This window comes from Myxocyprinus asiaticus, chromosome 2 (genome assembly GCF_019703515.2).
Source record: "Myxocyprinus asiaticus isolate MX2 ecotype Aquarium Trade chromosome 2, UBuf_Myxa_2, whole genome shotgun sequence".
NCBI lineage: Eukaryota > Metazoa > Chordata > Actinopteri > Cypriniformes > Catostomidae > Myxocyprinus > Myxocyprinus asiaticus.
Window position 1 is genome coordinate 57,539,111 of NC_059345.1, and position 138,604 is coordinate 57,677,714.

General features: G+C 39.1%; 1 pseudogene; it reads right to left on the minus strand.

The window, feature by feature from the left end:
* Positions 1-8,590: 8,590 nt before the first annotated feature.
* Positions 8,591-112,828, minus strand: LOC127449895 (B-cell scaffold protein with ankyrin repeats-like; annotated as a pseudogene).
* Between the last annotated feature and the right edge of the window lie 25,776 nt (positions 112,829-138,604).

Consider the following 138,604-nt stretch of genomic DNA (forward strand, 5'->3'; position numbering starts at 1 on the left):
ATTAGTACTCTCAGCAGGTAATGGCTCAAACATATAAGGCCTGATTCCCACAATAAAATTATCATCTGTGTGCTCCTGCTCCTCATCCTACTCCGCCTGCTGCAAACAAACTTCTTCCCCATCGAAAGCGATTGCTGGTGGTGTGTCAGGTGGTGAGTAGCCCTCCGCAACTGATTGTAAACTTGCGTTCAGATCTGCCTCCTTTTCTGTATGGAATGCTTAATTTTCTAGATCCAATCAATTCCCAGTGGATAAAAATCAAGCCCTGTCTATTTTTTCTCATTCAATATTCCGTTTCACTGAGAAATACATCATGATACTGAAGTAAAGTCGGTCACAACTTCAGTTACATGCGGACTTTAAAAAGTCCCCGGATACATAAGTTAGGCATGTCAGGTATCATTTAAAAGCTTAGAAACTGAATGTTTCATAGAACACCATCACTTTTGAATTTATGTTATATAAAATAACAAAATAAGGCCTGAAAACATCCGTGTAGCAAATAAGTGCCATCTAGAGGTAAGGCTGTGAAATATTAGAATGAATATAAAAGTATTTCACATAGCACTTAAATAGACAAATCATATATCAAATGAAAACTCTTATTTCCAGGAATGTGACTGTATAGTTTATTTTATTTCCCTAATACCACAGTTCGAAAGATTTTCAAAAGAATCACAAATTGAAATATGATTTCTGTAAGACATCAAATTCAAGCATCTCTTTTATGTGCCGATCACTACTGTTGTTAGCCCCAAGTAACCACAAATTTTATATCTGCTCTTACCTTAGGTAGTTTTCTACAAAATAAGCCATTTGTTTGGGTGAATAATCCCAGTTTTCTTAAAAGAATTAAGCAACATTGTCAGAATGGTATAGATTATCCTACTTAAATGTATGTGACATCGAATAAACAAGAGTTAGTTCAGAGGTAATTCAAAAGTAATCAGATTAGATTCCCCAAAAATTATAATCCAAGAGATGATGCTACTGATTGCAATTTTAGTCTTTTAATTTGTACCGAATTACAATTCAGAAGTAATCTACCCAGTAATCTACTTGTAAAAAACGTTCACATCTTTGTAAAACTTGTAATTACAAGTTGTAAACTCTGAACTCTATTATGCCATTGTTACCTGGAGAGTTTTTGTTGTTCTTAAACATTTGGCAAGAACATATAGAGGTAAATTAATTAATAAATAGTCATAAATATTTAGCCATTATCAACAACAAACCCATTTTGGCATTATAAGTGTTGCCATAGACACAAATAGCTTCCGAGGTCCGAGGACATGAACAGCTCGAAGTTGCCATCTTGTAATTACTGTAATTCCGACTCAACGTGAATGCAGTATAAATTTCACATACTTAGTTACCTCATCTAGATTGTTTTTAGCTTGTACAGCCCTGTACATTTAGATGAGAGGACCAAAAAGAAAAGAAAAAAAAAAAACAAGAAAAAAACTATCATTGAAATGTATGCATGTTTTACTTAGCTCAGTAAATATTTGTAGCACATTTATACATTTTATTAATTCTTTTTTTATTTATTTATTTTTTATTTATTCTTTTTAGCTCTTGTGCTGCATTCAATTTCAAACATTTGGACACCACCTGTGAAAGTAATCTTTATTGTGGCAGGTTGATTGTTGAGAACACTTTATTAGCATTTAAATTATAAAAAGCATGCACATTAAAATTCAGCATATTCAACTACTCCCTTTTTCTCTCTTGCATGTCCAAGAGATCACATTTAGTGATCATGTTTTATGTCTCCTGGGCCATTAACAGCACATTTTTAAATACGACAGGTGCAAAGGCTGGATTGATTTATGTATCTGTATAGAAGCAAGATTACTGAGTTTTTGGAGGGACTCAGTATTATATTTCTAGCCCCAAAATCCCCATCCCCCACATCATGGCATAAACAGGCTCAGACCAGGAGAGTTGCCAACCTTTTGTCTTTTAATTAACCTGAGCCAGGTCTGTTCACAGTCTAAATGTGCTTCAACTGATATGAATGATTGATTTATTAAGCACACATATCCTCAGTGTCCATAGCAGAAGTGCAAGAGTTAGCATTAGCATTAGAGTTTTGTCTTGCGGTTTGAAAGTACAGTATGAGCAACCTTATCACTCACAGAGTTCAGCTGCAGGCTGAAATGTTAATGATTCCCAATGTGTTGCCAGGTGGTACTTAAGCAGTTCCATGGTGTACTTGGAAATATTTATATAATCAATATTACTATATAATCAAAAAATAGAACTAATAATATAACTGAATAATAAATTATCATGTTAAATTATAAATGATTATTTTTCTTTAGTTCCTTTTTAACCATTAAATGCATACCTTTAAATGCAAATGATCCCCCTCTTTAGAATTCTTCAATCTTTCTCTTATTAACAGTGTAAAACAAAAACAAATTCTAATTGATTCATTAACAAACGTACACAGGGTCACATGATACCTATTTTGTTTACTACAGGACAAATGTGTGCTATATACATAAAAATATATAATGTTGAATTTCTATGTAACGAATTATCATTAAGCATGTACATAACATATTATACATGCTATTTGTTACTCATTATTTTCTTAATGTCTTGAAAATGCTTTGAAAATTGTATACTATCTGGGCATTTTGTAGATTCATTTAAGATAGATTTACGTGTCAGGTTGCTAAAGACCCAAGGTATGTAATAACGTTTGGTGAAACACCCATTAATGTGAAGGAAACAAAACAATAAAAAATTACATTTGTGTGGATGACACTCATTGAGGAATATACAGAATGTGTTACTTGGTAAATCTGTTTTTCACCCAAAGTGTTGTTTTTTTGTCTTGATATTATTGCTAAATTACACACATTTCTGGTTCGGTGTCGATGGAGGGGTACTTGAGGCCTGCTGATGGAGCTCTGGTGGTACATTAGATGAAAAAGGTTTGGAACACTGAGTTAGTGTAGCCCCTTTTCCCTATAGAACACTTAAAAAGAAATAAAGAAATACAGCAAATAAACATGCCGAAGCACAGGCAAAAGACCCATAGAGCCTGTGGGAGAGAGGCAACAGATAATGGAGAAGAATAAACAGCCTTTGGAATAATTATCAAGTGTAAAGTGTAATTGATTTATTTTTGCTGGGGGTGGGGGGAGCTGGGGGATGACCAATGGACTGAATCCTTTAAAAGAACACTGATTTTGTGCAAAACTGATTCATCTGCATTCTATGCTTCATTTCTGCCCACCGTAGATGAGGACTGGCCACCTCCCAGCAGCCCACTCAAATTCTCCATCAACCACCACCATGGAAACGGTGTGATTAAAATGGGCACCACTGGCACACCCAGATGGGCCATTGTTCCATATGCATTCCACCTGCGCCACCGAAACCCATGCCAAGCACATGGGCACAACAGGCTCTGATTGAGAGTTTCTATAGCAACCCTGGAGGCTTGGGGGTGGGGGGCTTAAAAACCGCAACATGGGAGTATTTTTCACTTTTCTCGCTCTCCTTTTCTAATAGCCAGGCTTGGCACGGTATGCCAAGTAAATGAATCACCATTAATAATCATTTGCATATGGGGCCTGGTGGTGGAAGTGTGCAGTGTCATTAGCTGCAGGTGAGAAAACCTCAGCTTATTAAAACTAATGCAGTAAAGCTGGCACCCAGGGAGTATTAGGATGGTGCTATAATCTAAAAAGTGACAAAATGAGTTTATTTTATTACTTGAGTTTATTGTCATTCTAAACACTTCAGGCCAAATATAATAAAAGGAACAAAATAGTTTCTCCTTAACCACAGCGCAACATATAATAGAGAATGACAATGTCAGCTGGCCATAGATGTCACTTTAAACAATAAACAAAGACAAAAGAAATTGACGATTAATATATGGGGATGTTCAGTAAATTATCAAGTGACATTAAAGTGACTTTACTGCAGCTGAGACTGTGTAAAGATGGTGAGGTCCAAAACTACAGTATGAGCAGCTTTGAGGTTGACTGTTTTGTTGTCTGTGTGGAGATTGTTGCTTACTGAGTAGTTTGACAGCTTGAGGGGAAAAAACCTACTTTGGTGGTTTTGGCCCGAATGCTTCAGATTGTATGGGTATGAACATGCCATGGGAGGGGGAAAGGGACCTGTCCCGATGCTGTGGGCCTCAATCCCTTGGACAGGCTAATTATTTTGTGATATTAAAGGTATAGTATGCTAAAGGTATTATTTACTTACCCTCAACTAATCACCTTTTTTTTTTCTTTTGTAAGGTAGAATGTTAGCCTCAGTCACCATTCACTTTCATTGTATGGAAAAAAGATGCAATGAAAGTGAATGGTAACTGAGACTAACATTCTTCCAAATATCATTTCTGAGTGAACTATTTAAAATAAAATTGTTTGATTCTAACTTAATCTTATCAATTTCTTTTTCAGGGTCAAAACCTCCAGAATACATAAATGTTAAGGATTGGAACTTGCTTTAGTATTACAAATAATGCTAAATTAAAGGAATGTTCCAGTTTCAACACAAGAAAAGCTCAATCAACAGCATTTGTGGCATAATGTTGCTTACCACAAAAAATCATTTGGATTCATCCCTTTTTATATATATATATATATATATAAAGCAAAAATCACGGTTACAGTAAGACACTTACAATGGAAGTGAATGGGGTCAGTCCATAAACATAAACATGAATAAACACAAATGCACACTGTTTCAAAAGTATAACCACAAGACGTAAGCATCGTACATGTTAACAAGATTATAGTGTGACAAAATTGCTTATTAACCTTATGTGTAATGTAACAGTATATCCAATATTAAAGCAATATCACATGAGTAAGAGTGCTGTATGTGCAGCTATCAGCACGGCTGATATCCCTTCTCAAGAAAAGATTGCCAAACTCGTGCGAGTCGTGAAGAGTATTGCTTAAATTCACTGCATGTTATTCTCCGTACAATTCTTATTTAAACGGGACAAAATATAGCTTCATCATTAGAAAGATGGAATCTCCAGCTTTGATATTTCACCACTGTATTATGATAGAAATGTTACAGTGAGAGTAATTCCTTAATTTACATCATGAGTACACATCTGACATGCAAAATCAAAGCAAGAATTACGGACACAAACATGTAATAAAGACATACATGCCCATTAAAGCAAGCTCTCATCTTTTTGTCATTGCGAGGCTTTAGCAAACAGCATCCATTAGAAGTTGTAGTCCAAATATGTGTGCATTTAGAGACAATTTTATGGATTCTCACGTTTACTTCAAATATTAGATTGTCATTCAGGGGGAGATTCACTGAGAATGATCGTGGAAAGGAATAACAATGACTTCATTTAAATACTCGAGACACAGTGCAATTTCAGTGCTGAATAAGGTGCAGTTTTTTGTGCTGAAATTCCACGCATAAAAGTGGCGCAACTGTTTAATGCGTTTATCCACGTTCTGCACACTGTGGCCGCGTATTTGCAGAAGGGCCAACTTTTATTTTTTGCCTAGAGTCCCTAGAATTGCCTCTGATGACATAATGCTGGTTAACCCTCTAATCTGGCAAATGTCCTAACTCAAATAAATCCCTGATTTTATGACACTATAATTATGACTCATGTTAACACATATAATGTTTAGTCTTGTTGCTATTCTTTTGAAACAGTGTGCATTTTAACTTTTCTTTTAAAATATGAGAGACGAGTCAATTCTTTTTTGTGGTAATCAACATTATGCCATTGCTGTTGATTGAGCTTAACTTGTATTACATTCTGTATCACATACTGTATGCACTTAAAACCTATTTTAAGCTCCCTTTCAGCAGTTATGTGCAGTGGCTCTGAGGGCAATGTATTGAGGCTGCGCTCAGCTTGCCTGCAGGATTTAAAAAGAGCATGGCCACTGTCCAGTAGCAGCAAGTGAAGGGATTGGCTGAACACCTGGACTCTGGGAGGCAGGGGGAGGTGCTTACTTGATTCAACTGGAATCAAACCCCCTTCACCTGCATCTAACTGGAGAAAAACCATTAAAGCTGCCTCAGGCTGAAAGCAACTGGGAACATTTCCCAGTCATTTTATTCCTTTCATTTTTTCCAAGGCATAAAATTAGATTTTGAGAATTAGGTCTCAATTTTCCTAAGCCTTCATATTCAGATTTCACTTACTGTATTGACAGTATGAGAGTATCATATGAGATAAATATGAGAAGATGTGTGTGAGCGTGTTATAAACGGATTGCCATTGTAAACAGGCAGGTATTACAAGGACACTGTGGCTATCTCTTACATGAGGCAAAGACAAATTTAAGGCCAAAAGCAATATTTACACCCTACAGATTCCTTTGAGGATCATTACTGTTTATTGTGCGTGCTGGTGAAAAGCCCAGTCAGATTCACAATGCTGACAGAGGCCATTCAGTTACACATTTTTTCTGACTACTCAGTGCCCCAGTTCATATTTACACCACAAACTTGGCACAAGCCACCTCGAGGCGATATGTGGGCAGTCCTCAAGCGACATCATAGGATGAAGTCTTTATGGAACGATGTATGCAATGCAGTGCCTGCCAAATCACCTCAATTACTCTGTGGATTGCCATGGCATGCTCGATTGGTTGGGCATGGAGTCAAGCTATTATTGCACATGTGGTGGGACAATTAATCTCTTACATTGCTGAGGAGAACAGCTAATTCTGGTGAGACCCAATAAGAGTGGGTCTCTTATTGAAATCTGGGAGTTTTTTACTATTTTGTGGTAATACGAGTGTTTTGTGTCATTGTCATTTTTGTGTTCATGTACTACATTGTCCAACAAAGATCTGTGATGATAAAACAGATGCATTCCGATGAGGAGAGCTGTTCTGAAGTATAAAGGGATATTACACCCAAAAATGACATATCCGCCATAATGCATTCACCCTCATGTTGTTCCAAACCCACGATTTTTCTTTCTTCCATGGAATAGAACAGGTGTTAAAGGAATAGTTCACCAAAAAATGAAAATTTGCTGATAATTTACTCACCCTCAGGCCATCCAAGATGTATCTGAGTTTCTTTCTTCATCAAAACAGAATTTAAGATTTTTAGGATTTCATTTCAGGCCTCCTCCTTTAAACAATGCAGGTGAATGTACTCCATTTTTTGACGGTCCAAAATGCATATTTAGGGTGCATCAAAATAATCCACACAACTCCAGTCGACAAATAAAGTTCTTCTGAAACCAAGCGATTGATTATTTTTAGAAACAAAACAATACTTATATACTTTTTAACTACAAATGTTCTCTTCCGTACATCTCTGTGACGCACGCTCATTGGTAAGGTCACGCGTCACGTGGAGGAGGAGGCAGGAAGCACGTCATTGTATACAAGAGAAACTTGCACAGACCACAGACCAAGCGCTGTTCACAGTCGTTGCCACAGTGTTTAAACTATTTGAGAAAACTCAGCCTAAGAATGGCTTACTTATAGCTAGACAGAATGTTGGCCTCAGTCACCATTCACTTTCATTATAGGCTGTTTCTTCTGCTTCTGCTTTTTTTCTTTTTGTTATATGAAGTTTTCATTTAACTGAATTGCAAACTTTTTACCAGCCATTCATCATGTATTTTTGGTTCTTTTCAAATGTCTTATGTACAGATTTTACAGTTTTAGCCTTGTCCCAAACCAAGACAATCAATATTAAACTAGGAAAATCCATTATAAAAATACAAATAGTTAAATGTTTTGAACTATGGTAATCTAAACAAAGATTAAAATAAACAGAACCCCTTTCAGTACTTATAGAGTGAAAATAAATTCTATCAGTTTTTCAAAAAATTATGACTGTCCCACTGTTTTGCCGTTATTTCCACCACACCAAACAATTTTGCCCCTAATAATAAAAATAAAAAAAGTCAATGTACTTGTTAACCAAGTCAACAAAAGTCTCAATAAATAGCATGCTTGACATGAAAAATGAGACAAGTGATGTTTAAAGAAATATTCGAAAACGATGACACATTTGTTGTCCAGTGACGCAGTCATGTGATCCATTCAACCCAAAACAATCAAGATGGCGGCGTTATTGTGCCTGCTATCCACTTTAATAATGTTGTCAAAGATTTTTTGTACAACCCTTAAATTGCATGCATTCAAATGTTGATGTTTACTCAGAATTGCTGTCCGGTGGCGGAACACGAGGACAATTGCGTTCAGACCGTACATGGAAATGATGCAGGGCCACGCTTCTTACGTTTTTTCTGCATGCGCAGTAAGTAAGTGATTTAAACATTTTCAGACATTTCAGTGTGGACGAGCAACTTTTGGAAAATGTTTAATAAAGAAAACGCCATTTTCAAATTATGATAAACATTTTATATTAATACCCTTCATGGCCCTCCTTTACCTTGCCTGCCATGTTATTTTATATACAAAAGATAATATATGAGATTAGACTGGAGCATCTTGGCATTTGACATGAGTAAGTTCTCTTGGAAAGAGTATAAACATTACAAAGCAAAGCAAACTTTCAGTTTAAAGTCATTATGTAAGAACTTCAGCATCCACAAGGTTTGGAAATGGTCCAAGCATTTATTAAAGATAAATATGTCCTGCCATGTACCGTGTCATGCTTTACAGTGTTTTGTTCAATCGCAAAGACTCACAAAATCAACCCTCCCCCAACAAAGCATAACACACCATGGCCTTTTACTATCAAAACATCCTGGCAAAAGCACAACCATAAGCTTCAAAGATTAAACTCCCTCTCAGAAGAAGTGGAGCGCAAATAAAAGATAAAGCCTTCAGCTATTCCACTAAGGCATTGATGGTTGTCATCTGGCTCCTGCGCAACGGAAGTGACCTTTTAGGAGCTGCTTGAAAATGCAGAGCGGCTGACCTGCGGCGGAATTAGTGCATCCCTGCGGCCGCGGACAGCTTGGCCTCGTCTGAGCGCTGCTGCACAAAAGCCCTGCAGAGGGGAACGGTGCTGGTAATCTACCTAAAGCTCCAGCGCAGGGGCTTTCAGCGACAGACGCAAGGGTCGAGCCACACTCCAGGGGCCGCTTTTGGCCCCTGATCAGACAGGTGAGGGGTCAGCAGGGGCCACGCTGTCCTGTGTACCTTTGCCCTTGCACCAGATGCTGTTTTGCCCTTCGGGGAATCGGTAGCTAGGGAAGGGAGAGAGGAGGTGGTAGGATTGAAAACGTTCCGCTGGGAGGCTGCTGACATTTTAGAAAATGCTTGAGAGGGACTTACTGAAGGACAGTCCCTGCTTCTCCTGTGGCTGTAACAGGTTTACAAAAGGAAACACAGACAGAGATTAAAACCCCAGCTGGAACACCCAGGAAATAGGGTGAAGGATTAAATTACTACTGACTTTTGCAACTACTCTCATTCATTGCCCTGCTGTTTTGAAGCTGAAACTTGACGTAAATTGTTATTAGGTTTGGGAACTGAGAACTGGTTCCTATTTGGAGCCGATTCCATTTTTAAAAATAAAATTGATTTTCATGACTTTCGGTTCCGTTGACGGTTTCTGAATGTGCATTTCTATGCCAATGCCTACTAAACATACATAAAGGGTGTTTTCACACCTGGCTCGTTTAGAGCATTTGTTTCGAAACCTGCGTTTTCTTCCTTAGTTCAGTTAATTTAGGCATATATGAACATGGCAATCGCACTCAGATCTGCACCAAAACAATCGGTCGGAGACCACCCAGACGAGGTAGTCTCGTCTGATTGCAAATGAACTCTGGAGAGGTTCGCTTCTAGTGACAAATGCAATCTGACCCAATGGACCAATGAACCAAACAATATCTCTCTAACCATCTCTCTAACCATAAGCATACCTGATGGATCTATGGAGAAGAAATCTGTAGGTCAGCACGTCACTATAATTCATAATCAAAACATGGATGTAGCTTTTGGCGACTATATTAAATATAATTGCACGTTAAAAATGGGAGTTTTTTAATAATTTCTGAGGTAATTCTTGTGTAATCGCTTCTCTCTTTTTGATAGTGGCAGAACAGACACAGGTAGGATGGCGTTAGCAACTTTGACAGATAAAAATATCTTTACGTGGTTTCACTCTTTCTGCTGTTTGTATGTGTGTGTTTGTGCATGTGCATGAGAGAGGGAGGGAGAGAGCTCTGTGACTGTGAGAACAGACACTTTTCAATGCAGAAATAATGCAAAAGCATCTTATGACAGATCAAAATAAAATGAGGTACATTTTACAACTCATATGCATCCGAGGTAACACTTTATTTTGATGGTCCCAAGTAGATATATAAACAGTGTTTCAACAAACATTCAGTAGACTATCAATAGCCTGTATAACAGCAGCAAAATAACAGTTTATCGAGTGATTTGCTATAGCTAGTAAACAGTGTTTCAACAAACATTCAGTAGACTTTCAGTAGCCTGTAAATAGATCTCTATTAATGAACTATTTACATTATTGTTGAGAACATCAGTTCACTAAAAGGTAATTAATAAAGATATATATACAGGCTACTGAAAGTCTACTGAATGTTTGTTGAAACACTGTTTACTAGCTATAGCAAGCCAGTTGACAAGTCACTTATAGTCAGTTAAATATTTACTTGGGACCATCAAAATAAAGTGTTACTGCATCCAACTGATGTTTATTTTCAGCGCAACCTCTGACTGGAACGTGCATTCTGTTCCAATGCGGTGACGTTTTGCATAACCATGACATAAACATTACTCAAAAATGTGTTTATTTTTTGATAACGTAATTTTTTTATAGGTATATAATTTTAACTGGTATCAGATGTATGAGCTAAGTCCCGGAACAGCGCACAAACATTCCAACCAATGAGGGGACTGTTTGCTCACATGTGACTTTAACAAAGTTTTGATCTATTTTGAAATGTTACCTTGTGAAAGTGAACCGAGCCAAGAAGAAAATGCAACATTGTAAAAATGTTAGCCTCTGTCTCTGAACAAATCAAATGAGCTACAGGTCTGAGACAACCTAAGAATATTTCCTGCAGTGCTATTCAGCACCAGCGCTGTCACTGAATCTACAGCTCGAAACATACAGTGCGACCAGAGACTTAAATCGGGCAGTGCAGTTACTAGTTTTTCATGTGACAATGTGTAATTAATGATAGGCCTATACATTGAGTTTTGTTTGTTGCACATTTTTTGTTTGTTGAGTATTGTTATTTAATATACAGTTAGGACCAGTTATTGCATTGAATTTATGCCTCTAAAAGTTTCTGATTTGTTATATTTTCCCTGTTGAGGTCTGAAATGATCTCATCATTTGTCAACAGGCTGCTCAGGGCAGCCTGATTTCAAAATATTATTTCAAAATATTTCTTCCTCAGAAGCAAAAATAGTTAACGGAACCAGAATCATTAAGAGGAATCAAAACCAGGATTGTTCAATTCGTTACTATTCCCATTCCTAGTCTAGAACATTTTAATGTAGATACTTTAGATGTGATATCTCCAGATGGCATAAAATGATGGTCATTTTGTTTTATGTGCATAGTAATGAATGTAATTTTTAAAACAAAAATGTATTTGTAAATGTACAGAAGAGATGAGACTGATGTGTTCAGCTGTATCTGAACATTCAGGTCTTCACTATTCTCCCAAACAGAGGCTTGGAACAAATTCAGACTTACCCTGAACATGGGAATTTGATTATTTCTTTTTAAGGTGCGGTCACCGTAAACTCTGCATGATTCATTTCATTTAGTATTCAAAGAAATGTCATCTTCCACTGTGTACTAAAGTTAAATTTTGGTGAAATGAGGATCTAAGTGTCAGATTGACCTCTTTGCTCAGTACAAAAAATACGGTAACACTTTACAATAAAGTTATATTTGTTAACATAAGTAATGCATTAGATGAAATACTGTAGGTAGTGTATTTTAACATTTAGAATGTATTATTCATTATGTATAATTTTTTTTAAAGAGCCCCTAGAGCGTGACATCATATCATGTTGCCCATATTCATTGTGTTGTGTGTTTATTTTGCCAATTTCTGCCATAAGTGTCATACTCTTTCAAGCTAAATCACTCTGTAGCTTGCTTTGAAAGTCCTTCTTTGCTGGTCTTCTACATAACAAAGGACTTAAACACTCAATAACGTGATTATTATTATAACAACCTCGTTTTGGGAATTGGGGAATATCAAGCATGTTACACGTGTTGAATTAGAGTGGCAAGTGAAAAGTTAGGTCAGAGTGCCTCGTGCTTGATAATTTTTTTCTCTTGTCTGTACTTCAGCAAAATCCCTTGTTAAACATCTGTTGAGGAGCAGTCCAGGCTAACACACTCAGAGGACACCTGGCTCTTGTATATGCTGATTGGCAATCACTCCATGCATTGTCCTTAGCACTACAAACACTCAACATTAAGAGGACAAACCATTAGCAACATGTTAATGAAGAGCGCCATTCACACAAATAAGAGCTGTACTGTGACAGTGAGCATGCACTGTGCTAAATAAGTGTACTAAACATTTATGGCTCATTTGAAGCCATTCCTTGTTTAGCCCAGGTGCATGGAAATAAATTACAAATATATTTTCATGTGTCTCATTTAAGGGTGTTTCATCAAATTCGGGCACTTTTAGCCCTGTAAATTTCTAGAAAGTAAAATCCTGTTATAACAGATTTCACTTTCTCACAAGTTTATTCAATTTGTATACCAACAATGTCCAACAGAGTATGTACTGTACATGCACTGTAGTAGATCTATATTTAGATTATTTTTGTAATTTTTTCTGAAAGTCATGGAAATTCACACCACAGTGTTATTTCCACCACATCTTAAATTTGTATTGTGTTTTATAGAATGCTGTGGTGGAAATGAAAGTGAACGTTTTTGAAATAAAATGGCCAACTCCGTCTTGCTAAAGCTAGTTTCATAGCTAACATATTATGTATTCTAAATGCACACAATGAAATATTTTCACTTTTTGCAAAACAAAAAAAAAAAAAAAAAAAAAAAAATATATATATATATATATATATATATTTTTTTTTCAAAATTACAGCTTATTGTAAGTGATATAAATATATATATATTTACTTGATTTGATTTTTCTGTTTCTCACAAACTTCACTTGTCAGATATTTTATCTCAAGCATGCTCTTCACTGACACTTATGTCGACTTGATTAACAAGTACACTGGCTTTTGAAAAACCTATTAGGTTAGGTATTTGGTGTAGTGGAAATGACCGCACAACTGTGGGACAGTTGTAATTTTTGATAAAAATTGATATAGTTTTCACAATAATTATTGAATGGTTTGTTTATTTCACTCTTTGTTTAAATTATCATTATTTTAAACATGTCATAATTTGCATTTTTATAATGGATTTTCATAGTTTAATATTGAAAGGTTGTTTCTGAGACAAGGCTGAAAGAGTAAAATATATACATAAATGTTATTTGAAAAGTAGCAAAAATAAATAGTGAAGGCCTGGTAAAAAGTTTTTAACTTTAATGTGACCTTCATATAACAAAAAGAAAAAAACTTGAAATCTGTTAGTTTTAGTTTTAATAAAATCAACCCCTGAGACATGAAATTGCCCACAGTTGAAGAAACACCCTTAAGCACTTTTAGGGGTTGATTTTTATTCAATCTTTTTATGTATGAAGATCACATTGAAACTGTTTTGGAATTTTTTTCCATGCATTCATCATTTATTTTTTCTACATTTAAAATGCCTTTTATGTATAAATGTATAGTTTTTTCCTGGTCCTGGACTTACTGTATTAAAATACTGTATGAAAATCCATCATTATATAAAAACCGATCTTAAAAAATATTCACTATGATGGCATTTCTATCAAGCTCATTTCCACTACAAAATTTTACTAAATACACTTTTTGCCAGGGTGGAAAAGACACTGTAGTGGAAATTTCCATGACTTTCAAAAATAATCCTCTTGTGATGCATGTACAGTATGACCACTGTTGGACATTGTTAGTAGACAAATTAAATACACTAGTGAGAATGTGAAATGTGTTTTAAGGGAGTTTATAAGCTTTGTTCACAGGGCCAAGTGCTCATATTTGAAAAAATGCCCTTATGTGTCTTCATACACCCATTTAAGCTGAGCATTCGAGCTTGCTGGTGAGCGCAAAGGCAGAATGGGGTTCCTGCTGTGGTTGACTCCATTCACAGTGGCTTGATTCTTCCCAGGCAGGAACCCCAAATCAAAGTTCTTTTTCCCAACCGGAGGTGCCCCAGCAGTGGCCCTTGGCTCTTGTCTAGGGAAGGTCACATATACTGTACGCATGCAGGGGATTATGGGATGAAAAAATGCCACTGACTGTGAAATTGCATGATTTTTATTGGGGCACAAAAGGGGAGCAGCTGTGTGTAATTCTGGGTATTAATCCCGGGGACAGGGACTAGAGTATAAGGGTGTGTTTTGTATGCGTGTTTGTATGGACCTATGCATGTGTCTGGTATATGAAACCGTGGGAACAAGATTTTTCATCAACTTTGAACAATTGATTTTCAGCAGGGATCTGGAAAGGTTTTTAATCAAATAAAATCATAAAATGTGAAATGAAAAGGCTGATAAACGACACACAGCACATAGGTAAAGTCTGGGTTTCTCATTGCTCTGATTGGCTTTGCCGTTGAGTGTGAGCCTCAGCTGGGTTGGATCTCTATCAGTTTAAAGCATTACGAGAGCATTGTTGGTGCATCTGAATCCTAATCCTGCCCTCCACTCCCCCTGATAAAGCTGTATACTTTAGGGAAGACGTAATCCTTTGTGTAGCATTTATCATCGCTCTCCCAGCCTGAGAAAAGTGAGAGCTCCTGAATTTCCATAATAGACCACAGACTAGTGGTATCAATAATCATATTTATTTTGGCAACTAACAACAATTAGATGCGTTCATGACCTCAAGACTAGATTAATGTAATGCACTACTGGTTGGATGTCCTGCAGGTTCACTAAAGAAGCTTCAGTTAGTTCAAAATGAACAAGAAATATGACCATATCAGCCCAATTTTATTGTCACTACATTTGCTACCTGTTAAGTTTCTTATCAATTTAAAAATTTTGCTAATTACTTACAAAGCTTTGAATTGTTTAGCTCCTCAGTACTTAGGCGCTATAATCCATCAAGTTCTCTATGATCGCAAAATTCCGGCCTGTTGATAGTACCTAGAATATCCAAATCCACAAAATGAGGTAGTTGCTTTTGCTATTTGGCTCCTAAACTATGGAATAGCCTCAGAATAGACTCAGACACACTCTCACAGTTTAAATCAAGACTGAAGACTTATCTCTTCAGCAAGGCATACACTTAACTTATCCCTTAACCCATATTTATGCTGCATTAGTCAGGTCTGCTTGAACTGGAAACACTTCATATTTTATAACTCACTAATGGCATCTACACTAATAATTTGTTCTATTGATTTCCCTGTCTCATCCTTGGGATAGATATCCCAAGGTTACCAGAGCCTGCCAGATCCAGCTCTGGTCCAGACAGATGTTCGACTCCCAGCGCTATATGTGTCACTGAGCGATGACTGCTAACTGAGGTCTATGCCAACCAGACAGCAAAGGGTCGCTTCGAAGATGATTGTCTGCATCAGTTCAATATATATTACGAGTGACTTCAAAGTGGATGAACTGCTGCCAACTCCAACCGCACAAAAAGGGATCCTTCACCAGCCATTGCCTGCACCTTGGGCTTAGGATGGACTTCATTGGAAATGAACTGTCACAAGCTTCCAGCTGCACTGCAAGGGCACACCTCACTGACCTCTGCCAGAATCATCTTGGTCAAAGTATGTACTACACTATTTTTAAATGGAAATTCATAGATAATAATTTAATGCCAACTAATGCCTTCATCAGCCAAATAAAAAAAGACATTGCATCTACGTGCACTTCCACAGTAAATTCCGGATGGACTTCAAAGACACTTAATCATTAATCTTACAGTTCAATCATTTAGTTTTAAACATTGCCCACCAACATCTACTCAGTTTACTTAAATAATACATGGCTTGTTTTACACATAAATAACTAACACTGGCATTATATTCATGTTGTATAGCCAGAAGGGAACTGGCTCCCCCAGCTGAGCCTGGTTTCTTCCAAGGATTTTTTTTTTTCACAATTAACTAACATCTTATGGAGTTTTGGGTTCCTTGCCACAGCAGCCTTTGGCTTGCTTACTGGGGGCCTAAAGACAAATAATTTTTAGAGCATGATTTTCAATCACATTTTTCATTTAAAATGAGGACTTTAAGACATTACAGACATTACAGCATCATTTTCTGTTACAGCATCATTTTCTATAAAGCTGCATTGGAACAAAGCATGTTGTGAAAAGCACTATACAAATAAAAATGACTTTATATGACTTGACTTGACCTGACGACTTGACAGGCAATAGATTTTTAACCTGTAGGCAAACTGACCAAGATCTAACACTATAGAACATCATACAAGATGAAAGCCCTGTCTCGTCCGGCATCCCTGTCCGGTTCAGGCTGGTGGGACATCATTTATCCCGTATGGAACATTCTTAAAGTTGAAGAGTGAATGTCTGAGCTTGATCCAGCCCTGGATCAGAAAGCATAAGAGAGGCAGGTGACAGGCAAACACGCTCCACAAATGCCACCAGGGCTGCAGGAGCCGAATCATCTCTGGAGGCAGAATTGGCTCATCCAAGCACTGCAGAGCGGCAAGGCTTTAATACATATTATTCACAAAGAGCATGATTGATAATGCAAATGTGTCCAGCTGCTACGGTTGGCAGGCAGAGCGGGTTAGCAGCACTGCTCCCGGTGTTTCACCTCGAATCTCAGAGCCGCAGTAGATCCGTGTCCCCTGACACTGCAGCAACGTGTGGGAAGACCTCTGTCTTCTGTTGATGCTTTCTCACAGACACTTGTTTGTGTCCTTACTTACAATCAGTGATCCGTATGGTACTGAGAGGTCCACTGGGAAAATGGGATGTGCGATGGCTTTGTTTTTGTCTATCAAAATGCCCATCAGTAAAACAGGATAGATCTGAGTATGCCAGAAAACTGAATGCCATGCTTAGTGGGACAGCACCCCCTTGTGAACACTCTTCTAAAACCAAAACTGGCATGAGCTGAAATAAAGGAACTGTAATACGGTTCTGTGGGCAATGCAGTTTTCTTTTAGATTCTCGTTCTCCACTGATTTCTTGTTGGAAACTTTATTTCAAATAATACCAAAACAAGACCAAAACAGGCAAGAGACTGTAAACAAAAAAAAACAAAAAAATCTTATGTGCACTCATGGCAAATGTTAAAAAGATCTCATAAATTCTATTGGAATTTTGTGGTCAGTTGTTTTCTTTGTTGAACTTTGACTCATAATAAATTAATTTAACAAAATTACAAATAAATGTGTAATATCTACCTTATTTCATATCTACTGAAGTTAAATACCAGATAAACAGTGGCAGTGCAAGCTACATAGAGATTTCTATAGAAAAGGTTTACAACCACTCCAGTCTTGAGTCAATCAAAGGTCACCCCCCAACATATTTTTTTAAAACTGTCATCATTTAATCTATCATCATTTATTGCTGTTCCAAACCCAAACTGACTCCTTCCAAAAACACAAAAAGAGAGAGAGTGCAGAATGTTAGCATCAGTCGGCTTTCATTTTCATTGCATCTTTTTTCCATTCAATGAAAGTGAATGGTGACTGAGGATAACATTCTCCTTTAGCGTTCCATGGAAGAAAGTAAATTGTATGGGCTTGAAACAGCATGAGGGTGAGTAAATAATTACAGAATTTTCATTTTTCTAGTGTGTCATACTTTAAAAGTCTGCTTTGGTTTGTTCAGTGGTTCTCAAGCAGGATGACTGAAATTGCAATAAAAAAAGATAAAAACTGCGCATTTGTTTTGGCTCAGTTATCAGTGAAAATAACATAAATGTGAAATTGAACCTTAAATTAAAAAGGTAATGATAAATTGCTTACTTTTACTGCTTCTCTGCCTTCTTAAAGAAATGTGACTATAAAAAGAGAAAACATATAAGGTAACTTGAATAAGTAAAACAATCTGCTTGATCAAAGTATCATGTTCAGGGAACAGTAAATGTAATTCAGAAACTCACATGTTGTCCTTTTAGAGTTATACTGTAGAAATCTGTCTCCAGTTGATGGCCTGCTCCTCTGCACTCATTTTCAGATGCAGCTTCACAGAAATAAACACATGAATATTTTTAAAGTCACAGTATATGCATTGTTTTAAAATAAAGTATAAATCAATGCACATACTGCACAAAATTAAGACAAAAACTACTTGGACACTTCATAGTTGTCATCTATGGGCCTGTTGCCTACAAGAAATAGCAAAAATTACTCAACTGAAGTTAGTTCTGAGAAAAGGTCTTGCATTATTTGTTTGCAGAAGCCATTTGCTAATATAATACCACAACATTCATACCTTTTACAGTAAGTGTGGCATAAGTGTCCGAATACTTTTGGGGCCATTGTATAGTCAGATAATTTGCAAAAAGTGAATTGCATTGTGGTAATATGGCTCCTCAAAGACATCAACTGTATATACTGCTACCAAGTTTCACAGTTTCTACAGGGAGACTAAAGTTCTTGTGTATACAAATTCTCTATACTTCTCACTCAACAGTTCCCCAGAGATAAAAAAGCTACATTGCCACAGATATGGAGAAGACAGCCAAAGAGATAAAGTAACCACAGCAAGGAAAAGTTCTTTGCTTTTTTGGCAGGGCACTTGCTTGGCATGTGATGAACGATGCTGATTTTATCTGATGGAGAGGAAAGAGGCATGTTGCTTGCATACACTGGTACCTGATGTCGTAATCTTTGCATTGAGGAATTTATCATGCTGATCAACTAGATGTTTTCTCAAGTAGTAGGGCTCTATTTTAGATTTGATTAGTTATTGCGCAGAATATAAAATTCAGTTGTGCTCAAACGTTTGCATACCCTGGCAGAAATTGTGAATTAAAGGTTAATTTCCCACACCTGCGACTTTTAAAATTGCAATTAGTGTCTGTGTATGAGTTTGTTAGCTCTCACGTGGATGCACTGAGCAGGCTAGATACTGAGCCATGGGGAGCAGAAAAGAACTGTCAAAAGACCTGCGTAACAAGGTAATGGAACTTTATAAAGATGGAAAAGGATATAAAAAGATATCCAAAGCCTTGAAAATGCCAGTCAGTACTGTTCAATCACTTATTAAGAAGTGGAAAATTCGGGGATCTCTTGATACCAAGCCAAGGTCAGGTAGACGAAGAAAGATTTCAGCCACAACTGCCAGAAGAATTGTTCGGGATACAAAGAAAAACCCACAGGTAACCTCAGGAGAAATACAGGCTGCTCTGGAAAAAGACGGTGTGGTTGTTTCAAGGAGCACAATATGACGATACTTGAACAAAAATGAGCTACATTTTCGAGTTGCCAGAAAGAAGCCTTTATTGTGCCAGTGCCACAAAAAAAACTGTTACAATATGCCCGACAACACCTTGACACGCCTCACAGCTTCTGGCACACTATAATTTGGAGTGACGAGACCACTGTGAAGCATGGTGGTGGCTCACTGATGTTTTGGGGGGGGGGTGTGAGCTTTAAAGGCACGGGGAATCTTGTGAAAATTGATGGCAAGATGAATGCAGCATGTTATCAGAAAATATTGGCAGACAATTTACATTCTTCTGCACGAAAGCTGCGCATGGGACGCTCTTGGACTTTCCAGGACGACAAGGACCCTTAACACAAGGCCAAGTTGACCCTCAAGTGGTTACAGCAGAAAAAGGTGAAGGTTCTGGAGTGGCCATCACAGTCTCCTGACCTTAATATCATCGAGCCACTCTGGGGAGATCTCAAACGTGTGGTTCATGCAAGACAGCCAAAGACTCTGCATGACTTGGAAGCATTTTACAAAGACGAATGGGCAGCTATACCACCTGCAAAAATGTGGGGCCTCATAGACAACTATTACAAAAGACTGCACGCTGTCATTGATGCTAAAGGGGGCAATACACAGTATTAAGAACAAAGGGTATGCAGACTTTTGAACAGGGGTCATTTAATTTTTTCTTTGTTGCCATGTTTTGTTTTATGATTGTGCCATACTGTTATAAACTACAGCTTAATATGAATCCCATAAGAAATAAAAGAAATGTGTTTGGCCTGCTCACTCATGTTTTCTTTAAAAATGGTAAATATATGACCAATTCTCCAAGGGTATGCAAACTTTTGAGCACAACTGTACAAGCAGTATTTTTATTCAGAGAAAAAGTATTTTGATGCAATTGATACAAATCAGAACTTTACAGTCAGATCTCTTTGTAAATATGTGGAAATATCAAATAAATTCTGGGGCCTTTGTAACTTCATATACTTATTAATTAGTGATTTATCCAAATAAGTTTAAGGAACAGATAAAAAATAAACCTACCATAAACACTTTCATCATCCTCTCTGTTGTTGACAATACTCGCCCTCAGCTGCTGTATTTTCTCCTGAGGAAAACAAACCATTGAACATGCTTTACATTAAAATGCATCACATTTAGAAATTGTTTTTCATATATATATATATTCAGTTCAACCTTCAATATTTTTTCATAATGTCAGACACTTTTTCAGGATATGAGGATTCAAACATAATATTTTATGTACGGTTACAACAAAGAAATATATTACAAAAAGCTTCATAGAAAAGATGCTTTACTGTTTTGTTAAACCATATACCAAATAAACAAAGAGAGTAAAATAATGGATAAGAAATAAGAATAAATGAAGCATTAAACAAAATATAACTCATCCACTATTTCTGTATTTCACATGGTATTTGCAGATTGTTTACATTATGCCACAATGACACTCTGCTGCAGTTTTTTGTTGCTGCCTGGAATTTTTCACATCCAAATTTAAAAGCTCACCTTAAACACATATAGTGGACTAACTGAAAAAAATTGGTCTCATTTTACAAAAAAAAAAAAAAAAAAAAAAGATTCCAATAATTAATAAATATGGTATTTGTTTATAATGTTATGATGAACATTTATTTTATTTATTTTTTATTAACTTTGAAAGCATGTAATTTTGGTTCTGTTTACTCTACATCCATGCAAAAAGTCTTATTTCATTCCACTGATGGCAGCGGGTACTAGAAAAAAAAATATTTTTCCTCTCATCACAGGGGTGCCCAAACTTTTTTTAATATAAGATCTACTTTTTCCTTATATAGGAAAAAGTAGATCTTATATACTTCATCGCAGTCTACTCATGTCAGTTTGGAACTCTGATATTGAAAAACAGGCCATGGAGAAAAAACTAAACTTTGCAATAGATATATCATAACGATAACTGATTTACACCAATACAGGGAAGCAACATACCGTCAACATACACTCACTTAACACTTTATTAGGAACACTATTGTCCTAATGAAGTGCCCGACAGGGTCTTTTGCTGTTGTAGCCTATCCGCCTCAAGGTTTGACATGTTGTGCATTCTGAGATGCTATTCTGCTCACTACAATTGTACAGAGTGGTTACATGAGTTACCATAGCCTTTCTTTCAGCTCAGTCCAGCTGTCTATTCTCCACTGACCTCTCTCATCAACAAGGCATTTCCGTCCACAGAAATGCTGCTCACTGGATGTTTTTTTTGTTTTTGGCACCATTATGAGTAAACTCTAGAGACTGTTGTGAGTGAAAATCCCAGGAGATCAGCAGTTACAGAAATACTCAAACCAGCCCGTCTGGCACCAACAATCACGCCATGGTCGAAATCAATGAGATCAATTTTTTGTGAACATTAACTGAAGCTCCTTACCCATATCTGCATGATTTTATGCATTGAACTGCTACCACACAATTGGCTGATTAGATAATCGCATGAATAAGTAGGTATTACAGGTGTTCCTAATAAAGTGCTCAGTGAGTGTATAATTTTCTCCATCTTAAATGAAAATTTACAGTACATTAATGTGAGCACTGTCACTGAGAAGCGGTGGCTAGCTTTTCATAATCAGGGCAGTAGCAGCTGAATGCAAGTCTCATGCAGTCCACAAGGTGTTCATCTGCCAGATCTGTACTTACACTTCATTATTTTCATGTGAGAAAATGCTGACTTGCATATATATAGGCTGATCTAAATAATGTAGACAGGTAAAAGGCACATCTTCTTATATTAGAATACTTTTCCAACAGAAGCTCCCAGAACTCCCTTTTGTTCACAGATGATGCCCTGGCCTTCATCTCAAGGTCATTTTGCAGTTTTAGAATTTAATTCAAGGATGTTGTGTCCAAATGAAAGAGCGTTCCTACATTGCAGGTAATTTCATCCACATCTAACTCTGGGCAAAATGGGAAGCACATGTAAGAAGCAACAGGCTCAAGTAATAAGTCTTTGAAATGCGTGCCGAACTCGGATGAGAGGTTTTGAACTTGATCCATGTAACATGAGCTGTCGACCTGTGATGAGTCTTTTCCCTAACGCTCAAGCTCTGAGAGTAAAATATTAAAGTGCAGCAGATCTTGATGTTGAGGCTCAGTTGAGACCAGCTGTAGTTTTCTTTTGAAAGTGTTAACACTGCTTATTATGTCAGTGACATTTCTGATTTGTCCCTGCAACTCGACATTTAGTTCATTAGGTAGTTCAGTCAGGTCTCTGAGGAATGCCAAATCCAGAAGCCACTGATCATCTGCTAATTGAGCATATTCAGCGTGTTTAGAGGACTTCAGAAACTCTTTGATTTTAGTCAAAAGCTCTCTGAACCTCACCAAAAACACATGCAGTAATGTCCTTTACCAGTTCATCCTCGATATCTTTTTCCATCGCTTCATATCTCCTTGTGGCAGTGTTTGAGAACTGAACATTTTTTATTGCAGCAACCAGCTTTTTTTGGTTTTAAAATCTCCAAAGAGTGAATCTGCCACCGCAGCAAAGGCCTCTTTGACAACCTTTCCATCACCGAATGATTTTTTGTGTTTAGCCAAGAAACGGGATGATGCGATGGTCGCTGCTTTCCATTTAGTAACAGTCGAAAATTGACTGTTGTGCTGCTAGCTGTGACTTTAGCTCCTTTACCTTTCTTTTCCGTAGCTCACTTTTAAAATCCCAGGAGATCAGCAGTTACAGAAATACTCAAACCAGCCCATCTGGCACCAACAATCATCCATGTGATAATCTAATCAGCCAATCATGAGGCAGCAGTGCAGTGTATAAAATCACACAGATACATGTCAGGAGCTTCAGTTAATGTCAACCATCAGAATGGGGAAAACATTTTATTTCAGTGATTTGGACCGTGGCTTGATTGTTGTTGCCAGACGGGCTGGTTAGAGTATTTCTGTAACTGCTGATCTCCTGGGATTTTCACACACAACAGTCTCTAGAATTTATTCTGAATGGTGCCAAAAACAAAAAACATCCACTGAGTGGCAGTTATGTGGATGGAAATGGATGAGAGAGGTCAATGGAGAATGGCCAGACTGGTTCAAACTGACATAGTCTATGGTAACTCAGATAACTGCTCTGTACAATTGTGGTGAGAAGAATAGCATCTCAGAATGCTATTCTGAGATGCAGGTTGGTGCAGTTTTGGCAGCCATGGGGTGGTTTTAATGTTGTGGGGTTTTAGGGGAAGTTTGAGTGGGGTTTTAGGGGAAGGTTGTTCCTTCAGCTGAGAGGGTTAAAATCATTCTTTTGTTCTGGAAGACAGTTGACACTCAACAGAGCAGCTTTTATGGACTCTTTTCAGGTCTCTTCAGCTCATTTATGCCCGGTTTTGGTAAACTTTTGGGCGTCAGCAGGGACAAGTCTTTAATTTATGATGCTGAGGAATTTCGGGGGCCTCTCTGTATAATTTCTCTTACTCTTCTTCTGTTTCTGAGCTCCTCAGATCTTACACTGGGCAGAAAATAAAATTATTACAATGTGTAGGAAATTGACCCTTTAGGGTACGTTTACATGACAACGATGTACTAAAAACGGAAACGTTTTTCCTTTGAGTTTTTGAAAAGTTTTGCATACAGAAACATTGTCAAAATGATCCCCTAATGATTAGAAAATGACTGTATTATGCATGCCAGACCGGTAGTTGGCGATGTCACTTTGTAAAGAAACACTATGCGCCTGCGCACATAAGCATTCTTCCACAGAGCGGTGAATACAAACAATGAAGATGGCGAAAGCGTCGAGCAATTTTTTCTGGACAGACGATGAGGTTGCTTTATTACTACAATTATTTTGCTGGAGAAGCGTCAATAAACTCAAAACCTTGAGCAGCACAAACACAGTCCTGTAGTCCACCACTGTAGTTTTGAATGTCTTGCGCATTGTTTTGAAGAACTCACGCGCATGCCTATAGACTGGACTCTCAAGATTATTCAATAAACTCTGCTCATTTTTTACCATCACTTCGTCTCCTGCCTTCTTCTGTATTCCCCCTGCTGACTCTTTGGCTGGTAGGAGAGTAAGTTAACATAAGCTGTTGATGTTGACTGGTTTTGGATATCAGACAGAACTCTGATATATGGATATCTTCTGATGGAGAGAGAGGTCTTGTGTACACTGGATCTAACATGCATTTTCACTGCCTCATGTTTTCATATTCTTAGCATATCATTGAATACTGTACATGGCATCAGATCTCTGTCTATAAGCTATATACATAAGCGGTGGGTGAATGAATTGCAGGGCAAAGGTACATCAAATAAAATTAAGTAAATATTAACATAAAATACAAATACATTTTTCCCATCTGAATCCATACATTAATTTCAAGATTTTCAAATTGTTGGTTCTGCCTACTGTACAATATTCACACTCCATACAAAACACTCCAAATGAATAAATTGTTGATAATTGTTATTTGCACAGACACCAGTATTCATATTGATAATTATACATCTCAAATTGATGCCTATCAATGCATAATTCTTTCTATAACACGTAATACGCGTACGCATTCAAAAGTTTGCGTTTTCAGGCCCCAAAACGCCGATGTCGTGTAAACGAACAGCCAAAACACATAAAAAGTTTTCCGTTTTTAGTTGAAAACATTGTTGTGTAAACGGCCCCTTAATATTTTTGACAAACCATCTTGTGATTTACTGACAAGGATAACGTCATCTACTGGTAGATTGCGATCTACCTGTTGGGCACTGCTGCTCTATCACCTTCCACAGATCTGAAATGTAGGTGGTGCTCTAAGACACTCCCACCATAAACATAAAGCCTATTTTGGATCAGATACATGTTCCCCACTATTTCATCAAATATCTCGGTCTCTGAGTGAACTAGAAGCTCAATCTATGTGTCATTTGAAAGCTGAAATATAACTATAGTTGACAACATATTTGTTTATCATGATTTTTCTGAGGACTGCAAATTTTGCTCTGGACATCTGAGATATAACACTGGATTATTTTACCAAGCATGCTCACAGACAAGTCTTTTTTTTTTTTTTTTTTTTTCTTTTAAAGAAAATAGCCTAAGGTAAGAGTGATCAGTTGATCGGAGCAGATGAGACGTTTGCCTTTGTTGTTTTAAAGAGATCATATTTCATTTCATGATTCTTTTTATAATCATTCATACTATTGTGTTAGGACAAACAATTTCGTTTGATATGTGACTTGTCTATTTAAATGCTATGTAAAATTCATATTTCTACATTGTCACCTCAAGGTGGCGCTCATTTGCGACACTGAGGTTTTTCATGCTTTATTTTTGTTTTTTTACATAACATAAATGCAAAATTGATTGTATTCTATGAACAGTTCAGATTCTAAGCTTTCAAATGGTACCATTCAGTATGAGTGACATATGTATCAGGGGACTTTTACAATTTAAGCATAAAATTATCGCACACGTCTGACCCCGCCCACGAGGTTAATATGTTCCCTTGAAGTTAAATAACTGATAAATGGGGTGGGGGTAGCTTAATGGTTCATGTTTTTTGGGTGCTAAAATCACAATCCTGCTTTGTCACTATAGTGCCCTTGACAAGGCATTTAAACTCAAGTAGCTCAGAGTGGGCTGTCCCTACACTTAGCTTGCTGTAATCATCCTGCATTAAAAGCATTGGCTTAATGGCAAGTACAATCAAATCTATGAGCCATATAAGTACAATATAGCAGGTATGCAGTACCCGCACATTAGTTCTACTGTGCTAAAGTTGTCAGCAGTTAACAGCTGAACGTAATTTTCATGTAATGTGTCACTATATATCTTTGTACATATGCATTTACAAATAGCGAAGAGAGGTTATTTTAAAGATTGAGTAGAGCATTAAAGAATAAAAATTCTGGAGCAGTACAGGTTGTCATGAAATATGATAATGGGGAAAAAACATAAATGACTTTGTAGTAAAAATTTAGTACTTTAGTGCAGTTTGATACCTTGTGTAAGGATTGTATGCTGTCCATTCCTCTCTGAAACCTCTGCCATTCATTGAATCTGTCCAGAGCATCGTCTATACTGAGAGAGCCTGTCTTCACCTGCTCCTGCAGTTTGATCAGCTCGTCCAGTCCAGGAGGCTGACTGGGCATGAATGTGTCATAAGTGGAGGAGATGCTGTCCCTAGCCTTCGCTGTCACCATGGAGACCGTAAAGCAATAAATATTGTTAGTTATTATTTTTCAAGTCCACCAAGTTTGCTTACAAAGTGTACAACACTAAAACTGTTTTATTTAAAGATAGTGTTGCTGTGTTAAAAATTCTTCATTTAATATTTGTATTTATTTAAAAAAAAATCAGATTCTGATTTGTCAATTGCTGTCAAATATTTTTGTATCATGAGCGCTAAACTGTATAATTGCGTGTTGTCCCAGGAAACCAATTTCCTAAAAACAGTAACTGTACTAGTTTTGATGTCTCTTGTATTACTCTGCAGTCCTTTTCTTCTCACATAATAAAATTGAAATTCAAATCAGATTTTCATGTCCATTTATTTATTTGGTCAGTAGTCATGTAATAAATGGGATAATGTAAAGTCAGCCAGTCATTATCCCAAAATAAACCCTTTCAGGGGTATTTAAGGTCAGATCACCTTGTCTGGTGATGGTACCCTTACATACAGTATATCCATACAGAAATGATCCAATATAATCTATCAAATCTCACCTTGTCGGGCTGGAAGAGAGTATAGTGTTTCAGCATCTCCTTGGGACATTTTCTTCTGGAATACTGTTTAGAAAAAATGCACAAATTAAGCATGGCATCATCAAGCATATCATTGCAGTAAATTGCATAATACACCAGCATGCCCTTACACTGCAGAATGAGACTGCATTACCCTGCTATGTCCACTAGATGGAGACATGTATTTAAAAACATACTGTACTGAACAAGCCCTTAGTTTATCACACGTCACAATCGGACCTGATTTCTTTCTTTCAAGAAATGCGACATGACAATATTGGAAAATAAGTAAATGTTTAATTCTAGGCTTTCAGCTGCACAGCCCTCATTTCAGTAAATAAACAGTGAAAAGAGTGAGAAATAACTCAATGGAGATCAATGAGAGCTGGCGAATGGAATGAAAGAGACCGTAAGTGATGTAATTGATTGGCTTTTAAGTGCTTTACATTAAAGTATATGCTGCAAGCTTTTTGTCGAGCAAAACGTCATTGTGTCCCACTGTCGTATTATGATAGAGAACCTTCATTTACATAAGCCTTGTTTTCTTCATTTACATACATTCCTAACAGCCTAAACCAGCCAGAGACCATTGGCTGCATCACTCTAGTTGTTTAGAATGGACTTCAAATTAAAAATACTAGAAAATTATTAAGTGATATAATAATATACTACCAGTTACAGCCTATACCAGTCAGACAGCAAATTACACTTTACTGACCACTGCCTGCATCTCTCCAGTCAATTTAGGATAGACTTCACAGACTACAAACAATTATCCTAAAATTTTTATCTTTATTCTTACTGTTTAAACATTATATTGAAAAATGTAATAATTGGGACTATTATTACATTTATAATAATAGTCCCAGTGGATGTGTGGATGCTCCACACTTCCGCTTAGTTGTTGTTATCAGCTAGACTAACGTTACTGGTGATGGTGAGCAGTGGAGGATCCGGATTATTATGCGCTGTTATAGGGTGTTATAACAACTACAGCTGGCTTAAAGACTACTGTAAAATGAATGTCACAGCTAGACTAACGTTACTGGTGATGGTGAGCAGTGGAGGATCCGGATTATTATGCGCTGTTATAGGGTGTTATAACAACTACAGCTGGCTTAAAGACTACTGTAAAATGAATGTCACAACAATAAACCCCACAAAAGCTGCCAATGCTGAAACATTCCAATTCGAACCAGATTTAATAATAATGGGACTAAAAACTGGCCCTGGAATTTCTGTCCCAGAGCGGCCCACCAAACCCGGGCTGCAACACACCACACCATAACACACCAGCTGATTGGTTTCATTTTCCGGCTCAATTTCAAATTTTTGTGTTGAAAAAAAGACATTTCTATTGACTGCTAGTCATGACAACAGGCCCCACCAGTGCAAAAATGGTCATCATTTTTTTTAAACATATAAAACTACTGTAAATGTGATGAGTGGATCTTTTAGAGAAAGCAGTAAAAATGTATAGCTTTATAGATAAGACAAATAACATGTCCGAAAAGTTTTTTTTTTTTTTTTTTTTTTTTTTCCAACATACAGATGTTAGGTTAAAATGTACATGAAAGTACAACGGAAAATGTGTATTTTAGGTGCTGTGACAGGTCAGCATTTCTTCAAAGTTTTTAAAGATCTTAAATCACCTTTCAACTTTTTTCTAGAAGTGCAAATAAACTATCGTCTTAGTTAATATGAGGTTGTAGAAACAACAAGTATAATAATAATATATTATATATGTATTTATAGCTATACAAGATCATAAAATGTGGTTTAAAATAGTTAGTGTCACACAGCAGGACACTGATGACAATGCTTAAAACTTCATGTTAATTACTCACACAACTATGTGTAAATGTTTATTTTAAAATATCAGTGAAAACAAATTTGACCAGAATATGTACATATGCAAATATAAATATATATAAAAATATAAAAATAAACATACCTCTTAAAGTGTAGATCTTTGCAGATATTTTGCAGATTAATTGCTCATATTTTCCCTCTATGTGAGTTTGTTGCATCTTTATATCTGCGGTGTTTTAATTCCTTCCCCAGATTATTCTTGAGAAAAAGTGAAAAGCCCAATGCTTTGACAAGCGCTGTTTCTGCTATCCTTTAAACAAAGTAAGCCTCAAAGTCTCAAATAGCTGCAAAGTAATATTTTTCATGGCTTATTTTCTGCATGTTTATCCACCTTTTTCCTGACTTCTCCATGGGCTGCGCCATTGCAGCGAGAGAATTCCTCTCGGATGCTCCACACTTCCGCTTAGTTGTTGTTATCAGCTAGACTAACGTTACTGGTGATGGTGAGCAGTGGAGGATCCGGATTATTATGCGCTGTTATAGGGTGTTATAACAACTACAGCTGGCTTAAAGACTACTGTAAAATGAATGTCACAACAATAAACCCCACAAAAGCTGCCAATGCTGAAACATTCCAATTCGAACCAGATTTAATAATCAGAGGTTGCATTAAACTAATTCTCCATCACTTGCCTACTGTCCGTAATTTTGGAAGATAACAAATATGAAAAACATTTAAACCAAGCCTTTGTTTTATTTATCATCTTTACAAGGTTCATATCTCATGACGCGCTGTGAGTGTATGTGAATGAGGGAGAGACCAAGTTGTTCTCGGCAGAGTGCGTGAGAAGGCGGCACTTGTTAATGCAGAAATAATGCAAAGGTACATGCCTCTAATCTGAAGATTTTTAAATGGAACCAATTAGGACTATGCGTCCTCTTTTCATGGATGTTTCCTCTTTTTTCGAACCTTAAAAAGCGACCAGTCGGGATTTCTAGATTCCCTATATGTCCGCGATTTGGGTGTTTTCATATTGAACTGCTCAACAAAAAACGTAATTAAATCTAGCGCATCATATACGTGAATTCTCTCTCTCTCTCTGCATGCTGTATGTCTTTCTCTCTCTCTTTCACAAGCACACACTTACAGGGTGCGTGCAGAGAGCGCTAGAGCCCAGTAACTTTACCATGTAAATGTGTATGAATGTGTACTTATCTATTCAGGGATTGCCGTGAAACCGAATGTGCACACGCGGCCTTTAATGAGACAGATTTACATTAAGTAAACACAGACTGTTCACTTGTTTTTGACTGTTGTTAGTGATTGTTTCAGTACTTGGTAATGGGACTAAGCTGCGAAGCAGAAGTCTGTAGCATCCACATTGGGAGAACATGCTAAGCATAATGGGTAATTTCGCTGCCTGTGAAAAAGGTGGATAGGGGACAGCATTGTTCAGCAAGCCGCGCTTCAGCTACCAGAAATCCTTTGCAGTATGAATAAATTATGCAAATGAATATGTACTGCACATAGATTTACTGTTTGCATATTTTATATACGCTGCTGTTATTGTATTTGCTGTAACTTGCAGTTATTTGTCATTTAGTGATTATTCAGAGTACGGAATTAATGCGCACATACGGATATGCGCTCCGATGTGCAAATGATTTCAAAATAAATGCTAGCCATTACATTATTTCAAAATAGAAGCCATTGTATTGGCTAGTCTTGCAGAGTTTATTAAATGTTCGCTTGTTTTGAGGTCCACGCAGGCATATTGAAGACCAGGGCAGCCGCCTATATCGCCTGTAAGATGGGCAGGTACTTGCGCAGCAGTGGGCCAGCCCAAATTACCCAGCGGCCCACCGGGAATACGCCCGGTGCTCCCTATGGCCAGTCCGCCCCTGGGACTAGCATCCCCAACTGAGTCCGATTCCTCCCATGGTTTTTATTCTACACATCTTAAAGGGATAGTTCACCCAAAAATAACAATTCATTCATTATGTTGTTTTAAACCAATATGACTTTCTTTTTCAGTACACAAAGGGAGATATTTTTATAAAATGTTCTATTTCTGATTTCATACAAATAAGGCTGGGCATAGAAATGTATCTATTGTTCAACTTCAAACTCTTCAGGCATGTTTTGTAAGTTTGGTTATCTGGTTTGTGTGCAGCTGTGTTGTTTTTTGTTGTTAAAAATCTCCGTGGTGGTCTGATTATTCCCACAAAGTGTGTTTTTGCTTGAACAGATTTTTTAATTCTGCTTGAACTCCAGAGAAGAGGCAGTGTAACTGCTGCACTCGTGCACTCTCATGAACGCACATGGAGATCAACGATCAGTCATTATTTTCACTAAATAATCAATTAAATTTTGGTTTGTTTCTTACCAAACCTTACAGAATGCCTTCAGAACAAGACATGAATTTTAGATTTTTAAATTATACTTTTGCGTCCTTTTGAATCTTGAAAAGGTGGTCACCATCCACTGCCACCGAGCATGACATCACTGAGCAGATATTTTTTTTATTATTATTTCTCCATTTGTGTACCGAAAAAGAAATTCATATTGGTTTAGAACAACACAAGTGTGAGTAACAAATGAATGAATTTACATTTTCAGGTGAACTATCACTTTAAGTTTTTTCACACCATAATTGCCTTTGGCTTTCTCACTAAAAGTTAAAGAAATTAAGGCATGTTTTTCTGTAAAGCTGCTTTGAAACCATATGTATTGTGCAAACCTCCATACAAATCAAAATTACTTGACCTTGCCTGATTTACAAGTTAGATGGCTCGCAAGGAGGTTTTGAAAGAATCTGCAAATACGGGGAATTCGAAGTATGCGGCAACCCTGCCTACTTGAGAAATCCTCTTTCATTCTGTTCCTGTCCCTTGTGAGAATCGGTCTCAGTGGTTTTCATTCACTGTTATCACAGGTTCTGTTACACTTGTGAAGTCCAAGTTGCCATAGTTTGTGTCCAGAAACTCAGCATGCACTGGCCCCTCCCCTAGAGGCTCTCAACCAACAGAGTAGGCGAAGAAATCTGATCAGCACGTAGGCGAAAGACCCTCTGTAGGAATGGATGGAAAAATCTAGCTTACTCTCTCATTCTGTATTTTCATGTTGCGGTGTAAAAAAGATGGAAAACATGTGTAATGCGCAATGCTGGCCCTACTTGGCCCTCTTAAGCTCTGATTGGTTGCAGAATCTGTCATAGTGGTCAAGATTGTGTTTGTGTGTCTGTGTGTATGTATGCATGTACATATGTTGTGGTCAGGGAAGATTTGCTTAAGTAAAAAGAGTCCATGTATCTAAGAGCAAGATTAGCTAAATATTTTATCTTTGTTTATTTCCTTATTAAAATGATATATTTCTTCTATTTATTTGTTTAGGGTAAATATGACAAATGCTTTAAAATGCAGCTGCCACAATGCAACAGATCCCCCCCATTCCCCCTCTGATGTGAAGACTGGCTCATTATGACACACAGTATTCTCAGCAGAAAAACTCACTCACTGTGACGGTACTCTCCTCCCAACCCCCCTTACCACAGAACCACCACACTGCATAACAGGAGCCGAAATCTGACTCTAAAACAGTGGCGGCTCCTACACCATGCTGTCCCCCAAGACTTGCGGTCCTTCAACACCCTGCAAACAAAGTGAATGATGCACTTGAAAAGAAAAATTAAAATAAAATATAATTTAGTTTACAACTTCAGGATTACATGCCTCTAGATGTTTAACTTTACATATAAAATGGATAATTGTGACGGGATGAGCTGCATTTGAAGTCGTTGTAAAATTCTGAAATGTACACCCACCTGTGACTGCACATTCTATATTAATACAATAGGTTGCTTGGCAACCATAAGCATCCTACAGTTACACTAATGAAAAAATTACTTGGGAGGAATATACAGTTATTTATTCTGATTATTATCATGAATAAATTTAACCATTTATTAAATGTGAATATTTTTTTTCCTTGTATCATATTGCTGGTGACTGTTTTATAATGGCAAAAGCCATTCGAGGTCATACTTCAGAGTGATCTTCCCACGGTTATCACACGGGTCTATAGAATGCTCGATTCTGATTGGACAATGGCACCATCTAGCGGTCTGATATTTTTCTGTAACAACCGCACATCCATGTATCAGACCACTCATCTTGCGAGACATCTTTACTGCTTCTCAGATCACTGTGCAATCTTTACAAGTAAGCTAATAAAATAATTTCAACTCAAATGTTTCATGTCTATTTATTTATTTTTTTGGCAAGTAGTCTTGTAAAACGCTTGGTAATAAGGAGTCAGACATTTTCTCAGAATAAAAACCAACACGACGCAAACCTGAGGTGGATTTTAGCTATTCAGTAATTTCTTTTTTTTTTTCCATAATTACATAATTTCAACGCAAATCAATATTTCATGTCCATGTATTTGTTTATTTTTTGGTTAGTAGCCGAGTGATAAGCTGGATGATGTACAGCAGCTGGTTTCTTATCGCAGAATTAACCCCTACAGGGTGATCAGGACCCCGACGCAAAGCGGAGCAAACACCATATTTAAAATTCTATCATCATTTACTTACCCTCATGCCATCCCTGATGTGTTTGACTTTTCTTCTGCTGAACACAAATATTTTTTGAAGAATATCTCAGCTCTGTAAGTCCATAGAATGCAAGTGAATGGTGACCAAAACTTTGAAGCTCCAAAATGCACATAAAAGTAATTCATAAGACTCTAGTGGATAAATCCATGCCTTCAGAAGTGATAATATAGGTGTGGGTGAGAAACAGATCAATATTTAAGTAATATTTTACTACAAATTCTCCTCCCTGCCCAGTAGGTAGCAATATGCACAAAGAATGTGAATCGTCAAAAACAAAAGAATGTGAAAGTGAATATTGATAGTAAAAAGAGACTTAAATATTGATCTGTTTCTCACTCCTATCATATCCCATCTGAAGTCATGGATTAAACCACTGGAGTTGTATGGTTTACTTTGTTTACTGCCTTTATGTACTTTTTGAGCTTCAAAGTGTTGGTACTCATTCACTTGCATTGTATGAACCTACAAAGCTAAAATATTCTTCTAAACATCTTTGTGTTCAGCAGAAGAGAGAAAGTCACACACAGCAGGGATGGCATGAGGGTGAGTAATGAATTATCCCTTTATGGATAATTTACAATAGGTACTACACTTCACGTCGTCCCCAAGAACACCCCTTTAAATACCCTATATGCACAGCCTTCATAGCTTATTGCTTTATTTGTGCCTTGTGTACACTGAAAAATCTAACCTAAACGAACCTAAATTCAATTTAATCTTAAATTTGTTTTTATTTATCTCAAAAATATTATTTAACATTGATTAAATTTGGTTACACCATCAGAATAAATTTGAACGGTTAGGCCTTGATCGAAATACCTCCTTAAAAAGGATTACAGTGCATAATTGTAACGACACCAACGCGGGAGTTGTGATGAACCCAGATGCGGGAGTTTATTTCAAGAAAACACAGGTGAAACAGGTATGTAGTGTATTCAGAATATCACAGGATAGGCATAAAGTCTAAGACAATAATCTTCAGTTAAACACAGGACAATGGCAGTAGGCACATATCCATTATAGGTAACATAATACATGGCACTTGCTGAAACAGGGAATTTAAGCTTCAAGCTGGCATAAAGGTGAGTTTCTTCTTTCAACAGGGGAGCTGGTTTGCATCACAAGGCTAGAGGTTGACACCGTGATAACAAAGTCACATATCCAGCACTGACACAGCGGGGTGAAGTATAACAAGGAAGTAACAGTCAGGCAAGGAGTCATTCATAAATGTTTATAAGTAGGAGTCACTCAGGCTTCACGTTAATCATTAATCTTGTGAGAGCAGAGCAGAGCAGTTCATTAAAACACGAGTGGGGTAAATACTAGTAAGTCGGCATGCCATACACTCGGTATATTCCAAGTCACTTATCTTGAGAATACTGAACAGAGCGTTGGTGAACAGATTGGTGACATGCAGAGTCCATGGTGCCTACAACAGGGCTAGATGCTGACTGAGGGTGAGAGTGCGGTTTAAGTGCGTGTCCAAACGAGGTGAAGATGAGCTGCAGGTGTGAGTGATTAGAACGCAGGCGAGTGAGAGCGAGTGACTGACGGTGAGGGAGAGCCCGGTGCCGTAGTGACAATAATGTGCTGTGCAGCGAAAATGTGTATGAAATATACATTGTAAACTTTAAAAATGTACAGCACTCTAAAGACTGTCACAGTTATATAAATATGAATGCCTGAGTCAATGTGAATTTGATGTATTTTGATGTCTGTATGAGTTCTAAAGGGGTTTGTACAATAGCAAGGGGATTTCTGAGACATGCTGATAATAACTATTGCAAAAATAGCAACACTTCTTTTGGCTCCTTATCCATGATTCCTCTTTAATGAAAAGGCTTTTCAAAACCTCCATATCTATGAGTCAAACGTGAAACCTTAGGTCAGATTTTGATTTTGTCAGACAGACAGAGAGAGAGAGACAGACAGACAGACAGGCAGACAGGCAGACAGGCAGGCAGATTGGCTGAATGTAAGCCATGGCAGTGCATATGTTTTCACCTTCTCTGCATTATAATATTAAACATGAGGCTATTACAAGACGGACATAGCAACACTAGCTAGTTACCATCTGTTTAATGCAAAATAGCCTCTGATAGCGCTGTAAATATATTTTAATGCTTTGACTGACTGTGTTGTCAGCTGGCTCATACCCACAGACACATAGGCTTAGCTGCATACTGTACACTCTAGTGTCAAATATGAGACTTTAACTATTATAAATACTGTATGGCTCCAAAGAAACAGTGACAATTAGCTTGAGATATGGCTGTGGATACCTGTTATAGCTTGATGTGTTGTAACTATTAGTTGCTAAGCAATTGTTTCTCCACAAGTCCTAGTAAAAAGGTCATGTAGAAATAGCCAGAAAATACAAATAGCAATGAAATATGTGGTGAGATTATCAATAAATGTGGCAACTTTCTTCTCTTTGGCTTTTTTTTTTTTTTTAGAAAGATAGATAAAATTGTGTTTTTAAGTTGCATTTAAAATCTACTTGTCTCACATGCCCCAGTTTGAATGGGCATAATGTGCCTGGGTCCTGCTCTGTTCATGAGTTATCTGATGATATGAGATATATGTCATAAGCAGTAAAAAAAGCCACTGTGATCTAGCAAATGCAGATCAACTCTGATGCTTTATGAATACAATTCCAGGATTGTATAAATGATTTATAAAGCTATAACAATACAAGTCACTTGGCACCTTCATCTAACTGAATTATTAATGCAACTGAAATTGAACATTTAAAACCTTGCTACCAATGCAGAACAGCCAAATTCATGTCTTTTTTTGCCTCCAGTCTATTACAGTATTAGAAGGCAAATAACACCCTGACATGTTATTAAGTATTTATAGACATTGAGAAATGACTGAATTGGGCCAAAGCAGAAGCACCACCCATTGTAATGGGCAAACTGTGTGTTAGCTTATATATATATTTTTATTATTTTACAATATGTTTGTCATCAGAACCAATGCATTAGTGTTTGTTATAACGCACTCTAAAAGGAATGGAGTAAGTGAATTTGCTGTCAGTCTGACCAGTGCATACATCCTTAGCTGGGAAGTGATCAGTGTTGGGTAAGTTCCTCAAAAAAGTAATCCACTGCCAGTTTCAGAAATTAACTTTACAATTAAGGGGCAATATTTGCCCCCTACATTTATTTCATGAGGGCGTAGAGAGAGCGTCTACTGCAATGAATGGAACGTTGCCATGCCATCGCTGGAAAAACCGCGTGACCTCAGCCCTCTCGTGAACACGCATACTGCTGCTTACCATATGCAATGATTTACAATTAAAAAGTACTTGATTTTGTTTGCACCAAAAGCAATCGTATCACTTTATAAGACATTTATTTAACCACTGGAGTTATATGGATGAGGATAATGCTGATTGTCTGTGCTTTTTGGAGCATCAAAAATCATGTTACCATCCACTTCAATTATTAGGACCTACTGAGCTTAGATATTTTTCTAGTTTTCTTAAAATGTGTTCTGCTGAAGAAAGGAAGTCACATACATCTGGGATGGCATGAGGGTGAGTAAATGATGAGAGAATTTTCATTTTTGGGTGAACCTTTAAGACTCACTTAAAAATGCATGAATTTCTTTGGATTATATATTTATATCAAAATATCAAACTATGTGCCATTTATTTTAAAGAAAATCTGCACAAAGACACTTTTTACTGAAAAAGGAATTTTGCAGGTTTTCAGTTGATAAAACAATAGATATTGTCCAAAATGAAGACAAAAAGTATTTGGATACTTTTCACATCTGAAAAGCAATTTTATCACACTAGAGTCATGTTAAAACATATTATACTTAAGTATTGCGGCTATACTTTAAAAATAGTGTTGATATGTTTTGTGTATTGGACCTGTTTACCTGTTTCTATAGTAAACGAGGGATGAGTCAGAATTATTTTCTGTGGCAATCAACATTATGCCACAAATACTGTCAATAGAGTTTAACTTGTATTAACCCTGAAACACTCATTGTAAAAATAAATATCTATGAATTAATGTAAAGTCTTAAAGCAGGGCTGGTAATGTCTGCTCTGAGTGCTGTTATCACTTCATTCTCAAAGGTTTGAACAAAATATCCAAATGTTTTTACAGATTTGCAAACTGTTTTATCGCCTTACAGTAACTCTTCACACTTTTGTCCCATGATTAATATACAGCCCCAAATTCTTTTGTTTTTTATCTCCATTCATAATGTGAAGTTAACCATCTCTGTTGTGTGTGTGTGTTAATTAACATTAGGAAATAAACTAAATCAAACAGCTTTCATAAGAAAGAATGTGAAGTACTTTAACCTTGAATTAAACATTCATATTTAATATTGTCATAATTAATTTTATACTTTTAGCTGTCTGCAGTTTTGCCAAAAATGTCATTGAATGATACCGTCATTTTTTAAATGGACATAAAAAAAAAAAAACATAGATAAACAAAATAATAATGATCAACAATAATTTGATCTCAACCCGTTTTACGTTATTCTCCGCCCCTTTTTTCATACTCACCTTACCACTCAATTCGCTCGTCATTCAGACCATAGAAATAGGAAAGGTTGTCTTATGTTGCTGGATCAATATTTGTTTTTTATATATATATTTATCAATATTTTTCTTGGTTACTTTGTGAATTTCATCAGTAATCAAAATCAAAATTAAAAATTAGGATAATGATTGGATCATCATCATTAATAACAGTAATTTATTTTGTTCATTTTTCTGTGGACATTTGTGCATGTAAACATTCAATCATTTATTGTGTGAACTTTTCCATTTCAAGTGCAGATAGTTCGCTGTATTTCTGCCCGGAACTACAGTATGTGGAGAGCAGTGGCGATTTCTCAGGGCCAGTAAAGCCTTCTCTGCTGGCCTAACATGCCTAATAAATAAATATTTCTTCATACTTTCATTCTCATTCACCTTTTTGCCTTTGTATTTTCAATCGCTTTCCACCCCTAATTCATCTACAAATGAATAGCAAAAAAAGAAAAAAGAAAACGAAAAGTTTATCCAATCAGAATTTATTCCTTGATGCTTACAAGCAAATCGTGACAGCTGTTTCACAAACCGCATGTCCGAAGCCGAGCTCGTTAGGACCCCATTAGGCTTTCAGAATTTCTACAGAATCCCTCAACAGTGCAAGTGAATAGGCATCTAAAGTCAGATTGTCAGATTTATCAGCCAGTCAGATTGATTTATTTGTACTTGATGAGTGTGGTCTTTAAGATATGTTCCAGTCCAGGACTTCTAGCTAGCCTTGAGTGATGCAATCACGCTTTAATTTATGTATGTAATTTGAAAGCGAAGAGCGCAAGATCTATAGCTGACGAGTCGGCTGTCATCACTGGTGCTATCGCCATTGAGAAAGAGATCCTTATGGATTTAAAAACCTGAGATGTAAACAGGAAAGGAGGGCTGATTTTCACTTCAGACAAATTGGTAAGTGTTTTTTGCATTGTTATAGCAACATCAGAAGTTTTCTAAGTGTAAATTAGGCTGGCTGGAGCATTCAGTGTCGGTTCAAGTTTTGAAATGTAACCATGTACCCTTACACAACAAATTATTGCAAGCAACATTTAAATATTATTAGATAGCTTTTTCCTGGTCAAATACTCCTTGGTTTTGGCTTTCATTCATGGACATGTTTTAAACATGTTAATTGGTATTATTAGTTGGCTGCGACATAATGTATGATGTCCATAGGCATAGGGTGTCTTATTAATTGTGAAACAGTGTTTTCTTAATGGCATGAATCACACTCAAGGCCTAGACTTAAAAAGCACAGGCTGCCACTGGTGGAGAGTTTGTTTCTGATGAGGCACATACTATATAAGCGGCGCTCTCTTGGTGTTGGCTGGCTGCTTGCCACTATTTCCTATGGTAATGCTGATATTTTTAATCTAAAATTATTGGTTGTTTTGTTGGACTGAATTAAGGATTGAAATCAGAGATTTTATAATATAAACTAACAACGTTATGTGCAGTATTTGAATTAATTTTGTTATTTGAATTGAATAATACATCATGATGGCACCGCGGATGGCCGCCTCGGTGCAGAGCGCTCCTATTTTTATTGTTGTTTTTGTTTGTTTGTCCTGTGTTTAGCAATCTTTTTCCAGTCAGTTTTACCAGGGATGAACTGCTGAACATTCGGCAGCATATACCAGACAATCTTTTCCCGGTTTTTGAATATTCGGATGCTTTGCTGGACATTTTAGTCGGTTAGGTGCAGCTTTGCTGTTCAAGAGACGCAGGCGAGGAAGATGAGCAGGCACGCTGGTCAAGCTCCGTCGGCGCGGCTTTCAAACAGCGCTGCCGAGTATTCATCTAGCGAATCTCCCCTCTCTTCCTAACAAAATGGACAGACTACATCTCCTCACCCGTACAAACAAGGACTTTTCAACCTCTGCTGCCTTGTGTTTCACAGAAACCTGGCTGAGTGAAGCCATTCCGGACAGTGCATTACATCTGCCAGGCTTCCAGCTGTTCAGAGCGGATCACATCATGGATTTAACAGGGAAAACGAGAGGCGGTGGTGTACAGACATAACAACGTTAAAGAAGATGTGCTGTCCTAATTTGGAAGCGCTCTTTATTAACTGTAAGCCTTTCAACGTGCTGTGGGAATTTTTACTCGGTTATTCTGGTGTTTATATCACGCCAAAACTGTGCGTGAATGCAGCGCTGCAACAGCTGGCTGATCAGATCACAGCCACGGAACAACAATACCCGGACTCAGTTATTATTATTCTTGGGGATTTTACAAAGCAAATCTCACACTTGAACTGCCCAAATACAAACAGCACATTACATGCCCCACCAGAGACAGTAATACACTGGATCATTGCTACACAACAATAAAGGATGCATATCGCTCTGTTCCTAGAGCAGCTTTGGGACTCTCTGATCACTGTCTGGTTCATCTTCTTCCAAACTACAGACAGAAACTAAAATCAGCTAAGCCTGTAGTAAAGACTGTAAAAAGATGGACCAATGAAGCAGAGCTGGAACTACAAGCTTGCTTTGACTGCACTGATTGGAGTGTTTTTGAGGCTGCAGCCACCGACCTGGACGAGCTCACATATACTGTGACATCATATATCAGTTTCTGTGAGGATATATGCATTCCTACTAGGACTTATTTAACGTTCAACAATGACAAACCATGGTTTACAGCAGAACTCAGATTCGTCAGGCCAAAGAGGATGCTTACAGAGTTGGGGATAAAATCTTGTACAATCAGGCCAGGAACACTCTGAATAAGGAAATCAGAGTGACTAAAAGAAGATACTCTGAGAAGCTGAAAAACAAGTTTTCAGCTAACGACCCTGCAACAGTGTAGAGTGGCAAGAAACAACTTACAAACTACTGGACTCCTGCCCCCAACCCTGTGGTGGACCAACAACAGGCTGACGACCTGAATGTGTTCTACTGTAGATTTTAAAGGCCCAATCTCACACCCCACACCCACTCTGACCTTCACTTCACTTCTCACAAACACCAACACCTCCTTCAACCCTCCTCCTCCCCCCTCCTGCTACTCAACCTGCACTTAAGATCTGTGAAGAGGAGGTGTTCCATGCCTTCCAAAAATGAAAGACAAGAAAAGCACAGGGCCCAGATGCCATTTTACCTGTGTGTCTTAGATCTTGTGCTAACCAACTGGCCCCCATCTTCACACTAATTTTCAATAGATCACTGGAGCAGTGTGAAGTCCCATGCTGCTTCAAACGTTCAATCATCATTCTTGTCCCAAAGAAACCAAAAATCACAGGACTTAATGACTACAGACCTGTCGCCCTGACGTCTGTGGTCATGAAATCATTTGAGAGACTGGTGTTGGCCCACCTGAAGGACATCACTAGACCCTTTCTAGATCCCCTTCAATTTGCTTATCGAGCAAACAGGTCTGTGGAGGATGCAGTCAACATGGGATTGCATAATTTCCTGCAACATCTGGACAGACCAGGGACATATGCAAGGATCCTTTTTGTGGCTTTCAACACCATCATCCCAGCTATATTACAGACTAAACTACACCAGCTCTCTGTTCCCACGTCTATGTGTCAGTGGATTACCAGCTTTCTGACAGACAGGCAGCAGCTTGTGAGACAAGGGAAATTCACTGCCAGAACCTGTACAATCAACGCTGGTGCCCCCCTGGGATGTGTGTTCTCCCCACTACTCTTCTCCCTCAACACCATCGCCAAGGACCCATCTGTCAAGCTCCTGAAGTTTGCAGATGACACCACTGTCATCGGCCTTAACCGAGATGACAATGAATCTGCATACAGAAGGGAGGTTGAACAGCTGCCCGTCTGGTGCAGTCAAAACAACCTGGAGCTGAACACGCTCAAAACGGTGGAAATGATTGTGAACTTTAGGAGGAACACCCCAACACTGACCCCCCTCACCATTCTGAACAGCACTAAACATAAATATATATATATAAAAAAACAAATATTGATCCAGCAACATAAGACAACCTTTCCTATTTCTATGGTCTGAATGACGAGCGAATTGAGTGGTAAGGTGAGTATGAAAAAAAAAAGGGGGTGGGGAATAACTTAAAACGGGTTGAGATCAAATTATTGTTGATCATTATTATTTTGTGTTTATCTATGTTTTTTTTATGTCCATTTAAAAAATGACGGTATCATTCAATGACATTTTTGGCAAAACTGCAGACAGCTAAAAGGGGCAGTGGTGGCAGTGGTGGCTTGGCGGTTAAGGCTCTGGGTTAATGACTAGATGGTCAGGGGTTCAAGCCCCAACACCGCCACGGTGCCACCGTTGGGCCCTTGAGCAAGGCCCTTGACCCCATCTGCTCCAGGGGCGCTGTATCATGGCTGACCCTGCGCTCTGACCCCAGCTTGGCTGGGATATGCGAAAACTGGGGGCAGTGGTGGCTCAGCGGTTAAGGCTCTGGGTTACTGATCAGAAGGTCAGGGGTTCAAGCCCCAGCACCGCCAAGATGCCACTGTTGGGCCCTTGAGCAAGGCCCTTGACCCTTTCTGCTCCAGGGGTGCCGTATCATGGCTGACCCTGCACTCTGACCCCAGCCTAGCTGGGATATGTGAAAAAGAAGAATTTCACTGTATATGTGCAAATGTATAATGTGTGATAAATAAAGAAAATTATAATTATTATTATAAAACCTTTAAAATGATTGAATTATGACAATATTAAATATGAATGTTTAATTCAAGGTTAAAGTACTTCACATTCTTTCTAATGAAAGCTGTTTGATTTAGTTTATTTCCTAATGTTAATTAATGCATTAACTCTCAAACATGTACTAACATGTAATTAAGGTTGCTGTTATTAAAGCATGAATTCATATGAGTAATGTTGTAGTTACTGTTAGCTCTTCATTAGTTCCTGATTAGTCCATTCCATAACTCATCATTAATTTATGCAGAAGTAACTATTAATTCAGCTATTAATTCATGATAATTCATGTACTGTTATTATAAAGTGTTACCAATTTATTTACTATTAAAGTTTCTCAGTATCATTATTCATGTTTAAATTATTGTCCAACCTCTTCTGAAGCAGCGCAGAAATGGCATTGTCACGTGGCATCTGCTACTTTTCTCAGCGCTGTTCAGGAGTCACCAATCACAGTCGTTTGTGATTACTGCATAAATATATTTTTTCTTATTTTTTATATTTATATATAGATATACATATACATACATATACATATATACACACATATATACATACATACATACACATACATAGTGCGGAACTAAATACAAATATGTTGTTTACAGTGCAAGTGAATGTAATGGCAGAAGAGGTTTGATGTGTTGGATAAATATAAAAAGACTAGATGGTGAATTGCACATAATTATTGCTCAATTGGGAAGTTTTAACTGTTCATGAGATGGATAGCCTGAGGGAAAAAACTGTTCCTGTGCCTGACGGTTCTGGTGCTCAGAGCTCTGAAGCGTCGGCCAGAAGGCAACAGTTCAGAAAGGTAGTGGGCTGGGTGAGTGGGGTCCGGAGTGATTTTTCCAGACTTTTTCCTAACTCTGGAAGTGTATAGTTTTTGAAGGGTGGGCAGGGGGCAACCAATAATCCTCTCAGCAGTCCGAATTGTCCTTTGTAGTCTTCTCATTTCCGATTTCATAGCTGAACCAAACCAGACAGTTATTGAAGTGCATGAGACAGACTCAATGAATTCTGAGTAGAACTCTGTACAACCTCTGCTGGGCCTTTTTCACAGTGGAGTCAATGTGGTCTCCCACTTCAGGTCCTGTGAGATGGTAGTGCCATATATATATTTATATTTACTATATATATTTTCTATTCAATTTGTTTTTTTATTTTTATTTTTTATTTTTTATTATCTATGTCTTGTTGCTGTTTTGTAATGTCGTGCACTGGAAGCTCCTGTCACCAAGACATATTCCTTGCATGTGTAAGCATACTTGGCAATAAAGCTTATTCTGATTCTGAAGGTATTAAATGCTAACATTAGCATTTTTTAGCATTTCCGATTTGACATCAGGAGATACTGAGAGAGAAAAAAACACACCTTATAAATCATTTAAAAGTGTCTTGTATGTCTTAACAGGTATGTTTGGATTTTCTTTTGAGTCCATGACTTGTTAATGCATCATCATGTCATGACTTTACTTGGAGGGGCACATCATTATTAACTCATTGTTACCTAGTTATGAACTATCATCAACTGATGACTTGTTAATGCAGCATCATGTTATGACTTTACTTGGTGGGGCACATCATTATAAACTTACTATCAACTACACATGAACTACACTAGTATTCATCCCAGTTAAATCACACATTGTTTAGCATAATTTGGTTTGACATGAGGTAGAAGCTGAGATGCGGACATGGCCTCCGTATGGATGATGAGTGGTAGGACAGACAGTGGAAGGGCGAGTATGAAGGGAAAGGAATGGAGAATCACACAGAATGGGTTGAGATCAATTATTATTATTAATAATAATAATTGGTGGCAATCATTAAAGGAAAAGTTCACCCAAAATTGAAAATTCTCATTTACTCACCCTCATGCCATTCCAGATTTGTATGACTCTTTTTTTCTGTAGAACACAAAGCTTTTTATAAGAATATCTCAGCTCTGTAGGTCCATAAAATGATGAATGGTGACCAAAATGTTTAAACTCCAAAAAGCATATAAATGCAGCATAAAAGTAGGCTAACCTATATGACTTCAGTGGTTTAATCCATGTCTTCTTAAACTGTCCAATCGGTTTTCGGTGAGATTAGACCAAAATATAACTCCTTTTTCACAATAAATTTCCTTGGCCATCATGATTTTAAACTCGATTACACTTCCTTGCACCATCTAACACTCTGTGCATGCGTCAAGCACTATAAAGTGTAATTGAGCTTGACATCAAGATTGTGCCTAGAGACTGTAAGATATACAGTGAAAATGAGTTAGATTACTGATATGCTGTCTTATGTGCTTTTTGGAACTTCAAAAATGTGGTTTCCATTCACTTTCATCATGCATTGTATGGGCCTACAGAGCTGAGATATTCTTCTAAAAATCTTTGTGTTCTGCAGATGAAACAAAGTCATACACATCTGGAATGGCATGAGGGTGAGTAAAAGATGAGAGAACTATTCATTTAATGTATTCAATATTTCATTAGGATGATCCATGTAAATTATACAGAATAATCCTGCGTCATCCAGTGATGTTTGTGGTGAACCTGAAGACATCAAAAGTTCTCTTTTTTATTTTTTTTTATTATGATCATTTTAAATTATGCACATTTAATTCAAGGGCGAAGTACTTCACATTCTTTCTTATAAAGCCTGTTTGATTTAGTTTATTTCCTAATGTAAATTAATGCATTAACTGTCAAATATGTACTAACATGTAATTAAGGTGACCGTTATAATACATGAATTCATATGACTCATGTTGTAGTAAATGTTAGCTCTTCATTAGTTCCTGATAAGTCCATTCCTTAACTCATCATTAATTTATGTGTGAGTAACTATTAATTCAGGTATTAATTCATGAATATTCATGTACTGTTATTGTAAGGTGTTACCAGTCAATTTAAAATTAAATACATAGTATAAAGTTAAAGTATTTTCTATGTGGTAAAATTACCTAAATGTTGGTTGGAACATTTCCTGATTTTATGAAAGTTGGTAGACATGTTCCTACCATACCAACCTAAATCTATGCCTATGATTCAAACATATAATTTAGATAATGATTTAAAGCCATATATTTGAACTTACATTTGCCAGCTGTTGTGGCTGCTTCTATAGCAACCAAAGCAAGAGTTCTCAATGTCGGATGTGACCATTGCGAGATGCATTCAATGTCTGAACAAGTTTTTGCCAAGCTTGCAAAATTTATGTGGATGCCACAAAAAATAGTTGGTAAGCAAGGTGATGGCTTTTGTGAAAACCACAGATATCAGAACCTTCCTCCAAACAAATGATGTGGGGACTGTTCAACACAAGCAATTCAAACTCATTGTTAGTTATCTATGCGTCAAGCGAAAATACACCGATCTGATACTGTTCAAATAATAAAAAAAAAATTATGAAAGTAGGCACACTTTATTCTGACTGTCACTCTCTGCGTTCTGTTCCATAGCAACCTGCTACCATTCACTTGTGATAATAGCCTCCACATCGTCCCCCTCAATATTGATAATGCACATTATGCATTCAGTGTTATGAATATATTCATTAGAGTAGAAAGGGAGAATTAACAGACAAGACAAACTAATTTTGCATCACATGTTGAGGGGTTGTGAAAGATAGCTGCTTTGATGTCAGACATAAGCGTAACATCATTTTATCCACAAGTGCTCTATTGTTGTGATGAATAATTGTAATATTAAGTGTTATCAGAGAAAAAAGGCTAGTTTAAAAAAAAAAGGAAAAAAAAAACAGATTTAAGATTAAATTTAAGAAGTGACATTGAGTGTTTAGTTCACTATGGAAATAATGCTAGTGGTTCTTAGTTGTTTGGTAACTTGTGGCAGCAACCTGGTAACAATGAATCACGTTACTATACCTAAATTATAGCAAAATAATTTTTACTTGGCTTGTGGTACGTATCGGTTTTTGCAGCAGTTTCGTAGTGAAATGAACATTAGAAGCGCTAAAACAACAATGGCATGAGTCAAAGGGCAGATTATCAGTTCATAAACACTTGCTTTTGCCCTGTTCCTCACACAATGCTATCTTATAAAATAATTTTTACTTATAAGGCTTTTGCAACATATGAACTGCACATGTGAATTGCGTTCAGCAGCGATTTTGTGGCCGCGTTTGTGCTGTTGCCTGTTCTCCATTAGTCCTTTAGTAATTTGGGCACTAAACCAGCATAGACAGCACATGCAAATAACCGGCACTTTTACTGGGCACCATTCATTCTTAGTGAATTCCCCTTTGGTGTGCACAGTAATATTCATTAGCATGCAGAAAAGTTATATTTGGGAACACAAAGTATCAAAAAGCACACTGCTGAAGCCCATGGGGCTTGTCTATTTTGTGAATACTCCTTTTGAGTCGGAAATTGTCCACAATGATACTTTAAAGCAAGCCAAATGTCTTATCAGGGAAGTGTGCAAAGCTGATTTGACTATTATGAACTAACTGAAAGCACCCACTGTTACACATTACTGAGGCAGATGCTGTGAGGATATTATTCAAATATCAAGCAAATCTCAGTGCTATACCAGTATCCTGCTGGTAATAATGCATTCATTCAATGGTTGTGTTCACATTGGACTAAAAATGTCATAGAATTCGATGGTTGTTTGATGAAAGATCATTAATGGAGATGACACTCACTGAGAAAGTTCAGAGGTTAAGGGACACTGATCTGTCTCTGAGAATACAAAAGGGAAGGATGTTTTCTTTTCTTTTGTATCTTTTTCTTACTGATACTTTAGGGTAACTTCAATTGTTTATTAATCACTGTAGGACCTGAGCAAAAGATCTGTTGTATCCATTTTAAAAACACACACAGCTAAAACCAACATAAGGTGGTTTGATGGTCTTACCTGGCTTAAGCTGGTCCAGCTGGTCTGCTAGCCTGTGTAAACTGGTGTTTAGCTGGTCTAGCTGATCTCCAAGCCTGGGTAAGCTGGTGTTTAGCTTGTTTAATTGGTCAGTCAGCCAGTCTCACAGCCTAACCAGCAGACAAGTGCCCAAAACCTCTTTAAAACCATCGAAACAAACCAGCCTAACCAGCTTAGCCAGGCTGGGAGACCAGCTAAACACCTTTGATTTACATTTTCTTTTCAGGGCCCACACAGTGCAATGTCATCAACAGGAAACATTATTTATAAAGGGCTCTAATGAAATCAATCCAGCACTCTGCTCAATAATGTAAAATCATTAAGCAATTCCCCTCCTTTTCACTCATGACTCAACCTAGGTATTGAATGCATGTCAATGTAAAGGTATGCTGAACTCCTGGAACACATGACCCTCTAATAAAATTGATTATATTTTAATGGCAGCATTAAACTTTAAATCTGAGGTTGTTCAAGAATTCAAGTGTTCTTGGTTTTGTGGAACTATCAGTACTGTGGAGGATACGTTAGTGTGGGTCGTAGTGTTCTAGATGTGTCAGGCTAATGTAAAGCCCACACAGAGTGAGCTGCTTTAATGCTGGGGATGCAAGTGAAAATGTATTCATGTTTGTTTAAAGGGGTCATGACATGCCTTTTTTTAAATTATTATTTTAATGTGTTCCCAGAGGTTCACTTATAATATTAGTAAAGTTTTTGGCACAAAAAAAGCTATATTATATATATATATATATATATATATATATATATATATATATATATATATATATATACATATATATATTTGTAAATCATGATCATTTTCAACCCTCATTCTGACCCTCTGTTAGAAACGCTCAGCTTTGGTTTTGCTGCTCCTTTAAGACTAGACAGTAAACACCCACTGTTATGATTGGCTTTCTGGTCTTGACTGACCTGCTCTCTCTCCTTGCCGTCTCATTGCTCACCACTACTGAGCGGAATATGGAAGTGAAAAGGTAAAGTAGTAGTTGATATGTTGTTGTGGAGGCGGTCAGATGAAAATGTCTACTACAGTGTGATATCACAATGTGGAGGAAGCAGAGAACGAAGTCCATTTCACGATCATTCACTTTCTCTGTTCTACTGTGGTGGAATGAGCTTCCAACCTCCATGCAATATTCTGAAACCATCTCAACATTCAAGAACCAGCTGAAAACACATCTGTTCCGAGAGCACTTAACCAATTCACACTAAATACACGTACTATTTATCAGTATATATATAAAAAAAATTACGCTAGATCCTGTACTCCAGCCATTTTGAGAACTTGGCAGTGCTATACTGCAGGTGCTGTTGACTTTGACAAATTGTTTGCCATGTTCCTCATTTGTAAGTCACTTTGAATAAATGTGTCTGCTAAATGACTAAATGTAAATGTAAACAAATGCTCTTTTTGCAGTGAGGAGGAAGTTTTGAGTTCTGAAACTTCCAGTATGTTTTTATGGTACAATGACCTCTTATATGTCAAAAGATCAAAGAAAATTTTATTCAATTTTAAAATAGTTTATATTCTGTGGTCAAGGACGGATTAAGACCTGAGAGGCCCATGGGCCGGTACACTGTGGAGGCCCCCCATGACGTGATTACGTTCACCATTATGCGTGACAGGACTGTCATTTTTCAAATAGATGGAAGAAAATTTGTAGCAATGTCTGACACAGCCAATTATATGTACTTTTTAATTATGAAACAATTCAAAATTATGCGTTATTATTAGGGATGTGCACGGTATTCAGATATCAGAATCACTATTCTGTTATTCTGCATGCGAGTTCTTCAACCCGATCCGAGTTCGACGGTACCCGACAAACTTACAGGTAAGCTATTTGGCAAGATACGGGCTGGTCACACGTGCGTCTGCGCTGTTTTTAAATGGTTTTTCTATGTAAACATGCACTGGACGGACGTCTTTGATCGTTGCGCCACTCTACAACTCAGGACCGTCGCATTTTTTAGACACTGCATTAAGTTTAAAAGAACTGTAATATTTATAAACACATCTCGAGACACCTGTGTTCTGTTTCACCATTTGCTGCGCTGCATCAACCTTTTTCCAGCTCTGGTGTCACAAATCAACCTTCTGATGAAGTTCAAGTTGCAAAGAGGACTTAATGTGACTGTTACACATGATTCCAGATTGTTTTTCACCTGGCAAAGTTTCAGCGCTTGTTAAACAGTGAGCCAATGTTTTTTTCCCCCTTTTGTTCTGGTGTGCAGACAATAATTACACACATTAAATGCTGAATCATTTAAAAATCAAAGCATCCCCAAGAAGTCCTATAAACCATAGCGTTCGCTGCCCAGGCAGAATTACACAATTCCCATTGATTAAGATACTATGTTGCAGGCAGTGACAAAGACTATTTGTTCGACTTTAAAGTGATTTTATCATTTGAAGATCTATGTATTGTGCTATTTCGGCTCATAGCACACCGTGCACTTTATTCCCTGCTAATCTGAGATTGTGTTTGATGCATCCATGGCAAATAACTTCTTTATTCCAGAGTCTCGACAAATAACACAATAACCGTTCGTGAACTCTAGCGGTTAACCAAATATTACAAAAGTTTACCATGCACATATTTAGGGTATTAAGGCATCTTTCGTTTTATCATTTAACATTAAATGCATGAAGGACTTTTGGGTGAAAATTTTGGGTGAACTAACCCTTTAAGAGTCCACATTGTTAGTCATTACACATCACCAGTTGCAAAATGGTAAACAGCAAAATCTTGATTCTGTTGAAGCTCATTAAAACACAAGGAAAAGCACTAAGATTGGCGCTTAATGGGTGTTTGGTTGTGTGAAATCTAAGATGATTTTTCCATTTGTCGGCTTGCCAACTTAGTTGTAATTCAAAGGTATCTGTAAAACATCCTTTTCTGTGAACATTCTCAGAAAAATAAAAGGAATACTTTTACCCAAAAATGAAAATTGTCATATTTTACTTTATGCAGAACACAAAATGAAAATCCCCCTGTGTTTATTCAATACAAAGGCAAATGAAAGTAACTCACTGTGAACAAGCTTCTCTCATAGTGACTTAGGATCTTCAATAGAAGATCTCCTTTTGTGTTCTGCATGTGTAAAAATTCATATGTGTTTGGAATGGCATTAGGGTGAGTAAATGACAGAATTTTCATTTTTGGGTGAACTATTCCTTAAACGGAGAACATATGGATGAAAAAATAACTACTAGACCTAGAATTTCTCTGATGTTGCCCTGAAATCAAATAAACTGAAGAGTTTACAGTTGCAGAGATGAGAGTTCATAAATGCAGCGAGTCCAACAGCTTAGCAATTAAATGTTCTCACTGCCAATCTGCCAATGTGAACATGCTGTAACTCGCATACAGGGCAGAATGAGAGTTGCTGTGGATACTGACTCTAGTAGTACAAGACAGAATGGAGACGTTACACATTAAAAGGGGTTCCAGAAGAATGAACACAGAAAACGGAGGTTGTCCCATCCAACTCCATTTATCTCTGGGCTGGATTTGAAATGCAGTCATGCAAGATGAAAACCAGCTGAGCAGGAAAAAGCAACCAAAATAAGTTTAGTCTGGGTGACCTGGGTTTGGAGAGCTTTAAAGATCTTAAATATAGGAAATGAGGGCTTTGTAGAGGAGTAAAGCTAACCAGCGCACTGTGCAAAATTATCAGCTGCTTAACACCAAGATCAGCTGAGTGGTAAATCCCTCAGAATACATAATGTGTTGCCAAAGCATAATATTCCACTATATTTCATTACTGAAGTCATGGAATAGCACAGAGCATACTGAGTGGAACATTACAGATGAATAAAAGGGTTACAATATTAAAGGAATTTAAATATGAAAAATGAAAATTCTGTCATTAATGACCTCATGTCATTCCAAACCCTATTACTTTCTTTTGTGGAGCGCAAAAGGCAGGGCCTCATTTCCCAACAAGTGATTTTACCAACGTCGTTATTTTTTGCGTGCGTTTCACATGCACGCGAGGACATGCTTCAAGTGCTACTTAAGAGTTGCTGACCAATGCGAAGTGCTGAAATGTGACTGTGTGTTGTTGCTTGTCATTGTAACTACATTATATTTATGTAATGATATAAATACTTATAATTTACCACACTGATAAATGTCTACATTTGTCTTAAATACTCAACCTAATTATACATATGAAATATGTAGTTTTGTTCATTTGTTTACTCTGTCGAACAGCACCGTTACGTTTAAGTGCTCAAGTGTCTTGTGACAAGCTTATTTTGAAAATAAAGTTCACCGTGATGCCAGTATTGCGGAGTACAAAACATGGTGGTAGAAGCTACGCAAGCGAAGGTCTTCTCTTTGCCACACCAAAGATTACTGTGGCAATAAAACAAGGTTTTGTGATGCGGGCGAGAACGCCTTTGGGAGTGAAAGACAAATTTCTCTTCACTCCCTTTGAATTTAAAACATAGTTGTCTGCAACAATCATCCCACACAAATCACTGTAGGCTCCTTTAGTCATTTTGTCAGAAATGAGACAAAGAGACCCAAGAGCAGAAGAACAGTTCAAAGGATTTATTAACAATAAATACTCACTTCATCTGTGCTAGCAAAGACTGAGGATCCTGGCATAGGCTGCAGTAGCAGGGAAAATTTTGTGTGAAGTTAGTATTCGTAGGCGAGTGTGTGCATTGTAGAAGTCAGGAGCAGATTTTAGAAGCGTATCCGCCGTTGAAGCGTAATGACGTGCAGAGAACAGCGCCCAGCAGACTGGAAGGCAATCACTCTCCCGACACGCAGGCAGAGATGAGGAATCCTCCATTGAAGACTCATGAGTGCAGAGAACAAGCGTACAGCAAACTGGAAGGCAACCACACTCCTGACACATGGGCAACCAAACAGATACACAAGACAGGACCAACTAAACAGAGAGCATGCAGTAAGTACTTCACATCAAACATCAATCCAGCAAAAATACTGAGAACACAAAGGGCTTAAGTAGGGAGTGAATCAGTGGAGAACCAGGTGCTGCTAGCACGCTAATTAGTGGCATGATCAGCGTTCTGAAACACTGATCATGCATGCCGGCAGCGCCTGCAAGACATGAGGGAGAGAAAATAACAAAACACACAGAGCAAACCGACAAATTCACCTGAGCCGTGACACATTTATAATTAATTTATCTATTCTTTAATTTATCTATTTTATGCATTCATTATTATTTTCAATTGTTGATTAAAATAATAATAGAAAAAACATAACAGTATCCTGATTTTAAAGACTCATTGTATACTGCATTATGTGTGAGCACCTCAATGTTACCTTTATTAAATTAAGCATATTATGTGTAATTTCACGATTGACCTGCAGGTGTCTGCATAAGTCTGTCTCCCGACAATGTTTTTAGCACTCTACAATAACTCCAGAGCACTTGTAAATCTACAACCATTTTCAAGTTCTACTTAAAGGTGCTGTAAGCGATTTTTTCATGGAATAGTATGTAAAAACGGTCTTACTCCCTGAAAGATATGAATGAAATCAGTGTTGTGAGATATCTCACCCGTCTCTGTAACAGCTCTAGACTCCGTAAACAGCAAACAAAAATGTGTCCGCCGGGCCACGGTCTCTGACACTTTCAGAGTGTTTCTCTGACTCCTGTCAGTCAATTAGTATTATAGTTGCAGCAAATTATTGAGGCTTAATTCAAAAAAATGTTTATAATAATAGTTATAAACAGTCATAATAGTTGTCAGTTGAGGCCACTATTTTGCTGATGTTGTTTTTGACAACTGTTTATGCTCAATATCGGTCTCAATAAAGCTAATTTGGTATCTTTGGAGTGCGGGGTTTTGGAAAGGGGACATGACTAATCCAACGTCTCAGTTTGTGGGAATTCTAGAATGCTAAAAATCACTTAAAGCAACTTTCAGTTAAGATTGCTTTGGTAAACAGGCCGCAAAACTAAGATGAATCATAAGGTGGATTCTACTATCTTAGGCTTACTATGCTTTTGGGGGAAAAGGGCCAGAATGTTAGCCTTAGTCACCATTCATTTTCATTGTATATATATAAAAAAAGATACAATAAGTGAATGTTGAGTGAGGCTAACATTCAGCCTAACATCTCCTTTTGTGTTCCATGGAAGAAAGAAAGTAATATGGGATTTAAACTTTGACATACTACAGTTTTCCACAGTGGTGTAGGAACAATTTGAAAAAAGTGGCTAAATATTAAAGCATGGATCTTTCAAAAGTAATGGTAATTTCAGGGTCCCCCCAGCTATAATTTGAGATACGCCCTTGATCTCCCACCATAGGTGATGCAGAATGGCCACAATGTTTAATTGCCATTGTACGGTATTAAATGAATTTCTCAGCCATGAATGCTGATCAGCTGCCTCCCTGGAGTCATTTAAATATGCTCTGTTGGCATGACTACCATTTAGACAGGCGGCTAGGTAGAGTAACTCTCAAAATTAATATATTTACTGTATAAAGTAATTGATTGATCACACTACACAGAAGGAATTATAATTGTTAGCATCAACTTTTTGCATACATCTGTCCACAAGTTGCTTATTTCCGTGAAGAAACACATGCGGTGTACCATCAGCCATTTAATAGCATTTTGAAGTCCTAATATCCTTACACAATTTAGCCAAATCCATCACAGAGTCACATGAGTCTAACCTGGAATAAGATAACTGGCCAAATGTAGTTTGCGCACGAAAGGAGAGCCTGTTAATTAAAAATCGTACTTACCATTGTGAATATTGTCGAATAATTGTGGCCCCTTTTACACATGACTTTTTAAATCACATTATATCAGTGGGACTTAGCAGGAGAGAAGCCACTGAATTAAATGCAAGGCATTTGCACTGATAAAAAGAATTGACCAAAGCTTCCTTTCACAGAAAATGAGAGGATTTTAGTCACCACAAAATGATCCACAAATGGTTGATTCCTGGAAGGAACTCATAGCAAAGTCAATACTTTTCATCAAAGAGATTGACAAGCTGGGGACAGCATGATTAACAGCTTGTTTTTGCATTTGGATGACACCACTAAATGGCTGTCTCTGAACAGTAGGCCCTATATGTGAACAGCATTGTCTACTGAGTCAGCTAGCTCATGTTTCTTTGTTGACCTTAAAATCATAACATTTGAGAATGTAGTATGGATATTACATAGGCGTACCAGTCAAAACCGTGCCATGATTCCATGGCAAATCAACCAAATTTCAGGAACTTCCCCAGCTGAATTTTTTTATTTGAATAGTTTTTCTGAAACTATAAAATGAAAAATAGCTTCATTTCATGTGAAACTTTGACTATTGAAAATGTGCCACACTGAGAGCACCATTTTTCTGGGATTTAACCATATTGGTTCTCAAGGGTGCAGATTTGGTTTGAACTTTGGGGTTGTGTTGTGAAGCTTTCGGGTCTTAAATATGAGGATACAAAATGGAAAGTTTGTGTTGAACCGGAATCTAAAAGGATACTAAAACATCTTTAATACTTCTTACAGACACTCAAATTTTGGAAAAAACACCACAAAAAGTGTCACACTATTGGCACATAATGACAAAAAAAAGTCAAATGATTTTAGTAATAGACCTACCAATATCTATGTAAAAATAAAATAACAACGCTGCCAACTTTAAGGTAATTTTTTTATAACCTGTATTTTTGCTTCAAAATCATAGGTGAAAACTGGCATTTTGACCCCTCTCTACAAAATAATTTATTATGGATTACAGCATTTAATCATCATGTACCCATTTCTTTCACCAGTAAAAAAAAAAAAAAAAAGATCAAAAACAAAATTTTGTGCTAGGGACCTCTGGTTGAGCTGACACAGAATGACCCAGCTGGGGTTTAAATAAATATTCCGGGTTCAATACAAGTTAAGATTTATCGACAGCATTCGTGTCATAATGTTTTGACTTGTCCCTTCCTTTCTTTTAAAAAAAGCAAAAATCTTGGTTCCAGTGAGGCACTTATCTGGAAGTGAATCTGTAAACATTAAAATACTCACTGTTTCAAAATCCACAAGGCATAAACAATATGTGTGTTAACATGATTTTAGTGTGATAAAATTGATTACTAACAATTTCTGTGTAAAGGTATATCCAATTTTACCCTGTAATCCCTCAAAAACAAAAATGTAAAAACTTTACAGCTCAAATAATACACACGTTTTAACAGAAGAATTCATTTAATTGCTTTTTTTTAATTATTAGCTTCACGTTTCTGCCTTTAAACCCTCCAAAAAATGGCCCCATTCACTTCCAATGTAAGTGCTTCACTGTAACCTCTTTTTCTTTTTTCTTTTTTTTTTTTTTTTTTTTTTGCTTTTTGCTTTATTTAAAGAAAAAGTAATTTTTGTGGTTATAAGTATAATTCCACAAATGCTGCAGATTGAGCTTAACTTGAATTGGCAAAAGATAAAATGCCTAATGCAACTTTTCACACTAATTAATTAATTACAGTATCATAGTCCATCCATGGCTTGAAAGTGAAAACTCTGAGACAGAAAACTGATGTGGATAGAATAAGAGAGGGGAAAGGTCGGGGGTTGATACAACAGCCAAATAACAGCACTGTTAAAGCAGAAACACTTTTTAATAAGCTGTCTATCTCAAGTATGTACCATTTTTGAAGCACAGCAAGCTTAATTAGATGGGTAAAGGCTAAAGGCAAAGCAAGGGAGAATCCATTTCTTTTGACATTACTGGTATTGAAGATGCATAAGCAAATAGCCCTCTAAAATCATTTTCTGTTGCATAATTAACATTTATTAATATGATACATTTATTAAATATGCATTGTAATGTTGTTTTATTGTTTAAATAATAGATGATGGCAATAAGGGAGGAGAGATTTGAAATCAATTCACTAGTTTGCACAGTTGTTCATCATTTATAATCTGCAATAAATCCCTGATGCTATTGCCAAAATGAAAGTAAATAACATTTCATTTTGGTTATATACTCTTAAAATACATTAGTTTGACTGTATTAGTTAACTGACACCCACATAAATCAACAAAGTAGAGTTAACAAGAAAAATAGGTTGATGGTAATTAATGGTTGGTTGGGCAGAAATGGGTGCTTTCACTCTTTTTGAGAAAAAAAAAGAGAGAGAGAGAGAGAGAGAGCGCTTTATAAGCGATCAGACATTATTTTCACCTGGTGGATTATTATACAGGCCAAAAAATCACATAGACATACAGTGAAGAAATAAACCGAGCCATAACCCAAGAGCAACTGCTAAAACATTACTGACTCTTTCAGAATAGTGGCAATTCAGTGAGCATCTCAGTGTTTTGCCTGAGCGCAAATTAACAAGAGTGGAGTCGCATGGATTCTATAGCCCATCTATGCTATGTGTGATTGGAAATAACTGTTTCTTTTTTTTTTCTTTTTTTTTCAACAACTCAGAAGGGTATTAAAACAGAAATGTTTACTAAAAGAGACATTATTCAATGACAAATTGGTTGCGTGGATCACGTCTTTGCACACACATTACACGGAACGAGTCGAACCAAACTTTTACAGTGATAGTATCTTGGTGCTAAATGACTTCGCCACTATTCAGCTTAACATTCTTCAGAATAATATAGTTATTCAGGGTTGGGAGGGTTCCATTTAAAATTAATTCCACTAACGATTACAGAATACATGCTGTCAAATATATTCCGTTAGATTACGCAAGGTCAGTAACGTATTCTAAATACTTTTTTTTTCACTTGTTTTAACTATAAACAGGTTATTTTATTTCAGTGAATGGTATTTACTCCCCCCATGTCTTTTCTTTGATAGCCTGGAACCCACTCAGTGACACAAACTCACCTTCGGTGACTTACAGTATATGTGGTGGTCACATACGCACCAACAGGAGGCAATAGACATGGACAAGGACCATTTCTTGAAGACTCTTGAGCACGCCATGCACCTGACAAGATATAACCAAGTCATTGTCTGTGTTGGTGATTTCAATGCAGTCTCAGGAACAAATAAAACTGGATGTGAGCACGTGTTGGGCCCGTTTGGAAGCAGCTCCCCAACCAACAACACTGAGAGACTTCTAAACTTCTGCTCAGACTCGGGTCTCAGGATTAGAGGATCATGTTTCCAGTGCAAGGACTTTCATCGTTTGACCTGGTTCTCCAATGATGGGAGTAACCACCAAGGAACTAGACCATGTGCTTGTAAATAACAAGTGGAGACTTCTTCAGAACTGCAGAGTTTACAGGAGTCTTGAACTGGACACAGACCATAGAGCTGTGGTGGCCATGATCGCTCTCAAGCTAAAACGTTAACCATTGAGTGCTCCTGTGAATCCTTGCTATAACACCAGAAGACTGAGGGATCCAGTCACTGAGAAAGCAATGCTCAATGCCATCAATGGTGGGCCGATGAGAAGGCTGCAGAAGTTGAGGCTGACCTCAAGTCAGGCCAACTTAAGGATGCCTTCGCCAACTTGCAAAAACTACATTCTGCCATTCCTCATACATCATGCCCAATATATGCCAGTGATGGTCAACTCCTTACTGACAAAAAATAAAAAAAAATTAAAAAAGTTGGAGCGGTGGAAGGAATACTTTGACGGCCTACTTAACAGGTCACCTCCAGCCCCACTTCACTCAACAGTGCTGGATGAATCAGCTGTAGCTTTTAACATCATGCAGAACGACTCCGGTGTAGAGCTGGGCAACACCATCAACTGTGACCCACCTACCCATGAGGAGGTAATGGCTGCCATGCGTGAACAAAAAATGGGAAAGCTCCTGGCATATGTTGCATCACCGCAGAGATGCTAAAGGAAAGCGGTACTTCCTGTATAGACTGGCTGACTCAGATCTACCACAAGGTTTGAACTAGCAGGGAGATTCCTGAGGATTGGAAAAGAGGCATCATCCTCCCATTCAACAATGGTTAAGGTAACCACCGGGAGTGCAAAAAAAATCGTGGTATCACACTCCTCTCGGTGCCAGGGAAAATCTTTGCCTTGTTACTTTGTAAAAGGTCAAGTACTAAGCAGACAACGAACAGAACAAAGTGGCTTTACACCAGGTCACTCTACATTGGAAAGAATCTTTACCCTGAATCTGCTGACCCAGACCAGGAGAGAATTTCAGCAGATGTTATTGAATGCATACGTTGACCTGAAAGCGGCCTTCGACTCAGTGGACCGGGCCGCTCTGTGGAAACCGATGTTGTCAGTTGGCCTTCCTTCAAAGATCGTGGATTTGGTGAGGAAACTATACACGGCACGTTGAGTGTGCTACATAACGACGGCCTGTTGTCCCACTATTTCCCATCAACAGCGGAGATAGGCAAGGCTGCAGGATTGTCCCCAACCTCTGCCTCCTCCCAATAGATCACATCATGGAAAGAGCTGTCCACCATAGTAACGCAGGAGTAACTCTTGGCGATGAAACATTTACTGATCTGGACTTTGCCGACAATGTTTCTCTCCTTGCGGAGATGCTGGAAGTCCTTTTCCTGTCCTTGGAGATTCTGGACGAGAAGGCATGCCAGCTGGGACTGGAGGTCAACTGGAATAAAACCAAGATCCAGACAACTGTCCCATCAAATACCTGCCCTTCATCTGTGCCTATTGCTGGAAACCAGGTGGAGGTCATAGAGTCCTTTACCTACTTGGGCATGCTGACAGACAATACAGGAAGCAGTGAACCCAAGGTCTCCAGGCGAATTGGCATCACTCGCCAATGTTTTACGTCACTGACAAGAAACATCTGGCAATCAGGTATACGACTACAAACAAAAATTTGCCTCTATAGTGTCTACATTCTACCAGTCCTACTTTACGGAGCTGAAACATGGTCCGTAACAACAATACTTAACCAGAAATGCAACGCATTCCACCAGTGTTGCTTGAGAAGGATATTGAATATTTCCTGTCTCAAGCATACAACAAATGCAGAGATCTTCAGACGCACAGGAGAAGGGATGATTTCAGTCAAGATCCGTAGAAGGCGACTACAATATTTTGGACATGTCGCTCGTTCGGCATCCAAAGATACCATGCACGAGCACTATGCACCATCATAAATGGTCTCCCAAAGACTTGGAAATGACCTGTGGGCAGACCGAGAACAACGTGGACAAGAGTTATCGAATCCGATCTTGCCCTCAATTTTGATATTTTCACTGCCTGGAAGCAAACTCAGGACAGAGAGAGTTGGCAGCATACAGTGAAAAAGGCAATGCTCCTTTAGTAGGCATGCCGATGATGATGATGATGTCTTTTAACTTTTTATTATTTTTGTCTCTGAATCACTCATTTTGGCATCTCTATTTAGTCCCATTGGCACTGAATGTGTGTGTGTGTGTGTGTGTGTGTGTGTGTGTGTGTGTGTTCTGCAAATTGTATATTTGTATTTGAGCATAATAAAATATACAAATAACGAGTGAAAGAAAAAACTGCCAGTACAGTAAGACAAAATACATATCTTTAGAAGTGTTGCTTCTAAAACAAGATATTTTGTACAGGAAAACAATACAAAAATTCTCTACAAGAATAATATTTTTGTTGTACAAAAATCTTATTGCCCTAATATCAAAGGTCTAACTAGATAGAAAAAAATTATATAAAGTGTGTATATATATATTATATATATATTGTAACAGTCATACGCCTGTCACAGGGTATGTTCATATTTTTCTCTTGGTGTTGTATTCATCCCTGCCACCAGGAGTCACTGTTAGTACCCTGGGTGAGATTTGTATATATAGAGGAAGTAGAAGCGGAAGAGGCAGATCAGTTTGAATTCTTCATGGAGTTTAATGGTTCCACAGCTAAATCCTTGATTGAAAATCATCTTTGTGGTTTACTGCTCAAATAAAGGATTTATTTTCTGAGAATGATGCTACAACTTAGAAAGCTGTTACCTTTGTTCAACACTGTGATCCTCTGTGCATCTTTGCAACTGCTAAGAGACTGTTCAGGAATTACTACAACTAACTAGTCATCTAGACCATCTTTGTTCATCTTATTATCAAATAGGACTGTTTCAGATTTGAATCTCTTTCATCATTGTTCATTCATCTGCCAAACTCATGTTATGTTAATATTTGGTATTGTTTTTGCTATATTATTTTTTCTCTCTTTGAATGTTTTATTCCAAGAAATGGTGTGGTTGATTTACTTTATGGAATCCTTGTGTAATAATTATACTTTATCATTTTGAATACATGTATGGAAAGAACGACACTGTTTTCATTGACTTTATTTTACTTTCATACACTACATATCTTTTGGATAATAGCAATAATGAGTCCCCCTTATCTCTTTTGTAACACCTTAGCTCAATATAGCTGAGGCAGTTTATAATATAGAGAGAGAGAGAGATATTGTGCCTGGTAACATGTGCATGTAAAAGGGCTAGAAATAGCATTTTGGCTTAGCATAAAGCTAAATGTTCACATGGCAAGTTACACTAGGTTAACTATATCTGCTGCTCCAAACTTACTTCAGAACCCCACAGAGTGAGTGTACACAATGACAACATTTATGTTCTTATAAAGATCTTACAACTATTGATGTCCCAAAGGAAAAGTTCCTCAGTGACATTCACCGTTTAGCTTTAAACAGTGTGAAAGCGCCCTTTGTATGCTTGTATGAATGTAACACATCATAAGAAAGGGTTTCCCCACTGTTCAAATGCTCCTCCGATCGCATAATTTATATGGATATGTTTTTCAATTGAAAAGACGAAATATTTAATAAAACAATCAAATGCAAAGTAATCTCTTTAGTAATCAAAAAATTATTTATATATTCTGATTAACAATGCTTTAAAATGTAACTGTAGTGGAATACAGTTAGCCTACTAATATTTTGTATTTTAAATACATTATCCCGTTACATGTATTCTGTTACTTCCCAACCCTGTTGTTATTGTAATTTATCTATAAGAATACTGTATTAATACCTATTATTGAATGAGAATGAATTTAAAAACATCACTGTGCTTTAGAAACTGATCATCTTAATAACTGTCAGTCATGGTGGATTTGCCAATACGTGCTGTGTAATAGATTGTTGTCGGGTACATTTTAATGGGATTATATTATTAAGAGACCCCAGCAGAAAACCAGCTTACTCTGGGCTTGGCTAATGGATTCCTAGATACACATTTGGATACATACTAAATGAGGATTGTGTGTCATTAGAAACTAAACGCTCCATGCAACACTTTCCTCCTCGCTCTTATCTTAGTAGTAAATAGAGGGTTGAATACAACCAAGCTTTCTTCATATTAGCATAAGGACGGGGAAAAAAAAAAACAATAGTGAAGGGAAATCTAAGCATTAGCATTCTCCCGAAACCCCCCTCCGACTCTCTCCACCCAAGAGTCCCTCCCATAACAACACTCAGTGCAGCCACGCATGAAGTAACCAATGCTGCACTGCACTGGGTATCTCTTTTGCTCAAACATCTGTTTGAGGGGTTTTATTGAAAGAGAAACAGAGAGAATGCTAATGAAATATGGATAGTAAATTTTAGGGGAAAAGGGGGGCTTGTTTAAAATACATTCTATATAGTACATGCTACATACATTCATTAATATGTGGTCAGCTTTGATGGTTAGGTGGAATGAAAAGAGAGAAAACAGGAAATAGAACTAGTTAACCTCACTTGCAATAACATGGCTGACCTGCCATCTCTAATTCATTGGGCAACTATGTTATGTCAATTACAATAAGATTTTGGTATTCTTAGTACAGACCTGGCACTGCACACTGTGTAGTTTGAACTATTGTAAAGACTGAAGCTAGTGAGATGGTGTTTGCTTTCTTGTGATGCATTTAATTGTATGAATCAGATTGTGCTGCTTAGATAATTACTATACTTTGTAATGCGGGAAAAAAAGACGGCTTTATACATTTGCAGACATGACCAACAGACAGCAAACAGGGAAAGCGGTGCAATACAGAATAAATATTGTTAAAAAAAATTATAATAATAATAATAATTATTATTTTTATTATTACTGCCTCTTTAAATGTGGATTTTTAAGTTCCAACTGCAATTTTCACATAATAAATCTGAGAATAGTTGAGCCAAACCTACCTGTCACAGGACAGATCATTCGGTAAAAAAGAAATTTTCACAAAATGTGTAGTTGTTGCTTTTTACTTTTGGCGCGCAGTTTAGGTGAAAGGTTTAATTGCCGCACCACAAGTGGCACCACAGGGAATTGCAAAACTACTGACTGTTTTAAACAGGTTTCCCAAACATTCCCCTGTTGGTCAGTCACTGCTTTTTGTCGGACCAACAGGTAGTCCTGTTGTGGGACACAGGAGTTGCTTTAACCAAATATTATCTTTTAAAATTTTTGAAACATTGATGGATAATTCCAAATGCTATCCATCATTTTAATAGATAAAAAAGAAACAAGACAACCATTTTAATCTAGTGCATGAGTTTTGACTTCGCTCTCTCTTTCAATCTCATGCTGTGTTTGTGTGGGTGCCCTGTTTATTAAAGATGTGTTTCGGGCAACCCAATCACAAGTGGAAAGGTGCCATCATCATACCTGGTAATATGCATCTCTTGACCACTTGTGTTGGGATTTTGAGTGAAGGGTCTCTGATTTCATAACTGCATACATCATTTATTATGTCAGTGTGTTACTGTATGATAATAAAGCGCAAACAAGTATAAAAACAAAACAAACATAAAACCCTCAAAAAAGTGGACTATCGTTTCTGCCAATTACACTAATCTAAGCGCAAACGTCATTTAGAACTGAATTCTCAGTTATTTTAATGAAGTACCTGTAACTGAGCTTCAGATGTGTGTGCTTCTCATCTGTGTCACTTTATGTTAATTTCTTGCACACTGAAAAAGTTCAGTGAACTTGTGCATGTGCTAAATGTACAGTATGCACCTTTTCAAATTTTCAGACTTGAGGGTTATTTTCTCGTAAAGCTGCATCCGTCAAAGTTTACAAATCTTGTTTTGGCGCAGCAGTTGATTTTTGACAGGTAGAAGTTTCACCCTACAATTTCTTAGTTTTACCACACTGTCTTGGGGAGTCAAAAATCTATTATATATTCACTGTCATGTGTATACCATTATAATGGATGCTACTCCCCTGAATGTAGCCCTAGTACTTATGAAATGAAAACAAGTATGATGGATAAAATACACTACGATGGAAATTTTACAACTCAGTCTATCAGTGATGGAAAAATATTTTTTCTAATGCAACCTCTGGTCGGACTACTCAAACAAACAGAGCAATGTTTTGAAAGCATCACAGTGTGTCAAACGTTTTTACTTTTCGAAAAAAAAAAAATCAACCTATAAATGTGAAAACAAAGTTGTCTCTGCTTATTAAAATGAGATAGGAAAAAAAGTATTTTAACACTAAAATAATAATATATCACTTTTACATGCACTTCTCTTTAAGTCATAGTAGTTTTACTCACCACTGACTCCTTTAAAAGGATGTATAGCTGGCTGTGTCAGTGTATGTGTGCAAGATCTAGGGGTGTGTATCCATGGCTGTTGGGGATCTTAGGGCCTGCAGGGCTCCAGGACACTGCACAAGGGCACTGGCCAGATCTCGCAATCCATGCTGGGCCGCAAAATGCAGGAGAGTAGAGATGTCCTCTGAATGTGACTCAGGAAAAACATTTAAACACAATCTAATATAAAATTATTGAAATGCTGAAAAGGTCTCAGTAAAGGGCTCCATTTAAATTAGTTGACTTTCATTAATTGGACACAATGGCAAAGGTTAGCTTACTTTATGGTCTTAATAGCTCCATCTGCACTCCATCCTAATGAGTAGGTGTCTTAACAACAAACCCCTTGCTGTGTTTATGTACTATATGAGTGGGCATTTCTATGGGATCAATATCCCGTCAAAAGTATTGCGGTCACAGATCCAAAAATAATAAGCGTGAATCAACATAATAAACATGAATCAAAAAATAATAAGCGCAGAAAAAACAAATAATAAGCGCAAAAATAAATAAAAAGTGCAGATCAAAATAATAAGTGCAGATAAAAAAATAACAAGCATGAATCAAAAATATATAAACATTTAAAATATGCTGAAAAAAAAAAAACACAAAAAACAAAAGAACAGAAACAATAGTTATTGTTTCTGCCCTGATCAGTCTTTAATGGCCAAATGTCAATATCCCGCATCAAAGTAATATGGATAATTTGTACATTTATGCCTACATAAAAATATATATAGAAGAAACCAAATAATCATGTTTTGCATATACTGTGGTACTCATTTGATCAGTACAAGATTTAAGAAAACCAAGGTGAAAGAATTCATAAGCATTAGGGCTGGGCAATATAAATATATTTATTGAATGTTCACCATACTGTATATTCCCAACTGTTTTACTGGCAATATTCAAATTAAGCAACATCATGAATTTTATGATTATATTATGCCATTTAGTTTCCAAACAGTGTGTCATTTCATTTGAGAGCATTAATACAGACATTTTAATAGCATCTCTGATTTGAACTTCAGTAGAAAAATGGCATTAGTGTTGGTAAGTTTGATTCATTTCCGTGAATTAATTCAGTTTTTATTAAGTGATTCAAAACTCAGATTCAATGATCACTTAAAAAATGTTCATGGAATTATGTAATACATATTTTAAATAAAAACATATATACAGGTGCAGGTCATATAATTAGAATATCATCAAAGAGTTGATTTATTTCACTAATTCCATTCAAAAAGTGAAACTTGTATATTATATTCATTCATTACACACAGACTGATATATTTCAAATGTTTATTTCTTTTAATTTTGATGATTATAACTGACAACTAAGGAAAATCCCAAATTCAGTATCTCAGAAAATTAGAATATTACTTAAGACCAATACAAAGAAAGGGTTTTTAGAAATCTTGGCCAACTGAAAAGTATGAACATGAAAAGTATGAGCATGTACAGCACTCAATACTTAGTTGGGGCTCCTTTTGCCTGAATTACTGCAGCAATGCGGCGTGGCATGAAGTCGATCAGTCTGTGGCACTGCTCAGGTGTTATGAGAGCCCAGGTTGCTCTGATAGTGGCCTTCAGCTCTTCTGCATTGTTGGGTCTGGCATATCGCATCTTCCTCTTCACAATACCCCATAGATTTTCTATGGGGTTAAGGTCAGGCAAGTTTGCTGGCCAATTAAGAACAGGGATACCATGGTCCTTAAACCAGATACTGGTTGCTTTGGCACTGTGTGCAGGTGCCAAGTCCTGTTGGAAAATGAAATCTGCATCTCCATAAAGTTGGTCAGCAGCAGGAAGCATGAAGTGCTCTAAAACTTCCTGGTATACGGCTGCGTTGACCTTGGACCTCAGAAAACACAGTGGACCAACACCAGCAGATGACATGGCACCCCAAACCATCACTGACTGTGGAAACTTTACACTGGACCTCAAGCAACGTGGATTGTGTGCCTCTCCTCTCTTCCTCCAGACTCTGGGACCCTGATTTCCAAAGGAAATGCAAAATTTACTTTCATCAGAGAACATAACTTTGGACCACTCAGCAGCAGTCCAGTCCTTTTTGTCTTTAGCCCAGGCGAGATGCTTCAGATGCTGTCTGTTGTTCAAGAGTGGCTTGACACAAGGAATGCGACAGCTGAAACCCATGTCTTGCATACGTCTGTGCGTAGTGGTTCTCCCCCACATTTTTGAATGGGTTTTGTTTCACAATCCTCTCCAGGGTGCGGTTATCCCTATTGCTTGTACACTTTTTCTACCACATCTTTTCCTTACCTTTGCCTCTCTATTAATGTGCTTGGACACAGAGCTCTGTGAACAGCCAGTCTCTTTTGCAATGACCTTTTGTGTCTTGCCCTCCTTGTGCAACGTGTCAATGGTCATCTTTTGAACAACTGTCAAGTCAGCAGTCTTCCCCATGATTGTGTAGCATACAGAACTAGACTGAGAGACCATTTAAAGGCCTTTGCAGGTGTTTTGAGTTAATTAGCTGATTAGAGTGTGGCACCAGGTGTCTTCAATATTGAACCTTTTCACAATATTCTAATTTTCTGAGATACTGAATTTGTCAGTATATAGCTGTCAGTTATAATCATCAAAATTAAAAGAAATAAACATTTGAAATATATCAGTCTGTGTGTAATGAATGAACATAATATACAAGTTTCACTTTTTGAATGGAAATAGTGAAATAAATCAACTTTATGATGATATTCTAATTATATGACCAGCACCTGTATAGGTAAATATTGCTGCATTTTTACTATGTATAGTTATTGGTCCATATTAACCCTGAAACGCATAACTTGTAGCATATCTTTAGATACCCGGGACCTCATTTCACTGCCTGCACCTCATCCATTTTTTGTAGTTGTGCTCCACCTCTTTAGTATTCCTCAATCTATCTTATAAATAGTCTAACACACACACACACACAAAGCCAAAATTGCAATAAACAATAAATACATTTTATAATGCCAAATGTGTATAGGGTCATTAGAGACTCTAGGTATGTAATAGTGTTCATTTTTTGCACTTCCATAAATTATATTTTTGTGATTATTTCATATCTATATAAGTTTATTATCACAGGATATCTATTTCTTTGTTTTCTACAAGATAAATTAGTAATATATTCATAAAAATAAATACTATATCACATTGATTTTGACTGGATTTACATTTGACATTGCTATTTGATGAAGAAACTACATGGATGTAAACTATAGCAAGTACAACACATGAACAGTAGGATATGACTGTTGTCATTTGGGTGTCATATTGAAATGATGTAAGTTGTGCATATATTTAGACTCAATAAGTGCCTGAGAAAATACCTATGTGTAGCTTATGTGTATCTTATGTTTAGACTATGTGTTATGAGTAGCTCAATATGTGTTTGACAGCCAGTTGAATCTCAGAAAATTTCAGTGTTACAGTAATGAATCCTTTTCTAGATTTGTCCTGATTTGTTGCATTATCTCTTTAATGTATAACAAATACATCATCAAAATATATTTTATTTAATTATTTTTAATTTTCTTGCAAATAGTTTGACAATTTTACACTATCTGGGCATTTTGAAGATCCATTTTTGATAGATATACGTGCCAGGTCCCTAAAGATGCGAATATGTAAGAGTGTTTGGTGAACTTTCAATGCATTTAAGGGTTAATTTGAATTATCCCATCAGTTGATTTAGTAAAGAACAGTAGGGAAAACATGCCTTAATGCTTTTTTTAATCATATCTTTTTTTATACTTTACTTTTTATTACACTTTTTTATTAAGTTAGTAGAGTGTATCAATGATTAGATGGCTAGAAATTTCCTTCTACTCAACTCACAAAACAGAGGTACTAAATATTGGACCAAAAACCTCTAAAAGTAAGCTGCTAAAATATAATTTGACTCTCAATGGATGTACTGTCACATTATCTTCTATGGCGATGAACTTAGGTGTTTTTAATTTAATAGCAATCTGTCCTTTGAAAATCACATTTCCAATGTTTTTAGAACAGCATTCTTCCACCTCAGAAATATTGTTAAGTTACGACACTGTTCCTGATGCCAAAAACAGAATTAATGTGTTCATGACCTCAAGACTAGATTATTGTAATGTATTACAGGGAGGACATCCTACAGGTTCAATAAATAAACTTCAATTGGTTTCAAATGCAGCAGCTAGAGTGCTGACTAGAACCAAAAATATGATCATATAAGCCCAATTTTATCGTCGCTACATTGGCTACCTGTTAAATTTAGTATTAATTTTAAAATTCTGTTAACTACTTACAAACTTTGAATGGTTTAGCTCCACAGCACTTAAGTGACCTTCTATCACACTATATTCCATCACGTTCACTACGATCGCAAAATTATGGCCTGTTGGGAGGTCACATGATGCCGTGCGAGGTTCGGATGTGTGAACGGTGAGCTCTGCGCACTTTGCTAGTTTTGATACTTTTAATGATATAAACCGGTGAGATTTGATTCACCCTGATACATAGCTGTTCTAGGAAGACAACATGTCAAAGAATTCAAAATCCTCGGGCTCTGGAGACATTAAAAACACTTACGTGCTCAAGCTGATGCCCCCCTGGAGGCCTCAGACCAGGGAGTCAATTTGGCTGGAGAGGTAAAAGAGATTCAGCGTGAATTGCTGAACGTGTCGGCAATGCTGATGAAGGTCGTTGCTGACTTAGAGGATCTTGCTGCATTACATCAATCGATCACTGCCATGGAGATGAAATTCACTGAGATGCTTACAAGAGTGGGGGATGTTGAGAAACGGATCAATTATCTGGAGTTAATGGAGAGGGAATTAGCTGCTAATCCGTTAGCGACCAAAACGGACTTGGAACGTGTCTGGGAAAAGTTGGAGGATATGGAAAAAAGTAGTCGGTGGAACAACATCCGAATTGTTGGAATTCCTGAGGGAGCAGAGGGTCAGAATATGGTGGAATTCCTAGACAGGCTCTTTCTGAGTCTGCTTGACATAACAGGCCATAAGCTGGAAATTGAGCAAGCTCACAGGGTTCCGGCTTGGCGATCCACTGAGGGAGACAGGCCCCGATCAATTCTGGCCAAATTTCTGAGATCATCCGATAAAGATCTTGTGTTACGTGAAGTGAGGAGTAAAGGAAGGCTTTCTTGGAAGAACCACAACATTTTCTTGTTCCCAGACTTTGCGAATTCGACAAGTGAGAAACATGATCGATTCAAGGAATGCAAGAAACTCTTACATCAATGGAAGGTCACTTTTGCACTGATGTTCCTGGCCAAATTGAGAATAGATGCTAAGGATGGCCGCAAAGTATTTACATGTCCCCAACAAGCGATGTCCTTCATAAAGTCAATGGAGTGAGTAAGTCATTGTGCGATTCTCACGTTGCAGCCGAGTGGGCCTGACTCACTGAACATTCACTTGACCGTCCGAGGAATCTGGATGCCTTTTTTGTTTCTTTTTGTGCTGGTTCCGCCTAGTGGCTGGAGTTTGTTTTGTGTAGTAACACTCCTTCGGGACAGTTATGTGGATGAATCTACACATTCTTTGTGTTTATCCTGCCTATTGGCTGGAGTTTGTTTTATAGATTTTCTTCTGTTATGTAATTCTCTCTCACAAAATGTGTATAGAAACACCAGACTTGAGCAATCCGATGGCAAAGTTGTCGCAGGGGCTCTCATAGGCGTACATGGACTGTTTGAGTTTGAGGGATGGACGCTGGTTGGCATGTCGTTCGCTGGGTTAATGTGCACGTTTTTCTTTTTTCTGTTTGTTTGGTTCTGGGGGAAGTTCAGAGTTTGATTGTTGCATTAATGTTGGAATGTGGTCTTTATCATTTTGTTTTTGACACACAATCTATTTTTTCTAATATGTCAAAATGTCAAATATTAATATGAGCGGATTGTCTCTCTCCACGTGGAATGTGAATGGGTTGGGGCACTCCATAAAAAGTTTACTTAAATGTAAGAAATATGATATAGTGTTTCTTCAAGAAACTGCAGGAAGCTGAAAAATTTGGGAAGATATGGAGTGGGCATGTTTTCTTTAGTGCTTGCAATTTTTATAGATCTTGAAGGGATGTTGCAAGCCGCTGGCACCCCTCATGATATAATATTGGGAGGAGACTTTTAATCTATTGATGGACTCGATCCTTGATCATAGTGAAGCAAAAGTGTGTAAGCCCCCTACAGCAACATTGACGCTTCACAGGATGTGTAAAAATCTTGGTCTTACAGATATTCAAAGACTTTTGAACCCATCTGGTAGGGACTATAATTTCTTTTCATCAGTCCATAAGATTTATTCTAGAATAGATTTTTTTTTTATATATCTAAGTCCCTCATTTCAACTGTTGTTGATTGCTCAGTTGGAAACATCTTATTCTCAGATCATGCCCTGGTGAGTTTAGAGATGTTGCCACATACTGAGAAAAATAAATCATATAGTTGGCACTTTAATGTATCCCTTTTGCAAAATCCTGAATTCCAACAAATGTTAAAGGCTGAAATCAGTGTTTATATGTAGACCAACTGGTCCTCAGTATCCTCTGTGGGCGTGGCTTGGGAGGCACTTAAGGCAGTTCTTAGGGGTCGGATCATACAGTATGCCTCATTCATCAAAAAATCCAAAGCATGAGAACTCATGGTGTTGGAAGGGAATATTATAAGTGCCGAGGCAGAGCTGAAGTGCCGAATGTCGTCTGATGGCCTCAGAGAATTGACCCAATTGAAAAACAGATATAATACTATTTTGTCACGGAAGGTGGAGTTTTGGCTATTTAGGGCGAGACAGTCATGCTTTGAGTCGGGGGACAAAGCAGGGAAGCTTTTGGCTAGCTATATAAAGCAGAGAGAGTCTTTTTCTACCATTCCCTCAGTGAAATCTACTGGTGGTGAAATTTTTACCTTGGCCATTGATATTAATAATGCTTTTAAAGAATTCTATCTTGATCTTTATAGTTCCACATCTTCGTCTATTGATGAAGGTATTAGAAACTTTGTGAAACCATTAGAACTCCCTAAACTGACGACTGAGCAAAAAAAAATTTTCTTGATTCTGAGATAACTTTGGAGGAGCTTGGCGAGGTAATTAAGGCCCTGCCTACAGGCAAGGCTCCGGGGCCAGATGGCTCTGCCGCTGAATTTTTTAGATCTTATGCTACAGAACTGGCTCCACTTTTGTTAGAAGTTTATACGGAATCATTAAAGAATGGAAAGCTTCCGCCAACCATGACACAAGCCCGGATCAGTCTTATTCTTAAAAAAGACAAAGATCCAAGTGAGTGTAAGAGTTACTGTCCAATTTCCCTGATCCAGCTAGATGTAAAAATATTGTCAAAAATTCTGGCTAACTGATCAAGTTATGACATCTCTTATACATATAGATCAGGTGGGGTTTGTTCAGGGCTGCAGCTCTTCTGATAACATTAGGCGTTTCATCAATATCATGTTGTCAGAGGCGAATGATCAGACTCCAGTTGTTGCCATCTCACTTGATGCCGAAAAGACATTTGATATGGTTGAATGGGATTATCTTTTTAAGATTTTGGAAATATACAGGTTCGGGAATACTTAAATTACTTTATAGACACCTGGTAACGGCGATACAAACAAATGGATTAATTTTAGATTATATTACTCTGTGCCCTCTTTCCTCATTATTGTTCTGTCTTGCCTGGAAACATTAGCAGCTGCGATAAGAAGGGAAGATGATTTTCCAGGGGTGGTGCAGGATGTATGGTGCATAAGCTTTTGCTTTACGCAGATGATATTTTATTATTTGTCTCCGACACTACTATATCTATGCCATGCCTCCACAGAATCATTAATTCCTTTTCTAAGTTCTCAGGATATAAAGTCAACCGGTCTAAATCCGAAGCTTTGGCTCTGACAGCGTACTGCCCAGTAATGGCTTTCTAGCAGGGCACCTTCCAGTGGCCCAAACAGGGCATTAAATATTTGGGCATTTTATTCCCAGCAAACTTGTCTGATTTAGTTAGTTAATTTTGACCCCTTAATAAAAAGGTTTTTGAGTGATGTGGGCAGGTGGGCTTCATTACATTTATCTATGATTGGGAAGGTTAATGTTATTAAAATGAATTGTATTCCAAAATTTAACTACCTGCTACAATCTCTCCCTGTAGATGTCCCCCTCTCATATTTCAAGCAATTTGATAGCATAGCGAAGTCCTTCATTTGGAATAATAAGCGTCCTAGATTACATTTTAATAAGTTACATAGGCCGATTGACAAAGGTGGGATAGGCCTACCAAAGATTTTGTTTTATCATTATGCATTCGGTCTCAGACATTAGGCTCATTGATCGCTTCCACCTGAGAGAGCCCCTCCCTGGTTTTGTATTGAACAGGAATTTCTTGCCCCTATTTCGCCATTGCAAAGCCTTTCTATCAAACTAATCAGAGAAGTTAAGTTACACTCCGTTATCTCGCATTTGCACTCGGTATGGACAAAAGTGTCTAGAGTGTTTAATTCAGACATTTATTTAAATGTCGCCTCGAGCATATGGCTGAACCCCAAATTATGTATTAATAAGTCCCCTTTCTACTGGTCAGATACAATACACTCGGTGACCTATATGAGAGTGGAGTGTTGAGATCTTTTGAAAATTTGGTTCAACATTTTGGGATTCCCAAATATCAGTTTTATAGGTATTTACAGCGGCGCCACCTGCTTTGTACTATTTTTGGTAGTAGCATACACACCCCTAAAGTAGCAGATACTCTGGGAATGGTGATTACTGCTTTTGGAAAAGGTCATGAGGCATCAGTGTATTACTCCCTGCTAATTCAGAGTCTGGGGGATGGAGCTTTAACCTCTATCAAGAGATTATGGGAGAAAGATTTAAACTTGGTATTGGAGGAGGGAGTGTGGGCTAGGATTCTAAAAAATGTCAAGTCTGCATCTAGAGATGCAAGGGTGAGCCTTATGCAATTCAAGATTTTACACAGATTTTATTGGACCCCCTCTAGATTGTATAGGCTTGGTCTTAAAGACACCCACCACCCTTGTGGAATGTTTGTTGAGGGTCCGGGCGGGGTTGGGGATTGGGAGGGGTAATTTTGGGGTTTAAATGTTGATTCTATGTATATGTGTCTTGCTTTTCTTTATTTACTATAGGAATCAATAAAAAATTTTAATTACAAAAAAATGATGGCCTGTTAATAATACTTAGAATACCAAAATCCACAGATGGAGGTAGATCCTTTTTCATTTGCCTCCTAAACTATGGAGTAGTATTCCTAATATGGTTCGGGACACACTCTCTCAGTTTAAGTCAAGACTAAAGACTCATATTTTCAGCCAGCCATACACCTAAACTGTAAAAAAAAAAGTGGGGGGATAAAGAAAATTTTCTGGCAGCAAGGGTGTTGGAAAATGTCTGTTGAAAAACAGAAAAGTACTGTCAGATTATAAACTTAGGGTACGTTTACACGAAACTGAAAAGTTTTTCCTTTGCGTTTTTGAAAAGTTTGAAAAGACAACAATGTTGTCAAAACGATCCCTGTTCACACGAATCCGCGAAAACGACTAAAAACGCAGTATTATGCATGCCAGGCCAGTAGCTGGCGATGTCACTTTGTAAAGAAACACTACGCGCCTGCGCACATAAGCATTCTTCCACAGAGCGGTGAATACAAACAATGAGGATGGCGATCGCTGGTTGTAGTTAGTGATGCAGTAAATCTACACTTTGCTGGAGAAGCGTCAATAAACACAGTCCTGTAGTCTGCCATTGTAGTTTTGAACGTCTCGCGTGTTGTTTTGAAGTACTCGCGCGCATGCCTGTAGACTGAACTCTCTGGATTATTCAATAAACTCTGCTCATTTTTACCATCACTTCGTCTCCTGCCTTCTTCTGTATTCCCCCTGCTGACTCTTTGGCTGGTAGGAGAGTAAGTTAACATAAGCTGTTGATGTTGACTGGTTTTGGATATCAGACAGAACTCTGATATATGGATACTTCTGACGGAGAGAGAGGTCTTGTGTACACTAGATCTAACATGCATTTTCACTGCCTCATGTTTTCATATTCTTAGCATATCATTGAATACTGTACATGGCATCACATCTCTGTCTATAGGCTATATACACAAGCGGTGGGTAAATGACTTGCAGGGTAAAGGTACATCAAATAAAATTAAATAAATAACATTTAAAATACAAATACATTTTTCCCATCTGAATCCATACATTAATTTCAAGATTTTTAAATTGCAGGTTCTGCCTACTGTACAATGTTCACACTCCAATTACAACTCTCCAAATGAATAAATTGTTGATTATTGTTATTTGCACAGACACCAGTATTCATATTGATAATTATACATCTCAAATTGATGCCTGTCAATCCATCATCTTTATATAACACGTAATACGCGTGCGCATGACGTCATCGTTTTCACAAATTCGAGTAACAGTGGTTCCACGTGACTGAAAGAAGTTCTCTTAACAAAACGGAATCAATTTAAACCCAATAAAATGGACCATGTTAAACTAACTTGAATAAATAGTGTTCATTTAACTTGAATGAATGGTGTTAGTTTAACATGAATGAATTGTGTTCCTTTAACCTGAATGAATGGCTTTCGTTTAATATGAATGAATGGTTTCCATTTAGCTTGAATCAGTTATGTTCTCCTACATTTAAGCCTTCTTGTCTTGTTTAGCCTACATGTTTATATCTCGTTAGATGAAGTCGATTGGGTCAAGTTACTAGAACTAGGTATAATGCCATCTTGAGGCGTCTTCTCTCAGCAGCACAGGAAGTGAAGAACAGTGGTTCGACTTGTGTGGACACTATGTTGATCCTGAACGTACATTTTTAATCTAGTGTTAAATGTTGAACTTTGTGAATTATAAAAAAAAAAAACACAAACTCAAATTCATAGCTTTTGTAACCTTCACAATAGTCTGAAGGAAAGCTTAGGCCCAGATGAAATCTATAGATATTTTTGGCTCTTTCCAAGTAGATTTTTTGGGAAAATCTGCAGAATTTTGTGGATGGGATTTAAACATGGTAAAATGTGTTAAATTAACCTGAGAGTACTGTACTCTTAATGGTTGCTAAAAGCATCACACCATTAGCCAAACTATTTCATAAACAACATGATGGGGAATTTGTAGAACATTTAAGAAATGAGAAATGTTACAATTCTGAGTTTTCTGCATGCACAGATTCTGTCTGGGCTTATAATATAAACATATTCTAACATATGTGAATACAACTTTTCATCACACTCACCATTAAAGGGATAGTTTACCCAAAAATGAAAATTCTCTTATCATTTACTCACCCTCATGCCATCCCCAATGTGTATGACTTTCTTCTGCTGAACACAAACAAATATTTTTATTAGAATATCTCAGCTCTGTAGGTTAAATCAATGTAAGTGAAGGGGGACCAAAACCTAAGCTCCAAAAAGCACATAAAGGCAACATAAAAGGTAATCCATACGACTCCAGTAGTTAAATCTATATCTTTTGAAGTGATCCAGTTGGTTTTATTGTAGGTGAGAATAGACCAAAATAATGAATTTTTCACTATAAATCTCCTTGGCGATCATGATTTCAAGCTTGATTACGCTTCCTAAAGCACCATCTAGCACTGTACACATACATTAAGCACCAGGAAGTGTAATCAAACTTGAAATCATGCAATGCAAGATGTACAGTGAAAAAGGGTTTTTATTTTGGTCTGTTCTCACCCAAAACCAACTGGATAACATCAGAAGACATTGATTAAACCACTCGAGTCGAATGGATTACTTTTATCAACTATCATTCACTTGAATTGAATGGACCAACAGAGCTTAAATATTATTTAAAAAAATCTTCATTTGTGTTCTGCAGCAAAAAGAAAGTCATACACATCTGGGATGGCATGAGGGCGAGTAAATGATGAAAGAATATTCATTTTTGGGTGAACTAATCTATACGACTCCAGTGGCTAAATTTATATTTTCTGAAGCAATAGTAAGATTTAAATATTGATCTGTTTCTCACCCACACCCATCATATCGCTTCTGAAGACATGGATTAAACAACTGGAGTCTTATGGATTACTTTTATGCTGCCTTTATGTGCTTTTTGGATCTTCAAAGTTCTGGCCACTGTTCACTTGCATTGTGAGGACAAACAGTGCTGAGATATTTTTCTAAAAATCTTGTGTACAGGAGAAAAAAAGTCATACACATCTGGGATGGCATGAGGGTCAGTAAATGAGAGAGGTTTTATTTTTGAGTAAACTATCCCTTTAAGTTTGGGACAGGCTCAAATTATTCTGTGTAAAATCAAGGTCTGTTGAACCACAGAACAATATTACCATAAACAACTAAGACCATAATACCTTTACGTAATGAATCAAGAGAATCTCAGCAAGTTCATCAGAATTCTTTTCCAACTCCAATGCCTTCTGATGAGATATAAAGTCATCAGCGAAGACTGTGCCAATCAAGTTCTGCATACGTGTGTTTGGTAGATTCTGCTTTGTAAAGTGCTACACAGCAAACACCTGAAACAGAGAGCTAAGAAAGGCTAGTTACATTAACAACAAATTATCAAACTTGTGCATGTACGCAACAGTTTACGTTGCCCATTTAGATCAAATAAATAAATATGGCTATTTTACAGTAAACACACTCACACACACACACACACACACACACACACATATATATATATATATATATATATATATATATATATATATATATATATATATATATATATATGTTACTTACCTCAGAAACGTATACCATGCAAACAACAAAATACATCCACCTTGTTCAAACTAGGGCATGAAACTAGTCCAAACAAGTCCTTGAAGCTCTCAATATTCTTTAAAATGGGGAGAAAGACAAATAGCATATAAGTCTTTCAGTTAAATTACACAACAGTAACCTTACAATTTTCTAACCTAAAGAATCACAGGCTAGCTCCACGAAACAAAAATTCCTCAATGGTAAAATGTTTGTAAAATGAAGAAATTGTACCTCTGTCGATACACAGATGAACTGCTGAAGTTACAGTAATCACGCGCTGCATCATTTAAAATAATATCCTGTATTCGGACAAAACAAACGCTCTTTAGATAACTGTTGCTGTTCGTTTTGTATTCTACACATCTTAAAATATCATCATTAAACTGAAGTTAAACTAAGAGGTTACTTCAGTTACCTAAACCAGCAACTTGCTGTATGTCCCCTTCCAACTGTTTGGGATATTTATGTAAATATATTTAAATTTACTATTTGTGTAGTTCCCATATTACAAAAATAACAGAAGTTATGATTGAACTTGAGATTACTTACTTTTGAATCCACTTGGACAGCAGAACATCTTGATGGAGGAAAGGCGCGCCCTCAGAGACAGTATGTGTTTGAACAGAAGTATATTCCTTCTCCAAAAGAAAACTCCTCTAATTAGGAGCTGCATGCATGTAAACCTTAAATACATGCAAACCGATTTTTTCGCATATGGTTAAATAAATAAGTAGATATTATGTCCAAATGAATATGCATGACAATAAAGGTGTCTGTTCCAGCTCAATATTTTAAAGTTTTTAATGTACTTGCTTTGCACATCACATAAAAATGTTAATTGATTCTTTCAATACACAGTAAGTTAATTTTGTTCATTCATGCCAAATCCTTTTTAATTGGCATTATGCGTTGTATTTTGGAATGATAATGATAGGGGAATGTAGTGATGGGTAATTTATGCTTGATTTACATGTCATATAAATGTAAGGAAGCGTAAAACACAGTTATTCACTTTTTTTTAATTTAACTCTATGGTTTTACACAGGTTTTTATAACATGAAATGCACTTATTTAACAATAAAATCTTTAAATTAATACAAATGTAGTGATAAAGTGAAAGTCAAAATCTGATCAAATTTAGTTTTTAACCCTCATAGGATAGTCAATACCTTTGTTTTTGTTTTTCAGTTTATGTATGTAAAGTAGTGGTTAAGTTATGCAAAATGACAAAATATTTCTTTCTTTAGTCATATATTTTCTTGCAATTATACATTTTTAAATGTATTATTAACAGTATTTTTATGTATTTGACAGTGATATATCGCCATAACAAAAGCAATATTTTGTAAAATTAGAGCTACTTTTGTCAATAAAGAATACTTTATTTTTACGGTTATTTTTGTTAAAATTGTCATTCAAAAGCTGTTAAAAAACAGATATATAATGTATTCCATTTATACAGAATTTTTTTGTTAAATCACGTGGCACATTTCGATAAATTGTTTATTCTTGTAATTTTAAAATACAGGGGAAAAATGTCAAATTTATTGGTAAAAACTGTAAAAAAAAATGTACAGTGTAATTTATCCATCAACTCATAGTTATGCTGCATTAGTTAGGTCTGCCAGAACTGGAAACACTTCTCATATTCTAGAATCCTGCTTTAAAGTGAATGGCATCTATGCTAATATTTTTCTATTTGTTTCCCTGTCTTAACCTCGGAATACATCTCATGTGGTTACCAGAGCCTGCTATATCCAGCGCCTGCCTGATGTCTGACTCCCAGTACTACGTGTTGGTGAGTGAGGACGACTAACTGCAGCCTGTGCCAGCCACATATCACTTCAGTCTACAACAATGGACTTCACAGATGATGAACTGATGCCATTTGTAAGACATGGGAAACTTCACTGGCCTCTGCCTGAAACTTGGATGTAAGATTGACTTCACTGGAAATGAAATGCCACAAGCTGCCAGTTGAACTGCAGTGCACCTCACTGACCTCTGCCTGCATCACCTTAATCAAAGGATGGACTACACTCTTAAAATGGAATACATACTGTAGATAATAAATTAATTATCAACTAAAGTCTTCATCAGCCAAATAACAAAGGACAGTGCATCTGTGTTCACTTCTGCAGTTACTGTAATTCAGAATGGACTTCAAAGAATTTAGTCATTAATCTTACAGCTCATGCAAAATATCTTCTTTTAAACATTAGCCCTAACACTTACTTAGTTTACTCATTTTAAACCATGACTTGTGCTACACATAAATAACTAATATTGGCATTATATTCATGCTGTTTAGCCAGAGGGGAACTGGCCCCCATAGTGAGCCTGATTTCTCCTAAGGATATTTTTCTCCATTAAACATCTTATTGAGTTTTTTATTCCTTGCCACAGTCGCTGTCACTTTATGTGTTTTGTTCTTTTTTCATGTCTTTTATTTTGGAAGTTTAGTTCGTGTTTTATAGTCTGTTCCCTCATGCGATCCTCTCTTGTTCCATGTGTTTTGTTCTCATTGGTTTGTGTTCATGAGTCTTGTTATCTTGTTATCAGTTCTTTTATGTCATTGGTTCATGTTTCATTCTTATTATTAGTTCAGTCTTGTTATTGGTTGCCTTGTTTACTTGTTACCCATGTCTGTGTATTTAAACCCTCATGTTTGCCATGGTCCTTTGTCAGGTACTGTTGGTGTAATGTTGTTTTAAGTCAAGTCTAATTAAGTATAGGCCAGTTTATGTTTTGTTATGTTTCACATTTGGATGCCACTGTAAATAAACTGCACTTGGGTTCTTCACATCATCTTCGTCTGCCTATCATTGCCAGCTACATTACAGTTGCATTTAGCCTGCTCACTTGAGGTCTAAATTAAAATATTTTTAACTTATTTTAAGGCAAAATTTACAATCATGTTTATCAAACAATTATGACTAAGACATTATAGATATTACAGCTTAATTTTCTGTAAAGCTGCTTTGAAATATGTTGTGAAAAGTGCTATACAAATAAAAATGACTTGCCATGATGTCTTGCATTAAACGTATTGAATCTATTTTTGTTTGGACAGAAAGATGATTTTTGATAAAGCTTGTTATGAAAAAAATCACACTTTTAAGCCATTTCAGAGCAAATAGTGTACATAGCCTATATAGTGAGATATATATTGACTAGCATCAATAGGCTGAAAAGTATTGTGATATATATATTTTGAGCCACATCACCCAGCCCTAATTTGCATACATATAACTCGTGAGGATATAGGCCTACAAGATGTTTTCTCAGAGGAAAGGAAATGCAAATATCTGTCAAGTAGAACCAAAGGTCAAATTAAAACTGACTTTATTGTTCCCAGCAGACTGATACAACTTTCATGACATACTACTGAGGAAAAAAAGGAGAATTGCAATTATTCACAGAGCTGAAAAGCATCATAACAGAGAGATAGAGGAAAGGCTGAGTAAAACAAAATGTTATTTAATTAATGGATGTAGACAGGAAGAGCAAGTCAAAAAACCAGAGAAAAATATGGGGGAAAAAGGGCATTTAGAAGAGAGAGAAAAGTAATAAATACAGACTGCAGAAGAATGATGGATACAACATGGGCTCATATAAAACTTATGACCAGACTTTAAGTCTTTTAACAAATAACAAACTAAACTACAAAAGCCTACAGTAACTCATAATAGTCTTCTTTCAACATCCCCACAAACACTTGCTCTGCACAACATATGGATACTTTCGTAATCTGATGTACTTGCGAGTAAACACCGGATTTAAAAAAAAAAAAAAAAATGTTGGGCGGGACTACATTCTATCTAGTCAAGTTGTTGAAGTGAAGGGGTTGAAAAGTATGAATAATTTCAGAGGAGGAGATTTTTTTATTTTTATTTGGAACAAAAATAGTCTCTGATGTTATTAAAGCTGCACTACATAACTTTGTGCTCTCTAGCAACATCTGTGGTTGAAACTTAAAATTGCAAGCAATTTGCGGAAGTATACATTACGTCAGTCGTGTTCTGGCACTGCTCTTCTGGCGGATGAATCTCCCAATTTGAGTTTACTTTGACATTGCCTGTGTGTGATCATGACTGGAGCCGGAGTCATAACGTGCTATTTTCATGTTGATATTATGTTATACGGTTTGAAACGGAAATATTACTTGCTTTGATGAAGATAAACAACACTCTTATTTACATATTTGAATGAATTTTACACTCAAAGCACTTTTAAATAGAGAACAGGGGACTCTCCCCAGCCACCACCAGTAGATCTTAATATGATTATTCAAGTGTTTTATAAACGATTAATGTTTGAATTGTACTACAGTTCTCAATTTAAGAGGTTAAACTTGTGATATGGCTGATACGAGTTCAATAGAAGACTTTATTATTTTATACTGATATTATATTGTCCAGCCTCAGTTACTACAATAGCACGTCTATGCAATGCACACAATAACACCGTAAACTAAAAACATAAAATGATGATTCAGTAATGATGGGGATAAAATATTCTTTATTAAACGTAAAAATAATATGCTTAAATATGCAATATAACAATTACAAGAAGTCAATTTCAGAAGTCATATATATTAAACATGCCACCAGGGTTGGGGAGTATTGGAATACATGTAATGGGATTACGTATTTAAAATACAAAATATTAGTAACAATATTCCACTACAGTTACAATTTAAATCATTGGTAATCAGAATACAGTTACATTCAAAAAGTGTTTTGATTACTGAAGAGATTACTTTGCATTTTATTGTCATTTGTTTCATTTAATATTTGGTCTATTCAGTTGGAAACCATTTATCCATATACAGTAAATGATGCGATCCAAAAGCATTTGAACAGTGGTGAAATGCTTTGTTAAGAAGAAGAAAGCCTTTATTAATGTCACACATTATACATTTTCATATATACAGTGAAATTTCTGCACTCTGACTCCAGCTGAGCTGCCCCTTAAGACATGTTACATTCATACGAGCAGACAGAGAAGTACATTTGGAGTATGTTTGCAGCAGCAGAAATAGAAATAAACCTTGTGTAAATTGTCATGTGAACATTTAGCTTTATGCTAAGCTAAAAATGCTATTTCTTGCCATTTTACATGCACCTGATACCAGGCACAATCATTTTTTTTTTTTTTATCAAGAAAACCCACGTTAGATCATATTTTCTCTCTCTGTCTCTCTCTCTCTCTCTCTCTCTCTCTCTCTCTCTCTCTCTCTCTCTCTCTTTCTCCAGTAAGACCTTTAATATTAGGGCAAAAATCTTATTCTTGAGAATTTTTGTATTGTTTTTCTGTAGAAATTTGCTTTATCTTGTTTTAGAAGTAACACTGCATTAGATATTTAGGCTTTTTTTCGGAGAATGTATTTTTAACGTGTATTTTACCTTACTGTACTGGCAGATTTTGTATAGTCAAAACAAGTGAAAAATTTCTACCAGTGCTGAAGAAGTAAATCAAATATTTAGATTACGTTACTGAATTTGAGTAATCTAACGAAATACATAACAAATTGCATTTTACAGCATGTATTCTGTAATCTGTAGTGGAATACATTCTAAAAGTAACCCTCCCAGCCCTGCATGTCACAGTAACTTCACCGAACCACGTAGATGCATCGTGATCGGTTAACACACAAGTAATGTTCGATTCATAAAAGCATGACAAGCAATATAAGCTTCAACAACCATACCAGAAAACATATCCAAACATTATAGCAGGTAAATAACTTTGCCAAACGGATAACAGATAAACATCCATCTGCAATGATGCTGTCCTGAACTGTGTTAGTGAACAGAGTTGAACAGCGTAGTTAGTTTCTCCAGCTGCAACATGAGACAGCCGGCACTTCTTTCCTGTGTCTGCGAACATGAAGTAATGACGCAAGGATGAATGTCATAAGCCAGCGATTTCACACTAAATCGAATCCAAAAGCTCAAAATACAAATCATTTTTATAGGCTTACAGTAGTTAATCAGGGTAAGGTAAGGACATTGTTTTGAACACTGACTGTTGATGTACTCAATCAATAATGGCAATTTGTTCATTTTTAACCAAAAATCTTACATAGAGCAGCTTTAAAATCTCAGGTTGCAGATGAAATTATAGTAATAGTTAAACTGATTGTATTTAGCTTTTATTGAGCACTAGTTTAAAGACAACATTTTGTATGGGTACATAGAATGACATTGCCAGTTGCTCTGTGTTGAAGTGCAGTGGATCTGGGTCAGGCTGTATTAACAGTGTGGGCAGGGAGGCACATGTCGGAGGAATAAGTGCACAGTAATGCACTTCTGTGGGCTAAGACGGCTTCCCTCCATCATTTATTCATGTCTATAACAGACTGTAAATTAAAGTGCAGGTAGCATTAGCCTTTTTGTGCTGATCTAGAAACGGTTATCTGCAGGCGGTGGTGAAACCTAAAATGCGTTTAAAGAGCTAAACGCAGAGCTCTTTTTCAGACTAATGCTAAACTAGAGAAGCACTTACCCCCAGCAGGAAACTGATCACACTGCAAGCCATTGAAACCTCCTGTCGGCATTTTCTGCATCAGATAAAAAGCCAGAGATTCATCCAGTTTCTCTAAAGAAGACACCTGGAACGCCTGCAAATAACATGAATAAACATTATAAACCTCACTGGATCTTTAAATGAAGAGATCATTTAAAAATAGCAATTATATTATCATTTACTCACTCATGTTGTTCTTAACCTGTCTGACATTCTTTCTTGTGTGGAGCAGGAAAGGAGTTATATAGCACAATGTCCAAGCTGCTTTTTGTCTACACAATAAAAATGGATGGGGACCAGGGACTATTATCTATATACAGCTGTTGTCACTGTTCGCTTTCGTTGTGTGGATAAGATCAGCTCTATTTGTGTTCCATGCAAGAAGGAAAGTCACACGGGTTTAAAATTAAATGAAGGTGAGTAATGATAACCAAATTTTTATTTTTGGGTAAACTACCCCTTTATATGTTTCATTAAATGCAAGCTTACAGTCTTATAAACACAATACATGCACTTTATTGTGAGTCACTTAATAAAATATCAACCCAGAATGTAAACATAAAATATATACAGGAAACAGATGATAGACACCCCTAATAAAGTTAGTGAGTTATTAAGTCCTGACATCAGCCCACATTTCTGATTAAAAAAAAAAAGAATTGCAGAATGTGTCATATAAATGTCAGCTTTATTGTAACATATCCATCTTATTTTCCATGTGAGGTCTGTTTGTAAATGTAGTACCCAGTGCCGAATGCTGACCAAAGCATGGTTATATCGATGAAGCCACCAAATCTCCCTCACAGATCACACAAATTCAATTAGAAGGATTGAAAAAAAGAAAAGAAAAACTAGGATGGATGGCTGATCTCCTAATATCCTGAAGTCTGCCATGGCTAAAGGGCAAGAGAACCACTTAAATACACCCCAGAGGTACTTACATAAGATTAGAGCCTTCAGGGATTGCAGAAGAATACATAATCCCAGCAAGTTTATTTAAGAAAAGACTGATGATATATGGGGTTCCCTTTGCCTGTCAAATACTTCATATACTGTATATTAAATTCACAATGCTTTTTTTCTGTGATAAGATCTTAATTTTTATTTATTTTTAATTAATATTAAATATTTATTTATTTTATTGTCCATTATACAGGAAATTAAATTGAATAAATTAATACAATTTACATAACACAAATAATAATTTATTCGTGAAAACTGCATGCAATATTCTGTAATTAGGCTGCACATCCAAAACAAGTTGAGAACTGTGTCATGTGAGACATTAAACATGCATCAGACTATGCTAAACCAAAGTCCCAAAGTCAGTCCACTCGGCGGCCATTTAGGGAACGCTCCCAGGCAGCTATTTTCTATTGATACAAGCGGCATAAAAGTACATCTCCTATCTATTAAATGGGGAAATGGTTTGTCAAAATGGTTGGTCAAGATGAAGATCAAAGAACATATTTGAAATCAGCAGTTAAATCTAACAACAATGGTGTCATAAATCATGGCTCTTTAGCTCAGTTCATGCTAAATAAAAGCGTGAGTATTTTTCAGTTTGGTGCAGCTAATGCGCATCATGCCAGTTCTCAAGTTGACTGACAGGCAATGTCTGTATCTGAAAGCAGATTGGCTTTTTTTTTTTTTTACCTGTAAGGCAGGACTTCTTTTTCTACATTTGCCATACTAAGTGTTCCACTTTCTCCCATTCATTTAATATAAGTGCTCCTTCTCAGGCTAAATAGTCTCTGGCTAAAATTACTTTTTAGGACTATTAGCTATACGGAATCTGCGCATTCAGATTTCCACAGAATTGGGACACCCATCATTCAAGAATTTTCCACTCATGTGTCTCTTGTGTGTTTGTTAATTAAATATTTTGGCTAATTTGATAATACTTTTAGAAGTCATTAAGACTGTAGTATTAACTCAGTTAATATATTTTACCATGTTTAAGTCCATTTAGCAAAAAAATCAGATTTTGTCTGGCCTAGACTAATATAAACTCTTTGATTCATCATTGCATTCATGCCCACAACTGACATGTTTCTGACTGGTTATAATACTCAATGTTACAAAAAACACTTTATAAACAGAACATTTAGATACGACTGGAGTCAACCTAATGGGAATTCTGTAACTGACATATTTTTTTATGATTAGTTAATTAAGGAAGCCAGAATTGTAATCTTGATAATTTTTCCAATTAATTGTGCAGCACTAACAGGAAGCACAAACTCCCCTAAAATGTCATAAGAAATGCGGCAATGCCAAGTTTAATATATGCACAAATAATTTACTTAAATTACATATTACTTTTTGTGAATTACAATATTTTAGTGGATAAAAGTGTCAAATATCCCACATCACTATTGCGCTGTTCATTGACAAGGTTTACATGCACTTAAGAAAATGGTTTATTCCATGGTTTTTGCAGAAACTTTCTGAAATGCCATGTAAACGAGAAAGACGCATTCGCTTAAGGGATTAAGAGAAAGCAGTTTAACACACCTGGGTTCCCTATCTGTCACTCACTCAACGTTGTGTCGATGTAGTGACACTAGGGGTCACTCTTGGGAGCCCGAGACACCACTGGTCTTTGATAAAAGGCCAATGAAAATTGCCGAGTGGTATTTGCATGCCACTCCCCTGGACATACGGGTATAAAAGGAGCTGGTATGCAACCACTCATTCAGATTTTCTCTTCAGAATTCTCTGCTCACTGAGCTGAATTCCCACGACTGTTCATTCACCTCTGCTGGATCTGACGGCACATTTCAGCGGCTTCTCCCTCTGCACTGGTGCACTGCAGAGAATGCCCCTGGGCACTTCGGCAGAAATAAGAGAGCAGGCTCGTCCAGTCGGACGCGGAAGCCTCAGCTGGGCTCCTCCCTTCGGGGACGATTGCCCAGTCACAGGCTGACGCGGAGATGATGACATACTTTCCCAGGCAGCCGCGAGCGTCGGCTAGAGTGGAACACTCCGCTCTTCCCTGAACCCTCGCGGCTCGATGATTGGTTCCTGGCCAAGGCGGTCTGCGCTCTCGTTGTATGTCACAACTCGCCCGCCATCTCCTCCTCTGGAGTCAGCAGCACTTCAAGTCACTGCGAGCCACTCACATCCCGGGCAACCTCAACACTACAGCGGATGCGCTGTCATGACAGGTTACCCTCAGGGGAGAGTGGAGACTCCACCCTCAGGTTGTCCAGCAGATTTGGAGTCGATTCAGACAGGCACAGGTGCACCTGTTCACCTCCCAAGAATCCTCCCCACTGCCTGCTCTGGTACACCCTGACCGAGGCCCCCCTCGGCATAAACGCGCTGGCACACAGCTGGCCCCCTAGTATGCGCAAATATGCGTTTCCCCCAGTGAGCCTACTTGCACAGACCCTGTGCAAGGCCAGGGAGGACATGGAGCAGGTTGTCCTGGTAGCACCCTACTGGCCCACCCAGACTTGGTTCTCAGACCTCACGCTCCTTGCGACAGCCCCCACCCCCGGTGAAATCCCCTGAGAAAGGACCTTCTTTCTCAGGGACGGGCACCATCTGGCACCCGTGATCAGACCTCTGGAATCTCCATGTCTGGCCCCTGGACGGGACGCGGAAGACCTAAGCGGTCTACCATCTGCAGTGATAGACATGATCACTCAGGCTAGGGCCGCCTCTACGAGGGACCTGTATGCCTTTAAGTGGCGTCTGTTCGCTAAGTGGTGTTCTTCCCGACGGGAAGACCCCCAGAGATGCACAGTCGGATCAGTGCGTTCCTTCCTGCAGGAGAGGCTGGAAGGAAGGCTGTCCCCTTCCACCTTGAAGGTGTACGTTGCCACCATAGCAGCACACCACGACGGTAAGTCCTTAGGGAAGCACGACCTGATCATCAGGTTCCTAAGAGGCGCCAGGAGGCTGAATCCCCCCAGACCATGACTCGTTCCCTCATGGGACCTTTCTGTAGTTCTTCAGGGTCTACAGAGAGCCCCCTTTGAGCCTTTGCAGTCAGCCGAGCTTAAGGCACTCTCCTTGAAGACTGCCCTCCTGACTGCGCTCACTTCCATCAAGAAAGGAGACCTGCAAGCGTTCTCTGTCAGCGAAAAGTGCCTGGAGTTCGGTCCGGGCTACTCTCACGTGATCCTGAGACCCCGACCGGGCTATATGCCCAAGGTTCCCATGACCCCTTTTAGGGACCAGGTGGTGAACCTGCAAGTGCTGCCCCAGGAGGAGGCAGACCCAGCCTTGTCATTGCTGTGTCCGGTGTGCACTTTACGCATCTATTTGTATCACACGCAGAGCTTTAGGATCTCTGAGCAGCTCTTTGTCTGCTTTGGTGCACAGCGGAAAGGAAGCGCTGTCTCCAAGCAGAGGATCACCCACTGGCTCATTGACGCCATAACTATGACATATCACGCCCAGGACATGCCGCCCCCTGGTAGGGCTACGAGCCCATTCTACCAGGGGTGTAGTGGCCTCCTGGGCCCTGACCAGGGGTGCTTCTCTAACAGACATTTGCATAGCAGCAGTCTGGGCAACACCCAACACCTTTGCAAGGTTCTACAACCTCCAGGTGGAACCGGTTTCGTCCCAGGTAGTGGCACGCAACACAAGCAGATAAGCCCGGGATAGCCAGCCAGGTGTATCGCTTGCACATAGCGCCTTCCACCTCTTTTTGAGCTGAAGACGTGCGCCATTAATTCCCAGTAGTGTTCACAAACTTTGTTCCCTGGTTGACTTCCTCCGAGCCCTGTGGCAGTCGAGTTTTTGGAGAGACTCGCTGTCGGCCCAGTACACGTGCTAACTAAGAGTCCTGTTCTGGGGTAGGTGCTCCGCATGTGGCGGTTCCCTGTAAGGCTAACTCCATGCAATATATATCTTCCGCTAATTCGTTTCCCTGTTGGCAAACTGCGTCTTCCTTGGGCATAGCCCCTCTGCCCCAGCCTCCATGTTTGTAATAACTCCTCCCCCATTGGGTAGGATCTACCTTGAAAACTCTTCACATGGTCGGAAAGACCATGTGACATATTTTTCCACTTAAATATCCCCCCATCTCTTTGGGCGAGGTGTGGTCTCCGCGTTATCTTCCCCTTGGGAGGGACACCCCCGACTAGACCTGGCGGCTCAGTCGGATAATCCCCCTTCTTTTTTAGGGAGTGAAAAAAGAGAAGGGGAAAAGAGGCCACGACTGGGTTAGCCTGTCTCTATCTTTTGGGTAGTCGATTTGTCCCCAAAGGGCCGTTCGACACTCATAACTATGTTGGGGGAGGTTACGTGTTGACCTGGTGTGCTGGCTATGAGGCACACAGTGGTCTGTCCACCACACACCGCCAGTTCACATAACACAGTTCAGCCAGTTGTGGCATTTCGTATAGGGACCCCTAGTGTCAATACATCAACACAACTTCGAGTGAGTGACAGATAGGGAACATCATGGTTACTTGTGTAACTTCCATTCCCTGATGGAGGGAACGAGACATTTTGTCCCTCCTGCCACAATGTTGAACTGCCCGCTGAAATGGCCGGACCTTGTCTCGGCTCCTCAGCATAAAACCTGAATGAGTGGTTGCATACCAGCTCCTTTTATACCCGTATGTCAGGGGGAGTGGCATGCAAATACCACTCGCCAATTTTCATTGGCCTTTTATCAAAGACCAGAGGTGTCTTGGGCTCCCAAGAGTGACCCCTAGTGTCACTACATCAACACAACGTCTCGTTCCCTCCATCAGGGAACAGAGGTTACACAAGTAACCATGACGTTTCTCCCAGGGAATGCAGCTTGTGTGGTCATGTAAACGCATAAGTGGCATTCTTACAGGTTTTTGAAGAGTGTGCATGTATGTGGAACAGACCGTAAAACTAACGTTGGGTGCATCTCAAGCAGCTTTTTATTTCAGTAGTTAGGGCACTGATCAGGGAGTCTGTGATTTCTAGGGCTGACTCAAATCGCAAAATCATGCCAGTGCACTGAAACTTTTGCTCCCTAAAAATATACAAGCACATTTGATCTGCTGGTCTCCTTGTTTCATTCCAACCTACAATTACGTCAGTGATCACCAGGAAAGCATGAAGGCACATTCAGCTGACGTCTCACCAGCACCAGAGAAACTGTTATGTTATGTAGGCCACTGTGTTTATGCAGCGTGTTTTGACAGGGGAAGTTAGAAAATAAGTTAACTTTATGCACATGTTTGCACCCTGAGCAATTGCAATGGGGCATGTGTGTTTTATTAGCGTGTGACAATTTTTTGGCACAGAGCCAAGAACAGTACAAACACAAAAAGTGCGTCAAGTAACACTGACGCAGCATCGAAGTGGCCGGCTTAAAAGGGAGCAATAGTCTGCTTCCCCACTTTTAATAAGCACCAGCTATCACTGATTGTCATGTGATTGGTTGTTGAAGTCATTTGTGTGTCTAATGTGTCAATGTGACAATTAAGTCAAAAGTACGGAAAAAACTTCCCAGATTACTCACCCTACTAATTTTTTGTGATTAACATTTTTATTGATTCATACAATAAACAAAGAAAAGCAAAACATATATACAGAGAATCAACATTTAACCCCCACTACTAACCCTCCCAATCCTCAACCCCACCCTGACCCCCAACAAACATTCCTGTGGTCACACATGAGTATATACATACACACACACAAAAAATTATAATATAATAATCAAACATAATTATAACTATACCTCTCTCTCCACTGCCCCTCCCTGAGAGCCCTCCAAGAACGCTAAATAGTTGCCCCATTTCCCAACAAACGCATCCAAGTTCCCCAGTCTTCTAGATCAGTGTTTCCAAACCACTGTGCAGTGGCACACTAGTGTGCCATGAAAGATTGTCAGGTGTGCCGTGGAAAATAATCATATTCTGAGACAAATTTTTCAACCATTTTTCCTAACAGTGCAATTAAACTTAGCAAGAGGTCACATTGATGCGACTATAAAGTTGGCTGACTCTCTGATTGTGCTCTGTAATTTTTTGGTCCGTATGAGAAATATCAAACGGCAAACGTTCCAAACGCGAAAGGAAACAGCTATACCCGGATCAGTCAGCGCTGCTCAATGGACAGATCAGCGCAGAGACGTGCATTTACACGTGGACCGGTCTCAAGTGCTCAGCCGCGCTGATCATCATAAACAGAGCTGCAAGAAGCACGGGCTGGGTCACGAATTCGGCATTGATTATTTGTTTAAAACCTTTATGAAAGCCCATAATGTGTCGATGATTAAACTAGTTAAAAATTTTATTAAATGGCCCCAACATTCTAAACAGCATTGAAAAGGAATAAAGGAGAAATCTGCACAATGAACAGACAGAAATTGTAAGGTTTCAATCCACACATCACAGATATTTAAAAAAATATTTACCATGAACTTATATCAATGTAGTAGTGAGAGAAAACATTCTAATTTCTGGATGTGTTTTTCTTACGAAAAATGCCATAATTTGTTTTATGTTTACTGCTAATCATGGTTTTACTTATACTTTTGGTTACTATGATCTTATTGCAAATGCCACAGTTAAAACTATGGATACAATGGAACTTGCCTTCTGTGTAAAATCTTTTCTAATGCCCTATGATTGTAGAAAAAGGCTTTGTTTGTCTTCAGATGACTGTTTTTTAATCATCAAGATCCTTATAAAAAGAAAGAAACCATGAAAGAAAACAAATCTTCTTTCAGTTGGACCGGTGCGACCAACTCAGGTGCTGGTGCAGCCATTTGTAGAATTTAACACCGGTGCTACCACTCTTAAATGTTAGTCTGGAGCCATTTAAGTAAACAGATAAATTATTTGCTGTGACATTGCAAGAATTAATTAGCAAAAACAAATCTAAAAATAAGAAAAGATGCAAATTTGTTGTTTTATTCATTACCCAATTAGCACTCTTGCCACAAAATTTCAAACATTACGAGTAAACATGCAACTAAAATGGACAGAAAACATGGAAGTTCTTGAAAAGGAAAACTATCAACGATGGTTATGTGGGACAGTGGGATAGAGGATTTGTTTAATTGTAAAAAGTGTGGCAGAAAAAATGTTGGGAAACACTGTTCTAGATGATGCTTCCTCGAAAGCCGCCACCCTCCCCATCTCCGTGTACCACTCCTGAAATGGGGGCACTCCAGCCTAATCCATCCCACTAAAAAGACTTATCTGGCAATCATTTAACTGGTTAGAACCCAATTTTTTGTGTGTTTATTCCCAATGTTGATGACCGCCCCATCGCCTAAAATACAGAGTCTGGGGCTGAATGAAATTTAAGTGCCCAATATGTCACAAACAAAACTCTGAACCTTCAACCAAAATTCTTGGATTTTAACACACCACCAAAAAAACATGGGTTGTGTCTCCATCTTCTGATTGGCATTGCCAGCAGGTGGGTGTGTCTTTAAGACCAAGCCTATACAATCTAGAGGGGGTCCAATAGAATCTGTGTAAAATCTTGAATTGCATAAGGCGCACCCTTGCATCTCTAGATGCAGACTTGACGTTTTTTAGAATCCTAGCCCACACTCCCTCCTCCAATACCAAGTTTAAATCTTTCTCCCATAATCTCTTGAGAGAGGTTAAAGCTCCGTCCCCCAGAACCTGAATTAGCAGGGAGTAATACACTGATGCCTCATGACCTTTTCCAAAAGCAGTAATCACCACTCCCAAAGTATCTGCCACTTTAGTGGGGTGTATGCTACTCCCACAAATAGTACAGAGCAGGTGGTGCAGCTGTAAGTACCTAAAGAACTGAGATCTGGGAATCCCAAAATGTTGAACCAAATTTTCAAAGGATCTCAACACTCCACTCTCATACAGGTCACAGAGTGTATTAATCTCCCTCACAATCCACTCTGACCAGCAGAAAGGGGACTTATTAATACATAATTTTGGGTTCAGCCATATCCTCGAGGCAACATTTAAACAAATGTCTGAATTAAACATTCTGGACACTTTTGTCCATTCTGAGTGCAAATGCGAGATAACAAGGTGTAACTTAACTTCTACGATTAGTTTGATAGAAAGGCTTTGCAATGGCGAAATAGGGGCAAGAACTTTCTGTTCAATCTAAAACCAGGGAGGGGCTCTCTCAGGTGGAAGTGACCAGTGAGCTAAATGTCTGAGACCAAATGCATAATAATAAAACAAAATCTTGGGTAGGCCTAGCCCACCTTTGTCAGTCGGCTTATGCAATTTACTCAAATGCAATCTGGGACGTTTACCATTCCAAATGAAGGACTTCGCTATGCTATCAAATTGCTTGAAATAAGAGAGGGGGACATCTATAGGGAGAGACTGTAGCAGGCAGTTGAATTTTGGAATACAATTCATTTTAATAACATTAACCCTCCCAATCATAGATAAATGTAATGAAGCCCACCTGCCCACATCGTTCGAAAACCTTTTTGTTAAAAGGTCCAAATTAACTCTAACTAAATCACACAAATTTGCTGGGAATAAAATACACAAATACTTAATGCCCTGTATGGGCCACTGGAAGGCACCCGGCTGGAAAGCAGTTACTGGGCAGAACGCTGTCAGAAACAAAGCTTCGGATTTAGACCAATTAACTCTGTATCCTGAGAAATTAGAAAAGGAATTAATAATTCTGTGGAGACAAGGCATAGATCTAGTAGGGTCGGAGATGAATAATAAAATATCATCTGCGTAAAGCAAAAGCTTATGCGGCACGCCTCCAGCCACCACCCCTGGAAAATCATCCTCCTTTCTTATCGTGGCTGCTAATGGTTCCAGGGCAAGACAGAACAATAATGGGGAAAGAGGGCAACCCTGCCGGGTGCCCCTATCCAGAGTAAAATAATCTGAAATTAATCCATTAATTTGTACCGCCGCTACCGGGTGTCTATAAAGTAACTTAATCCAACAAATAAAAGTATTCCCGAACCCGTACATTTCTAAAAACATAAAAAGATAATCTCACTCTACCATATCAAATGCCTTTTCGGCATCAAGTGAAATGGCAGCGACCGGAGTCTGATCATTTGCCACTGACCACATGATATTGATGAAAAGCCTAATGTTATCAGAAGACAATATTTAAACGTCTAGCTGGATCAGGAAAATTGGACGGTAACTCTTACACTCTTTGGATCTGGATCTTTGTCCTTTTTAAGAATCAGACTGATCTTGCGTCATGGTTGGCGGAAGCTTTCCATTCTTTAATGATTCTGTATAAACTTCTAGCAAAAGTGGAGCCAATCCTGTAGCATAAGATCTAAAAAACTCAGCGGAAAAGCCATCTGGCCCCAGAGCCTTGCCTGTAGGCAAGGCCTTAATTACCTCACCAAGCTCTTCCAAGGTTATCTCAGAATCAAGAGAAATGTTTTTGCTCAGCCATCAGTTCAGGAAGTTCTAATGGTTCCACAAAGTTTCTAATATCCTCATCAGTAGAAGACGTGGAACTAGAGAGATCAAGATAGAATTCTTTAAAAGCATTATTAATATCAATGGCTGAAGTAAATATTTCACCACGAACAGATTTCACTGACGGAATGGTAGAAAAAGTGAGTGCTGGAGCCTATCCCAGCTGTCTCGGGCCGAAGGCAGAGAAACACACTGGACAGGTGGCCAGTCCATCACAGGGCTAAGACACACAGACAAACACATTCATACCTACAGGAAATGTATAATTTTCAATTCACTTAACCTGCATGTTTTTGGACTGTGGGGGATACCAGAGACTCTGGAGGACACCCATGCAAACACAGGGAGAACATGCAAACTCCACACAGAAAGGCCCTGGGTGAGCTGAGACTCAAACCAGGGATCTTCTTGCTGTGAGGCAACAGTGCTACCCACTGAGCCACCATGCCACCCTGTGGAAAACCCTTCTTTGGCAAATGGAATATGACCAATCAAAACTATTCATTCAGACCTCTTAAATAAAAATGTTAATGGTTTTATGTGAGTTTTTACAGTGTCTGATAAATCAGAAATTAAACAAAGAGTAGATTCGTCAGTACTGCTGAAAATTGACATATTTTAAAAAAACATAGATGACCTTCACTGTAAAAAAAGATTCCGTTAAATTTACAGTAAAAAAACTGGCATCTGTGGCTGCCCGAAATTCACTGTAAAAACAAATACGGTAACTGCATTACCGGCTTTATGGGTTGTAATTTTGATGCCTGTATATTTTACGGTGCAGTACCGTTGTTTATATTATTAAATGATAAACTTAATATATTAACCTTCTGAAACTGTAAAAATGTGCTTTTCACTTTATAATGTATTGTTAATCACCGTAGTAATTACAGAAGGGCACATGATGACATGAAGTTCATCAATAATGTCTCTTACAGGAGCAATGAGCAATAAACATGTAGAGACAGTGCTCAGTGTCACTCACATAAACACATAACACCATCAGGGTAGCACATGTGAAATTTAAATGATGCAATGAACATTAACTAAACTACATCAGATATAACACAGAACACCCCAATGTACATAACTGATATTAAAAATAAGAAAAAACATAACTATTCCCATAAAATATAATGAAACGTAATGGGTCATACAGGGAATACTGGGAACGCCCGATTATTGTTTTTTACCATAGTTTTAACAATAATTTACTGTAAAAAGTACATACCCTCTTGTTAAACATAATATTAATTTTTACCATTAATTGTATGGGAAAATCATTATTTTTACATCCAAAAAATGTAATTTTTAAATATATTACAAAATTTTACTGTATATTTTAAGGTAACTACTCGTTCACCAATTTACTTTTTTTTACTGTAGCATTTTTACAGTCTTTTACTGTTAAAATTAATGAAGTGTTTGTATACTTTGAAACTTCTTATTAAAAACAGTTACATTTTTTGAGCACATGGGTTAAACTTTATAATATTTTGAAGTCATGTGGTTACTTACCTGGCACATAAACTTCACAGGATCTGCAGCCTGCTGAAGTAAGTGGGCAATATCTCCCATGATGGTGTAGTATTGTAAGCTGGCCTTGCCTTTGACCACACCTTTACAGTAAAATGTCACAACAACATCTCCAGCACCAAAGTCTGAAAGTACAGATAACATACCACAACTTAAATGAATAATGCTATTTCTGATAAAATGCCATTTCTTAATGAAAAATGCTAAAAATACATTCTGTAGCTTTCAGACACACTACATGGCTAAAAATATCTAGACACCCGAACCCGAGTGGTATAGCCTAATCATTCGACCTGGGGGAAAGAGGGCCCATCCATATGAATTTTGTCCCAAACCCCAGGGATTTTAGCAGTGGACAAGCACCCATATGTACTTGATGAACAATTTTTCAATACTATGGGCATTAATAGGGAGATGGTCGTCCTTTAACAGCTATAACAGCTAATTATCTTCTGGGAAGGCTTTCAACTAGATGTTGGAACATGGATACATGGATTTGCTTCAGACACAAGAGCATCAGTTAGGTCAGGAATTGATGTGGGGCTATAGGCCCTGGGTCACAGTCTGCATTTTTAATTATACCTAAAGTGATCAGTGAGGTCTAGGCTTTGTGAAGGCCAATCATGTTCTTCCACACCAAAGTCAGTAAACCATTTCTTTAAGGAACTCGCTTTGTGCATAGGGCATTGCCATGCTCATAAACGCCCCATTCTAGTAAAAATGTTTGTCTAAGTTGATTGCATGGCTCTATGCTTGATTTTATGCACCTGTTAGAAAAGGGTGTATCTGAAAGAGCAAAATCTGTTAATTGGAAGGAAGTGTCCTCATACTTATGACCATGTATTGTAATTTGTAATTAATGGCTCTTTAATTTGTTACATGTACCAACAATATTTTTCATACTTCTTCAGCTTAAAATTTTAACTAAAATAAAAGATTAAAACCAACTGAGGCATCTTTACCTGGGGCAGTCACACTCAGTGTGCTCTCATTCCAGTTCACAGGCTTCACTTTCACTCTCTGTTTGTTCCCACTGAACTCTACCTCTGCATCTTTGCTGGGCTTCCTCCTGCAGTGGAAAGAACATCTTCCCTGGATTCTGTGAAGACGCACAGCATGGAAACATTCAGTTTATCCTACACATTGTTTATGAAGAGCTGTTAAGACTACAGTGTTATGCATTTGCTTACATAGCGTGGTTCAGAATTCAGGCCTTGTTGTATGAGCCCCATCTACTGTAGTACTTGAGTGGCAATTTAAAAGCACCTGCTCTGTCTGCCCTTGAATGACAGACTAGCTGTTGATGGCTTGCAAGGTACTGCTGCACTTGTGAAACACAAGGCATTTCTTGAACATCACAACTAAACATTTTGAGTTTTAAAGACTTTTGTGGCTTTTTGTGGCATGGTTGTTTGCTTTGACGTCATGTACATGCTAGTTTACTCCCAAATTTTAACTAAATTAACTTTTTATACAGTGGAAAGAAAAAGTATATGAACACTTTGAAATTAGCTGACTTTCTGTATTGTGATATCTTCATCAAAGTCACAAGTATATACAAAGCACAAAGTGCTTAAGCTAACAACACACAAACAATTATAATATTTCATGTCTTTATTAAACTCATCCCATTAAACATTCACAGTGCTGTGGAAAAGTAAGTAAACCCTTGGATTTAATAACTGGTCGATCCTCCTATGGCAGCAATAACCCTGGTCTGGTGTAAACGGCTCTCTTGAGATCATTCAAAAGCTTCTCTATTGGGTTAAGGTCTGGGCTCTGACTGGGCCACTCCAAAAGGTGGATTTTATTTTTTGGAAGCCATTCTGTAGTAGATTTACTTCAATATCATTGTTCTGCTGCATAACCCAACTTCTACTGAGCTTCAGCTGGCACACATCCACCCTGACATTGTCCTGTAGGATATCTTGATGAACTTGGGAATTAATTTTCCCCTCGATGATGGCAAGCAGTCCAGCTCCCAAAGCAGCAAAGCCTTTTTACGCCATATGTAGTGTTGCGTATTCTTCCCAAACAATTCATCTTTAGCTTTATCAGTCCACAACACATTTTCCCAGTTGCGTTGTGGAGTGTCAAGGTGGTCTTTGGCAAACTTCTGGCATGCATCAATGTTTTTGTTGGAAAGCAGCAGCTTCTGCCGTGGTGTCCTGCCATGGACACCATGCCTGTTTAATGTTTTCCATTTAGTAGACTTATAAAGAGAGATGTTAACCAGTTCCAATGATTCCTTCAAGTCTTTAGCTGTCACTCTAGGGTTCTTTTTTACCTCATTGAGCACTCTGTGGTGTGCCCTTTGAGTCATCTTGGCTGGATGGCCACTTCTAAGGAGAGTAGCCACAGTACTAAATCATCTCCATTTATAGAAAATGTGTCTGTGGACTGTGGACAGATGAATATCTAAGCTCTTCAAGATAACTTTGTAACCCTTTCCAGCTTTATGCAAAGCAACAATTCCTGATCGTAGGTCTTCTGAGATCTCTTTTTTTGCCAGGCATGGTCCACGTCAGCAGATGCTACTTTTGAATAGCAAACTCAAAATGTTTATGTCAAAGTAGCCACACCTCCAATCTCGTTTCATTAATTGGATGCCAGGTTTGCTAACTCCTGACTTTAATTAGCATTTTTTGTCATCTTTAGCCTTCATTTACTTTTTCCACAGCACTGTTAGTGTTCAATGGGATGTGTTCAATAAAGACATTAAAGATTATAATTTTGTGTATTGTTATCTTAAGCACATTGTGCTTTGTCTATACTTTAATGAAGATGAGATCACATTTTATGAGTAGTTAATTCCAAAGGGTTCACATATTTTTTCTTGCTAATGTATATGCATTTAAAATTTACAGACTTTCTCTTTCTGGAAAACAGACAAAAAATATTGATGACTAATCTTGCACTCAGGGGCGTCTCCTATTTATGTCCAAAAAATAATCTCTAAAATGAAAACGTACTGGAATGCCATCCAATACCACCATAATACCATCTACCTCTGACTAGCAACTAAAGGCTATTGGATATGTAAAAAAAAAAAAAAAAAATGAGAGAGATGCTGATTAATTTAATTATTCTTTAAAGTACCTTAGAGTACAATGAAAACACGATGGTTTATGAATATGGTAATCATTCAGCACCATTTTATACATCAAATCACCATTGTATTATCAGCTACAGTAGGTAATTAGGTGATAATTACAATCATCAAAAAATAATGACTTTTGTAAACAGGTTTCGTGAACATTTCCCCATCTGCTATTTATCAGCATTCAGTCTCGTCTCAAACTCACGTCGCCAATGTTGCCAATGGTCGGGATGCTCAAACAAAAACGTCCAATGTGCGCCAGTGTTTATACTTTGTTTTTGGGAAACCACAAATGGCATAAAGTATTTTAACATTGAAAAAATTCCACACTTCAGCTTTAACCTTGAGAGTGGAAATGGCCTGTTTGTGTGTTTCAAATTTTATAAGGAGTTTTGACATTAAGACAAGCTTGATGATATTTCAGGATGTAAAGAGATGGTTATAAAAATTTTAATGATAACAAAAAGACACTTTTGTGTGTCTCACCTCACATAGCACATTCTTGGTTAGGACAAGTAAAGAGTGAATCGAAGCAATAGCACCACCAGACAGTTTCTTCTTCACAGTCAACTCCTTGACTGATCTCCTGTCTACTTCTGCTGCCAGTCCACCTACAGAAACATGCTGTATTAATGAACTGCTGCTCAAATACTTGCATGTACAGTATAACATGAAATCTTTTAGAACTTATTTCCATTCTGACTGGATGAGCTAGTTCGAAGTCATTGTAAATAGACTATCAACGGACACCTGTGAGAGCATATTCTATCCACCTTTTTCCTGAACATGGAAGTGTTCCACGATTCAGAACGGATGCCTGTTTTAATTTTCCGGTCTCCAGTGTTTCCCTTGTATCGGCGTATATTCTTAGTGGATAATGCGGTTTTTAGCATATTCAATTTGTAAAAATTGTCCAAAAAAACAAAAAAATGTGGCTCCATAGTGCTGATACTTTAGAGAGTAGCGATGACAATTTTTGGCAGTGCCTCACACATCAAAGTGGATGGATGATGTGAAGCCATGAACTGAGGTTACTGGTTCACGTCATTAACTACTTTGAGTTGTTATGACAGCCAACAACTGATAAAGTTGAGCCTGAACTTATTTTTACTCCAACTAACACTTAAAATGGTTATTGCTTTCCATCTGGAATGCTCGTATTAGTGCTTCTTATGGAGACCGGAACTAGAAAACAGGCCAGCGGCAATTAGAAGCATCATGGCGCAGCCCAGTGGTTTGGCAACCCCAAACATCCTACAGTTAGGATAATGAAATATATTACTTGGTGGAAGAATTGCATATTCTGATATTTATTAATAATTAATTAAACTTTATTGAACATTGGTGTCTTATCATAGTGTTGCTGCCACCATATTTGCAATGTGTTGCAGTGACTTTACTATAGGTGAGTGGGTTTTCGGCACATCACTTCACTTCGTGCCAAAGAAAACCCCTTACTGATAATTAGGACTTCTGGACGCCAAAGAGGACCTATCACTTATGTTGGCTAAAGTGACCATTTTCACAGCACGATAAATTACTTCCAGAGAGATGATGACCAAGATTTACATATTCAGTGATATGTACCGAGTTTGACGCATGAGGAAGTGCACACATTTGCATATTGTTTGCTCTATGATGAAGCACCCGCCAACAAGCAGCACTTCTGATCAAATCAAACATAGTGCACATAGCTGCACTGTTGCCATTATTACCTGAATAATGTTAATGGCTATATTAAAGAATAATATCTTAGGTAAAACTATAAGACAGTAGGAACTAACCACATTGTTCTCTTTGATAAAAATTTTAATTTGCATGTTGCTTGAATGGCTTATTTTATTAAGACAGAGCTTCAAACTGCAGTGAACAGGCATTAAATGCAGCAAAAAAAAAGTAAAAAAATAAAACTATCATCCCCACAACACACAAATCTCTGGTTTAAAAAATGGTGTAACTCTTCTAACTGATGCAGGAGATACACTCTAATAACACTCACCACTTCTCCCACACTAGATAATATACAATATCCTCATAGCAACATGTGGCAAGCTTGCACTGAGCAGAATGGATTTCAGAAGCATTAAAAGCTAAACAGAACGTTCCCTATCTGTCACTCACTCGACGTTGTGTCGATGTAGTGACACTAGGGGTCACTCTTGGGAATCCGAGACACCTCTGGTCTTTGATAAAAGGCCAATGAAAATTGGCGAGTGGTATTTGCATGCCACTTCCCCGGACATACGGGTATAAAAGGAGCTGGTATGCAACCACTCATTCAGATTTTCTCTTCGGAGCCGAACGGTCATGCTCACTGAGCTGAATACTACTGTTCATTCAACTCTGCTGGATCTGATGGCGCATTTCAGCGGCTTCTCCCCCTCTGCACTGGTGCACTGCAGAGAATGCCCCTGTGCGCTTGGCAGAAATAAAAGAGTATATTTCTCTAAAAGAGTATATTTCTCTAAAAGATCGGCACACACGGAACGTCTTTTTAAAGACGCGTCTTTTTAAAGATGCTTTTCCGATTGTGTGTTATTCCTGGTTGCGCTCATTATCTCTCGCCTTCTGATGGTCACGATCACTGTCTTTCATGTCTGGGCACTGCTCACACGGAGACAGCATTCGTGGATGGTCATGTTCTCATTGTGAGAATATGTCCATGGCAACGCTGCGGTCAGGGCTCGCCTTCGTAAGAAAACAAGCCACCCCAGAGGCTCCCCGCCTCGGTCCTTTTACCCACGGGTATGAGGCCAGCACGGCTAGCACTGGGGGCGATTTGGGGACCCCAATGGGGCCGCCTCCGCCGGGTATCCCCCCGCGGACCTCCCATTCTCTAGCACGCTCGTCTGCCCTGATCGGGCTTCCGAATGAGTCCGCTGGCTCGTCTCACAGCGAGTTCGACCTCTTATTCGGAGCCCGCCGAAGTGAGGAGCTCTCGAGTGCAGTATCGGAGAGCGGGCTCGTCCAGTCGGAAGCCTCAGCTGGGCTCCTCCCTTAGGGGTCGATTGCCCAGTCACAGGCTGACGCAGAGATGACGACATGCTTGCCCGGGCAGCCGCGAGCGTCGGCTAGAGTGGAACTCACTGCTCTTCCCTGAACCCTCGCGGCTCGGTGATTGGTTCCTGGGCTCGCGGCGCCACTCAAAGCCACGCCCCACCCCTGTTCCTTTCTTCCCGGAAGTGCGTGAAGAGCTGACAAGGTCGCGGGAGGCACTTTTTACTGCCCGGTCCCGATCTTCTCAGCTTCCCCGCCCTCACTATCATCGATGGTGGGGCGGCCAAGGGCTATTTGGCAATCCCCCGGTGGATAAAGGCACTCGCGGTGAACCTATGCCCGCAGAGCACCGCCACCTGGTGCGGGTGCCCAAAGCCCCCGTCCAAGGCCTGTAGGTTTACATCGTCTCTGACGGCCAAGGCCTACGGTGCCGCTGGACAAGCCGCCTCTGCCCTGCACGCCATGGCTCTCCTGCAAGTCCGCCAAGGCGCTAAAGGAACTGCACGAGGGTAGTTCCGCCCCGGGATTGATGCAGGAACTGCGCTCGGCGACCGATCTTGCTCTCCGAGTGACGGAGGTCACGGCGCGGTCTCTCGGGCAGACGATGGCTACACTAGTGGTCCAGGAGCGCCACCTTTGGCTCAGAACAGCCGCCCAGAACCCGTGAAAGGCTTCTAAGCGCCCTTGAGACGGGCGACCCAGGGACAACGAAACCCGCTGCTCTGGAGCTGGTAAGCAGATCTCCATCTTTTTGTTACCTTTTGCATTTAATTGTGCTGCATGCCCAAGTGGCTGCAGTACTCAAGAGCTCAGCAAGAGCGGTTTCCTTGTTCCCTGGGTCTCGTATCCGGTGTGCACGGCCGTCATCACGACCACCGTCCACCACACTATTTGGCAGGTTTGGCACTCCAGCGGCGGTCTCCCGCCCCTGAGCACCCAGCTGTGGCACAAATCCGCCCCCGATGTGACAGTCTCCACGGGTCACGAGGACAGGCCTCTTCCTCCCCCATCCCAGGCTGTTCCAGGGGTGGTCACAAGGAGCCAGGTAAGTGCTTCGATGTCCTTAGACTCAGCACGGCCACGACGTGGTGTGGCACCTTGAGCTCCGCCCCACCGCGAGGCCCCACCTGCTGGTACGTCCGATGACGTTGTCCCTTTGGTCCCCCTTGCACGGAACTTGGACGCATACCTTGCGCTTTCCAGTCTGTCGCAAGGGCTGGTCCGGACCGTCCAACTCAGCTGCGCGATTCACTTCTCCGGGCATCCGCCCAGGTTCAGCGGTGTCCACTTCACCTTGGTGAAGGACGAAAACGCTGCTACCTTGAGCAAAGATCGCTACCCTCCTATGGAAGGGCGCGATAGAACCTGTCCCTCCAGCCGAGATGAAGAAGGGGTTTTTCAACCCCTACTTCGTCATACCGAAAAAAGGCGGTGGGTTGCGGCCAATCTTGGACCTGTGAGTTCTGAACTAGGCTTTACACAGACTCCCGTTCAAGATGCTGACTCAAAAACGCATTCTGGCGAGTGTCTGGCATCAAGATTGGTTCGCAGCGGTAGACCTGAAGGATGCGTACTTCCACATCTCGATCCTTCCTCGACACAGACCCTTCCTGCGGTTTGCGTCTGAGAGTCAGGCGTATCAGTACAAAGTCCTCCCTTTCGGCCTGTCCCTGTCTCCTCGTGTTTTACGAAGGTCGCGGAGGCTGCCCTTGCTCCGTTAAGGGAGGTGGGCATTCGCGTTCTCAGCTATCTTGATGACTGGCTAATCCTAGCTCATTCTCGAGACATGTTGTGCGCACACAGGGACCTGGTGCTCTCACACCTCAGCCGACTAGGGCTTCGGGTCAACTAGGAAAAGAGCAAGCTCCTCCTGGTTCAGAGCATCTCTTTTCTCGGTTTGGAGTTGGACTCAGTCTCCTTGACGGCGCACCTTACGAACGAGTGCGCCCAGTCGGTGCTGGCCTGTTTGAAGGCGTTCAAACAGAAAATCAGCGGTTCCACTGAAACTTTATCAGAGACTCCTGGGGCATATGGCATCCTCAGCGGTGGCCACCCCGCTCGGGTTGATGCATATGAGGCCGCTTCAGCACTGGCTCCAGACTCGAGTCTCGAGATGGGCATGGCACCATGGGACACATTGCGTGGTCATCACGCCGGTCTGTCACCGTCTTTTCAGCCTTTGGACCGACCTCTCGTTTCTACGGGCAGGTGTTCCTCTAGAACTGGTCTCCAGGCACGTCGTGGTCACGACAGACGCCTCCAAAACAGGCTGGGGCTCTGTTTGCAATGGGCACGCAGCCGCTGGCCTCTGGACGGGTCCGTGACTGCATTGGCACATCAACTGCCTCGAGTTGTTGGCAATTCTGCTCGCCCTGCGGAGGTTTCGGCTGTTGATCCAGGGCAAGCACGTGTTAGTTCAGACAGACAACACGACAACGGTAGCATATGTCAACCGCCAAGGCGGTCACAGCTTGCCCGCCGTCTCCTCCTCTGGAGTCAGCAGCACTTCAAGTCACTGCAAGCCACTCACATCGTGCTGGCTATGAGGCACACAGCAGTCTGCCCACCACACACTGCCAGTTCACGTAACACAGTTCAGCCAGTTGTGGCATTTCGTATAGGGAACCCTAGTGTCACTACATCGACACAACGTCGAGTGAGTGACAGATAGGGAACGTCATGGTTACTGGCATAACCTCCGTTCCCTGATGGAGGGAACGTGACGTTGTGTCCCTCCTGCCACAACGCTGAACTACCCGCTGAAATGGCCGGACCTTATATCGGCTCCTCAGCATAAAACCTGAATGAGTGGTTGCATACCAGCTCCTTTTATACCCGTATGTCCGGGGGAGTGGCATGCACATACTACTCGCCAATTTTCATTGGCCTTTTATCAAAGACCAGAGGTGTCTCAGGCTCCCAAGAGTGACCCCTAGTGTCACTACATCGACACAACGTCTCGGTCCCTCCATCAGGGAATGGAGGTTACACCAGTAACCATGACGATTTCATCCTGAGAGATGTTATAATACACTAAAGTAATCAGGCTTGTCAACTGCGTGTACTGTGCCCTGTAATTCACAGCAATTTAAGGATCCAAGGATCGAAGTTTCTAAAAGCAATCTGTGTGCAACAATGGCTCAACCAATAGCATGAGTTTGGGGCAGGGCTATCTGTTTTTTGACTAATGGCAAACAGGGGGCGTATTCTGGAATCCTACACGAAAACAGTGATTATTTTTGCAATTCCTATGCTGCCACTAGTTGCGAAGAAATTCCAGACTTCACCTTTAAGCTTCATTAATTTGTGGAAGGTATAACTCCGAACTCTTTTACTGAATCAAGTTTGAGATGAGGAGTTGTCTCCCTTGGGAGTAAATCTCTCTTCCTTTCACTTGTTATCAGAACACTTGTAGAATTTGTTTCTGGTCAGACAGCTTTTACAAAAATGTTACTAAGTTTATTGAGTAAACTCATTTGAATTTGAATTTCAGACAAAAAACAGAAATTTCCTGATGGAGAGAGAGAGACAGATCTATTAACAAAATAATCTGGATTTAAATAGGATTGAACAATAAAGGAAAAAGTTTACATTAAATTCTAAACTTTCTCTGCAATTAAAAAGCATGCTGGGCCAAATTGGCTGAACTAAACAGAAGCAAAGAAAATTTTGAATCAACATGCATGCAGTTGTGTGTATACTATATCTCCATAATACCCACAATATTATTCTCAGAAGAACAGCAGATTGTGTTGTAGTTAAGAGAGAACAGTAATTGGCTTTCAGGCTCTGGGAGGGATAATGAAGTCTCATGTGCCAACTGCCAAGAACAGCTCTATCCCTGGTCCTCTTACACTATCCCATAATTACAGTCTCCAAGATAACCAATTATATAAGAAAATGTAAATCTGATTAAACTCCACATGGTGCTGCTTAATCTGCACCAACAAGCTATTTGTCACAATGCAACTTCTGCATGGGGTGCTAATACCTGCCATTCACCTGGCTAGAACTGTGCTCAATGTGAGCATTCTTAGGCAATTGACTGCCTAGTTCCCTTTATTATTATTATAATTATCATTATTATTACTAAATGGGACCCCCTTACCTCACACGTCAGGGTTTTTGAGTGCCACAAAAGTACAAATAAGGAGGCTAACATTAAAGCTGAAGAGGGTTATTCTGTGCCACAAGCGTTACCAAAAAGAATTGCAAAAAATTATGATTATTTTCAAGCAGGTTTCTAGAACACTCAGTTTCTCCCCAAACTCACGTCATTGGTGGAGCCAATGTTGCTGTGATGGGCTGGTCGGATGCTTAAACAAACAGAGCAATATTTTGAAAGTGCCACAGATCCACCGTGTTTGCAATTTTGTCTCTAGTTGTCCACTTTCAAAAACTATAGCTGTTTTTGCATATTAAGATGGGATAGGAAAAAGTAACAATTGTAATGGCAGAAACTTTCCCTGTGAGATGATTCAAGACCCCAGAGGTATGCTTATATTGATTTAATATTGATTATTTAAATCAAAGTACAGAATTACAGTAAATGTTTTACTATTGGGACAGTTTCCCTGGAGCAACCTGTGATTAAGTGCTTTGCTTAAGGTCACAGTGATGGTACATCAAGAATCGCCCCCTTTGGGGATCGAACCTAAAACCTTTTGGTTACCATCCCTGATCTTTAAAGACCCCATGAAATGACTTGATGAGCACAGTTTTCTGTCCTGTGTTGACCTATTTCCTAGTGAAACAGCATTGAGTTGTTTGTTTGTTTATGTTTTTTTTTGCCATGAACCATGATTTGCTACTTAATTGTCAGCTGCAGATGGTTTTATTGGGAAGGACATTCTCAATATAGAGAGTATTTGATTGGACAAAAATCTGTGTAGTGCAAGATGAGTCATCAAAATTTCTTAAAAACAGTTGTGCTACTTAATGAAGTATAGACATTGCAATACAGTGCCTTTTTTCAGTAGCTGAAGTATTGACTTGCATTTCTTGGAAGTCACTTTACCATTGCAAATCAAATTTTTGCTTTAAAAATGGCCAAAAAGAAATAACTCCCTCTTGAAATTCATCAGTCTATTGTTCAGATGCACATCAATAAGACAAGTACATCAGAGTCTTTAGTTTGAGAAACAGATCCCTCACAGGTCCTAAACTCACAGCTTCAATGACCAGTACATGCAAAGAAAAAGCAACATCTGAAACTGGCAAATAAGAAGAGAAGGGTATAATGTGAAAAGGAAAGATTGAGTGTTAAATGATTAGAAATGAGTATTACAGATGGATGAATCAAAGATTGAGGTGTTGAGCTGTTGTTAGATCATCACGATGGCGCCGTGGATGGCTGCCTCGGTGTGGAGCTCCTCAGTTCTTTTGTTGTTTTTGTTTGTTTGTCCTGTGTGTAGTAATCTTTTTCCAGTCAGTTTTACCAGAGATGAACTGCTGAACATTCGACAGCATGTACCAGACAATCATTTCCCGGTTTTTGAATATTCAGACGTTTTGCTAGACATTTTAGTTTGAGGCGCAGCTTTGTTGTTCAGGAGACGCAGGCGAGGAAGACAAGTCGGTGCGCTGGTCAAACTCCGTCGGCGGGGCTTTAAAACAACGCTGCCGAGTATTCACTTAACGAATCTCCGCTCTCTTCCTAACAAAACGGACAAACTACATCTCCTCACCCGCACAAACAAGGACTTTTCAACCTCTGCAGCCTTGTGCTTCACAGAAACCTGGCTGAGTGAAGCCATTCCGAACAGCGCATTACATCTGCCAGGCTTTCAGCTGTTCAGAGCGGATCGCATCACGGAGTTAATGGGGAAAACGAGAGGCGGTGGAACATGCTTTTATATCAATGAAAGTTGGCGTACAGATGTAACAACGTTAAAGAGGATGTGCTGTCCTAATTTGGAAGCGCTCTTTATTAACTGTAAGCCTTTCTACTCGCCGCGGGAGTTTCCTCGTTTATTCTGGTGAGCGTGTATATCGCGCCAAACACATGTTTGAATACAGCGCTGCAACAGCTGACTGATCAAATCACAGACACGGAACAACAATACCCGGACTCAGTTATTATTATTCTTGGGGATTTTAACAAAGCAAATCTCACACGTGAACTGCCCAAATACAAACAGCACATCACATGCCCCACCAGAGACAGGAACATACTGGATCATTGCTACACAACAATAAAGGATGCATATCGCTCTGTCCCTAGAGCAGCTTTGGGACTCTCTGATCACTGTCTGGTTCATCTTCTTCCAACCTACAGGCAGAAATTAAAATCAACCAAGCCAGTAGTAAGGACTGTAAAGAGAGGGACCAATGAAGCAGAGCGGGAACTATAAGCCTGCTTCGATTGCACTGATTGGAGTGTTTGAGGCTGCAGCCACAGACCTGGATGAGCTCACAGATACTGTTACATCATATATCAGTTTCTGTGAGGATATGTGCATTCCTATTAGGACTTATTTAAAGTTCAACAATGACAAACCGTGGTTTACAGCAGAGCTCAGGCAGCTTTGTCAGGCCAAAGAGGATGCTTACAGGAGTGGGGATAAAGTTTTGTACAATCAGGCCAGGAACACACTGAACAGGGAGATCAGAGTGGCTAAAAGAAAATACTCTGATAAGCTGAAAAACAAGTTTCAGCTAACAACCCTGCATCAGTGTGGAGTGACATGAAACAACTCACAATTTACAGGACTCCTTCCCCCAACCCTGTAGGGAACCAACAACTGGCTGACGACCTGAATGTGTTCTACTGCAGATTTGAAAGGCCCAATCTCACACTCCACACCCACTCTCACCTTCACTTCACACAAACACAAACACCTCCTGCAACCCCCCTCCTCCCCCCTCCTGCTACTCAACCTGCACTTAAGATCTGTGAAGATGATGTGTGCCGCGTCTTTTGGAAACAAAAGACGAGGAAGTCTTCAGGACCAGACTGCATCTCACCTGCATGTCTTAGATCCTGTGCTAACCAGCTGGCCCCCATCTTCACACAGACCTTCAATAGATCACTGGAGCAGTGTGAAGTCCCATGCTGCTTCAAACACTCAATATATTATTACTGTCCCAAAGAAACCAAAAATCACAGGACTTAATAACTACAGACCTGTCGCCCTGACGTCTGTGGTCATGACATAATTTGAGAGACTGGTGTTGGCCCACCTGAAGAACATCACTGGACCCTTTCTAGATCCCCTTCAATTTGCTTATCGAGCAAATAAGCCTGTGGATGATGCGTTCAACATAGGATTGCATCATATCCTGCAACATCTGAACAGACCAGGGACATATGCAAGGATCCTTTTTGTGGACTTCAGTTCAGCTTTCAACACCATCATCCCAGCTATTCTCCAGACTAAATTACACCAGCTCTCTGTTCCCACATCTATCTGTCAGTGGATTACCAGCTTTCTGACAGACAGGCAGCAGCTTGTGAGACAGGGGAAACTTACTTCTAACACCTGTACAATCAGCACTGGTGCCCCCCAGGGATGTGTGCTCTCTTCTCCCTCTACACCAATGACTGCATTGCCAAGGACCCCTCTGTCAAGCTCCTGAAGTTTGCAGACGACACCACTGTCATCGGCCTCATCCGAGATGATGATGAGTCTGCATACAGAAGGAAGGTTGAACAGCTGGCTGTCTGGTGCAGTCAAAACAACCTTGAGCTGAACACGCTCAAAACGGTGGAGATCATTTTGGACTTTAGGAGAAACACCCCAACACTGACCCCCCTCACCATTCTAAACAGCACTGTGGCAGCAGTGGAGTCATTCAGGTTCCTGGGCACTACCATCTCACAGGACCTGAAGTGGGAGACCCACATTGACTCCATTGTCAAAAAGGCCCAGCAGAGGTTGTACTTCTTTCGCCAGCTGAGGAAATTCAACCTGCCACAGGAGCTGCTGATACAGTTTTACTCAGCAGTCATTGAGTCTGTCCTTTGCACTTCAATAACTGTCTGGTTTGGTTCAGCTACGAAATCAGACATCAGAAGACTACAAAGGACAGTTCGGACTGCTGAGAGGATTATTGGCAAACTTTTAAAGGGTTGTGTAGATGACTCGAAAGCTATTAAAAGCATGGACCAAAAGCCACAAAATTCCCATTTTGATTTCATGGGGTCTTTAACCACTACACCACAGCCAGCCTCATAAGTTACATCAGTCCCCTTCCAAAGATCTCAAAATCCTCACCTTTGTGTACAATCTGCCACAGCCATGCAGTACTCCTGGGGCTCCTGCTCACTGGAAATCTAGAGACACTCCTCACTCCTCAGGGGAACCAGTTCCAGCAGAGTATCCAGGCTCTCCACTCCACACAGTAGAACAACTACACAAACCTCTGGTCGCAATACACGAGTCAGGAAGAACCTCTGGAGCTGGTATAGCCCCTCCAGCATGCCCTGTGACAGAATAAGCAGCCTGCACTTGTACCCTCTCAGCTGTGGGAAGTCATCCCAGCGACTGGTCACCATAGCAATATCATAACAACAGATGCCAGCCTCAGGAATGGGGCCTACAAGGTGGAAGCGCAAATATGATGCCCACTGCTCCACCTCTGACTCATAGATGATCAGGAGATCTTTAGCTAAAAAAAAAAAAAAAAAAAAAATATATATATATATATATATATATATATATATATATATATATATATATAATCTTAATAGTATTATTAAATGAATGTCTTAAATGCTGACCGAATTTCATTCAAACATTTGTGAATTTATAGTTGCAACTGTGGAATTATGTAAAATATTAAATTATTTCCCATTTTAGTTTTCTTGTTTGTTTGTTTGTTTATTACTTTAACTTAGTTGACTGATGGTTACGCAGTATGAAGCTATTCAACAGTTTACACCTGGATTTGCAACTACAGTGTATCAAAGTTTAAGAATGTCTTCATTTAATAATCCATAAATCATGTATAACATTTGATGTTTAGTTGTTAATACAAGTAACATCTATATGAAACATCTTTTGAGACCACATAATATTATATTTAAAATTTCTGTGATAAATTAAGTGAACAACTTGTTACTAGACAAACTTTAAAAGGAGTAGAAGAGGTAAACTCACATGTACTGCTCATCTCTCTGTCTCTGGGACCGATATGTGCTGTTGATTTCTGTGATGGGGAAGGTGTTTCATAAAACACAGGCACCTTTGTCCACTGTGACCAATCTATTCATGGGCTGGTAGTTTCCATGTCATGGAGACACAGAGGTGTGTGAATATGATTGCAGCTTCCCTTTTCATTTTTATTTCCTGTTACACATATACAAGCACACTTGTATTTATAATTGTATTATTTTAATGTGGTATTTTAATTAGAAACTATTCTTAAAGAAAGAAAAACTATTAAGTCTCCACATTTTAATATTTTGTAGTCACATTTTGTTGCAACAGCAGCTTCTGGGGCTTTGTGAATTTTGGTAATTGTGTTTAATGTATACAGTATATGCAAGGTTGGGAGGGTTACTTTTTAAATGTATTCCACTACAGATTACAGAATACCTGCTGTAAAATGTAATTTGTAAAGTATTCCGTTAGATTACTCAAGGTCAGTAACGTATTCTAAATACTTTGGGTTACTTCTTCAGCACTGGTAGATTTTTTTCACTTGTTTTGACTATAAAAACTCTGCCAGTACAGTAAGACAAAATATACGTTAAAAATACATTCTCGGAAAAACCTAAATATCTTATGCAGTGTTGTTTATAAAACAAGATAAATCAAATTAATCTTGTTTGAAGGATTTTTAGATATTTTTACAGGAAAACAATATAACAGTTATTATCAAGAATAAAATTTTTGCCCTAATATCAAAGGTCTTGCTAGAAAAAAAGAAATTATGATCCAACTTGAATTTTCTTGATTAAAAAATAAGATCGTGCCTGGTAACATGTGCATGTAAAATGGCTAGAAATAGCATTTTAGCTTAGTGTAAAGCTGAAAATTAACACAAGGTTTATTTCTGTTTCTTCTGCTCCAAACTTACTTCAGACTAACTTCTCTGTCTGCTCGTATGAATGTAACACATCATAAGAAAGTGTTTCACCGCTGTTCAAATGCACTTTGGATCGCATCATTTATATGTATCAATTTTTCCATCTGAAAGGACTAAATATTAAATGAAACAAATGACAATAAAATGCAAAGTAATCAAAATACTTTTTGAATGTAAATGTATTCTAATTACCAATGATTTAAATTGTAACTGTAGTGGAATACAGTTACTTATATTTTATATTTTAAATAAGTAATCCCGTTACATGTATTCTGTTACTCCCCAACCCTGAGTATATGTCAGTGAAAATACTTTCTCCTATGCCAGCTTAATATGCAGAGACAATTATTAGTAAGCCAATTGAAGGTTAGTTTTCTCGAAAATGGTAAAGACTGTGTCTCTGAGTGGCTATAAAAATTCCTCTTTTTGTGTCCAGCCCAACACAACAACACTGAGTCAGCCAATAATGTTTTATTGCAGTTAAAATCCAATTGCAATTACACATTGCAAAAATTACACACTAAAGCTTAAATTGACATATAACTCTTATACAGGTTCAAAAATCGAATATATTTTTACTCAGTCAGGTTTGTGAGTGAGGTATCTGTAGATGATACATGACCAATTTCACACAAATCAGACAAACTGCCTACTGTATACTAAAGAAAAAATTTTTTTTTTGCTGCTTGTTCAATTAACCTAAAACTGTAATATGTAACATTTTCAGTATTAAAATATTTTCTTCTATTCCAGCTTAATATGCAGAGACAACTATAAGTCATTCATAGGTAAATGTTCTTGAAAACAGTAAAACACTGTCTCTGTGGTGCTGTAAAATTCCTGTTTGTTTTGAGCAACACGCTTAAACCCACCTCAACAACGTTACTCAACAAATGGGGTGAGTTGGGAGCGGAACAATCTGAATGTTTGAACAACTGCAGATGAGTGTTCTGAAAACATTGTTTGTTTTTGAAATTCCATTTGGTGTCACTAGTAGAGACTATTTAGCAGAGACAGGCCACTTCTATTAAAATGAACGAGAGAAATTGGAATGCCCAACGGTCAACGGATGTAGAAGGAAGTCGTACCTTAAATGTAAAGAGCCAATCACCTTTAAGATACAGACATCAGGCTCATTTGAGATGTCAAATGCCTCACCTTGAAAGTAGACAAGAATAGGCTGGTGCAGACAGGTGAGGCGTGAAATAAGTGCTGTCAAGTCAGACAGTCCTCGCTTCTCGTAGTGGACCAGCTGCTATGAGATCAAAGGCAGACATCGCGTCATTCAAGTTCATGTGCTTTGTTAATAAAGTGGATGCAATTTAAATTCTGTTGCTTTTAAATGAAAATAAATTTGATGAACAAGACACTCAATATACCTGTTATTTAATTCCTGAGTAAATTGAGGTAAACAAGCACAATTCATGATTCCAGTGTTGTCAGATTTCACTGCTGATTTGAAATATATTCTTTGATTATAAACTTGTCCAACTGTTTTTGAGATTTCGGTGTTCCCACATTCAAGTAGATAGGAGCTGCACTTTCATGAGCGGAAAAGCTTCCCGATAGCATTCCAAAGATGGCTGCCTGAGTGGACTGATTTGCTAGCAAGACTTTGGCACTAGTGTTACAGAAATAACATACTTAAGCTTTAATTAGAATTAACTAAAGCAACAACGTTCTAGAACATTTTGTAACAACTTGATTTCATTGCGTTCTATCCATTTAAAAGTATCCATTTGAGTTGGGGCTACATGAATACTTTTTGTGGTATTAATGTAGCACTGATGAAACTGGGCAGGTGATTTCCATTTGACAGCATGCTTTGCATAGGGACTGGATAGGAAGAACAAATGTTGAAATTAAGTGTTATTTTATGCATGTTTGAGCAAGATGGTAATAGGAGGAGATTTGTTAATGTTATATGTTCTGTTATATTGGCATTTAAAAAGAGGGTCTGTTATGTTGACGTTTTGGGGGTTACCATTGTGGTGAAGAATGGTGCTTATGCTTATTTTGAGGATGGACTTTCACTTTCTAAATTATACTTGATTTGAGTGCTGCTTAGCTCTATATTGTAAGCAGTTGCTATTAATTGACAGTGCAGCAGTTTCACTGTCCTTACACTTGCTCACCTAGCATATAATAATGATTATTAAAACAAATTAAGTTGGACCAACATAAGAAAATTAGTTTAAAGAGGCCCTATTATGCTTTTTTGGGATTTTACCTTTCCTTTAGTGTGTAACATAGCTCTTTGTGCATGTAAAAGGTCTGCAAAGTTACAAAGCACAAAGTCTATGCAAAAGGGAGTTATTCTCTCCCACTGACAACACTGCTCAAGAACTACAGGAAACGAATGGATTGTAGTCCAGCCATTTCTTCCGTAAAGTATCTATGTCACTATGTAACACATTTGCATAAGGGCTAATTTGGCCCGCCCTCAAACAAACGTAGTTATAGCCGAGGCCAGGATGAGTTGGGTTTGTGTTGTCGCCATGTTGAGAAGATGCAGTTTTCTTCACTGCGAAAGCAAAACTTCTTTGTTTGGACTTCCAAAGGCAAGTATCAGTGGTTATTTTACCACTATTCTTCAGCAGTACAACCAAAACTAATGCTGGATTTTCAAGCCGGTTACCCCTGAAAGGTGGTGCAGTTCCCACTTTGTTGGGACAATCTGGCGCTTCAGGATCACAACCCGTAAGTATGCTTGATTATTTGTGGATTTATCTGCTACTGAGAGTTAAAATGCAGAGTTTTGTGTTGTAGCTATGGTGAACACCCAGTGCACAGCTGTAGGCCTCTGCTAACTTGCTAGCTAATGTTATTGTGTTGAAATAGTTTTGCTAATCAGCTGCTGGCCCACTTTTACCTACAATTGTGTAGAATTATGCAGATTGTTTGTCGTTCTTACTATCATGAATAGTGATCAAGTGTGGGGATGGATTTATATTTACAAACTGTAATTTTACATCTGAAACCCACGGCTAACTTGCTATGTAATGTTATTGTTTTGGTAAGGGTTTACTATTCAGCTGTGGGATGGCTTTTACCTAAAACTGTGTAACAAAATGGTCGATCTCAAGAGTCTTATATAATTATATAATTACAAGCTTACTTGCTCATTAACTCTCTAATATCCCCGGTAATGTCCAACCGGAAGTAAGCCTCTTCTCCGTTCATAGCTCTGGCGAAAAAAGTTCGGCTACACCCATTCCAGCAAAAGATGACTAACTTAGATGCACTACGTATCTTTTACTTGAAGCTTTTTTAGGTTCACAATAAGAAAGATACAAAATTAAAACTTACCACTGTGAAATGTCCTGCTCAAGTCCTGCTTGCGAAGGTAGTTCGGGTCGATCAGCTTGTTCTTCCAAACATTCAATATTTCATTCATTATCAGACTCTGGCTGGAACTGGTACGGCAAAAACCAACGCCACTGTTACCATAGTTACATTAATGTTTACAGAGCTGCCCAAGAAGACTCGGGAGCTGAAACTCGGTTATGGTGAGGGGCGTTACATTTCCAACACACGCGCTACACGGTTGACCAATCACAACAGACTGGGCCAGCTGACTAATCAGAGCAGACTGGGCTTTTCAGAAAGGGGCACTTTAAAGAGACAGGAGGTAAATCAGAACATTTCGCCCAGAGTATGAAGAGCGGGGAAAAGAAATGTACAGTCTAGTAGACCCCCAAAATAAAATGATGAACCTGTAAATTAGCATAATATGGTCTCTTTAAAAAAAAACAAAAAAAAAAAAACTTAGTAAATCGAGTTTGACGAACCCAATGAACATTTATTTGACCTAATCCAAATAAATAATTTTCGCTCAGTAAAACTGACTTATTCGAAAGAATGACATTCAGTTACCTGTAAAAAAAACAAACAAACAAACAAACAAACAAACAAAACACTTTTAAGTAAGGGTAATAATTTTTTGTAATTTTTTTTTTTTATTATTATTTTGTTCAAAAAAGTAGGTTTTCCAGAAAATATCAGTAATCCTATATAAGGTTTATAAAATCAATTTTTGAACAAATTCTGGTGAATCTGGTCTGAATTTCTTGAAAATCTTTTCAAAAGTGTGGGCAGAATAAAATAATTTTCTCACGGTAATTAAAACCATCACAATTCAATAAAGAGAGACAGTGGACTCTGGCATGGGGTACATATGGGGGATGAAATGTGCAAGTTTAAGTGTTAGAGTGAGTGAGAGGAAGCTAATCAGAGTGGGCACAGAATTTTGGAAGCACATGCTGGTGTTGCCTGGGAAATTACACAAACAACAGCACATGTCCAGTAAGTGGAGTGGAAAAATCACACACTTAATGGAAATGAACAACAATCATCTGAGATAACAAAAGGAGTGCCAGTGTTCCTTCCAACTACAACACTTAGATGTTTTCTTTTCTTCATAACAAGTTAATTGAGTCATTCTGCACCCAGTGACTGCTCTGCTTACTTTAATACTGTGGGAATTCCGTCACATTCCAGTAAGGTCTTGGACCTTGCACACCAAAGCACACTTCCCCAAGGCTGGCTCACCTGGCAGTACTTCACATTCATTCTGTCTTCGCCTCTGTAAAATAAACATATCTCTCTGGGGTGATAACTTTGACTCACCCTTCTCTCCTTAACACCTCAGCCATTTTAAGGAGCAGTTTTATCTTAGGAGGTTTTGAGCTGACAATGTAATTAGTCAATTCGTGTTGGTCTCTGACACATACTGACTATATTTTCTCAGTCACACCTGAATCGCCTTAGTATATTCTGCACATTAGACAAAGTCCTCTGAGAGAGGTCCACTCTGCCTTCAAAACACTGAGGATGTTTACATTTTCTTGTCATCAAATTCTGCCGTTTAGTTTAGCAGGCTTACAAAAGCAAATTTGTTTGGTATATTTTACAAACAAATCTAGATTTCTGCCAAACCTTGCTGCAAACTTGCCGCAAATTTCCCACTCATTATTCTCACATACAAATGAACTTGCAAATCGAACCTGCAGCAAACCTTTTGCGACAATGAAGAGTTTGCCGCAAATCTCATTTGCATGTGAAAATAATAAATGGCGAAATTGTGGCAAATATTTTGGCAAGTTTGCAGCAAGTTTGCCAGAACCTTTTTTCTACAACTCATTTATCAATACATATATATTTAACATTTAGAAATAATCATACTAGTTTTAATATGATAAACCTGACAGTAAGATTCCAAGTTTGCTCAGCAAATGCGTGAGATTTAGGCCTACTCCAATCAAAGTTTTGTCTTGTCTTGTATCTCAAGTTCAGTCAGACAAATCCAAAGACAAAAGTTTTCCCTGATCATGATGGCATGCCATAAGAACTGATGTAAAAGCTACTAACAGTGGCGTACAGTTGTTCAGTAGTTCATCATTTTCAAAATTGTTTAGCTTTTCCAGTAACAAGCTGCTTTTCCCATCAAATTGTGATGTGGCGTTTGCTAGTGCTACACAGCAGTTATAAATGTCGAATTGTTTTTTGAGCTTTTAAGCCCAAGGAGCTGTAATCAAACACTCTACTGAACTGTCCTCTCTATCATATATAGTTGGAAATTTCAAGGCAATACAGTGAACCTATCGTACTAAATGTACTCTCTAGCATTGGAAAGTCCAAATCATTTTAGTGAATCGTTCTGTCCTAAACCGTCCTCTGTCTCGTATCGTTGGAAAGTCTGACTCCTTATAGTGAACCATATCATCCAAAGTGGTCCTGTCTCTCATATGTAGCGTTAGAAAGTCTTGAGTCATTGCAGTGAATCAGTTCATCTAAAACCGTCCTCTCTCTCATTTGGAAAGTCTGAATCATTCTAGTGAACCGGTTTGTCCTAAACTGTCCAGACTATTTTTTTTAACTCACAGATGAAAATATAGTGAGTAATAGCTCAATATATGTCTTTGACATGCATGTTACATGTAAACAGATGTTGTATATATGCTGCATAGATCATTAGATAATCCACACGAAGCACAATGTGCTATCTCGCTAAAAACACGTTGGCTTCCCTGGATCAGACGGCTTTATCAGAAATTATGTAGTACGTTGTCCAACATCATAGAACGCTAATGTCAGACCAATAGCCATGAGTGCAGCAGACAAGGACCTTACCCTAGCCCTTTATAGTCAGGGACAGCAGCTGAATACATAGCAGCAACAGTTGGACCAGATGGGTGCTGCTGTCCAACAGCTAGCGAAGACTATACAAGAAATTCAGGAGAAGCTCCAAGCAGCACCTGACCCCATCACTGTACCTGTGCCAGTAGCGCCACCAGTCTCGCCTCCCAGGTCTTGCTTCGTCTCTTTGCCGGACCCTCAATGCTATGATAGCATGTCGAGGCTTTCTCACTCAGTGCTCTCTGATTTTCTTTTTTTTTTTCTTTTTCTCCTCAATTTGGAATGCCCAATTCCCAATGTGCTCTAAGTCCTCATGGCGGCATAGTGACTCGCCTCAATCCAGGTGGTGGAGGACAAATCTCAGTTGCCTCCGTGTCTGAGACCATCAACCTGCGCATCTTATCATTTGGCTTGTTGAGCGCATTACTGCGGAGACATAGCACTTGTGGAGGCTTCATACTATTCTCCGCGGCATCCGCGCACAACTCACCACGTGCCCCACTGAGAGTGAACCACATTATAGCGACCACGAGGAGGTTACCCCTTGTGACTCTACCCTCCCTAGCAACCGGGTCAATTTGGTTGCTTAGGAGCCTGGCTGGAGTCACTCAGCATGCCCTGCATTCGAATTCACGACTCCAGGGGTGGTAGTCAGCATCTTTACTCGCTGAGTTACCTTGGCCCCCAGTGCTCTCTGATTTTCGAGACACAACTGAGCCAGTTCACCTCAGAGAAGGCAAAGGTAACTTACATGATCTCGATGCTGACTGGACAGGCTTTGGCATGGGCAACAGTGCTCTGGGAACAGCTGAGATGCAAAGTCCTCCTCTTCTGCTCTCTATCAATTGTTCAACCATCCCATCAGTGGGAGGGAGGCCTCCCGACGTCTCATGACTTCAAAGCAGGGGACAAGACCTGTCTATGAGTTCCGAACACTGGCAGCAGAGAGTAAGTGGAATTAGGAAGCCATGTCCTCAGCATTTTACAACGATCTTGTGGATGCAATTAAAGATGAACTGACTAACATGATTGGCCATTGACCAATGCCTTCACGAAAGGAAACAGGAGCGAAGATCATATTTTCTAGTTCTTCCTCGATTCTTGCATCTGACTGCCTCTGAATCTTGTGCCCTGCCTAACATCCAGTCTCCATCTCTGGCAGAGAAGCCTATGCAAGTAGACTGATCTCGACTCTCCCCTGCTGAGAGAGAACAACGCCAAAGAGAGGGGAAGTTCTTGTATTGTGGTGCCATTGGACATTTTCGAGATCACTGCCCCGGGCACCTGAGTAAATTCCTTGTTTACTAGGGGATCAGGGCAACCTAGTGAGTGGAGCGGTATAGTCCTCACTGCCCCACAAACACCTAGTTGTAAAATCAAATCAAATCAAATCAAATCACTTTTATTGTCACACAGCCATATACACAAGTGCAATGGTGTGAATTCTTGGGTGCAGTTCCGATCAACATAGCAGTCGCGACAGTGATGAGACATATACCAATTTACAATAACATCAAATTAACACAGCACAATTTAAAGTCTAATATACACATAATTACACACAACAATATACAAATAATAACATACACTGTACAGTATATAATACACACAATATAGATACACATTATTCAATAAAAATAAAAGTATATATTGTAGTATATATAGAATGTACAGTAGGTTGTATTGTACTGTATTGACATTCAGGCTGTCGGTTGATAGTAAGTTGTTAAGAGAGAATATAATATAATAATAATATAATTTATGACAGATATAAGAGTAAGAGTAATAAAGTGCAGTGCTGATATATTTTGATCGTGGGAGATCAAGAGTTCAAAAGTCTGATTGCTTAGGGGAAGAAGCTATCATGGTGTCGGCTGGTGCGGGTCCTGATGCTGCAATACCGCCTGCCTGATGGTAGCAGTGAGAACAGCCCATGGCTCGGGTGGCTGGAGTCTCTGATGATCCTCCAAGCTTTTTTCACACACCGCCTTGTATATATGTCCTGGAGGGAGGGAAGCTCACCTCCGATGTTGTGTCTGGCAGTTCGCACCACCCTTTGCAGTGCTTTGCGGTTGTGGGCTGTGCTATTGCCATACTAGGCGGAGATGCAGCCAGTCAGGATGCTCTCTACAGTGCAGGTGTAGAACCATGTGAGGATGTGGGGGTTCATTCCAAACTTCCTCAGCCGTCTCAGGAAGAAGAGGCACTGATGAGCCTTCTTAACAACGGCTTCAGTGTGGATGGACCATGAGAGTTCCTCAGTGATGTGGACACCCAGGAACTTTAAGCTGCTGACTCTCTCCACTGGTGCTCCATTGATGGTGATGGGACTGTGTTCTCTGTCTTTTCTTCTGAAGTCCACCACATGCTCCTTTGTCTTACTGATGTTGAGGGAGAGGTTGTGCTCCTGACACCAGTGTGTCAGAGTGTGCACCTCCTCTCTGTAGGCTGTTTCATCATTGTCAGTGATCAGACCTACCACTGTCGTGTCATCAGCAAACTTAATGATGGCATTGGAGCTATGTGTTGCCACACAGTCATGTGTGTACAAGGAATACAAAAGTGGGCTGAGAACACAGCCCTGTGGGGCTCCAGTGTTGAGGGTCAGTGATGAGGAGATGTTGCTGCCTATTCTAACCACCTGGCGTCTGCTTGACAGGAAGTCCAGTTTCCAGCTGCACAGCGAGCTGTTTAAGCCCAGAGCCCGGAGTTTCTCATCTAGCTTGGAGGGCATTATGATGTTAAATGCTGAGCTGTAGTCTACAAACAGCATTCTCACATAAGTGTTCTTTTTTCAAGGTGGGAGAGAGCAGTGTGTAGTGTAGATGCAATGGCATCATCAGTGGAGCGGTTGTTGCGGTAAGCAAACTGCAATGGGTCTAGAGAGAGAGGCAGCACAGAGCAGATGTAATCTCTGATTAGTCTCTCAAAGCATTTGCTGATGATGGGGGTCAGAGCAACAGGACGCCAGTCATTTAAGCAAGTTATTTTTGATTGCTTTGGAACAGGCACAATGGTGGATGTTTTAAAGCATGTGGGGACTACAGACAAAGAGAGGGAAAGGTTGAAAATGTCTACAAAAACACCAGCCAGCTGGTTCGCTCATGCTCTGATGACGCAGCCCGGAATGCCATCTGGGCCCGCGGCTTTACGGATATTCACCCGTCGGAAGGATCGGGTTACATCCGCTACAGAGACGGAGAGTGAACTAACCTCTGTAGCTTTGGCCATCTTCGGCGGTGTTATTTCCCTCAAAACGAGCATAAAAATATTTAGCTCATCCGGGAGAGAGGCAGCGGTGTTCATGGCGGAGTTTTTATTCCCTTCAAAGTCCGTGATGATGTTAATTCCCCGCCACATGCTTCTAGAGTTGGTGGTGTTAAACTGTCCTTCAATCTTGTTCCTGTACTGGCATTTTGCTGTTCTGATAACTGGCTTGTTTATGCTCCTCCGCGTTCCCGGAATTGAAAGCAGAGGTCCACACATTAAGTGCTGTGCGAACATCGCTATTTATCCATGGCTTCTGGTTCGGATAGATCCTCCATGCACTTTTTGATGAAACACATTATGCTATCAGCATAAAGCTCGATGTCGTCATCAGAGGCGGACCGGAACATCTCCCAGTCCATGTGATCAAAACAGTCCTGTAGCGTAGAGTCTGATTGGTCCGACCGGCACTGGATCGTTCTGAGGGTGGGTGCTTCCTGTTTCAGTTTCTGCCTGTAAGTGGGCAGAAGCAGAATGGAAGAGTGGTCCGACTTGCCAAATGGTGGGCTGGGGAGGGATTTGTAGCCATCCCGGAAGGGAGAGTAGCAATGGTCCAAAACCCGGTCCCCTCGTGTGTTGAAACTAATGTGCTGGTGGTATTTTGGTGCGACTGATTTGAAACTGGCTTTATTAAAGTCCCCGGTCACAATGAACACAGCCTCAGGGTGCGCGGTTTCCTGCTCACTTATACTCCTATACAGTTCCTTGATTGCCCGGTCTGTGTTGGCTTGTGGGGGGATGTACACAGCTGTGATAATGACCGCTGTGAATTCCCTCAGAAGCATGAGAAATTCCAGATCAGGAGAGCAGAAAGACTTGATAGAATGTACGTTCCTCTGATCACACCAGGATTTGTTGATCATAAAACATACACCACCACCTCTGCTTTTACCTGAGAGGTCTTTCGTTCTGTCCGCTTGGTGCACGGAGAACCCCGCGGGTTCAATGGCTGAGTCTGGAATCTCCGCAGACATCCAAGTTTCTGTTAGGCAGATAATGCAGCAGTCCCTCGTCTCTTGTTGGAAAGAGATCCGCGCTTTCAGCTCGCAGAGCTTGTTATCCAGAGACTGAACATTTGCCAGTAGAATACTGGGTAGCGGGGGTCGATTTGCGTGGCATCTTACTCTGATGAGAACGGCGGCTCTGTTTCCCCTTTTCCTCCTGTGTTTCCACATCCGGACTGCCCAGACAAAGGGCTCCGCTTGCGTGTTTGTAAACAGCGGGTTGGCATTGAGGAATTTGAGGTCCAGTTTACGGTGTGAAATTGTTGAACCAATGTCCAAAAGTGTTTGTCTGTCGTAGACAATAAGGCAGACAACATCCAAGACAAAAAACATAAGAATTGTGAACAAAACAAACAAAACACTACCATGTTGTGTCGGAGCTCACAACGCAGCAGCCATACTCGGCGCCATCTTGAGTCCAGCTATGGATAAAGTCCATGATATCCTGGGAAGGTGCAGGGCCACAGAGGGACCCGCTTTCATCCCTAATAGATTCTGGAGCAGAGGATAACCTCCTGTACATTGTCCTGGCCAGACAGCTGCTCATTCCTCTTGAGGTGAGTCCCAAACCCATGAAAATTCAGGCCTTATATGGCAGACCACTAGGATCAGAGTATAGATTTTGTTACATGAAACAAATGAAAATCAATAACCAAAACCAAAATCAATCGGCCATGTATTGACTACAGAGCTCTCAACAGGGTCATCTTTAAGAATAAAAATTCATTACCATTGATGGCCTCAGCATTTGACCAGCTTAGGGGTGCTACTATTTTCACAAAGCTTTATATATGCAACGCTTACCATCTAGTGTGTATCAAAGAAGGAGATGAGTGAAAACAGTGTTTAGCACCCATACTGGCCACTATGAATACTCTGTGATGCCCTTCGGATTATCTTATTGTCCAGCTGTTTTTCAGTCCTTTGTTAATGATGTTATGAGGGACCAGATCAATAGGCCGGTGTTCGTGTACCTGGATGATGTGCTCATCTTCTCCAAATCCCTGGAAGATCACCAGAAGCACGTTTGTCAAACTCTCCAACGTCTGCTTGAGAACCAATTATATGTGAAGGCTGAAAAGTGTGAGTTTCACATGTCCAGTATCTCATTTTTAGGCTTTGTCACATCGCCTAAAGAGATTGCAGGCGCAAGTGGTGGTAGACTGGCCAACCCCCAAAACCCTCAAACAGGTTCAGAGATTCTTTGGTTTTGCTAACTTTTACAGGAGATTTATCCCTGACTGTAGTTCTGAACAGCCAAACAAACCCAGATCCATGCCAATCGGAGGAGGAAGCCCACACCTAGGTTCAGACCTGGCCAACGGGTATGGCTGTCATCTTGGAACCTTCCTCTCCACTCAGACTCCCTGTTATGTTGGCCATTTTGGTGCGTAAAAAAGAGCCAACCCAGTAGCCTACAAACTGTGTCTCCCCAGGTCCCTCCGGGTGAGTCCTGTCTTCCCTGTTTCTCTTTTAAAACCTGTAGTAACACCCCCCTTGTCTCCTCCTGCTTCTCTCCCACCTTCTCCTCGTTTTATTGCAGGTGGTCCAGGATATACTGTCCAGAAGCTGCTGGACTCTCGTCGGTTGGGTCACGGAATTCAATAATGGCCTGAGGAATGTTCATTGGTCCCATCTAGGCACATTTTGGACCCAGCCCTCGTCTTTAAATTTCACTAGGAAAACCCAGACTGGCCCAGGAGGTGACTGTTGGGGGGGTTGGGGAGTGGGGTGCACTGTCAGACCAGTATCTGCCAACAGGTGGCAGCAGAGAAATCAAACTGGTCTAAGCTCTGACACATGATTGTTCATCTGTGATTGAACTCACCTATGTCTCATTCCCTGGGATCTATTTTGATCTAACTGGTACTCAGGCTTGAATGTTCCTGTGAGTTTGATGGAACATTATCTTGAATCTACTCTGCAACTACTTCATTATTCTCAGTGTTGTTTTGTTACCTGTTTGCCACTCTAGGAGTGAGTACCTTAGTTGGCGGTTTGCAAAGCATTCTTTATTTTCTTCTCAATCCTCATGGTGTATCTTATTTCAATAAAGTGTTTGAGTTACTTTACCTTGTCCAGGGATTGTGCTTGTCTATGGATTGAGCTTAAGGTTAAAATTTGTATTACCCATTTAATGCTGGTATTACCCATGATTACTGTACTGCATACAAGTTTACAACTTAGTGTCTGTAGCTTTGAACACTTTAAAAAAAATAGATTTGGGAAGATAATTGATAGTTAATTTCCCAAAAATAAAACACAAATCCTTTAAGTGTAACATCATAGGGGGATTAATTTGCTTAATTGTACTGTTTTACAAAAAAAAAAAATTGTTTTTTTTATTTCAAATACATTTAATTGGAGTTTTTACGAATAGGGTCGGAGGATTTTACTCGTGCTGGATTGCTGATTTGCAAATGATGTAACATTTTTGCATAATGATTTAGGCTATCATAAATAAATTATTTTTCATCAAAATGTTTTTTTTTATACACATAGTCCTGAACATCTGTGACAGGAGTCAGCCTACCACGCACTTCTTTTCATGTGAGCCTGTTAGACAAGCAAATCTAATTAGCTGTGTGCTTTACTGTACTCTTTATTGAACCTAAAGCATCTTGAATGATGTTTTTTTATTTTTTATTAGACACTGTAACAGCTGTCTACATGCTAATTAAACTTTGGGTTGGTTTTAATATGAGTGCATTTAGGCTCTCTGACATTTTACACTTTTGTCTCCCATGCTGAATATATACATTGATGAGCCAAAACATTATGACCACTATGACCGCTGCCGATAAAGGGGTACAGCTGGACCTTTTGTCCCGGGGGGGGGGGTGCACAGAAAGTCTATTCTATATTTTAGAGTGCATTTAAACGCATTCAGTGGGAGATGCGAATATAAACACAGAGACAGCTTGCAACCGTGAAAGCCATCCGGGGTAGCGTATGTTGATGTGATAACTGTCCGCACTGGAGGAGGGCCCGCTAAATGCATTTTGTACCGGGCCTAAGAATTCCTACCTGCAGCCCTGCTCACAGGTAAAGCAAATAACGTTGATCATCTCCTAACAAGGCCACATGTCAAGGTCTGGGTAGATTAGATGGTAAGCAGACAATCAGGTTTCGTAGTCAACTTGTTGAATGCAGGAGAAACAGGCAGGAGTAAAGACCTGAGCGACTTTGACAAGGGCCAAATTGTTATGGCAAGACGACTGGGTCAGAGCATCTCTGAAACGGCAAGGCTTGTAGGGTGCTCCCCGTCAGTAGTAGTGAGTACCTACCAACAGTGGTCTGAGGAGGGACAAACCACAAACCGGCGACAGGGTGTTGGGCGCCCAAGGCTCATCGATGCGTGTGGGCAATGAAGGCTATCTTGTCTGGTCCAAACCGACAGAAGGTCTACTGTGGCTCAAGTCACAGAACATTTTAATGATGGTTACAGGAGCAATGTGTCACAACACACAGTGCATCGCACCCTGCTGCGTATGGGTCTGCGTAGCCGCAAACCAGTCAGAGTGTCCATGATGACCCCTGTCCACCATCGAAAGTGCCTTCAATGGGCATGCAAGCATCAGAACTGGACTTTGGAGAAGTGGAATAAGTTCACCTGGCCCTATGAGTTCCGTTTTCTTTTACATCACATGGATGGCTGTGTATGTGTGCAGCGTTTACCTGGGGAAGTGATGGCATCAGGATGCAATGTGGGAAGACGACAAGCCGGTGGAGGTAGTGTGATGCTCTGGGTAATGTTCTGCTGGGAAACCCTGGGTCCATTCATGTGGACGTCAGTTTGACACATGCCAACTACCTAAACATCGTTGCAGGCCAGGTACACCCCTTCATGGCAATGGTATTCCCTGATGGCAGTAGCCTCTTTCAGAAGGATAATGCTCCCTGCCACACTGCACACATTGTCCGGAAATGGTTTGAGTAACATGATGAAGAGTTCAAGGTGTTTCCCTGGCCTCTCAATTCCCCAGATCTTAATCCGAATAAGTCAAGTCATTTTTATTTGTATAGCGCCTTTCACAACACACATCGTTTCAAAGCAGCTTTACAGAAGATCAGGCATTAACAGAAGATAAAACTGTAATATCTATAATGTCTTAGTCATCATTGCGTAGTTTGATCAAATACGATTGTGAATTGTTTAAAAATAATTAAATAATTGTATTTATAACCCCAGTGAGCATGCCAAAGGCGACTGTGGCAAGGAACACAAAACTCCATAAGATGTTAGTTAATGGAGAAAAATAATCTTGGGAAAAACCAGACTCACTGTTGGGGCCAGTTCCCCTCTGGCTAACATCATGAATATAATGCCAATATTACTTATGTATAGTCCAAGTCATGGTTTAAAATTATTAAAATAATTAAGTGTTAAGAGTCAGTGTTTAAAACAAAGATTTTGTATGAACTGTAAGATTAATGACTAATGTCTTTGAAGTCCATCCTGGATTAACTGCAGAAGTTCACATAGATGCAATTGTCCTTGTTAGCTGATGAAGGGTTTTGTTGGCAAGTAATTGATAGTCTATGTATTCCATTTCAAGTGTGTAGTCAAGACCGAGGTGATGCAGGCAGAGATCAGTTAGGTGCATCACAGTTCAACCTGGCCGGTAATTTCGGTGAGGTCTATCCTAAGTCCAAGGTTCAGGCTATGGCATATGAAGTATCCCATGTCTTATGGTTGGAGTTGGCATAAGTTCATCCTCTGAAGTCCATCATAATAGACTGAAGTGATGTTTGGCTGGCACCGACTGCTATTAGTCATCATCACACAGCGACACGAAGCAGTGGAGTCCAACACAAAGCAGGAACGGAGCAGGATCTGGCCAGTTCTGGTGACCTCAGGATAGGATTCCTGAGGTTGAGACAGCGAAACAAATAAAATAATATTAGCATAGATGCCATTAAATTTATTGCAGAGTTATAGATCATGATCACAGTTTCTGGTTCCGGCAGACCTAACTAAAGCAGCCTAATTGTGAGTTGAAGGATAAATTAGGTGTATGCCTGGCTAAATAGAAGAGTCTTTAGTCTAGACTTAAACTGAGTGAGTATGTCTGCATCTCGAACAGTGTTAGGGAGACTATTCCATAGTTTAGGAGCCAAATATGAAAAGGATCTACCTCCTTTTGTGGATTTTGATATTTTAGGAACTATTAACCGGCCAGAATTTTGCGATCGTAATGAACGTGATGGAATATAGTGTGGTAGAAGGTCACTTAAGTACTGCGGAGCTAGACCATTCAAAGCTTTGTATGTAGTTAACAGAATTTTAAAATTAATACGAAATTTAACAGGTAGCCAATGTAATGATGATAAAATGGGGCTAATATAATCATATTTCTTGGTTCTCATCAGCACTCTGGCTGCTGCATTTTGAACTAATTGAAGTTTAGTTATTGATCTTGCTGGACATCCTCCCAGTAATGCATTACAATAATCTAATCTTGAGGTCATGAACGCATGAATTAGTTTTTCAGCATCAGCAACAGAGAGTATGTGTCGTAATTTAGAAATATTTCTGAGGTGGAAGAATGCTGTTCTACAAACATTGGTAATTTTATTTTCAAAGGACAGATTGGTATCAAATATAACACCTAAGATCTTCGCTGTTGAAGATGATGTAACAGTACATCCATCAAGAGTCAAATTATATTTTAGTAGCTTATTTTTAGAGGTTTTTGGTTCAATAATTAGTACCTCTGTTTTGTTGGAATTGAGTAGAAGGAAATTTCTGGCCATCCAATCTTTTATTTCATTGATACACTCTGCTAATTTGGAGAATTGTGAAATCTCATCAGGTTTTGAAGAAATATTAAGTTGGGTATCGTCGGCATAACAGTGAAAACTTATTCCACAATTCCTGATAATATCTCCCAGGGGAAGCATATACAAGGAGAAAAGCAGAGGCCCTAAAACTGATCCCTGTGGCACTCCATACTTTTGTTTGGTTTGACAATTCCTCATTTACATAGACAAAGTGGTAGCGGTCTGCTAAATAGGACCTAAACCATGCTAATGCAACTCCACAAATGCCAACATAATTCTCCAGCCTATTCAAGAGACTGTTGTGATCTATCGTGTCGAATGCAGCACTAAGATCTAAAAGCACTAGAAGTGAAATGCAGCTGTGATCAGATGATAAGAGCAAGTCATTTGTAACTCTGTTAAGTGCAGTCTCTGTACTGTGATGAGGCCTAAATCCTGACTGAAATTGTTCATATATACTATTTCTCTGTAGATTTGAACATATTTGGGAGGATACTACCTTTTCTAGTATTTTCGACATAAACGGGAGATTTGAAATCGGTCTATAATCAGCCAGTTCTCCAGGATCAAGTTGTGGCTTCTTAATAAGCGGTTTGATAACTGCCATTTTAAAGTTTCTTGGTACATGTCCTAAGGATAACAAGGAGTTAATAATATTAAGAAGAGGTTCTGAGATTACTGGGAATACTTCTTTTAAGAGCTTGGTTGGTATTGGATCTAACAAACATGTTGTGGCATTTTGTTAGCTCTTCATGACCTATGACTGTGAAGGATTGAAGTTGCACCTGAGGAAAATTATGAGACACTGTTTTCTGAGGTACTGTGACAGATGATTGCATAATTCCACTTTTATTTCTGATTATTTCAATTTTATCAGTAAAGAAATTCATAAAGTCGTTACTCTTGTGCTGTGAAGGAATATCTGGTTCTGTTGAGGCTTTATTCCTAACCAATTTAGCAACAGTACTGAATAAACACCTAGGATTGTTGTGGTTATTTTCTATGAGTTTGCTCAAATATGCTAACCTTGCAGCTTTTAGTGCCTGTCTGCAGCTACAGACACTATCCTTCCATGCACCGCGAAATACCTCTAATTTTGTATTCTTCCACTTGCGCTCCATTTTCCAAGCTGCTCTCTTGAGAGCATGACTGTGATCATTGTACCATGGTGCAGGGCTTTTTTCTTTAATTTTCTTTAATGGAAGGGGGGCGACACTATCAAGAGTGCTAGAGATTACTGTATTTATATTTTCTGTTATTTCATCAAGTTCTTCTAGGCTTTGGGGTTTACTGAGTGTATAAGATAGATCAGGAAGGTTATTAGTGAAGATATCTTTAGTGGTCGAAAGAATAGTTCTACATGAACGATAGCGTGGTGTAGATTGAATAACATTAGCTGATCGCAGCATACAGACGAGGTAATGATCCAAGATGTCATCACTCTGCGGAAGAATTTCTATATTATCAACATTAACTCCATATGACAGAATTAAATCTAGCATATGATTATGGTGATGAGTTGGTCCTGTTACATTTTGTCTGACTCCAAGAGAGTTGAGAATATCGATAAATGCTAATCCCAATGTGTCATTTTCATTATCTATGTGAATGTTGAAGTCACCAACAATTAAAGCTCTATCTACAGTAACTACAAGATCTGATAAAAAATTTGCAAATTCACCAAGGCCCGGGTGATCTATATACTGTAGCAAGGGTAAAAGACGACAGAGTTTTTTTATTTATATCTATATCTGACGGTGTCACATTAAGCATTATTATTTCAAAAAACTTAAATTTATATCCTGTCCTCTGAGTAACACCAAAAACTTCACTGTAAATTGTAGCAACACCTCCTCCTCGACCCCCTCATGTTTATAACAATAACCTGGGGGAGAAGATTCATTTAAACTAATATATTCATCTGGTTTAAGCCAGGTTTCAGTCAAACAAAGCACATCCAAACAATGATCTGTAATAATTTCATTTACAATTAGTGCTTTGGTAGAAAGAGATCTAATGTTTAGTAGCCCTATCTTTATATGGTGTTTATCTTTATTTTGTTTGTTTTGTTCAAGTTTGACCTTAATCAAAAACATTTTATAATGACTTAGTGAGAGTTTTGTGTTTGGTAGTTCGGGGAACAGTCACAGTCTCTATATGATATCTAGGTGATACAGTCTCTATGTGTTGTAGTTTATGTGACCTGTGTGACGTCTCAAGGCAGCTAGCAGACATTCGGATTAACCAGTTTGTCTGCTTCCTGACCTGGGCCCCAGTTAGTTAAATACTATCATTGTTAAGACTATGAGCCAAATTACTAGAGGGGAGAGCGGCACTTTCCCTGGAGGGATGGAGTCCATCTCTCTTTAGCACGTCAGGTCTACCCCATAAACTCTTCCAATTGTCTATAAATCCTATTCTATTCTCCAGACACCACTCAGACATCCAGCCATTCAGTGACACTAATCTACTATAAACCTCGTCACCACGACGAGCAGGGAGCTAAGGGAGATAAGCATCTGTGGGATGTGCAGGACCAACAAGTCCAATCCATGGTGGCAAGAGAGGCACAATGCTATGTACAGGAATAACATTTTTTATTAATATTTACAGGTCAGTGATGTCATAAGAAGCACTTAAACAGCAGCCGAAGGGCAAACTCATTATGTCAAGCTGTGAATCCTACTCTGCCAGTTGTAACATTTGAACAGGCTCCCGTCCACCAGAGGGAGCCCTCACCTGAATATTGAACTCTGTCACTTCCTGATCCTGCCACATCAGTTCCTGTTTGGTCATTCACCATGTATATAAGCCATGTGCTCACAGTATTACTTTACGAAGTATTGTCAGTTCCACTGCTTTACCAAGCCTTTTTCTCCATGCCTATGTGTTGACCTCCTGTTATGATCTTTGCTTATGTTTTCGGGACTTACATTTTTGGATTACTGTTTTGGATTTGTTTGCCCATGGACTGATTTATATGTGTTTCAACTAAAGCCTGTGACCTGACTACGATTGAAGTTTATGACTTGGAGTATTTGAATAAAGACTTACAATCCTCTCAGCCTACCTCATCCTTACAGAATACTTCGCCCAGCTCAGATCCAGGGGATGTCTCTCAACTCCTTTCAACCATCAGGTATCAGAATGAGGTGCTCAAAGGTTTTCAACACCAGCTGCTAACGCTACAAGCCACCAATTACCATTTAACACAATATATTCCGTCTCTTCTTGCACCACGCCATGATCCGGTAAGATTTGCTCTTCCTGATAAGTTTGATGCCTCCCCTGATAATTGTACAGGTTTCCTGCGACAGTGTTCCATCTACTTCTCAAACCAACCTGAAGTTTTTAACCAGTATAAGTTGAAATGCTCATTTATCATGACTTTGCTAACTGGGAAGGCATTAGAGTGGGCTACGGCTGTTTGGGATCATGATGCACATATTCAACAATCTTACAGTCATTTTACTACGTTGATTTGTGATATTTTTCAGTATCCTGCGGGAGCATGGACACAGCAACTCAGCTCACTCAACTACGTCAAGGCAATAAATCTGCTTCCGATCATGCCATACAGTTTCGTACTCTTGCAGCACAGAGCAGGTTTAATGACATCGCTTTGAAACACATTTTTCATTCTAGTCTGTCAGCTAAACTGCATGCTGAATTAGTATGCAGAGATGACTCCCTCGACTTCTCTCAGTACATTACCCTCGCTATCAGACTAAACAATCTCTTACGATCACAACCATGTTTCAATACCTCCCTACCACGTCATGTACCTACAACCTCTGTTCAAGTACCAAGTCAGCAGCAACTTACGGAGGCTATGCAAATAGGACAAGCTCATGTATCTCAAGATGAACGTAGAAGACGATTACTCCATAACGTCTGCTTCTACTGTGGTGAACCAGGTCATCGCAGTTCCAAATGCCCCGTCAAACCTGCTACCACCTCTTCACAACATTATCGAGTGAGTCACATCTTTAATACTCTAACAATCAGTCAAGGCTTGTCACTACCCATTATTTTGTCCATCGCTAACCAAGAATATAATTTCTCAGCATTAATTGACTCAGGAGCTGCTGCTGATGTGATACATCAGGACTTAGTGAAGCAACTTAACATCCCCAGGACCAAGTGTGAACCACCTATTGCTGTAACTGCTGTTGATGATGGTCCCATCAGTAAAGGTCATCACTCATCAAACTCTTCCTATAAAACTACAAGTCAGTCTGCTTCACATTGAAGAAATCACTCTGTATGTCATTTCATCACCACGAAACCCAGTGATTCTTAGATATCCTTGGTTATCCGCTCACAAACCCCAGTTTTCATGGAAGAACAAAGACATAATCCGTTGGTCTCCTCACTGTCATCTTCACTGTCTGGAACTGCCACCCTAGTTTACAGTCTGCACAACTCATCTCACCAAGAACCTCCCTTCATTGCTGAACAATATCCCCAATGAGTATGCTGAATTGGCAGAGGTTTTTAGTAAAGAGAAGGCCACCCAGTTACCTCCTCATCGATCCTGCGACTGTGCTATCGACCTTCTTCCTTACACTTCTCCACCCAAGAGCCATGTTTACCCACTGTTCATCCCAGAGTCCAAGGCTATGGAAGAGTACATTGATGAGGCCCTATCTTATGGATTTATTAGACCTCTACTACTTCAGCGGCATCTGGATTCTTCTTTGTTGACAAGAAAGATGGCAGCTTAAGACCTTGTATTGACTATTGAGCACTCAACGCAATTACTGTCAAGAACTGCCATCCACTACCACTTATTCCTTCTTCCCTTGAACAATTACGAGAGGCCAGATACTTCACTAAACTGGACCTCAGGTCTGCTTACAACCTCATCAGAATATGAGAGGATGATGAATGGAAAACAGCTTTTCTCACCACCAGGGGGCACTACAAATACTTGGCAATGCCATACGGGCTCTCCAACTCACTTTCCGTTTTCCAATCTTTCATCAATGAAGTCTTCAAGGATCTCCTGAATCAATATGTGATAGTCTACATAGACAATATTTTGATCTATTCATGGTCGATGGTAGATATGTTCCTCCATGTGAGAAATGTCTTGTCACATCTACTCCAGAATAATCTTTTCGTCAAAGCCGAGAAGTGTGAATTTCATGTCCTTTCCACTATGTTCTTGGGATATAATATTAGCCACTCCAGAGTGGAGATGGATCTTACCAAAGTAAAAGCCGTCATTGACTGGCCCACACCCACCACAGTAAAGGAATTACAATGATTTCTAGGCTTTGCTAATTTATACCGAAGATTCCTCCGTAACTACAGTACCATTGCTGCACCCATCACCTCCTTTCTTAAAGGAAAACCTAAGGAGTTGGCATGGACAGAGGCAGAAACAACCACCCTCAATAGACTCAAGTCCAGTTTTACCTCAGCCCCTATTCTCAAACATCCCGACCCTCAACTTCCCTTCATCGTAGAGGTCGATGCCTCTACTGGAATTGGTTCTGTTCTTTCCCAAAGTCATGGAAACCCAGGCAAACTACACCCCTGTGCATTCTTCTCCCAGAAATTAACCTCAGCAGAGCATAATTACGACATCTGTAACAAAGAATGAGTGTCTATCAAAGCCACTCTAGAAGAGTGGCGACACTGGCTAGAAGGTGCACTTCATCCATTTCAAGCCATCACAGATCACAAAAATTTGGAATATATCAAGGAAGCCAAGAGATTGAATCCTCGCCAGGCCAGATGAGCACTCTTCTTCACTCGGTTCAATTTCATAGTCACATTGTCCAGGAAGTAAGAATAGTAAAGCCGATGCATTGTCACATATCTATGAATCTGCTGAGACACATATCAGTCCAGAAAAGATTCTACCTTCCATCATCATTGCACCTATCTGGTGGGATATTATGGAGGAGATTCTACGTTCAACAAGAGGAGCTTCCCCTCCAGAATGTCCTGCTGGCAAGGTGTACGTTCCATTCAGTCTACGCAACAATATCATTCAATGGGTCCACACGTCACTCGCCTCTGGACATCCTGGAATTAACCATATTAACACTTTAGTCAGGAACTCTTTCTTGTGGCCAACACTATCCACTGATTTCAAGAACTAGGTAAGTGCCTGTCAGACCTGTGCACAATCCCACACACCTCGTTAACTATCTGCAGGACTATTGGTCCCACTTGTCTGTTGATTTCGTCACTGATCTGCCTAACTCGAGGATTCACCACCATCATGGTCACCATTGATCGCTTCTCAAAATCATGCCATCTTATACCATTGAAAGGTCTACCCACTGCCATGGAAACAACTCAAGTTCTGTTCAATCAAGTGTTTCGAATCTATGGATTACCTGATGACAGTCACTGATCGAGGACCACCGTTCACTTCAAGAGTATGGAGAGCATTTTGCAAACTACTAAACATCAATGTCAGTCTCACCTCCGGCTATCATCAGCAAGCTAATGGCCAAGTAGGACGGCTTAATCAAGAGATTGGTAGATACCTACGATCATACTACAGCAATGAACAGGAGAGGTGGAGCTTCTTCCTCCCATGGGCAGAATATGCTCAAATCCCTCACACACTCCTCTACAGGTCTGATCCCCTTCCAATGCATTCTGGGATATCAACCTCCCCTATTCCCTTGGTCTGGGGAAATATCTGAAGTACCTGCCATGGATGACTGGATTAGGAGTGAACTGGTTTGGGATAGGGCTTATGTCTGTCTCCAATGAGCTATTCGATATCAGAAAATCCAAGCTGATCGACACAGACCCCATCCTGAGTATCAGCCAGGTCAAAGGGTGTGGCTTTCAACTTGCGATCTACGCCTGAAACTCCCTAGCAAGAAATTGAGTCCAAGGTACGTTGGTCCTTTTAAGATTTTACACAAAGTTAATCCAGTCACGTACCGTTTAGAATTGCCTGCTACTTACCGCATCTCTCCTTCCTTTCATGTATCCCTCCTGAAACCGGTCCATGAGGCATCGAATCTCGAAATAACTGATGAAGGACATCTTCCACTCGAGATCGATGGAGCTCCTGCCTACCTGGTTCGGGAGATTCTGGATTCTCGTAGGAGGGGTGGTCAGCTACACTACCTCGTGGACTGGGAGGGATATGGCCCAGAGGAGAGATTGTGGGTAGCAGCTAGGGACCTATTGGATCCATCACTCACCAGAGACTTTCACCAAGCCCACCCGAATCGTTCAGCACCCCGACCAAGGGGTCGTCCCAAGAGAAAAACACCTGGAGGTGTTCTTAAGGGGTGGGGGGGGGCATCTGTAACATTTGAACAGGCTCCCATCCACCAGAGTATTGAATATTGAATATCCCGTCCTCACCTGAATATTGAACTGTCACATCCTGTTCCTGCCAAATCAGTTCCTGTTTGGTCATTCACCATGTGTATAAGCCATGTGCTCACAGTTTCACGTTGCGAAGTGTTGCCAGTGCCACTGCCTTACCAAGCGTTTTTCTCCATGCCTATGTGTTGACCTCCTGTTATGATCTTTGCTTACGTTTTCTGGACTTACATTTTTGGATTTGTTTGCCCGTGGACCAATTTATGTGTTTTGAATAAAGCCTGTGACCCGACTACAATTGATGTTTATGACTTGGAGTATTTGAATAAAGACCCGCAAATGGAATCTTCTCAGCCTACCTCATCCTTACACCAATGAGTTCTGCAACCGGTTGCAACAGATTATTTTCACTGTATTTCAAATTAGAGAAGAGAGGGAGCTATCACAAGAACTGGGATTGTATTATGATTTTAGACTAATTAAATGTAAGAGTTTATTTACAGAACATGATATTAATAAAACGACAAACTACAGTCTGACAAACTCAACACGACACATACCCACTCACCCACAAACAAATGCGCTCAGAGATCTTAGAGAAACAGATGTGCATTCAACTTGACAGACTCTCCAACAAGTGCAAAACCACACAAACAATTTGCAGTTTTATTGCTCAGAATTTGGTCTTTCATAGCTCCTGAGATTTAATGGAATTCTCAGTTATGCTTAATTATCAGGGTATGCTTCAGTATCAACTGAATCTCAGATGTTTCTCCAAAAATCCTTTAAGACAGTTGTTGGCATACGCGTATAGAGCTATAAAATTAATGTGTTGTCATATTGAAATCAATAAAAAAATATTGTTATTGCAGACCTTGGTGTCTTGCCAAGTCTGAGTACAGTTTGTGACATTGTTGAGATTGCAAGAGGAGACAAATCTGTGAAGCAGGAAACTTAAGCCTCCCTTTTCTCTCCATTTCATCTAATTGCTGACAAGGAGAAATATTTTATTTTTAAAATATATTTCATGTGAGATTTTTTCTTTTCTACTGGTATCAACAACCACAAGTAGACTAGTTCTTCTAAAGACACATCCCACCCAAAGCATGTGCATTCTTCTTTGAAATACATGCAGATACAATTCAAAAGGAGAATGCTCATTTACTGAGAGTAAATACAACATTCGGAAGTGACTTTTTGCTTTCAGAGGATGAGGGTCACAGAGCTTGTTTTACAACCATGACTAGTTTGTCAGTTCAGCAACTATTAGTATCACAATCAAACTTTTAAAAAGGAAAATTCTCTCATCATTTACTCACTTTCATGCCATCCAAGATGAGTGTGACTTCCTGTCTTCTGCTGAACACAAAGATTTTTAGAAGAATATCTCAGCTTTTTCAGTCCTTTCAATGCAAGTAAATGGTGACCAGACCTTGAAGCTCCAAAAATGGCAGCATAACAGTAATCCATAGAACTCCAGTGGTTTAACATATGCCAACTGAAGTGATGCAATCATTTTGGGTCAAAAAAAAAAAAAAAAAAGATCTATAAATTTTACTATAAATCTCTTTTTCATTTCTTTTTCAAGAATTTTCATTTGTGGGTGAACTATCCCTTTAATTAGTTCTGTGAGCTGCTACAAAAACAAGGGGGGTTTACATAGTGTGTCTTGGCTATCACTGAATCCATTATAAAAAAATAAAAAATAAAAAATATTCTCCTTCAATATTTCAGAAGCTGATTAAAGGATATTAGTAGATGTTCAATAAACATGTTCAAGATTTACTTGAGCTTAAAAACATCTATCAAGTGGGCAAATACCATGCTAAAATGCTAAAGCTTTTAGTGTAGAAACCAGTTCACAGTTTGTAGGAATTGTCTATTTTGATGAATATTTAATATTGCATTGCATTTGCTATTCATAGAAGCACTTTTACAGTGGCATCCAGGGTTGAAGTGGAATGAACATACAGTATGTGACATAAAGTACAGTGGTTAAATGACTTTCTCTAGTGTGACATCATCTGGAGTTGCCATGGCAATAGCTTAATTTTCTGTTGCTCTAATGGGCTAATAGCCTCACATCTGTTGCTGCTTTGATTAACAAATGACAGTAAATTTTAACAGCTTTCGTGTGCACAGATGCACAGGGATCATGGGAAAAATAAATGTGTTACATTTGCAGACAATGATTGCAGAAGTATTTGTGTAAATCCTACCTGTGTAGCTCTCTTAGAGGAGATTGTAGAACTGAGTGAGGATTTAAGAACATAAAATATTCATTAGCATTTGCTCTATTCACTTTACCTCCACATGCAAAGTTCCCACACCTTTTTACGAATGAATTTCCATCATTTTCCATGTAGTTGTTCATGAATTCTAGACAGGGGCGTAGATTCCAGGGGGGATGGGGGGAGGTAAGGTTTTCCAAGACTGGAAACCATAATTTTAAAATACCTGTCATTTCAAGGTTTTCCATGATCATTAATAGATACACAAAACTGTGTTAATGTAGCGCTGTCACGGTTCTGGTGAGTTCGTCGGTTTGTTCTGTTTGTTTTGTGTTTGCACCTCTATGTTTGGTTGCCCATCTCTGCCTGCGTGTCGGGAGTGTGGTTACCTTCCAGTTTGCTGTACTGGATTCTTATTCTCTATGCTCACGACTTTTCAGCAGAGGATTCCTCACAGATCTGCTCTTGACTACCACGGTGCATACACTTGCCTACGGACACACTCTTCACAGAGGATTCCTCATGGATCTGCTCACTGCGTGGCCACGGCACACAAGCATCAACGAACACCTATTCCCTGCTTACTGCAGCCGGAGCCGGGTTCTCCACTCTTCGCCAGCCCAGTTGAAGTTACAGTTTATTGTTAATAAATCCTTTGAAATGTTCCTCTGCTCTTGGGTCTCTTTGTCTTGCGTTCTGACAGAACAATCTAGCCAGTATGGACCCAGTTGAGGAATCTACTCTTTGCTCTGCCCTGTCTCAGCAGGGAGCTTTACTGGGACATCAGCAGGATCAAACCTTCACATCTAACCGGGCTCTGGAGATGATCATGTCACAGCTCGCTGAGCTCACCTCTGTTGTTTAACAACTCATTTATGTCATTGATGCTCTGGATGCTCAGAGGCTTGTATTCATCCTCCAACCCTGTTCTCAAGTGAGGCGTGATCCTGCAGCACTTTCCTTTCACAATGTCCCTTTTACTTCACGTTACAGCCCTCTGCTTTCCCGTCGGAGACAATGAAGGTGACTTGCGCTATCACACTACTCACCGGAAGGGCCGGTGAATGGGGGACCCCCATGTGGGACAACAGACATCCTTGTTTGCGCTTCATTTCACGTCTTCTCCACGGAGCTCCACCGAGTGTTCGATCGCTCTGCTCAAGGTTGAGAGGCTGTGAGGGTCTTATCCGGACTGTCTCAGGGAGATCAGCGAGTCGCAGATTATGCTATCGAGTTCCGCATCCTGGCTGCTTCTTGTGAGTGGAATGATCATGCCATGTAGGACCGGTTTCTGCATGGGCTTTCCGAAAACATCCAGGACGAAAC